General features: G+C 40.0%; 4 protein-coding genes across 10 annotated transcripts; 2 read left to right on the plus strand and 2 right to left on the minus strand.

Annotated features, from left to right (window-relative positions):
- The first annotated feature begins 479 nt into the window (after window positions 1-479).
- rftn2 (raftlin family member 2) lies at window positions 480-69,602 on the plus strand. 7 transcript variants are annotated; one of them, XM_072578940.1, is made up of 12 exons: window positions 1,082-1,194; window positions 2,992-3,098; window positions 3,190-3,390; window positions 28,101-28,284; window positions 33,263-33,374; window positions 34,221-34,572; window positions 39,989-40,192; window positions 44,935-45,108; window positions 50,884-51,005; window positions 54,177-54,280; window positions 56,966-57,050; window positions 66,797-69,602. In XM_072578940.1, the coding sequence occupies exons 3-12, from the start codon at window positions 3,210-3,212 to the stop codon at window positions 67,043-67,045; spliced, it is 1,767 nt and encodes a 588-aa protein (XP_072435041.1). In that variant the 5' UTR covers window positions 1,082-1,194; window positions 2,992-3,098; window positions 3,190-3,209; the 3' UTR covers window positions 67,046-69,602. The 7 variants fall into 7 exon arrangements, with proteins under 7 accessions (XP_072435039.1, XP_072435045.1, XP_072435047.1 ...); XM_072578938.1 differs by lacking the exons at window positions 2,992-3,098; window positions 3,190-3,390 and adding an exon at window positions 480-618 and having other exon boundaries at window positions 1,045-1,194; XM_072578944.1 differs by lacking the exons at window positions 2,992-3,098; window positions 3,190-3,390 and adding an exon at window positions 480-618 and having other exon boundaries at window positions 1,045-1,194; window positions 66,784-66,991.
- Window positions 69,603-83,581: 13,979 nt separating this feature from the next.
- Window positions 83,582-85,502, minus strand: hspe1 (heat shock 10 protein 1). Its single transcript, XM_072578935.1, has 4 exons — window positions 85,339-85,502; window positions 84,201-84,365; window positions 83,839-83,928; window positions 83,582-83,755 (listed from the first exon to the last, which is right to left on the minus strand). Exons 1-4 carry the CDS (start codon window positions 85,339-85,341, stop codon window positions 83,705-83,707), a joined length of 309 nt encoding a protein of 102 aa, XP_072435036.1. The 5' UTR covers window positions 85,342-85,502; the 3' UTR covers window positions 83,582-83,704.
- A 352-nt stretch (window positions 85,503-85,854) lies between these two features.
- On the plus strand, window positions 85,855-100,090 carry hspd1 (heat shock 60 protein 1). The gene is made up of 12 exons (XM_072578933.1): window positions 85,855-86,005; window positions 86,398-86,574; window positions 89,697-89,949; window positions 92,660-92,742; window positions 93,610-93,705; window positions 93,807-93,900; window positions 94,644-94,812; window positions 95,094-95,193; window positions 96,623-96,868; window positions 97,384-97,558; window positions 98,405-98,583; window positions 99,486-100,090. Exons 2-12 carry the CDS (start codon window positions 86,401-86,403, stop codon window positions 99,639-99,641), a joined length of 1,725 nt encoding a protein of 574 aa, XP_072435034.1. The 5' UTR covers window positions 85,855-86,005; window positions 86,398-86,400; the 3' UTR covers window positions 99,642-100,090.
- Window positions 100,091-117,163, minus strand: coq10b (coenzyme Q10B). The gene is made up of 5 exons (XM_072578934.1): window positions 117,020-117,163; window positions 109,384-109,530; window positions 109,106-109,298; window positions 105,492-105,593; window positions 100,091-102,358 (listed from the first exon to the last, which is right to left on the minus strand). Exons 1-5 carry the CDS (start codon window positions 117,115-117,117, stop codon window positions 102,191-102,193), a joined length of 708 nt encoding a protein of 235 aa, XP_072435035.1. The 5' UTR covers window positions 117,118-117,163; the 3' UTR covers window positions 100,091-102,190.
- Between the last annotated feature and the right edge of the window lie 13,430 nt (window positions 117,164-130,593).

Raw genomic sequence — 130,593 nt, forward strand, 5'->3', positions numbered from 1 at the left:
GTAATTATTTGCATATATAATTTCAAAGCTATTTTCAAAATCTTACCACTGCACGCCAGGAATAATGCTAATAACTGAAGAACTGCGTCAACATGCAATTTTATTCACACTATAATTTCCTGATTGATGAAAAGTGCAAAGCCAATATAAGTATTGTAAATCTTAATGGTTATTTTTGTAAAAATTAAATTCATCCCAACATCATCTCAAAATATTTTATGATTGTTTAGTTCAATCTATCAAATCCACTTTTTTAAGTTTAACCAGTAAGATCTTAATGTGAAACTCAAATAAAACTATTATAACATTTTCTTTCTATTTTAAAGAGTTTTATCAGCTTATTCTTATCATATATGTCAAATTTGTTGCCTTAAACATTTTCCGAGTATCCAGGAACTGTGCTTCAAACATGCAAATGAATGGTTTCAACAGAATCTAAATCTCTCAGTGTGTTAACCATTCCTCTCAGATGCCAGAAACAGTTTCCTCTCAGGGATTTTACTTCCTTTCTGGAAATGATTTTAGTCTACAACCATTTTGGAACTTTCTACTTCAGAGTTTCCATCTGCTGTTTGGACAGCCATCTGACTGCTTCCAGAGTGTTTCTTCACATCGCAGGTAATTTCATCCAAGTTTAATTCTTGCCTTTTGTTTACTTGCTAATTACCCAGTTTAAGTCTGTAGGGGGACAGAAAGCTTGTGTTCATTATTATATTAACAAGGGCCTTAGTGCAGACTGACGTGGCACGAACGGCTGTGATAAAGTGGAGTTCTGTATGTGCAGTATTAGTAGTTGTTGCTAACTTTTAACTCCATGCTGCACACAGGCTTTATGCTTCAAATGCAGGAAAAAAGCAAATGAATGACATATGGTTTTAAAACCATATGTAAAGGAACAGCTCTCCTGTTTTTTGTGAGTTTAGGGGCCCAGTTTGACTTTTAACTGACTTCAGGATTTATGGAGGCCAGAAGGCATAACAGAAATTATAACTACCTTTTGTTGAAATCAGTCACAGACTCATGAGTAGCGCTGACTATTTGCAGATTCTGCCATGGGTTGTGGGCTACGAAAGCTGGAAGAGTCTGATGATAGTAGCCCTGGCAAAATATTTTCTACTCTGAAGAGACCACAAGTAGAAACAAAGACTGATATTTCATATGAATACCTTTTGTTGGATTTTACTTTGGATATTGGTGAGTCTCATTTGCTTCCCTGCTCTTTCTGTTCAAAATTATCTTGTTGATTAATAGTACAGTTAAAAGGTCTGCTTGTACTTACTTTGATTAAAAAGCAGACAATTGTTTAAGCAGTTGTTTATATATATCACAGCCAATAGTCTTCAAATTAGCCAATTATATCGTTGTTCACTACTAACACTCCAAAAGTGTGAGAAAATCAATTGGGACTGAAGTTGTTTCGGTTAAACAAAGCAACTTCAGAACTGGTTCTAACAGCGACCATATATTGCAATTTCATAAGTGAGAATTCACACATGTCATAAATTTAAAGTTTGTGTATGTCAATATTTTTCTGTTCACAATGCTGCAGCCTCTCTCCTGTGTGTAAGGTTTAAAGTTAGCACCCTCAATTTAAGCTGGGTTGTTTGCTGTACCAAAGCAAATAAACATGCCCAGCTGGCAGTATTATGGAAACAGAGCATCCAGTGTTCATTTGGAAGTTCAAATTCTGAGAAGGAGCTGAAATAGTGAACTCATAATTCTCTGAAAACTTTCCTGTCAATCAACAATAAAACCACCTCAACCTATGTAATCAGACTCTTGTTATTTTGGTCTAAGTAATAACTGTATATTGTTTTATTAGCCAGTGCTTTATGATTAAAGTCTCTAGAATGAAAATTGGGTTTTTGGGTGATTTTGTCAACTTTAATATATTCCCAATCTCCTCCCCTCCCCTACTGCTCCTTTCTAAACACGTTCCTCCTGTGCTGATCTATTGTTTCATAGAAACCAGATGTCACATTGACTATTTTTCACAGGTGAACTTATGAGTGACTGACACCATTCCTTTCAGCCGTTAATATCAAACTAATTTTACAGACCATCCATATATAAAAGCACTTTGTAACATAGGGCCACTGTAATAAATAGGAGCAAATCCCTGGAATTTCCTGTGAAGAACACTATAAGTAATTGTTTCAATCCCACTCAATTCCTGGCCAGTGAAATTGGGGCCAGTTAATGAAGACAAAGCAGAAACTGTATTTAGAGCCCAAGGTGGCTTAGAGATGGATGTTTTACTCCTGAAAACTTAAGGGAGGAAAGTTTATGCAGCAGAGGAGTCATATTTTGATCCCAACTTCCGGATCCAGTGCAGGCTAGATGCTTGTCACACCTTTCTAATGAAGACATGGTGTGGGTTATTCCGCTTCACTGTTGAAGTGTTTTGTGACAGTGAGGGAGAGTCATGTTGTAGAGTGGTGGTGCCAAAAGCCCTGAGCATGGGCTAAAGAGCAGGTAAAGCTGGAAGCCCTGAGAGTGGACTGAAGAAATGTGGAGCCAGAAACCATGAGGAACAGCACAGCAATAGAGAAGGAACAAAAATCCGAAGCCTTCAGTTGGGACATTCTGGACAACACACAACCAATCTGAGTAGACAAAATCCCTTTGTAGGCTAGGTGTCAAACTAACTATCCTTGTACAATTGAGAAAACCAGCAGTGGATGTGCTATGAGTGTGCCAGCTTTAAACTTTGTTCCTTCACTACATTTCAAATTCAAATGTACTCCAAAGCCATGTTGTGAAGAGTGGGAACTGTAAGAAAAAGAGAAAGGTTTGAGATCACTACCCATTGCTTCTGCTGAGAGAGTGATATTTCTCTTCCCAAGACTCAACAGCCAAGTCTGCACCATGATTGATTTGAGATTAGGAGTTGAGTTCTCGATTGTTTCTCTTGTGTGTCCAGAATGTTACATCACTGTTGTGCATTGTGAAAAGTTTAGTTCTGCAACTAACACTTGAATATACTTACAGGTTAGATGCCAGTGGAATAAAGGAGTGCCATCAGGAGTTTTCAGGTGTTCTGCATGTTGTAATCTTGTGATGCATTTTGATGTTGGGAGTGAAATTCCACAGAACAGGTACCAAGAAATTTTCTTGAAGATTGGCCAATCAGGTTCAGGTCACTACTGACGTTATTCAACTTCATAAATAATGCTTACTGTTTGACAGATGAGTGAAAGAAGTGTTTGATGGAGCTGAAGCAGGTTTTGGAGGAGCTGAACCTGGCTATCCCCATGAGGGCAGCCAAGGCATTGCCAATCTCTTCAGGAGGACAGGCAACAGAGAAGGAAATCTGGACAGATTTGGAGGGAATACAGAAATATCGAATGACCCTTTGGCCAAAGACTGGATCAAGGATGTGCAGAGAAGGTAGCTGGTAATTTTCTTGACGGAGCATATATTCAGAAAAGTGTACAGAGATGTCTGGGGAAGAGATGTCGATGTCTAAAGGAGATCCTGACAGCAGTAGTCCATCATAGCTGCAGCAGAAATCCTATGGGAATAAATAGTCTAAAGATGAGGATGTGGTCTGCCTATCCTTTGAGTTTGTTGACTTGTTCAACTGAATCATTCTCATAGATCTCTCTCTTTCAAACAGTTAGAAACACACAGCTGGAAAGTCACCAATCTGAATCAGAGAGGCATGAAAACATCCAGATAGATTTGAATTCAGTTAATACGAACCAGCCCAGACTGTGCTTCTTCAATGTGAATGACCAGATTACCAGGATCATGGAGGAAGAACGCTATCTGGGAAGTATCTGTCAATGTTGATGGGGGAATTTGCACACCATGCCAAAGAGACAGGCAGAGCAAATTGCAGTACAGCAAGATCCAATCTTATCTGCAAAGCAGGCCTCAAGGCTGATCACATCTAAGGCATACTTCCAAGTGGTGCTGATATTGCAAAAGTATTGACCATTTTAATTAAGGCTGCGCTCAGTAACCCGAGAACCCAGAGCCAGCAGGAATCAATACTCCATCAAGTGTAACTGCAATGCCTTCCCACACAAAATAAGAGTCAGGCACAATAAAAGTCATAGAAATGCTGATGCACTCAGCTAGATGAAAGGGAACATGAAAGGGATCACCTGGTAGTCTCCCAGGTATCAGAGGCTTTGTCTGCTACTTGCAAAATTGCAGCACATGTGAGAAGAAACCCCTAGTTGACTGCATTTGTAGCTTAATTGCATTTTCAACAGAAGTTCTACAACTTTCCTACTGCTGTTAGAATACCATTTTACCAATCTTCCCATTTCCAGTTCGTTCCCAAGTGCCCTATAAATCTCTAAGTAAAGTTGGTAATCAGTTTCACATTCCACGGTCTTACACTTTCTGTACACTCCCCCCACCCCTGCCAAGGGATCATTAATTAACCACTGGGTCACAAATGGCAATGGGTGGGAAGGTCAAATATGGATCTTCCTATGCAGCATTTAATTATAGTGAAAGCAGATTCTACTCCACCTAATTAATCTGCCTTCTCATCTCTTGGAACACAACATTCCTCTCTGTATATCTCATTCTAGACCCTTCATGCATAGACCAAATCATCCGCCGACATTTCCGCCACCTCCAAAAAGACCCCACCACCCAGGGATATATTTCCCTCCCCACCACTTTCCGCCTTCCACAAAGACCGTTCCCTCCGTGACTACCTGGTCAGGTCCACACCCCCCCTACAACCCACCCTCCAATCCTTCCCCTGCCACCGCAGGAAATGCAAAACCTGAGCCCACACCTCCTCCCTCACCTCCATCCAAGGCCCTAAAGGAGCCTTCCACATCCATCAAAGTTTTACCTGCACATCCACTAATATCATTTATTGTATCCGTTGCTCCTGATGCGGTCTCCTCTACATTGGGGAGACTGGACACCTCCTAGCAGAGCGCTTTAGGGAACATCTCCGGGACAACCGCACCAATCAACCACACTGCCCTGTGGCCCAACATTTCAACTCCCCCTCCCACTCTGCCGAGGACATGGAGGTCCTGGGCCTCCTTCACCGCCACTCCCTCACCACCAGACGCCTGGAGGAAGAACGCCTCATCTTCTGCCTCGGAACACTTCAACCCCAAGGCATCAATGTGGACTTCAACAGTTTCCTCATTTTCCCTTCCCCCACCTCACCCTAGTTCCAAACTTCCAGCTCAGCACTGTCCCCATGATTTGTCCGACCTGCCTATCTTCTTTTCCACCTATCCACTCCACCCTCTCCTCCTTACCCTATCACCTTCACCCCCTCCCCCACTCACCTATTGTACTCTATGCTACTCTCTCCCCACCCCCACCCTCCTCTAGCTTATCTCTCCACGCTTCAGGCTCACTGCCTTTATTCCTGATGAAGGGCTTTTGCCCGAAACGTTGATTTTACTGCACCTCGGATGCTGCCTGAACTCTGTGCTCTTCCAGCACCACTAATCCAGAATCTGGTTTGCAGCATCTGCAGTCATTGTTTTTACCACCTTTAATCACTGACAAGTTGGTGTCAAACTGCTCATCTCTAATTCTTCACAAATTTGGAGACCTTTATCAAATAATCTGTTAATCTTCTCTGTGTTATCAAAAGCAACTCCATCTTTTATCTCAGTTTGTATTTTTATCTTTTCACAAATGGCTGCATTTGCGGAGAATCCTTGAAAGTATTGTAATGAGGTTAATGAATGATAAGAGAACATAAACAGATTTACAAAGTTAAAAATCACACAACGCCAGGTTATAGTCCAACAGGTTTATTTGGAAGCACTAGTTTTCAACTGGTTGCAGAATCTCCACAACCACCTAATGAAGAAGCAGCGCTCCGAAAGCTAGTGCTTCCAAATAAACCTGTTGGACTATAACCTGGTGTTGTGTGATTTTTAACTTTGTCCACTCCAGTTCAACTCCGGCACTTCCAAATCAGAGACAGGTTTGTGGAATAGGCCGACAAACTGCAGATTAAATTTGATTCTGAGAAGTGTGAAATGGTTCTGTTTGGTAGGAAAAAGTGAGAGGCAAATTGGTTATAATTTTAAACAGGATGGAGCATAGTGATCGAGAGATATATATGCACAAATTATTGCAGGTGGGATGCCAGATTGAGAAAACAGTCAATAAATAACACATATGAAGTCCTTGGCTTTCCAAATACAAGCAGAGTGTACAAAGGCAAGAAAGCAATAATAAAACCTGTGTAAAATGTAAAACACTGGTTCAGTAGGGTACTGTTTCAAGTTTTTGACCCCACACATTGGAAAGGATGTAGAGATATTGGAAAGAATTCATGAGATAGTTCCAAGAATGACAAATTTCAGGTGCATGGTGAAGCTGAATCGATCTTTTTGCATAAGAAAAGATTGTCAGGAGATTTAATAGCATTATTGAAAATTATGAGAAGTCTGGAAGAAGATAGAGCAAAAACTGTTAGAAGGATCCAGAGGACACCAATTTAAGGTGATTGACAAAAGAAACATCAGCAAAATAAAGGTAAACATCCTGATGCAATTAAACTCTAGAAGGTACTGCTTGGGAGTGTATTGCAGGGAAACTCAATCAAGGCTTTCAGGATATAATTAGATAATTACCTGAAGAGAAAGAACGGCATGGTGGCACAGTGGTTAGCACTGTTGCCTCACAGCGCTAGAGACCCGGGTTCAATTCCCGCCTCAGGCGACTGACTGTTCTCCCCGTGTCTGCGTGGGTTTCCTCCGGGTGCTCCGGTTTCCTCCCACAGTCCAAAGATGTGCAGGTTAGGTGAATTGGCCATGCTAAATTGCCCCTAGTGTTAGGTAAGGGGTAGATGTAGGGGTATGGGTGGGTTGCACTTCGGCGGGGCGGTGTGGACTTGTTGGGCCAAAGGGCCTGTTTCTACACTGTAAGTAATCTAAAGTGTAACGCTATGTGGAATGGAATGAGCTGAGTTGCTTTTGCAAAAAGCTGGCATGAATATGACAGACTGAATGGCCTCTTTCTGTCCTCAACCATTTTATTGTTTAATGTATATTGGGTATTTTATCCTGCAGCAAGCAGTCTAATAATTCATGCATCTTTTTGCCACAAGGCTGGCCAAATTTGAATGTGAATAAGGAGGAACCAATATTTATTTCCTACTGACTCTGCCAAACTAGAAACTTCTAAATACAACTTACTCTTTAAGAACAATTTATTCTTTAAGTGCAATTTAAGAACATTCTTTCCTGAACTATGGTGTATCACTGAGACAAATTCAGTTGAAAACTACTTCTCTTGAGTATTCATGAATTGGCGGTGTTAGTGTTGGACTGGAGTGTACAAAGTGATGACCTGATGAAGGAGCAGTACTCCGAAAGCTAATGCTTCCATATAAACCTGTTGGACTATAACCTGATATTGTCTGATTTTCACTTGAGTATGTTGACATTGGTTGACACTTGCCATTTATTTCTTTTAACTGCCTTTCCTAATCTTCTCTAGTTCCTTTCCTGTTTTTTGTGGTTTTGGTACTTTGATTAAGACTTAGGAAAATTTCAGTTTTAAAGAGCTATTTGGAAGGAAGATAAAGGAGAACCAATATAACTAAATTGTTTAATTTTAACGGGTAGCCCTGTTGGTCCACATACACAAATATTAATGGTGTATGGATAAGTTGATTGATGTATTAAAATGCATGCAAGGTACTGAGTTTATAAATATATGAGAAAATATAAGACAAGGACATTATGCTTAAACCTTTATAAATCATTATTTAGGCCTCACCTGACATCTTATTGTATTCAGAATAGCTTGATTCCAGAAGGATGTCAAGGCTTTGGAGAGGATTGTACAATTTGATGGAGGTCTCTTAGAAGCAACAATCCAAATCAAATGCAAAGTATGTTTAGAATAAAACAAATAATAAATTGTTCAAGTGTTTACTCAACCCCTACTTATTTATAGACTCCAGTAATTCCTTCACATCAAATGCTTGATTAATTGATTTGTAAGTCCATGGTTTCCATCGCTAAACTTTATTAAATAGCAGAGTGACATGCATACTTCTCCAGTCTAATGAATAATTCCAGAATCCTTTGGAGGATTATTATTGGGGCACTTATAATCTTCATGCCTACTTCTGTTAAAACCCTAAAATGGAAACTTTCTGGTATTTCGGATTTAGATTACTTACAGTGTGGAAACAGGCCCTTTGGCCCAACAAGTCCACACAGACCCTCCGAAGAGCAACCCACCCAGACCCATTCCTCTACATTTACCCCTTCACCTAACACTACAGGCAATTTAGCATAGCCAATTTACCTAACCTGCACATTTTTGGCCTGTGGGAGGAAACCGGAGCACCTGGAAGAAACCCACGCAGACACGGGGAGACTGTGCAAACTCCACACAGACAGTTGCCTGAGGCAAGAAATGAACCCAGGTCTCTGGCACTGTGAGGCAGCAGTGCTAACCACTGTGCCACCGTGCTGCCCACTTGTTGCATTTTAATACCATTAATTTCTCCATTACAGTTTTTTGTATTTTTTCATGGGATGTGAATATCATTGCCAAGGCCAAAGCTTGTTGCCCATACCTAACTGCTTGCTAGACCATGTCAGAGGACAATTAAGAGTCAACCATATTGCTGTGAGTCTGAAGTCCCATGTAGGCCAGGTCATGGAAGGACATTACTGAACAAGATGGCTTTTCACAACAATATGATAGCTTTAGGGTTACTATTAATTAGACCCACTTGTACTTCCACTTTATTTTATTGAATGTAAATTCAAACAGTTGTTGTGATGGGATTAGAACCTATGCCTTCAGAGCATTAGCCTATATCTCTGGATTTCCAATCTAAGACATTACCTCTAAGCTATAAAGTTATACAAAGCAAATGGGCTATGATGGATTAGAAGGTAATGTCAAAGTGTTTGATGATAGATTGGAATGGCCAACCTTTGAACAACTAAAACATAGTATACAACAAAAATACAATCCTTAAATGAGAAAATACCCAGGAAGGAAAGTGTTCCAACTGCAGCTGACCAATAAAATCAAGGATTGTCTTAGATTAGAAGAAAACTGACATGAATTGAGAATTAACTTTGAAGAATACATGACGTTTTTAAAATCACAGGAAGCTAGATGGTATATTGTTCTGTCAGTTGCTCATGGTATTAGCACAATAGACAGTGATGATCTAAGTTCCAGAAACCAAAATAGAGTCATAGAGATGTACAGCATGGAAACAGACCCTTCTGTCCAATTCGTCCATGCTGAGCAGATATCCCAACCCAATCTAGTCCCACCTGCCAGCACTCGGCCCATATTGCTCCAAACCCTTCCTATTCATATACCCATCCAGATGCCTTTTAAATGTTGCAATTGTACCAACCTCCACCACTTCCTCTGGCAGCTCATTCTATACACATACCACCCTCTGTGTGAAAACATTGCCCCTTAGGTCCCTTTTATATCTTTTCCCTCTCACCCTAAACTTATGCCCTTAGTTCTGGACTCCTGCACCCCAAAGAAAAGACTTTGTCTATTTATCCTATCCATGCCCCTCAATTTTGTAAACCTCTATAAGGTCACCCCTCAGCCTCCGACACTCCAGGGATAACAGCCCCAGCCTGTTCAGTTTCTCCCTGTAGCTCAAATCCTCTAACCCTGGCAACATCCTTGTAAGTCTTTCCTGAACCCTTTCAGGTTTAACAACATCTTTCCGAAAGGAAGGAGACCAGAATTGCACGCAGTATTCCAACAGTGGCCTAACCAATGACCTGTATAGTTGCAACATGACATCTCAACTCCTGTACTCAATATTCTGACCAATAAAGAAAAGCATACCAAATGCCTTCTTTACTATCCTATCTACTTGCAACTCCACTTTCAAGGAACTGTGAACCTGCACTCCAAGGTCTCTTTGTTCAGCCTAGGACCTTACCATTAAGTGTACAAGTCCTGCTGAGATTTGCTTTCCCAAAATGCAGCATCTCACATTTATCTGAATTAAACTCCATCTGCCATATCTCGGCCCATCGGCCCATCTGATCAAGACTCTGTTGTAATCGGAGGTAACTTTCTTCGCTGTCCAGTACATCACAAATTTTGGTGTCATCTGCAAACTTACTAACTATACCTCCTACATTCACATTCAAATCATTTAGATAAATGACGAAAAGTAGTGGACCCAGCGCCGATCCTTGTGGCACTCCACTGGTCACAGGCCTCCAGTCTGAAAAGCAACCCTCCACCACCAGTTGTGTTTCCAAATGGCTAGTTCTCCCTGTTTTCCATGACTTTTAACTTGCTAACCGGTCTTCCATGGGGAACGTTGTTGAACGCCTTACTGAAGTCCTTATAGATCGCATCTGCTGCTCTGCCCTCATCAATCCTCTTTTTTGCTTTTTCAAAAAACTCAATCAAGTTTGTGAAACATGATTTCCCATGCACAAAGCCATGTTGACAATCCCTAATCCGTCCTTGCCTTTCCAAATGTATGTACATTCTGTCCCTCAGGACTCCCTCCAACAATTTGCTCACCACCGTCAGGCTCACCAGTCTATAGTTCCCTGGCTTGTTCTTACCACCTTTCTTCAACAGTGGCACCACGTTAGCCAACCTCTAGTCTTATGGCACCTCATGGGTGACTATCAATGATACAAACATCTCAGTAAGAGGCCCAGCAATTACTCCCCTAGCTTCCCACAGAGTTCTAGGGTACACATGATCAGGTCCTGAGGGTTTATCCATCTTTATCCGTTTCAAGACATCCAGCACTTTCTCCTCTGTAATATGGACATTTTCAAGATGTCACCATCTATTTCCTGACATTCTATATCTTTCATGTCCTTTTCCACAGTAAGTACTGATGCAAAATACTCGTTTAGTATCTCCCCCATCTCCTGTGGCTCCACACACAGGCTGCCTTGCTGATCTTTGAGAGGTCCTATTCTCTCCCTAGTTACCCTTTTGTCCTTAATGTATTTTTAAAAACCCTTTAGATTCTCCTTAACTCTATTTGCCAAAGCTATCTCATGTCCCCTTTTTGCCCCTCTGATTTCCCTTTTAAGTATACTCCTACTTCCTTTATATTCTTCTAAGGATTCACTCGATCTATCTTGTCTATACCTGACATACGCTTCCTTCTTTTTCTTAACCAAACCCTCAATTTCTTTAGTTATCCAGCATTCTCTATACCTACCATCCTTTCCTTTCACCCTGACAGGAATATACTTTCTATGGACTCTCATTAACACATTTCTGAAGGCTTCCCATTTTTTAGCTATCCCTTTATCTTTAAACATCTTCCCCCAATCACTTTTGGAAGTTCTTGCCTAATGCCATCAAAATTGGCTTTCCTCCAAGTTAGAACTTCAACTTTTAGATCTGGTCTATCCTTTTCCATCACTATTTTAAAACTAATAGAATCATGGTCACTGGCTCTCCCACTGACACCTCAGTCACCTGCCCTGCCTTAATACCCAGGAGCTTTGCACCTTCTCTAGTGGGTACATCCACATACTGAATCAGAAACCTTTCTTGTACCCACTTAACAAATTCCTCTCCATCTAAACCTTCAACACTATGGCAGTCCCAGTCTGTGTTTGAAAAGCTAAAATCCCCTACCATTACCATCCTATTATTCTTACAGATAATGACATCTCCTTACAAATTTGTTTCTCAATTTCCTTTTATTTGAGGGTCTATAATACAATTCCAAAAAGTTGATCATCCCTTTATTATTTTTCAGTTCCACCCAAATAACTTGCCTGGTTGTATTTCTGGGAATATCCTCCCTCAGTACAGCTGTAATGCTATCCCTCATCAAAAACGTCACTCCTCCTCCTCTCCTTCCTTCCTTTCAGTCCTTCTTGTAGCATTTGTATCCTGGAACATTAAGCTGCCAGTCCTGTCCATCCTTGAGCCATGTTTCTGTAATTGCTATGATATCTCTGAATTAATCTGCCTTCCCTGTTAGGCCTCTTGCATTGAAATAAATGTTGTTAATTATCAGTCCTACCTTGTTCTCTGCTTTGTCCCTGCCTGCCCTGACTGTTTGACTCACCTTTGTTCTCAATTGTACCAGTCTCAGATTGATCTCTGTCCTCCCTATGTCCCTGAGTGTCACGTTACCACCGCCCCCCCCCCCCACCCGCTCCCCCTAACCTTACTAGTTTAAAGCTCTAGAAATTCTCCCTGCCAGTATACTAGTCCCTTTCCAATTTAGATGCAATCCATCTTTCTTGTACAGGTCTCTTCTACCCAAAAGAGATTCCAATGATCCAAAAATGTGAATCCTTCTCCCATACACCAGCTCCTTAGCCATGCATTCATCTGCTCTATCCTCCTATTCCTGCCCTCACTAGCCCGTAGCACCAGGAGTAATCCAAATATCACTACTCTTACTACTCTAGAGGATCTCCTTTTTAAATTCCTGACTAACTCTCTGTAATCTCCTTTCAGAATCTCTACCTTTTCCTTTCCTATGTCATTGCTTCCGATGTGTACAATGACCTCCTCCTTGAAAACATTCTGCACCCTCTCTGAGACATCCTTGGCCCTAGCACCAGGGAAGCAACACATGATTCTGATTTTTCGCTGCTGGTCACAGATGTATCTGTGTGTGCTTCAGACCTGAGAGTCCCCTAACACAATTGATCTCTTGGAACCCTACGTACCCCTCATTGCATTAGAGCCTGACTCAATACCAGAAACTTGGCTGTTCGTACTAAGTTCCCCTGATAATCCATCACCCACTACATTTTCCAAACAGCATACTCGTTTGAAATGGGGATAACCATAGAAGACTCCTGCACTACTTGCCTACCTCTCTTATCTTTCCTGGAGTTAACCCATCCATGTGACTGTATCTGCAACTTTTCTCCCTTCTTATAACTGCCAGCCATCACATCTCCTTGCTCTTGTAAATTCCTCATTGCCCCTAACTGTCTTTCCAACAGATCCATTCGATCTGATAGGATTCACAACCAGCAGCATTTATTGCCGATATAATCCTCAGTAACCCATAAGCTCTGCCTAAACTCCCACATCTGACAAGAAGAGCATATCACTCTAGTAAAGGCCACTTTTTCTTGTTTCAATCTACAGACCCAGAAAATAGCACTGTCTTATTCCTCTACAAAACACTGCTCAAGATTAAATTAATACTTATGGCTTACATTTTAAGTTTAATCAAGAGACATATCTCAATAAAACATATAATCAAGAAAGAACCCATTCTGCTCACTACTGCAGACTTACCATAAGGCCACGCTTAAAATATCCACTTATCTGTTTCTGTGCTGTTATCTAGCCCAAACAGGTTCTTCCAAGATCCTATCTACCTGCAACTCCACTTTCAAGAAACTATGAACCTGTTCTCCAAGGTGTCTTTGTTCAGCAACACTCCCCAGGACCTTCCCATTAAGTGTATATGTCCTGCTTTGATTTGCCTTTCCAAAATGCAGCATCTTGCATTTATCTAAATTAAACTCCCTGCCACTCTTCAGCCCATTGGCCCATCTGATCAAGATCCCGTTATAATCTGAGGTAACCCTCTTCGCTGTCCACGACACCTCCAATTTTGGTGTCATCTGCAAACTTACTAACTATACCTCCTATGTTCACATCAAAATAATTTATATAAATGACAAGATCCATGCTGTACATCTCTGTGACTCTAAGTAGTAGACCCAGCACCAATCCTTGTAGCACTCTACTTGTGACACACCTCCAGTCTGAAAAGCTACCCTTTACCACCACCTGTTCCACATCAAAATGGTTAGTTCTCTCTGTATTCCATGTGATCTAACCTTGCTTACCAGTTTCCCATGAGGAATCTTGTTGAATGCCTTACTGAAGTCCATATAGATCATGTCCACCACTCTGCCTTCATCAATTCTCTTCATTACTTCTTCAAAAAACTCAAGTTTGTGAGACAAGGTTTCCCACGCACAAAGCCGTGCTGACTATCTCTCATCATTTGGATTCAGAACTGGCTCAAAGGTAGAAGACAGAGGGTCGTGGTGGAGGGTTGTTTTTCAGACTGGAGGCCTGTGACCAGTGGAGTGCCACAAGGAACCACTACTTTTCATCATTTATATAAATGATTCGGATGTGAACATAAGAGGCACAGTTAGTAAGTTTGCAGAAGATATCAAAATTGGAAGTCTAGTGGATAGCGAAGAAGGTTACCTCAAGTATAATGGGATCTTGATCAGATGGGCCAATGGACTGAGGAGTGGCAGATGGAGTTTCATTTAGATAAATGCGAGATGCTGCATCTTGGGAAAGTAAATCTTAGCAAGACTTATACACTTAATGGTACAGTCCTCGAGAGTGTTGCTGAACAAAGAGACCTTGGAGTGCAGGTTCATAGTTCCTTCAAAGTGGAGTTGTAGGTATATAGGATAGTGAAGAAGGCGTTTGGTATGCTTTCCGTTGTTGGTCAGAGTATTGAGTACAGGAGTTGGGAGGTCATGTTGCAGCTGTACAGGCCACTTTTGTAATATTGCGTGTAATTCTGGTCTCCTTCCTATCAGAAGGATGTTGTGAAACTTGAAAGGGTTCAGAAAGGATTTACTCGGATGTTGCCAGGGTTGAAGGATTTGAGCTATGGGGAGAGGTTGAATAGACTTGGGCTGTTTTCTCTAGAGTGTTGGAGGCTGAGGGATGACCTTATAGAGGTTTATAAAATCATGAGGGGCATGGATGGGGTAAATAGACAAAGTCTTTTCACTGGGCTGGGGTAGACCAGAACTAGAGAAGTTTAGGGTGAGGGGAAAGATATAGAGACCTTAATGGCAACTTGTTCATGCAGAGGGTGGTGCGTGTGTGGAATGGGCTGTCAGAGGAAGTGTTGGAGGCTGGTACAATTGCAACATTTAAAAGGCATCTGAATGGGTATATGAATAGGAAGGGTTTGGAGGGATATGGGCAAGTGGGACTAGATTGGGTTGGGATATCTGATCAGCATGGACGAGTTGGACCAAAGGGTCTGTTTCCGTGCTGTACATCTCTATGTTGAGTATTTCCTTTCAATTTCTGTATATTGACCAGATATTATTCTCTCCATCATTCCTTGAACCACATAGAATCAGACTGATAACAGCACATCTGTTGATATAGATCTTTTGAACTGAACCTGCTTCTGCCCTCTCCATTTGTTTGTTTCGGGTTGTAAATTTTAACTCGGTAGGCAATTCATTCATTATCTCATCATGTAGCTTGTCTGCTTCTTGAGCTTACACCTCAGGATTTGTTGGAAACACTGTTTCTTCCAACTGCTAAAAAAGCTGTCTTATTCTTAAAAGAAAGTCACCTTCACACAACTGAAAACCAAAAATGTATTTACAGGGCCATGGTGGCTCAGTTGTTAGCACTGCTGCCTCACAGCACCAGGATCCCAGCTTTGATTCCAGCCTTGGATGACTGTTTATGTGGAGTTTGCATATTCTCCCCGTGTCTGCGTGGGTTTCCTCCAGGTGCTCCAGTTTCCTCTCACAGTCCAAAGTTGTGCAGGTCAGGAGAATTGGCCATGCTAAATTACCCATAGCATTAGATGCATTAGTCAGAGAATGGGTCTGGGTGGGTTACTCTTCGGAGGGTTGGTGTGAACTTGTTGGGCCAAAGGGCCTGTTTCCACACTGTAGGGAATCTAATCTACTTTACAATTCAAGTTCCTAATTAATAATGATATAAACCTTTATCAAATCTCCCTGCAGAAAAGAAATGAAAGGTATATTTAAGAAGTTTGTTTATTGTGTCAAAATTTCCTCATCACTGTTTCTATTTTACATTGGAAGTCATAATATATTTATATAACATTCACAAGGATTTTCAATACACTAATATTCTAAAAAAGTCCATTTTGCTTACAAATTTGCATTCTTCCACATTTGTTCTTTCCAAAGCCTCAGTATTGTTTCTCCCTGACACATCGATGCAGAGTTGTTGGATTACAAAATTCAAAATGTTGTAGAGCTAACACTAGGCTGAGTTTCCTCACTGTTAAATATTTCTGGTGAGACAGGCTAAGAGTGACAATTAACTCTTTTGCTGTATCTCCATGCCAACAGAAACCCAACCAGTCAGCAACCTCTTCTCATGTTATATATTTTGGTGTCTCTTTTTTCAAGTCTGCTTCTTGTGTCCCAGTCTAATGAGTCCCAGCACCACTCACTACTCACCAGATATCCACTGAAAGACAGTTGTGCAACTGGATGAGTACTGGCATTCTGAAACTCGCCTGCTTAGTCAAGGGTATTTCCAGAAGTTGTCAGAGAACTGAAAGGTGATGCTGCAAATCTCCATCGAGAACCTGGCGGACCTTATCAAGGGGGTGAGGCAAAGGAGAGGAGTCCCTTTCCCAGAGGACTGATAGAGGAGGTCACGCCACCAGACCGTGGCAGCCTGGTCTCGTCGTCACCCAGGTCAGTGCCATCTTTACAGTGTGGTGAGACAGCTAGCAGTGCCATAAAAAGGTCAGTGACCTTCTGCAAGCCCCAGTCTTCTCTTTGTTATCGAATGCTGACTCTATCTCTACTACTACACCCACTCCCACCAAGGGTCATGCTTTGCTATTTTCATTATTATATTCAACATTGTCCCACATCCGTTGTCATGCATTTGCCCACCTCTTTGCCTTCCAAAGTTCCCATATCACTAATACTGCATGGCCTCTGCCTAGCCTATTTAGTTTCTTAGGACACCTGACCACCTTTCCACCCACTTTCACCTCACTTAGTTCCTCCCTTTCTCTTATTATAGGAGATAACAGTCCATAATAGAGTCGAAAGAGCCAGGACAGTTGAAGGTTCTTGCAGACTTACATTCGAGTCCTCACCCCTTACGAGAAGAAGATCCTAGCCTTTGCAGGAGCAAACTGGGACCGCTCCTGTAGGGAAGCCAAAACATCCATATCCTGCCAACTCAGTTAAACACCATTGTTTATTCCACTGGAAATAGCATAGCAACCCTGCTGTCAGTGTCATTCACTACACAACATTGGGCAGAACAGCTATGGAGTCGAGAGTGTGGTGCTGGAAAAGCACATCAGGTCAGGCAGCATCTGAGGAGGAGGAGAATCGATGCTTCAGGCATAAGCCCTTCATCAGGAATGCCCGAAACCTCAATTTTCCTGCTCCTCGGACACTTTATGACCTGCTGTGCTTTTCCAGCAGCACGCTCGCAACTCTGATCTCCAACATCTGCAGCGCTCACTTTCTACTGTCTTGCAGGTATAGCCAGCATGTCCACCATCTCCAGATGGCTATAGAAATCATCTCCTTGACCTTTGAGAACAAGAGTACTTAGACCTCGGAAAAAGCATCTGCAAGACAGCCTCCTGCACCCCCACCAGCTCAGATACAGATTGTTGAGTAAGAATGTATCGTGGAATGGGCAAGTGTGCAGCCATGTAGGTAAAAACAAGGATTGCAGATGCTGGAAACCAGAGTCTAGATTAGAGTGATGCTGGAAAAGCACAGCAGGTCAGGCAGCAACCGAGGAGCAGGAAAATCGACGTTTTGGACAAAAACCCTTCATCAGGAATAGAGGCAGGGTGCCTGCAGAGTGGAGAGATAAATGAGAGGGGTGTCGGGGTGGGGAGGAAGTAGCATAGAGTACAATAGGTGAATAGTGGTGGGGTTAGAGGTGATAGGTCAGAGAGGAGGGTGGAATGGATCGGTGGAAAGGAAGATAGGCAGGTAGGACAGGTCATGAGGGCAGTGCTGAGCTGGAAGTTTGGAGCTGGGGTGAGGTGGGGGAAGGGGATATGAGGAAACTGGTGAAATCCACATTGATGCCATAGGGTTGAAGTGTTCCGAGACGGAAGATGACGTGTTCTTCCTCCAGGCGTCAGGTGGTGAGGGAGCGGCGGTGGAGGAGGCCCAGGACCTGTGCAGCCAAACCCTAGTGAGCAAATCTCTGCAATAGCTCCACATCTGGCTGGGAAAGAAATACCCCAAGCTGCTGGCACTTAGTGGACTGCCAGAGATGAGGTACCTGCTTAAACCCAGGCAGGGGATGAGTGTGTGCTGTCAGCAATCAGGGACTTTGTGCCAGACAAAAGTGTGTGATGCATTGAGCATTGCTGCCCACAAACTGCTGCAATGCAGTGAGTCATGCAAATATCTGGATACCTCCATGGACTGGTTGGCGGTTGCCATGAACGATTTTAAGGACTATTGAAGAGACACACACATCTACTCCATCATCCCAGTCTTTGGTTCTCAGGACCGAAGACATAGGAACAGAGGATAAGGAATTTAGTGAGCACTTCAGGTGGCTCTTATTCATAAAGAGACAGTCAGTGCCACGTATCATTCAGCCAGAGAAGGAAGTACATACTCAGAATCCTCAGATGTCTCCCCTCTGGATACTACAGAGGTTGTTGGGTCCTCCACCTCCACCCTGCCTGCCCTCCTCTGATTTTTGGAAGTTCACATCACAGATGGACCATTTGCATCAGGCAAGAAGACCCTCAGCATGTGTGGCTCATGCAGACACAATTGCCCTGGAGGTTGCCAGAACAAAATCTTCAGCATTAAGGATCTCCACTGTTAACAAGAATCTTTGCTCCCCAGTTGAGGAACTGGGGAGTACACTAAGACGTAGTGGGAGGGACAGGAAGGAGAAAACGTATTGAGAATACTTTTGAGTTTCAAAGCACTGTATATTATTTTGCATTTTTTATAAATGGCACTACTTTGACCTTACGCCCAGATGTTTGTGTCTCTGTGTGGTGTCGGATAAACACCAGCACAAGACAGAACTTCATAGCCTCACAGGATGTACCATAGGTAAAACCCCTTGAATGACTTAACGAAACAGCTCCAGCTGAGAAATGCCTGGTGGCTCAACATCTCACCAACTGCATTAGCCCTAATCCTAACTGGCTGCTGTATTATCATAGGACTAACTGATCCACTCCCACAGCTGCAAAGACACAAACCCTGACTGGATGCCTGACTGTGGCCAGTCCATTCAAGAGTTTTCAGAGACTGCCCTTAATTTATTGTGCTGGAGCCCCTAACTGTCAGATACCTCTGTGGACCAGTGTGAACTAGTCTCCAAACACTTTGAGATATGGTTGTTTGCTTGCTGTAGACGCAGTGTGTTTGCCTTGTAAGCTGCTTGACACATGGTGCAGATTTGATATTCATTTAGCACATTGGTATACAGCAAGATGAGTGCCACCTCAGCTGAGGGCTGCTGACCAGCAAGGCAAGCTGCCTGGTTGTTTGACTGCATTAATTGACATGGTAAGGTAAGGATGGTGTGAGCAGCATCTTTGAGGGAGAGTGAGGGAGGGAAAACACAGCTCTGACTGCAGCCTTGTCTAGTCTTTCACCTGGATCCCTGCCTATGCACAAAATGTGTCCCTGCCGTAGACTTTCAGAATTAGTTACTGATGCGCCCAACAATGGAAGTCTGTGCTTCATGCAATAGAGCAGAGACGTGCCACGACAGTCGTGAAGGATTGGCAAATGCCCCGTGCCACTGACTGTGGACAAAGAGTATGTACAGTTAGTGTTGATTGATCATGCTCTGAGGTGCTGCTTAGTTCTACACATCATGAGGTCCTTCAGAACAGGCAATGAACTGAATTTGCCAAGTGCCTGATCTGATTTCTGTGTTGAGTTTTCTTCACATTGAGCTTGTTTGGCATGTTTCACAAGACATGAAGCTGAATATTAATAAGGCAAGTTGGGGTGCTAACAAGATGTTTAACAAGAAATAATCCCAGCAATTCGCTGCTGCATACCTAGAATCTCACCATACTGTTTATCAGAAGCATAAAAGACCATAAGATATAGGAGCAGGAATTAGGCCATTCAGCCCATCAAGTCTGCTCCACCATTCTATCATGGCTGATACGTTCTCAACCCCATTCTCCCACTTTCTCCCCGTAACCCTTGATCCCCTTGATACTCAAAAATCTATCAATCTCAGTCTTAAATATACTCATTGGCCTGGCCTCCACAGCTTTCTGTGGCAATGAATTCTTTGGCTGAAGAAGTTTATCTTTGTCTCCGTTCTAAAAGGTCTTCCTTTTATTCTAAGGCTATGCCCTCGGATCCTAGTCTCTCCTACCAATGAAAACATCAGCCCAACATCTACTCTGTCCAGGCTATTCATTATTCTCTTTGTTTCAATTAGATCACCCCTCATCCTTCTGAACTCCATCGAGTATAAACCAGAGTCCTCAAATGTTCCTCATATGTTAAACTTTTCATTCCTGCAGGCATTCTCGTAAACCTCCTCTGAACACATTCCAGAGCCTTCCTGAGATGCAGAACCTAAAACTGCACACAGTACTCCAAATGTGGTCTGACCAGAGCCTTATAGAGCCTCAGAAGTACATCACTGCTTTTATATTCAAAATAAATGCCATCAATTCATTTGCCTTCCTAACTACTGACCAACCTGCAAGTTCACCTTGAGAGAAGGGTTTAGATCAGAATGGAAAAGCACAGCAGGTCTTGCAGCTGATTTTCCTGCTCCTTGGATGCTGCCTGACCTGCTGTGCTTTTCCAGCACCACTCTGATCTAAACTCTGGTTTCCAGCATCTGCAGTCCTCACTTTTGCCTAGTTGATCCTTACCTTGAGAGAACCTGTAGGAGAAAGTGAGGACTGCAGATGCTGGGGATCAGAGCTTAAAAATGTGTTGCTGGAAAAGCGCAGCAGGTCAGGCAGCATCAAAGGAGAAGGAGAATCGACGTTTCGGGCATAAGCCCTTCTTCAGGAATGAGGAGGATGTGCCAAGCAGGCTAAGATAAAAGGTAGGGAGGAGGGACTTGGGGGAGGGGCGTTGGGAATGCGATAGGTGGAAGGAGGTTAAGGTGAGGGTGATAGGCCGGAGAAGGGGTGGGGGCGGAGAGGTCGGGAAGAAGATTGCAGGTTAAGAAGGTAGTGCTGAGTCTGAGGGTTGGGACTGAGAAAAGGTGGGGGGAGGGGAAATGAGGAAGCTGGAGAAATCTGTATTCATCCCCTGTGGTTGGAGGGTTCCTAGGCGGAAGATGAGTCGCTGTTACTCCAGGCGTCGTGTTGCCATGGTCTGGCGATGGAGGAGGCCAAGGACCTGCATGTCCTTGGCGGAGTGGGAAGGGGAGTTAAAGTGTTCAGCCACGGGGCGGTTGGGTTGGTTGGTGCGGGTGTCCCAGAGGTGTTCTCTGAAACGTTCCGCAAGTAGGCGGCCTGTCTCCCCAATGTATAGGAGGCCACATCGGGTGCAGCGGATGCAGTAAATGATGTGTGTGGAGGTGCAGGTGAATTTCTGATGGATATTGAAGGATCCCTTGGGCCCTTGGAGGGAAGTGAGAGGGGAGGTGTGGGCGCAAGTTTTGCATTTTTTGCGGTTGCAGGGGAAGGTGCCGGGAGTGGAGGTTGGGTTGGTGTGGGGTGTGAATCTGATAAGGGAGTTGCGGAGGGAGTGGTCTTTCCGGAACGTTGATAGGGGTGGGGAGGGAAATATATCCTTGGTGGTGGGGTCCGTTTGGAGGTGGCGGAAATGACGAAGGATGATCCAATGTATCTGGAGGTTGGTGGGGTGGTAGGTGAGAACTAGTGGGGTTCTGTTCTGATGGCAATTGGAGGGGCGGGGTTCAAGGGCGGAGGAGCGGGAAGTGGAGGAGAGGCGATTGGAGAGAATCGTCAATCACGTCTGAGGGGAAAATGCGCTCTTTGAAGAAGGAGGCCATCTGGGTTGTTTGGTATTGGAATTGGTCCTCCTGGGAGCAGATGCGGCGAAGGCGAAGGAATTGGGAATATGGGATGGCGTTTTTACAGGGGGCAGGGTGGGAAGAGGTGTAATCTAGGTAGCTGTGGGAGTCAGTCGGTTTATAGTATACGTCCATGTTGAGTCGGTCGTCTGAGATAAGAGATGAAGAGGTCTGGAAAGGGGAGGGAGGAGTCCGAGATGGTCCAGGTAAACTTGAGGTCGGCCGTGGAAGGTGATGGTAAAGTGGATGAACTATTCAACCTCCTCGTGGGAGCACGAGGTAGCGCCAATACAGTCATCTATGTAGCGGAGGAAAAGGTGGGGGGTGGTGCCAGTGTAGTTGCGGAAGATGGACTGTTCCACACATCTTATGAAGAGGCAGGCATAGCTGGGGCCCATGCGGATGCGCATGGCTACTCCTTTGGTTTGGAGGAAGTGGGAGGATTGGAAAGAGAAGTTGTTAAGAGTGAGGACCAGTTCAGTCAGTCAAAGGAGAGTGTCAGTGGAAGGGTACTGGTTGGTTCGGCGGGAGAGGAAGAAGCGGGAGGGCTTTGAGGCCTTCGTGATAGGGGATGGAGGTGTATAGGGACTGGCTGTCCATGTGAAGATAAGGTGTTGGGAGCCAGGGAAGCGCAAATCAAGGAGGAAGTGGAGTGCCTGGGTGGTGCCCCGAATGTAGGTGGGGAGTTCTTGGCCTAAGGAGGACAGGACCGTGTCAAGATATGCAGAAATGAGTTCGGTGGGGCAGGAGCAGGCTGAGACAATGGGTCGGCCGGGGCAGTCAGGTTTGTGGATTTTGGGCAGGAGGTAGAAATGGGCGGTACAGGGTTGTGGGACTGTGAGGTCGGAGGCGGTGGATGGGAGATCCCCTGAGGTGATGAGGTTATGGATGGTCTGGGAGATGATGGTTTGGTGGTGGGAGGTGGGGTCATGGTCAAGGGGACAGTAGGAGGAGGTGTCCGCGAGCTGGCGTTTACCCTCAGCAATATAAAGGTCGGTGCGCCAAACTACCACCGCACCTCCCTTGTCTGCCAGTTTGATGGTGAGGTTGGGGTTGGGGTTGGAGCGGAGGGAGTGGAAGGCTGCACGTTCTGAGGGTGAGAGGTTAGAGTGGGTGAGAGGGGTGGAGAGGTTGAGGCAGTCAATGTCACGGTGGCAGTTGGCTATGAAGAGATCGAGGGCGGGTAAGAGGCCAGCACGGGGTGACCAGGTGGATGGGGTGTGTTGGAGGCGGGAGAAGGGGTCGTCAGAGGGTGGGCGGGAGTCCCGGTTGGAGAAGTAGGCGCGGAGGCGAAGGCAGCGGAAGAATTGTTCGACGTCTCGCCATGTGTTGAATTCTTTAATCCGGGAGCGTAGGGGGATGAAGGTGAGGCCTCTGCAGAGAGGGGGAGGTCTGGAGGGATGGTGAAAATACGGCAGGGCTGGGAGCTAGGACCTGGTGTGGGGCTGGAGCTGGGAGTGGCGGCGGGGTTAGGTGTGGGGGCGGAGACACGTTCGGCATGGTCGGCGTGTAGGCGAGTAATGTCACTGGGGGCAGAAGTAGATGCTGCGAAGAATCCTGGACTAGAATTTCCAAGTCTCTTTGAACTCAGACTTCTGAACTTTCTCCCCATTTAGAAAATAGTCCATGCCTCTATTCTTCCTGTCAAAGTGCATGACCTATCACTATCTCACCTTGTACTCCTGTCACTTCTTTGTCCACTCTCTTAATGTGTCCAAATCCTTCTGCAGCTTCCTCGCCTCCTCAGTGCTTCCTGTCCCTCTGCCTATCTTGGTTTCATCTCCAAACTTAGCTAGAATGCCCTGAGTTCCTTCATCTCGATCATTAACATATAAACTGAAAAGTTGTGGTCCCAACACTGAGCCTTGCGGAACACCACTTGTCACTGGCTGCTCTCCTGAGAAGGACCCTTTTATCTCCATTCTTTGTTTTCTGCCAGACAGCCAAGCTTCTACCCATGCTGGCACCTTGCCTCTGACACCATAGGCCCTTATCTTACTCTTGTGCGACACCTTGTCAAAGACCTTCTTGAAGTCCAAGTAGATATCATCCGTTCAAGTGAGATGCTGCCAACATCAAGATTAGCCTCACTGGACTTCTCATCTGATTGTACCACAAATCTTGGGCATCTCCCACATTGCTCAGTGCCCTATAAAATTCCATCTAGTGTTTTTTGGACCCTTTTGAAATCACTTAGTCGATGAAAGTCCCAGATATTAAATCAGCTGATGGAATCCAAAGATCGGTAATCCATATTTTATATCATCATGACAAGTGCTGCCCTTATTATTGTTGTAGGAACAGGAGTAAGCCATTCAGCCCCTTGAGCCTGATCCACCATCCAGTGAGATCATGGCTGATCTTTGGCTTAACTCCATTTATGTGCCTTTGGCCCATATCCCTCAATACCTTTGTTTAACAGAAGTTACCTATTAGCGATTTTTGAGAAGATTTCGAGCTCAGGTTGACGACAAGTATGTAAGTTAACTCGCTGAGCTTGAGGTTGTTTGCAGACATTTCATCACCATACTAGTTAGCATCATCAATGAGAGTCTCTGGTGAAGCGCTGGTGGTATGTTCCGCTTTTCTATTTATAGGTCTTGGTTTCTTAAGGCGGGTGATGTCATTTCCGGTTCTTTTTTTTTCAAGGGAAGATAGGTAGGATCTAAATTGAAGTGTTTATTGAAGGTGTCATCAACATAGCGAATCCAAAGTTTGGGTTGGATAGATGGGAGGGTCCGCTATGAAGATGATATCTTTGTTATCACAAAACGGAGCAAATTAGAGGAAATATACAACACCATCAACAATATCCTGACAGGCATAAAATTCACAAAAGGACAGCAACAGACTCCCATTCCTAGATGTGACAATTGAACATACAGTTAACGGAGAGCTTCAACCCAGTGTCTACAGGAAAACAACAAACATAGACCAAATACGTCAGAAGCAATCATCTCAACACCCACAAATGGAGCTGCATCAAGACACTATTTCAACAAGCTACATCACACTGCAGCACCCAAGAACTACAAACAGCAGAAGAAAAATATCTATACAATGTTCTCAAGAAAAATGAGTTCCCAATGAACACAATTTGCTGATTCCTCAGAAACAAACCCAAACAAGCAGACACAATGCAACAAAAACTATAGCCACATTACCTTACATCAAAGACTTATCAGAAATGACTTTTAGACTACTCAGACTACTTGGCATCGTGGTAGCCCACAAACCTACCAACACACTTAAAATGGGTCTAATGAACCTAAAGGATCAAATAGATACTACCATCAAAGCTAACATCATTTACAATATACCATGCAGAACTGTGAAAAACACTATATCGGACAAACGAGCAGGAAACGTGCCACCAGGATAGATGAACACCAACTGGCCACCAAAAGACATGATCCTCTATCACTAGTTTCTATACATGCAGACAAAGAAGGACACCACTTTGACTGGGACAACACACACATCCTAGGACAGGCGAAACAAAGACATGCACGAGAATTCTTAGAGGCATGGCATTCTAACCAGAACTCCATCAATAAACACATTGATTTAGATTGTACTTACCTTCCCTTGGAAAATAAAGAACCAGAAATAACATCACCCACCTTAAGAAACCCAGACCTATAAATGGAGAGGTGAGACATACCCACGCTTCACCGGAGACTCTCACTGATGATGAAGCACAAAGGGATCTGGGAGTGCTAGTCGAGGATTCTCTAAAGGTAAACATGCAGGTTGAGTCTGTGATTAAGAAAGCGAATGCAATGTTGTCTCTTATCTCAAGAGGGTTGGAATATAAAAGCAGAGATGTACTACTAAGACTTTATAAAGCTCTGGTTAGGCCCCATTTGGAGTACTGTGTCCAGTTTTGGTCCCCACACCTCAGGAAGGACATACTGGCACTGGAACGTGTCCAGCGGAGATTCACACGGATGATCCCTGGAATGACAGGTCTAGCATATGAGGAACGGCTGAGGATACTGGGATTGTATTCGTTGGAGTTTAGAAGATTAAGGGGAGATCTAATAGAGACGTACAAAATAATACATGGCTTTGAAAAGGTGGATGCTAGAAAATTGTTTCTGTTAGGTGAGGAGACTAGGACCCGTGGACACAGCCTTAGAATTAGAGGGGGTCATTTCAGAACAGAAATGCGGAGACATTTCTTCAGCCAGAGAGTGGTGGGCCTGTGGAATTCATTGCCACGGAGTGCAGTGGAAGCCGGGACGCTAAATGTCTTCAAGGCCGAGATTGATAGGTTCTTGTTGTCTAGAGGAATTAAGGGCTACGGGGAGAATGCTGGCAAGTGGAGCTGAAATGCGCATCAGCCATGATTGAATGGCGGAGTGGACTCGATGGGCCGAATGGCCTTACTTCCACTCCTATGTCTTATGGTCTTATGGTCTAGTATGGTGATGTAACATCTGAAAACAAACCTTCTAACTTACATACTTAGAAATTATCTATCTCAGACTTAAAATTAACAACTGATGTTACTTCAACTGCCATTTGTGGAAGAGAGTTTGAAACTTTTACCACCCTGTATGTGTAGAAATATTTCTAGCATCTCTCCTGAATGGTCTGGTCCTATGTTTTAGACTGTGCCCTAGTTCTCAAATCTCCAAATAATTTATCTATCGTGTTCATTCATATTAATATCTTGAAGACTTCAATCATACCACTCCTTAACCTTCTAAATTCTCCAGCTGCAGTTTATACCATCTACAAGATGCACTGCAGCAGCTTGACAAGGCTCAAACAGCACTTTCCAAATCTGTAGCACCATGCAGAAGACAGACAGATGGGAATGCCACCACCTGAAAGATCCCTTTCAAGTAACACACTGTCTTACATTGGAACTATATGATCATTCTTTTATTTTTGCTGGATCAAAATCTCGATATTCCTTTCCAAAGTTAACAGTGTGTTTGTCTACACCACTGCTCTGTAGCAGTTCAAGGAAACAACTCACCACAGTCATCTCAAGGGTAATTAGGAATGGCAAAAACACCCACATTCCACAAACAAAGAAAATGCCACTGCTACTTAATAGAGACTTATGTCGTTGAATCATTAGATCTAAATACTCCCTATGGCAGAAAACATTTCTATAGAATAAAATAACAACTTGCTGTAAATGGAGCAAAACCCAATGGAAATCTCATTATCCACTTGATTTGATTATCCATCATCATTCGAAAGGTTTGAGCAGCCAACCATTGAAATTTGGAAACCCAACCATCAAAATGGTTTAAGCTTCTTGCCATGTAGGTGAATTCATCGCCCAATCAATCTGTGACTAAAAATACATTTTTCTGCAGAATATCAACCATTTGACGTGAATACTCATGAATTATGTGTCAGTCAGCCTGTAAAAATATTCTCAATATCATTGTCTGTTCATCGCACTCATTAATCTCTTCCTTTATGCTTATGAATTTGTTTCTAATAGTCTATCACATGCATTCCACCTGATGATCAAACAAAATAATTGAATATACTGAATAAGAAATCCCGTAGAAAAGATTTTACTCAACTTTTACTTTAACAGTAAAACCAAAACCAAAATAAATATGAACTAACAAACAAATTTAGGTCAATAAAAACTATAAATTACATGTCAAATAGCAAATGCAGTATTAGTAGATCTCATGGATTTACAAGGCAGTCTGCTAGAACATGTGACACCAATTTCAGCCAAAATGTCCTTCAAGTCTGTCATCTTCCTCTCATCATTTTCTTCAAAGATTTAGCACCAAATTTCATTCAACAGCAGCTCCCAATTAAACTGTATTCTACTTGCTCTAACTACACCAACATGGTGCAGTTCTGCGGAACCACCTCAGCTTTGTTCATGACAGTGTTGATGTGAATTCACCAATATTACCTGTAATCCAGACATCTGTGCACTGTCAGGCCAAGTCTAGTCAGTCAATATCTTCAAGTAACAAAAACAACTGCAGAAGCATTGCATTTTCTTTTTAGAAGATCCTGGATCATTTTCTGAAGCCCACCTGTACTGTACTACTGGGTGATGTGAGTTTAGTTGTTTCACTGTCTTTTATCTCATTTCAACCTGTTACAGTTTCGTCAGAAACTTGTAGTTTCCCTTTCTGTTAGGATACAATCTTTGAAAACAGGGTCAATGTACCCAGGAGAACATGCAATAATTTGTGTTCAGAAAACAATTTGCGCATGTTTCCTCCACTGGTCCTGCAGGTGACAGGTTCCATCACAACTGCAACAGTAACTCTGTAGTGATATAATTATCATATCGTAAATTAATGTAGTGGCATGGAAAATCATGGAGCATTTAGAAATTAGGATGCAATCTACATCCAGACTTTGTTCAAATTTGATGAGTGTTCATTTTCTATATTTTGTTTTTAACATTATAGGTTCATCAAATCCAGATGTTATCAAGATTCCCTCTCTTCTGGATCTTAATTACAAATTGGAAGCATACTATAAGAGAGGATATGTTGTTGCCACTATCCATCCTACAATCCTTTCTGTGGGGCAAAGGAAACGATCTCCACTGAGTTACATTTATAGAGTTATACTAACTAAAATAAGATCCAGGTGAGTTAAATTCATAGCATTTAATGTTTTCCTTCTTGCTATGAAGTCTGAAGTGCAAGTAAAAGATCTAGATCACAAAATGCAACAGTTTCATGTTAGAAAGTAGTAATTAGTACCACATTTTGTTTAAAGTAGCTCGTAACATCTAATTCTAAATTCCGTCGGTTAACACTGAAGACATTTAACAACTTGACTTCGTAAAATTAATAGAATTTAGTTACAACTAATGACTTATTTTAAAATATGTGATTGCCAGGTATAAGGTTAGTGTGTTTTTTTTTACAGCGTACTGTCCACAGTCATTGAATCGGAAGAAGGTGGTTTAAAATTCTTTTATTTCACAACGAATGCATTTGAAATCATTTGACCAAAACATTTTTATACTATCTGCATTTCTTTTGTAATTCAACAATTATAGCCTTAATTTTAATTATGTTTAATAGTGTTTTATATATATTATTCTTATACAATGTTGCAATTCAACTTGCCATGCAGTCAGTAAACGGGGGTGGTACAGTGATTCAGTGGTTAGTACTGCTGTCTCACAGCACTAGGGACTCAGATTCAGTTCCACCCTTGGGCAACTGTTTGTGTGGAGTTTGCACAATTTCCACATGTCTACATGGTTTTCCTCCACGTGCTCCAGTTTTGTCTCACAATCCAAAGATGTGCAGGTTAGGTGGATTGGCCATGCTGAAATGCCTATTTTGTCCAAGTGGATTAGCCATGGGAAATGCAGGATTATAGGAGTAGTGTAAAGGTTGTGAGTTTGGGTCGAATGCTCTTCGGAAGGTAGTTATGGTCTCGATGGGCCAAAGATTTGCTTCCACACTGTAGGGATTCTATGACTCAGTCGAGCTGAAGTACAAAGGTTCCATACACACAATCAGGTCCTCTGATATAATGTCTGTTTTATAGCTTATAATGTGTTTTGCTGTTGAGAAGAAACAAAAGCCATGAGTGATTGATTATCAAACCAATATCATTAACCTGACATGGTGCCAGAAATTGATACTGTCAGCTGTTTCAAAGCTTTAAGCAATATTGTGAAGAATGCATGAAAATTCTGAAGAGAAATAGTAAAATTAAATGAAGCAATGATTATGATACTCATGGAATATGTCTTTAAGAAAACAGGGGAAAAAATGTTTAAACTGAATACTGGAAGCAAAAGCTGCAGAGTTAGAGCTATAAGAATCCATTTCGAAAGCTAATACAAACCAGACAGACCAGTTTTGAGGCCTGAAAGTTTCAAAAATTAGAAACCCTTTTATTATTTGGAAAGCCTGTGGCTCTCAGTTTAGAAGTGGAAAAAACATAAATCTCTATTTTGCCCCAGTTAAAGAGAAAGCACAAAGAATATTAACACTAAGAAAATCGAAAATCTTTGAAACAGTTTGCAAAAGATTCAACACCTTTTGTTAATTACAACAATTTTGCTACAAAAGTTTAAAAGCACAGCAGTTTTGCTAAGAAGAAAGCCTTAAAAAGGCAACAACAGGAGAAATCAGTGCAGTGTCAATTTAAAATACAAATTGAGAATCGAGCTGGATGGAGCAGGATGGAATCATTAAAAGACTGCAGGAGCACAGACTGGTGTAGCTTAATAACATGCATCATAAAGATGGTGGATCTTTGAGAATATGCCTTGATCCACAATGCTTATTTGCTGCTTTGGAATGGCGCCCTGCCAAAATACGCACTTTAAAAAAGCTAAATCCATTATTTTCAAAGCTTAATACCGCGTATGGTAATTAATCAGTAGATCTCACAGAACAATCTAAAGACCTCACTATATTCCATGCCCTATTTCAACTGTACAGGTAGTTCTCCTATAATGTGGCAGTTGTGTTCCCTTGCGATGTTGTGTTATAGAAAATCACGCAATAGATGTAATGAGGCCTATGGGAAAAACAGGCTTAGGGACACCAGTTTACTGAACCTAGCCATTTCTGGTCAGTTATAGAAATGCCAAGATGTTACTAGCGAAACTTCCCAATCTGTTGTTGTATTCCCAGCTCCTTGTTGAGAGGAATTTATCTAGAACCCAATTCTCTACCATTAAACTTTGTGAAACTTCCGGAAGTTATTTTTTGGCACGAGTAAAATCTTTTTTTTGAGGGGATGGCTAAAGAGTTGGGATGCTCTAAACGGCTTTACTACGTCTGGGATTTCAGAAAGAAAGAGGCACCGAGACTCTCAGATCCCCCACCCCCCATGCATACAGAGACTGGGTGAACTTGGATCAGGCATAACTTGGGGATGGGTGGGGTGGGGAGAAATTAGGGTCGTCAGTGGTCTGTCCTTAGTTTCACATCTATCCCGTTCCCACACATACACCCTCTCTTGTAAAATCACCATGTGTTGAAACTTAAGATTATCTGAGCCTCTGCTTAACAAAAGGCCCTACTTGCTCACCAGCACTTGCTGAACTTCACTGTATTTGCACCTTCTTTCAGTCAGTGCATGACCCCAATAAGCATTCCAGCAATATATTCCACTGTTCACTTCCCCTACCTTAGTTGCCGATAGAAGCAAAAGAATACACACAGATGACAACCTATTGCAATAGGTGTGCCAGCAGAGTAAAACACAGCCAGATGGTAATAAAATGGATGGAATCGCGTAACAGCAAATGGGAGTTTGCTTTGTATAAAAGACAGTCCTTAATTCACAAATTGCATTGCAACCAAATCACATTTATGAAACATGCATTATAGGAGAACTACCTGTACTGTTTCCTACAACTTCTTTTTGGGCTCTATAACAATGCTTATATCCACAAGAAGAGCCATAATGATTAACTCTTTCTCTCTCTACAGATGCTGCCAGACCTGCTGAGTTTTTCCAGCATTCTATGTTTGTTTCAGATTTCCAGCATCAGTAGTATTTTGCCTTTATGAATAATTGTTTGCTTTTGAGACAATCTTCATTCGACAAAGAGTAACACAATGGAAATGCTGAGAATGGACTTCGCTGATGTGAAAGTAATATTGGAAAGGAAAGAGATTTATATAATAAAAGTGTTGACACAAGTTGACAATTGTCAGACTATTTTACCAAGAGATATTATTTGGTCTCAGAACCTCCACAACGGTAGCATGTTTTAACATGGTTCTCAGTTGCAAACGGTCATAACTGACATCAGGTATAATCACAAGAAGTTTAACTGACCAGTCAAACATCTAATAAGAAATTATAAAATGTCCTTGAAGTGGGACATCTTGTGCTTTTCAAAAATCATGGAATATTGATACAAGGACATGAAATATTGTGTATCAAGGATATGGATAACAATTATTTCTATACATGGGAAAAAATAATTTTAAAGAAAAGGTTAGCGTGATATATTAATGTTGACCATGTTAATGTGGACATAAGTAAAAAGGCAGATGTTATTTTGATCAGCTTTAGAAAGAGTATCAAAAGTTTAAATTTAAAGAAGAGGAATCTATTAATATCTGGTTAGTCACAGTAGTCAAAGTTCGTTATTTTGTTATTTAAGCCTAAGAGAAATAACTGAACCAGGAGACCTGGGTCCATCTGCTCTGGAGGGGATTTATACATCTTTGGACAGTCTGATTTTTTTTAAATTAAAATACAAATAAAGGTTTCCAGATCTCTTGTGGTGAAGTTGTAACAACCCTACCTCTGGACCATGGTTCAAGTCCAACCTCCTCCACAGGTGTGTAACAACATCTCTGAACAGGTTGATTAGGAAAATACCTAAATGTGAACACAGGACGACTTTTGTGGTGCAGTGATAGGGAAAATGCTTCACCAGAGGGTGTACCATAATATCGCTGAACAGGCTGATTAGACAATACCTGAATGTGAACCCCTGCATTCCTTTATAGCATTTTAAGAAGCAATAAAACGGTGATTATGGCACAGTAGGAACATCCCAACTTCTGAACCACGGTTCAGGTTCGGCCTGCGCCAGGGATGGATTATAAATTGTCTGAACAAGTTGATGAGAAAATATCTCTAAGGTCAATAGGTAGGGAGCAGCTTTGACAGTGGGTGGGGTGGGGTCTGGTGTACAATTGAGGAGGTCTGTATAAAAGAAAATGCATATGCCTTGGTGTCAATCTCAACTACTGACTTGGATGCTATTAGCATAGGAGTGTTATTTTCTTCCAATATAATTTTCAAGTTGCATTGAGTTTTAAGTCAATTTTAAGATTAATTTATGATATTTCAACTTGGACCATAACTATGTTTATGTCACAACTTTTATTTTGCTGTTTGTGGAATGGTTGAAAAAAACAAAATATAATCCATGATTTTTACTGCTTGCTTTTCTGTGAATTCTTCATTCTGACTGCATTGATCAATCTCCTTGATTACACTACTATTGTTAGATGCTGTAGATCTCCAGTAGATGGCACCAGATTTTAAAGTCCTGTTGGAAGAGAGGTAATCAATACACCAGAGTCTGCTAAATCTTTCTGGTAACATTTTCAGACCCAGTGGAAAATACTCTCTCTCCATCACCAACTTCATTATTTGAGCCATATATTTGTGTAAACTCTTGTCACCAACCAACAGGGGCTGAAATTCTGCAGTGGTTTCCCTAGCCCAAGGCTAGAGAGTGTTGAAATTTCATCCCCCTAACTTTATTTTGTGTTTATTCCTCTTGAATATTTTCATGTATTAATGTGAAACTAAGGCTGGAGAGTATGAGTTTATAATAGGTGAACTAGGTAAAAGAAAATTATGCCTTTCTCTACACAAGTGTCAACGAAAATTTATCTGATTCAAACTTTTTTTAATGCTATGCTGTCTCTTCTACTTTCTGATACAATTAGTGTTACAAAACAGACACTGACCTAGTTTGATATATTTTATGGTTCTATCATTTCTAATGTGAACCATTAGTTGCTTCATCTAATTATCTGCAGAACATCTTAATTATTCTAAGAATTATTATTTCTTATTCATTTCTTATGTGTTCTGTTATTTTACTTGAATACAGTATAAAGAAGTCAGAACAAGGAGAACCAAGGCACTCCAAGCTAGTTGTTGAAGAATGGTCTGTGAGCAATCAAACACTTTCCATTGATGTTGTGAAAGGACTGTTAGACAAGGTACTCTCTCTTGATGTGTCCTAAGTCAATCTTCTGAATCACTGTCAGATTTGAGAAAAGGCAAAAACATGCTTTTTCAGTGAATAAGGCCTTCTAATCTTCGATGTGTGCAGTGGATTCATGTCTCATATTATGGCCAGAAATATATGCACTGCATACATATCAGTAACCAGTAGAGCTAAAGAGAAATAATTTTCAAGCTTGTGACCAGAGTGGATCTGTTTCACATGTGTTAATAATTTTTGACATCATTTGTTTAGGAACCAGTATGAGGAGATTGTATTTTTTGTGTATGTGTCATGTTTACTAGAGTCAGTTTCCAAAATACTGATTAAATTCCAATGGAGGTAGCTTCTAGCAAAAGATGTGTCTACCTTTAACCCCCAATACCAATCAATTCCCACCACCTTGCCTTTGTTGTCATATGTGTCCTTTAGGAAATCAAAGAGCCACAGAAAACAATTTTGTGCCAAAGAAAAAGATTAATCAAGATTATAGTTCATACCATATTTATACAAACATTGCTGTTATCTTAGGGATGTATCAGAAGAGGGTTCCTTAAGACAGAAGTGATTCATTAAGGAACTATTGAAGACCCCTTTCCTGGAGATGTGCTTCAAACAGGTCCGTTAGTGTGCGGTTCGGCACAATAGGAAAATAGAGCCCTTGTGGGAAATTCCATAACAATGACCTGTTACTTCTACTTATTGTCCTCGTCCCACAACAGTAACCTGCTGCATATACTTCCTAAACAGCTGCCCAACAGCTTTTCTTTCAAATGAGAATGTTTATTTGTTTTCAAATAAGCAGCAGTGCAGTTTTTACTTCTGTGTTCTTGAATTTTAGGTGAATGATTTAACCAAGAAAGGAATGAAGTTTGTAGGATTTTTAAATCCACTCAGTACCCAGTCAAAGGCCTGCAATGGTACAAAATTATCAAGAGAACTAGTTGCAGATTTGGGACAGGATGTTGACTTTAAATTGCCAGATCAACGAAAGCAAAATCCTGATAACCATATAAAATGCAGTGAGGAGATTTTTAACAAAAAGCCAATGGAATTTGCAATGGAAAAAGAACATTCTTGCAATAAAGTCACTGATGTTTTAGAGAATGGGCCAGCTCCAGAGAAGGATCTTTTGCATGGAAGAGAGAAAAGGATTGGAAATGAAACCTGTCCTTGCAGTCAACCAAAGGAAGGTTTGTCTTATTTATATTTTTTTGAAAATCATTACTTTTCTATTCTTGATTGTATTGTTTATTTGTAGGGTTACATGTTTACATGTAGAAAGTTCTATCTTTACTCCAGTTTCACAACAATGAAACATCATCCGTAATGCATGTCCATGAACAATGGAAACAATAAAAAGCTGCTTTTGATCTGTAGGTTTTTATATAAGTTCCTGTCTTGTTAAATTAAAGAAGAGGATTAAAACATTTTTTGATTTTGGGTGCATGTTATTCATGATACAGACTAGATTTAGTGTATAATGATTGAATCTGATCCTGTAGGAACCCTTTTAGATACACAGAAGTGCAGAAGGAGGCTGTTCAATCCATCATGCCTGAACTGACTCATCAAGTGAGGAAGAGTCACTGGACCTGAAACGTTAACTGTGATTTCTCTTCACAGATGCTGCCAGACTTGCTGAGCTTTTCCAGCAAATTCTGTTTTTGTTTCTGATTTACAGAATCCGCAGTTCTTTCAGTTTTCATTAAATGAGCATCATTTGTGTTGATTGCATAATTTTTCATATTGAGTTGTACATTATTTTTATTCAAATAATCACCTAATGCCCTCTTGAATGCCTCAGTTGAACCAGCCTCCACTCCACTTCCAGGCAGTGTATTCCATACCCTCACTATTTGCCAAGTGAAAACATTTTTACTCATTCCACTCTTGCTTCTTTGCAGTTCACTTTAAATCTGGCATTTGTGTGGTGTGAATGCTACTTATCACTTGTCACCCCAAGCCTGGATATTGTCCAGATCCTGTTGCATTTGAACATGGACTGCTTCAATATCTGAGGAGTCACAAATTGTGCTGAACTTTGTGCGATCATCAGCGAAACTCCCCACTTCTGACCTTATGATAGAGGAAAGGTCATTAATGAAGCAGCTGAAGATTGTTGGGCCTATGGCACCACCCTGAGGAACTCCTGTGATTTCCTGGAGCTGAGATGACGGACCTCCAACAACCACAACCATCTTTGTTTGTGTAAGGTATGACTCTAGACAGCGGAGAGTTTGCCCCTTGATTCCCAGTGATTCCAATTTTGCCTGGACTCCTTGACTCCGATTAATGACTTTATTTACTCTGCAAGGATAAGTGCCACCATCTTCTCTTGACCAGGTATGTGCCAGGTATCCAGTGGAGAGTTTGTCAATGGTGGTCAGGCATTAGAAAATGAAAGGTGAGTTACTTATCACAGAACTTCTTGCTCCTGATCTGCTCTTCTAGCCATACTATTTATATGACTGATCCAGTTCAGATTCTGGTCAGTGGTACCACATTTCCAATCCCCTGGCCAAAATGTTGACAATGGAGCAGTTCAGCAGTGGTAATGCCACTGAATGTCAAGAGACAATGATTATTGCGTGGCACATATGGTATGAATGATACTCGCTACTTATCAGCCTTGTTATCCATGTCTGGCTGCCTATGGATATGGACTGCTTCAGTATCTGAGGAGTCATGAATGGTGCTGAACATTGTGCAGTCACTATCAAGCAAGGTGATTGAAGCAGCTAAAGATTGGTGAACCTGCAACACTAACTGTAGGAACTCCTGTAATATTAGATATGAGTGCAATTACTAGAGAGCATTTCCTCTGATTTCCATTGATTCCAGTTTTGAACAATCACCTTGAAGCCATGCTTAAGTGCTATCTTGAAATCAAGTGCAGTCACTCTTACCCTCTTCAGCTCATTTGACCACATTTGGACCAAAGCTCTAATGACGTAAGGAGTCGAGTGGCTGTGGCAGAACCCAGACTCAGCATCTTTGAACACTTTATTCATTCACAACTACTGCTGGAAAGCACTGTCAATGATACCCGTTCGTCATTTTGATTGTTAATAAGCTGATAGGGTTATAATTAATCAGATTAGATTTATCCCTTTTTTTGAAAGGACCTGCCTCAGAATGTTTCCACATAGCCAGATTGATGCCAATTTTGTAGTTTGGCTAGGAGAATAGCTACTTCTGAAGCACATGTCTATAGAACTATTGCTGGATTATGGTCAGGGCTGTTAGCCTTTGTAGTAGCCAAGTGTCTTCAGCCTTTTTTCGATAACGCATGAAGTGAATTGGTTGAAGACTAGTACGTGTGATACTGGAGACCTAAGAAGGACGAGATGGATCATCCACTCAGCACTTCTGCCTGAAGATGAATGCAAATGCTTCAGCTTTATCTTTTGCATGGATGTGCTGGACTCCACTATCATTGAGGATGAGGATACTGTGGAGCCTCCACCTCCCATTTAGCTGTTTTAATAGTCCCATTTTTAGAAAGAAAAACTGCTAGTTTACTTACAAGTATCATTTTTGTCCATGTTGCTTTTTTATTTAACTCACTTTTCTGGGATGTGTGCATTGCTGGCTGCCCAGCATTTTTGTCCGTCTCTAGTTGCCCTTGAGAAGGTTGTGATGAGCTGCATTCTTGCACTGCTGCAGTGCGCAGCTGTGGGTTGGCCCATAAAGAGAGAGAATTCCAGGATTTTGACCAGGTATCAGTGAAGGAACAGCAATATGTTTCCATGTCAGGATAGTGAATGGCTTGGAGGGAAACCTGCAGGTGGTGGTGTTCTCATATCTACTGACCTTGTCCTTCTAGATGGAAGTTGTCATGGGTTTGGATGGTGCTGCCTGAGGATATTTAGTGAATTTCTGCAGTGTATCTTGTAGATAATACACACTGTCACTACTGGGCTTCAGTAGTGGAGGGAATGGATTCTTTTGGATGTGTTGCTTTGTCCTGGATGATGTCATCCCCACTTCTGATCTGATGATGGAAGGTCATTGATGAAGCAACAGAAGATGGTTCGGCCTAGGACACTACCCTGAGGAATTCCTGCTCAGATGTCCTGGAGCTGAGATGACTGACCTTCAACAACCATGACCATCTTCTGATGTGTCAGGAATGACTCCAGCCAGGATGAGTTTGCACCCTGATTCCCATTGTTTTGTTAGGGCTCCTTGATGCCATAATCGGTTGAATGTAATCTTGATATTAAGGGCTGTCACTCTCACCTGACCTCTGGAATTCAGTTCTTTTGTCCATGTTTGAACCAAGGTTGTAATGAGGTCAGGAGCTGAGTGATCCTGGCAGAACCCAAACTGGACATCACTGAACAGGTTATTGCTAAACAGGTGCTGCTTGTTAGCACTGTTGATGACATCTGCCATCACTTTACTGATGACCAAGAGAAGACTGATGAGGCAGTAATTGGCCAGATTGAATTGTCCTGCTTTTTGGGTACAGGACATACTTGGGCAATTTTACACAGTGTCAGTTAGATGCCATGTTGTAACTGTACTGGAATAGCTTGGCTAGGAGAATGGCAAGTTCTGGAGCACGAGTCTTCAGTACTATTAACGAATGTTGTCAGGGCCCATGGCCTTTACAGTACCAAGTGTCTCCAACCGTTTCTTGATGTCACATGGAGTGAGTCGAATTGGCTGAAAGCTGGTATCTGTAATGCTGGGGACCACTGAGATTGATCATGCACTCAGCACTTCTGACTGAAGATTGCTGCGAATACTTTTGCACTGACATGTTTGGCTCTTCCATCATTGAAGATGGGGATATTTGTGGAGCCTCCTTCTCCAGATAGTTGTTTAATCATCCACCACCATTCTTGAGTGGATGTGGCAGGATTACAGAGCTTAGATCTGATCCATTGGTTGTGAGATTGCTTAGCTCTGTCTATCATTTGCTGCTTATGCTGTTTGGCATGCAAGATTGGTAAGGACACGGTCAAGTATGTTTTTCATACTCGGTTCCCTCACCACCTGCTGCAGACCCAATCTAGCAGCTCTGCTGTGTAGGAGAATCCACTCCAAATCATACAATGTGCAAGTTTAAGACTACTTGTTTTATAGATCATTCATGTAGCGATGCTATGGCTTTGAGAGATCTATTTTGATCCTTTTTATGAAGGTTGAGATACAGGTAAAGAGTAGTCTCCTCAAAGCCAGTAAAGTAAACAGCTTCTAAGAACTTGGTTTTTCTTAAAGTTGAAAAAATAGAAACAGCCTGAATAAGTGGGGTCAAACTCCCAAAGAACCTGGATTTTTAGTTGTGGATTTCAGCAGTTGCTGAAGTCTTGAAGCTTGATGTGGAAGCTCTTAGTCCTCTCTGTGTTACAGCTAAAAGCTGTGGTTTTCTTCCTGCTGCTAGAATTGTATGTGAAACAATCTATTTTACTGAACTTGCCTTTACCAAAGATGTGTTTATGGGATGTTACTACATTGGAGCAGTTCATTAGTGGTAGTTAATATATATATAATATATATATATATAAAACTTCATTAAGCATTTCAATAGAGTTACAGTTAAGCCAATTCTTTTATTTTGTCTGTATTTTAACTGCTGTGTAAAAATAAAGTGTGTTTTGTTTAAAGTAGATTGACCATTCAAATTGCATCTGGAACATGCCTTACACTTACCTTTAACATAAGAAAAGTTAGGGTCTAGGCTATCTTCTTAATATATTTTATGGGGATTTGGTCTGGTCCATAACATTGACTTGAACATTAAAACTTTCCGAATTTTGGCTGTACCTTTAATGGACATGAGTTTGCTTATTTGTCAATCAGATTTCCAAATGAAGCACATTACAGTGCAGAAAACTCTCCCCAAGGTGACCTACATTACAGCTGTCACTTAGCCAACTGATTTCCTCTATTTTTAATTTTATTGAATTAGCCAGAATAGGAAAGTTTCATGCTTTGGAGCACTGATATCTTTAAATCTGGGTTCCACCAATTGAATAGTCCGTGCTAGTGAATCACTGATGGTGTGAAGCAAAGTTGATCAGAGTCCTGTGGGAGAAAATGAGGAGTTATTCCTAGTTCAAACTTAAACTTTGCATTTTGTGTCAACTCAGGTCAGATGCAAGTAATCAGGATGTCTTCTGATGCTTTAGAACATTCACAGCATGGCAACTGATTTTATTTTTAGCATAACAAAAGTTGCAAAAAGAAACAAGAAGCTTGGGAAAATAATGCATCATTCTCTATACATGCGTCTCCAATTCTGGGAAAAATGGGATCATTTTGGCCGAACTCAATCAGTGGAAAACTTAAATCAGCTTGGCACTGTATTCCTCCCAAAGCAGGGACGAAGTTTGCAGTTTTCCCTGGCCCCCACTAGGAATTCTATCAGTTTGCCAATCCAAACTTCAGGTACAATCAGGCAGTCAGGTTGCAGAACAAGTGTTGATCCAGTGTTGTCAGCTTCTCAGGACCAAGTCAAGTATTTACTCTACATTGCTAAATTGCCTTTTACAAGTATAGCTCTACATGGAGAATGTACTTGATCTGCTACCTTGCTACGTTCATTTTTTTGTGTGCCTTTTCCAGTGGTCTGACAGTGTATTATTTTCATTCTAGATTTCAAACTATTTGCTGTCTTCAATGTGTCTGATGAAGACTTCAGTGAACGGTCCTACCATGAAGGCAATGTATCACTCAGAGTAGCAAGGAAGGGCCAAACCATTTGTACCCTGGAAGCAGATTGGTTGGAAATCACAACATCTTATTATAAAAGTGGAATGTCATTGGTTGATTCATTCGTAGTTTGGGAAACAATGAAAGGTAACTATCATTTACAATTGTATTGTGTGATAAGTTATTGCAAGTACAATTGAATGGTGACAATTGATTTTAATGCAATGGATAGCAAATTGCTGAATAAATTTAATACATTCCAAACAAAGGATCAAGGTTATAAAGTGGTTGAGTGTGATCTTTTGTAGCTAAAGAACTTGGCAGGATGACAGGTGTTTCTGGGATGTCCAAAAACAAAGTGACAGAAGTGACAATGAATTTCAAAGATGTTTTGTACCTACCACTTAGAATTGGAGGCAATGATTCTAACTGGACTATTAGTAATCCTGATAGAATCCCAACCATCCTTGAGGGAACTGTCAGGTTTACAAGGATCTCACCCACCAGTTATAAAACCAACAGAAACCCCAGTCTATTTTTCTTTTATTTTTCACATAACATTAATGAATCATTATCCACATTGTGGAGAATTTTGGAATACTGTTCTTTTAAGACTTTTTTTCCCTTGTGGACACACATTGCTAGACTTAACACAAGCCTGTTACAGCAGGAACCATGGTGGCTGAATCCACTCAATCATGGGACAGGCCACTCGAGTGTCTCCCAGCAGCGTCTCTCTCTATTAATTCAGGGGAGAAGTAGAAGGGGGCTGATGTGGGATTGTTGGATGACAGAATCTGGCCGCCAAATAGGCTGATTATTGGCAAACATTATCCCTGAACCCACCACAATTTTTTTTTAAGATTAGATTCCCTACAGTTGGTGGCTCAGGAATTTAATTGGGCTGCATGGAATTCTCAAGCCTTTGAAGGCCACCCAAAAAACCCTTCTTGATCCCAATAAATATCACCAAATTTGAGAGTCTGAATACCAGAAACTTAGCTGTTCGTGCTACGTTCCCCTGTGAATCGATTACCCCCTGCATTTTCCAAAACAGCATACCTGTTTGAAATAGGGATAGTCAGAGGGAAATTGAGAAACAAATTTGAAAGGATATCTCAGCTATAGAGTGGTAATGGTAGGAGATTTTAACTTTGCGAACATAGACTGGGACTGCCATAGTGTTAAGGGTTTAGATGGAGAAGAATTTGTTTAGTGTGTACAAGAAAGTTTTCTGATTCAGTATGTAGATGTACCTACTAGAGAAAACTTGACCTACTCTTGGGGAATAAGGCAGGGGAGGTGACTGAGGCGTCAGTGGGCCAGCGACCATAATTCTATTAGATTTAAAATAGTGATGGAAAAGGATAGACCACATCTAAAAGTTCTAAATTGGAGAAAGGCCAATTTTGAAGGTATTAGGCAAGAACTTTCAAAAGCTGATTGGGGACAGATGTTCGTAGGTAAAGGGACAGCTGGAAAATGGGAAGCCTTCAGAAATGAGATAATGAGAATCCAGAGACAGTATATTCCTGTTAGGGCGAAAGGAAAGGCTGGTAGGTATAGAGAATGCTGGATGACTAAAGAAATTGAGTGTTTGGTTAAGAAAAAGAAAGAAGCATATGTCAGGTATAGACAGGATAGATCGAGTAAATCCTTAGAAGGGTATAAAGGCAGTAGGAGTATGCTTAAGAGGGAAATCAGGAGGGCAAAATGGGGACATGAGATAGCTTTGGCAAATAGAGTTAAGGAGAATCCAGAGGGTTTTTACAAATACATTAAGGACAAAAGGATAAGTCGGGAAAGAATAGGGCCCCTCAAAGATCAGCACGGCAGCTTTTGTGTGGAGCCGCAAAAAATGGGGGAGATATTAAACGAGTATTTTGCATCAGTATTTACTGTGGAAAAGGTCAGTGAAGATATAAAATGTCGGGAAATGGATGGTGTCATCTTGAAAAATGTACATATTACGGAGGAGGAAGTACTGGATGTCTTGAAACACATAAAGGTAGATAAACCCCCAGCACCTGATCAGGTGTACCCTAGAACTCTGTGGGAAGCTAGGAAAGTGATTGCTGAGCCTCTTGCTGAGACATTTGTACCATCAATAATCACAGGTGAGGTGCTGGAAGACTGGAAGTTGGCTAATGCAGTGCCACTGTTCAAGAAGGGTGTAAGGACAAGCCAGGGAACTATAGACCAGTGAGCCTGACGTCAGTGGTGGCAGGTTGTTGGAGGGAATCCTGAGGGACAGGATGCACATGTATTTGGAAAGGCAAGGACTGATTAGGGATAGTCAACATGGCTTTGTGTGTGGGAAACCATGTCTCACAAACTTGATTGAGCTTTTTGAAGAAGTAACAAAGAGGATTGATGAGGGCAGAGTTGTAGATGTGATCTATATGGACTTCAGTAAGGCGTTTGATAAGGTTCCCCATGGGAAGACTAGTTAGCAAGGTTAGATCTCACGGAATACAGGGAGAACTCACCATTTGGATACAGAACTGGCTCAAAGGTAGAAGACAGAGGGTGGTGGTGGAGGGTTATTTTTCCGACTGGAGACCTGTGACCAGTGGAGCGCCACAAGGATCAGTGCTGGGTCCACTACTTTTTGTCATTTATATAAATGATTTGGATGTGAACATAAAAGGTACAGTTAGTAAGTTTGCAGATCACACAAAAATTGGAGGTGTGGTGGACAACGAAGAAGGTTACGTCAGATTACAACAGGATCTTGATCAGATGGGTCAATGGGCTGAGAAGTGGCAGATGGAGTTTAATTCAGATAAATGTGAGATGCTGCATTTTGGGAAAGCAAATTTTAGCAGGTCTTATACACTTAATGATAAGGTCCTAGGGAGTATTGCTGAACAAAGAGACCTTGGAGTGCAAGTTCATAGCTCCTTGAAAGTGGAGTTACAGGTAGATAGGATAGTGAAGAAGGCGTTTGATATGGTTTCCTTTATTGGTCAGAGTATTGAGTACAGGAGTTGGGACGTCATGTTGCAGCTGTACAGGATATTGGTTAGACCACTGTTGGACTATTGCGTGCAATTCTGGTCTCCTTTCTATCGGAAAGATGTTATGAAACTTGAAAGTGTTCAGAAAAGATCTACAAGGATGTTGGAGGATTTGAGCTATGGGGGGAGACTGAACAGGCTGGGACTGTTTTCCCTGGAGTGTTGGAGGCTGATGGGTGACCTTATAAAGGTTTACAAACTTATGAGAGGCATGTATAGGATAAATAGACAAAGTATTTTCCTTGGGGTGGGGGAGTCCAGAACTAGAGGACATAGGTTTAGGGTGAGAGGGGAAAGATATAAAAGAGACCTAATGGACAACTTTTTCACGCAGAGGGTGGTACGTGTATGGAATAAGCTGCCAGAGGAAGTGGTGGATGCTGGCACAATTGCAACATTTAAAAGGCATTTGGATGGGTATATGAATAGGAAGAGTTTGGAAAGATATGGGCCAAATGCTGGCAGGAGTGACTAGATTGGGTTGGGATATCTGGTCGGCATGGACAGGTTGGACCGAAGGGTCTGTTTCTGTGCTGTACATCTCTGTGACTCTATGACTGTATTCAGTCATTCTCATTTTTCTCATCATATGGCAGATAATGCAAGATTACAGTTGCCTTTCATGAGTAATTCAGAAATGCCTAAGTTAAACTACTTTAGCTTCAGAACTATGGCTGTGATAATCTAATGATGATTTTCATTTTTAGATATGAATCAAATGGCAATGGCATGATTCAATTATCTACTCTCCACGACCATTAAATTAGTTTGCCTTTGTTTATTGGTCCAGATTAGAGGATATGTGATCACTGTGCACGTGAACCGGAGGTCCAACTGTTAAAGGAAATGGGTCCTCTGCATTATTTTGTATGTTTCTGCCCCTGGACATATTGATTGATTAGACAACATTAATGTCAAGTGTTTGACCCTCAAATAACGAATCAATCCCAAGAAAGATGATTCAAGTCATGGGACAGGAAGACAATCATAACTTGTATCAGAGAAGTATTCCTACTCCCCTTGGAGGTAGAGGATGTTTGATAAATAAATGGTAATCATCTCCATGGAGCTAGGGCATGCTAAAGAGCCACGATTGGTCCAAGGCCAATTTGTTGCATGTTTACTTTCTAGTGGAATCTTCCAACAGAAATTTGGCCCAAATTTACATATTTAAATAAAATTGCTTCTCATCTAGATGACCAATGGGTGTACAGACTACGTCAGTCTTAAATTGGTTTGCTTTTGCTAATTTTGTAGCTGAGGATTAGGCACAACACTTAATTTCCAGTATTAGAGTTCTTCTGATAAATGACTTTAATTGCCAATCTGAGAATCAACTGACATAATACTGAAGCAAAGCAAAGTTCTTTTCTTCTATAATTATTACGTTTTGCCTAATGGTGTGTTTTCCCAGTGGATGTAAAGCTATTTTAAAATCTATTATTCACAAATATCCTCACCAGAAAATGATTTAATAAAGTAGCAGTTTGCTCGATGGCCTATATTTGAGTCAAATATTTTAGAACTTTTAAGTAAAGCAACAAGGAAGGTTTAACATTTTTACTCAATAATTTGGGACAGCTGCAAACAGGAACTTGCAGCCTGTTCATTTTAATTGGAAGTTGAACTTTGGATAAGCAATTAGAAATTCACTCCAAATATAAACCACATTATCCCCTAGGGCTATCTTGTGTTTAGACACTTAAAAATTAGTAAAGGCAGATATGCATATTGCCTGACTGAATTCAGTTTTGGGCTTTTTCCATATTTGCAAATCCAGGGGCTAATTCCTGTTTTACTCTCTATCTTGGAAACTGGATAAAACTTGATTAACCAAATGTTATGTAAATTCTAACTGCTTTTTTCCAGATCTTTTAAAGGGATCACTAGAGGCCACCAAAAGTTTCAGATTGTGCAGTCAAAAGAAGAATTTTGGCCAATGCAACAGCATGAGTAGCCAGACACACCAATTAAATGCCAAATGGAGGGAGTGTTGGGGGACTCCCACAGGATCATCCCAGCACCATGGAGGACACTGGCTGAGTATAGAACTTGGTTTTCAGACAAAGACCAAAGGGGCCATTGGAGCCTCAGGTTCCTTGCCCATATGAAAGGGATGAAAAGCCACACCTCAAGACAACATCAATATGTAGGAGGTTTCCTTTTGACTTTAATAGTCCTACTAGCTTTGGGTCTCATTTTTAGCTTTGTGATTTCATACACACTTTCTCCAATTTGAAGCTCATTCACAGTTCTTTAACCCACTCAGTAACACCCACTTCCCCCATTGGAGTTCCAGCTGTCAACAGCTGCAGATCTTTTGATTGGTCCTGCTTCCACAGAAAATCTGTCCACTATCCTTAATTGGGCAGCAAATATGAAGGTAGCCAATTAGCCAAGCTGAAACTGCTTTTTTTTTCTGGAACTAGGTTCACTTTAGTGAGCATCTCAGGGACAGTAACATGTGTAGCTTTGAACAAGGCACTGGCAGTTAGGTGAGTAGGAACATTAGGGAGGAGAGGAAAAAGATGCTCTTTTGCACAGTTCTCATCACCACCCTGTACAATTGCAACAAAACTTTCTGTTTTTGAATTCCATCTCCCGAGTAATAAAAACCAAAATTCCATTTGCATTCTTACTTGCTGCACCTTCATGTTAACTTTTTTTATATTTCATGCTCAAGAACATCCAGGTTCTTGAACACTGCACTTTTTTGAGTCTTTACTTAAATAATGGTCTGCCTTTTTGATTCATCCTACTAAAGTGCTTGATCTCTCACTTTCCTACATTAAACTCCATATGCCAAGTTTTTGCCCACTCATGCAATCTGTTTATATCGCCTTGCAGATTCCTTCTGCCATCATCACAACAAGTGCTCTACCAATTTTTGTAGGTGAACAAATTACTGTCCCTTCCACTCCAAGTTATTAAAGTAGATTGTAAATAATTGAGGTGCTTAGATTGATCTTTGTGGCACTAATTATGTCTTTCCAACCTGAAAAAGACTTATTAATCTTGACATAATATAGGAGCAAATTACTACCAAAGCTGGAACCTGTACTGAAAACAACAAATTCTGGAGATAACAGTATTTATTGTTTTCATCCATCTTGACTGTCAACCAATCCTCAGTCCATGTTGAGAGACTACTCACAATACCATGACTGCTATCTTGTGCAATAACCTTTTTATGTGACAACTTATCAAATGCTTTCTGGAAATCCAAATGCACTATATCTACAGGTTCCTCTTTATGACTGCTTATTATACCCTCAAACAATTCTAAAAAAGTTATCAAACATGATTTCCCTTTCACAGCACCACATTGACTCTGATTGTGTTATGGAATCCAAGGTTCAAATATTAATGTGGATAAATGGGATCTGGTTCATGGGATACAGGTATCTATTCCAGGGAAAGTAGGATCTGTACCATAGGCACTGTGCATACCTGAACCACGTGGGGATTGGTGTTCTCGTAAGCCATATAATTAGGGAAGTAGAGCAGAGGAAGTATGAAAACAAAATAGGGTAAGGGTTCAGATTTAGAATGGTATGGATATAAAATGGTGTGGAAATTAAAGAACAGCGACACGACAAGAAAAAGATGTCAATGAAATGTATGGCAACTATATTTTGTAAAAATACAAGTGAAAATAAATTATTATTCTATGGGTAGGTAGCTAAGTATTAAAACTCCTGTACCTTTTGAAAAAGACAAGAAACTAGGAAAAGGAGGAGGGGTGTCTCTGTTAATTAATGGTGTATATTGCACTGACAAAGTTGACCTAAGTTTTAGAAACCAGGGTATACAATTTGTTTAAGGAGAGATGAGAAATGATGAGGACAAGAAGTCACTGTGGGAATAGTGCTACATGATATTGGCAGGAAGAAATAATAGGAACTTGTCAGGAAGGTACAATAATAATCATAGGGGATTTTAATTTGTATATGGACTAGAAAAATCAGATGGGCAAAGATAGCCTCAATGAGAAGTTAATAGAATATTTTCAAGATAGTTTCTTAAAACAGGATATTCTGAAATTTACCGGAGATCAAGCTACACCAGATGTGGTATTGTGCAACTATGTAGGACTAATTAATGATTAAATAGTGAAAGTGGTTAGTAGTATAGATAGTGGTAATCGAAATATGGTTAAATTTTGCATTCCTTTTGAGGTGAGGATCTAAAATTTGAATTTAGGCTGTTGTCAGAAGCAACAAGTCTCTGTAGATTTTTGTTAACCACAAAATGGCTTTTCAATTTAAAATAACACAACAAAATGGCTGCAAGTAATGATTTGACTCTGTGAACTTGAACTGATGCTTTGCTAAGTTGGTTGTATTTAGAGATAAGAGAGAACAATGGATTTTTCATAATATGAGTCATAAGTGATTTGGTATTCAAACTAACCTTGAACTGCTTGCATGGGATGGTGCTATACGTAATTTAAGAACCCTTTCCTGGGGAATATCATTGGATTACCCTGCTGTAAATCATGTCACCTTATTATATGTGATTTGTCTTTTCTTGTAATTAAGGCTGTACTATATCTTAAACTACATATAAATAAGGTGTAATTTTCTAATGTAATTGCACAACTTCATCACGAAACATAGAAACTTTAACCTCTGTGTTGCTGGACAAATCTGCGCCAGACTCCCTTAATTTATAAGCTGGTAACCTTGCTTTAAACAGATCGTACTCCTTGTGATTCTTTTGACCAATCTTGAACCAAGAGGCCCCTTTGGAGGGGTCTAGATCTTCAGAGGGAGAGTGGTCCAAAATGAGTATTCTGCTATTATATTAAATCAGTTATGACGACATGAAAGCAAAGCTACCTAAAGCAAATAGGCAAATTAGGTTAAGGAGTACATCAATTGAGAAGCAGTTATGGAGATTCATGGGGATATTCCAAGTACACAGAGTAGATTCATTCCAACCAGGAAGAAAAGCTTCAATTGGAGGACCCACCATTAGCAGTTAAAAAGTTAAAGATAACGTAAAAGAAAAGCTAAGATGGGTGACAGGTCTGAAGAGTGGACTAAAGGTAGAGAACAGCATAGAATGACTGAAAGATTAATTAAGAGCAAAAAAATTAGAGTCTGAGAGAAAGTTAGCTATAAATATAAAAACAGTTTCTATAGATCTTTTTAAAGAAAATAGTTAACCTATTGTTAAATAGTCCAAGGGAATGTGTCTGGGGAATTAACAATGGAAAACAAGAAGATGGCAAATGAATTAAACAAACACTTTACATCAGTCTTCTCCAGAAGATACAAATCATGTCTCAGATGTAGCTTTAAATAAAAACGAGCGAGGAAATTGCAAACATTAGGGAAGTTACATTGAACAAGTTGATGGAGCTGCAGATTAATAAGTCCCTGGTCCTGATGGATTTCATCCTCGGTTCTTAACTATTTCAGTAGCCACTTATTTTGAGGCTCTATTTTTAGTGTTCCAAAATTCCCCAGATTTTGGGATGGTACCACTAGATTAGAAAATAGCAAATGTAACTTCTTTGTTCAAAAAGGGAGGAAAACAGAAAACTGGAAACTACAAATCAGTTAGTTTAATGTCTATCGTAGGGAAGATGTTAAAAGCTATTATTTAAGATGTTACTAAGGGGCAGTTACAAAAATTCAGGGTAATCAGGCAAAGTCAACCTGTCTTTTGTTTGACCAATTTATTTTATCTTCATTGAACAAGTAATGCATGTTGTGGATAAAGGAGAACAGGTGGAAGTGCTGAGATTTCCACAGACATTTGATGCGGTGCCATATGAAACATTATTGTGGAAAATAACAGGAAATGATTTAGGGGTAACATTAATATACATAGATGATTAGCTAGCTGACAGGAGATAACAAGTAGAAGTAAATGGGTCATTTTCTGTTTGATAAAATGTTTTGAATGATGTGCCAAAAGAGTTTGGACTGGGGCATTTACTTTCTACAGCTATAGGTTGTAAACTACATAGATGAAGGCATTGAAAGTATGGTTCTTCAGTCTGCTGACCACACATGCAGGAAAATTATGACGAGAACTTAAGGAGGCTACAATGGTATGTAGATAGGTTAAATGAAGGGGTAAAGATCTGGCAAATTGATTATAGTGTTGGAACACGTGGAACTGTCCATTGGCAGGAAAAATAAGAAAAATGTTCTCACTATTTAGATAGTATGCTTCTATCTGAGATGCAAGAAAATCTGGATATCCTGGGGCATGAATTTCAAAATATTCATTTGCAGATCACAAAGTAACTAGGAAATCTAATAGAATATTATTGTTTACTAGTTAAGGTGACTTGAATACAAAAGTGGAGTGATTATGCATTAGTTGTGTATGGTAGTGGTGAGATTCAATCTGGAATACAGTGAACTGAATTGGTCTGTTTCTTTTCAAGGAAAGGTATAAAGGCAATAGAAGCAATTCAAAGAAGGTTTGCTAGACGAAATCCAGAATTGTTGGGTTATTCATGAGGAAAGCTTGAGCAGGCTGTATTGCTATATACTGAAGTTTCGAAGCATAAGGGGTGACGGTGGAAACAGTAGATCTCAAGAGGTTTTGAAGGGGTGGATATTTTCAAGATTTTCCTCATGAAAGAGTCTAGAAGTGGGGGATCATTATTTAAAAATAAGGAGTCCATTTAAGATCAAGATGAGGCAAGCATTTTTCAAAGTCATGAGTTTTTGGAACTTTCTTTCTCAAAAAGTTAGAGAATTGGAGTCTTTGAATATTCTTAAGGTGGATATATCTAGGAACAGGATTAGACCATTCAGCCCATTGAGCCTTCTCTACCATTCATTTCAATTATGACTGATTATTACTTCAATTCCACATTGCCGTACTTCATCCATATCCATTGATGTCAATAGTCTTTAGCAATCTAATTCTGTATTAAGCATGCTTAGTGATTGAGATTCCACAGCTCACTGGGGTAGAAAATTCCAAAACTTCATCACCTCTGAGTGAAAAACATCCTCTTGATGCACCGTTTGCTGTCCTGATTGCTTGCTGCACCTGAGAGCTAACCTTTAATGGCTTGTAAACATCAGTAAAGAAGTATTGTGCTTTTTTTTATTCCCACCAAAGTGAATAACTTCAAACTTATTCACATTATAGGGCATGTGCCATTTTCTAGCCCATTTAGATAAATCTGTCCAAGAACTCTTAAAGCCACATTGCATCTTCCTCATAACAGATGTTCCCATCCAACTTGGTGTTGCCAGCAAGTTTGGAAATAATACAATTCTCCATTCTTCCTTTTCCCCATTTCCTCCTTTCTTAAATAGTGAAGTTAAAGTTACTACTTCTCTGAATCCATTGAAATTCGAAAGATAATCACCAATGCATCCACTGCCTCTCAGGTCACCTGCTTTCCTGGGATGAAACTCATCTGGTTCAGGGAATTAATCATCCTTCAATTCAGTTAGGGTATGGAATGCAGTACCTGGAAACGTACTGAGGCATTCAAAAAGGCATTGGGTAGTTTTATGGATAGTAATAGTGTGTAAAGGTGTAGGAAAAAGTCAGGAGAGGAGCAGGAGTAAAAGAACTGACACAGGCATAAATGGCCTTCTGCACTATAACAATTCTGTGACTCTTCACTATTTTTCATACTGTATCCACCCTTCTGACCTGCACTAAACTTTGCCCAACATTATGCTGTTTCTTTAAGTTTTACACTACCTTTAACTTTTTTGTTAGCCTTTCCTGTTTGGAATATCATCTCAGCTCTGGTATCATCCTAGCAACTCCTTTCTGCACTGTCTCCAATACTTCTTATCCTGCTTATATATTAATTTTCAATTCTAGGAGACTATTTGTCTAAGTCTGTGGATGGAATGTTTATTTATGAAGAACATCATTTGAGGTCTTTTGAGTCAAGCAAGATACCAAATGATGCAATTGTTGTTGAACAATGGACCGTTATTGAGGTAAGGTGATCTCCTATTCTGTTCAGAATTTAACATTTCAAAATATTTTTACAAGGTATTTAGGATGCAGAAAGTTATATTTAGTGATTCTTTTGGAAGTGTATCTCATTTGGTAACAGCCCGGTGACTCACTGGTTAGCACTGCTGCCTCACAGCACCAGGGTCCCAGGTTTAATTCCAGCCTTGGGCAACTGTCTGTGTGGATCAATATCATGTTCTCCCCGTGTGTGTGGGTTTCCTCTGGGTGCTCTGATTTCCTTCCACAGTCCAAAGATGTGCAGGACAGGTGAATTGGCCATGCTAAATTGCCCATAGTGTTAGGTGCATTAGTCAGAGGGAAATGGCTCTGGATGGGTTACTCTTCGGAGGGTCGGTGTGGACTTGTTGGGCTGAAGGGCCTGTTTCCACATTGTAGGAAATCTATTCTAATCAGTGTTATTCTTTATAAATTCAAAATTATCTGTTACCTACCGTACGTGATTATGAGTTCTGTTCTTGCCCATTTGCCAAATAATTGTGTGGGAAGCAAAATGTAGGCTTCCATAAGTAGGTTGAAGTAATGAATTAAAATGGCCAGCAGATTAAGATTCCTAACAACATGTAGCGGGAACCTAATTTGTAATGCTTTACTTTGCTTATCATGCCTAACCATTTGAACTCTATTTCACCAGATTAAGTCGTAGTTTAATTTTGCAATTAACTCTTCAAAGAACAAGGAAACATGCCTTGAGATTTATGATTAGTTAAAGCTGGTGTGTGACAGATCATATAGTTTTTCTTGTAGATTTGGACTGAGTAGGAACGACTTATCTTTTATAGGGAGCTTTGTTGGACTGTGGAAAGAAGACATCAATGTATTGGGATAGTATGGTAGTTGTGAAGGAAGATGGGTCATAACCTATGAAGGGAGTACAATGGTGGCTATGCAAGGAGATCGGACTGTGGCTAACCAAGAAAAAGAGAGTTGATAATGGCCGTTCTACAACGGCTTGAAAAGGACAGGGATGGAAGCCGCAAAGAAGGTCACTATATTCAGATAAGAATATAGCCTTAATGTGGGGAATTCAAAGGTTTATAGGGTTTAGGTCAACCTTGAATTCTTAGGAGGTGAGAGAGTAGAGGCCCTTCAACGTTGGTGAAGGGAGGTTTGATTATGATGCTTGGTAGATCAAAACTAAATCAGGGCCAGTTCCAGAGCAATTGAGCAATGGTGCTGGTGAGTGGCTCAAGGGTCACTTAGAAGAGTGAGGGTCAAGAATGATAAAGGTAAAGTCAAAAGTGACTGAGGGAGGATACATGATGATATTTTCCAATTCCAGGGTCATAGTTGCAATAACAGGGAATGGAGAACAGATAAAAGATGGAATTGCCTACAGTAGGGTGGGTAGAAACCATGGTGTGGTTGATGCAAAGTACAGAGCTCCTAAGCAGACTGGAGGAGAACCTGATCGAAGGCCTTTCTGAACTGTGAAGTGACTATTTATCTGTTTGTCCTGAAGTGAGAGCAGTTATCAGGATCAATAGGTGGGAAAGGTGTAGCACAGGCCCTGGGATGGGAGGAAACAGTTAAGTGGAGGAAAAGGAGGCAGCAGCTCACAAAAGGAGGATTCGAGATTGACAACAAGATGAACGCTACTTGTTTGCAATTAATGAAAGCCTTTCTTGATGCCATTTGAATTTTGTCTGGACCTTCAATCCTGTGAGGTAACAGCACCTACCATGCAATTGATGTTCCCCAAAACTCTTGAGTAGCTCTTTGACTGAACACTGCATAATTGGGCATGGCCAGTCATTTTGCCTCCAAGCAAAATGATTAACTTGTGTGATTGTTGCACTGCATCTGACAACCATTTACTGAAAGGTAACTTAGACTGTGTAAGTTGTAATCAATCACTAAATTTATATAGATATTGCTTGGGCAAGGTTGAGTTCCCTATCTTAAACTTAAGTACCTCAAGTTAAAGTGTAAAGAGCAGCAAGAGAATAATCGCGACAACTAGTGTTTTGTGATAATATTCACAGAACAGTTTTCATTGGAGAAAAGGTTGAGAAGAGACAAGATCCTGATCTTAAAATATTGAGGGCCTTGACAGGGTGCAGAGGAGGTTTACCAGAATGATTGGAGGTTTTAGCTACAAATTTAGGTTGAGAGCGCTGGTGTTGTTCCCTTTGGAGCAGATGAGACTGGGGGGAGATATGACAGAGTTACATAAATGTATGGCATGTTTAATTAGCAACGTTGGACCAATGGTTGAAGGACGAGAGGAAACAGATTTAAGGTTGTGGGTGAGAGGAGGAAGAAGGCTTTTACGCAGTGAGTGGCAATGACCTGGAACCTCGAGGGTGCTTTCAAAATGAATAATTTCTAAAGGAAGGTGTACGGGCATTTGAAAAAAATGAACAGGAAAGATTCAGAGAATATAGCAAAGGAATGAGACTGACTGAATTACTCCATAGTGAGCTAGCATAGACCCAGTGAGCCAGATGGCCCACTCCTGTGCTATAAATGACTCTATGACATGATCATTTAAGAGAATGTGTTATTCAGCTTGCGTGTTGAGGATTGAACTAGAGACATGGCGACACATCTGAAGAGCATGCTTTAACTGGACAGTGGTTAGAGTTGGGACTTGGTGAGTTCCATTGCAAATGATTGAATTGAAATGATGCACTTATGTTGTAACAGATAAACTAGATTTTATGTTTCTCATAGTCATTATTTATCAAGTTTTGGCCTACATAAGAACAATAGATTTGGAAGAGGGATGTTAGTTAGTCTTTTCATGAAATGGAACAACTGGGATGGCCATTTATGGATGCACATTAATGGGTATGTGTAAATTCAGAAAGGTCAGTAATCAGAGGACAGATTTTAAAATAATTAGCAAAACCAACCAGGAAGGAAATCGGAAGATTTTTATTTCAACAATGCAGCAAGTTACCATATTCCTTTACTGCCTTAAAGGAAGATGGGAGTAGATTCAATATTAATTTTCAGAGCAAACTAGCTATATAATTTGAAAGGATAACTTTACAATGAGGACAGAGCAGAGAAATTGGACTTAAAGAATTAGCATAGGTTTGATGGGCCCTTGGCTACTTTGTCTGTGCTTTAAGATTCTGTATGATTTCAGCTTTTCTTTGAATTGCTTTGATTTATTGTTTCTACAGGGTTGTGAAGTAAAGACTGACTATGGTCCTTTGCTGCATACACTGGCAGAGTTTGGGTGGCTGGTTACTTGCGTGCTAGCCACACCTATTATTCGCCATGACAGGTAATATGGATTGATGAGCAATGTGCCCTCTAAGCTATGTGACCACGCAGAAACTAGGAAGTTCCATGCACATCATTCAGCATGGTTTCCATTTCCAGAAATTGCCGCCAGACGTGGATCTTGGAAGTCTGTGCTGTGGCAAAAAGAATTACAGGGTACATTTACTTTCAGATTTTTTTTTCAGGGACTGCAGGGGTTCAAGTGATCAATAGTTCAGTGGGAGTACATTGTCAGAGCATTCACATTCACCACATGCTTCATCCACCATTAATTGTGGCTTTTGCTTTTATCAGTAACTTCAGAACTTATTTGGTAGTTTTGAAGTGAGTAGGGCCTTATCCTGTCACATGCATCATTATCAAAGAAAGTGAGATCTTTGAACGTTTTCAGATCTGGAGTCAAACAAGGTTGAGTTCTGGCACTGACATTTTTTGATATATACTCTGCTCCTGTCATATGCATTCTGGCCATCACAGATGGGTCTACTTACATACCAGAACTGATGGAAAGCAGGTCTAAGCAAAACACACAAAAAAAAAGTAGAAGCAGGACAAGGCTTTACCTGTGACCCAAGATAAGGTGTGCCAGACCTTCATGAGAGAGTTGCTGTATGCTAATGATACACCATTGATAGGATGAATAGTCAGGCTTTTTACCAGAGTGGATAGTTCAACTACAAGAGAACACAGGTCCAAGGTGAGAGAGGGCAAGTTTAAGAGAGAAGTTCAGGGAAAGTTTTTCACACTGAGGCTAATGGGTGTCTGGAATACAGTGCCAGTGGAGGTGGTGAAAGCAGGCAAGTTAACAATGTTTAAAGCATAACTTGGTGGAGATATGATTGGGAGGCGAACAGAGGGATAGAAACTGTGTATGAGCAATAAGTAGCGAGTCTAAATAAGGATAAGGAAGCATTATAGGCTTGCTGGGTCGAAGGGCCTGTTCCTGTGCTGTATAGTATTGTATTGTATTTGAATATTGAGGAACATCTTCAGCAGCTAATGGACAAATGATTTCCATTTGTTTGACTCTCAGTATTAAAGAGACAAAATTTATAATCCAGGATGTTGGCATATCTATCAGCATTGACAATGTGATGCTGGAGGTTGTTGATAGTTTCAAATATACACTTCAAATATACCAAAAATCTGTTCTTTCATGCTGAAACTAACAAACACATTGCAAAAGCTTCAACTGCTCTGTCCAAGCTGTGTAAGGGATTGGAACAGCAGCAACCTAATTGAGAACACCAAGTGTATTGCATGTGCTGTCAATGTAGTTCTTTACAGTGATGACACCTGGACAACATATGCGAGGCAAGAGGCAAATCTGAACATTTTGCACCATTGTTGTCCCAGACATATCCTGGGGCTCTCTTAACAGAATGAGGTCATCAGCTCAGAAATGTTGGAGCAAGCAAAGAAGAAACACTCAGCTGTTCATGAAGTGGACCCAGTAAAAACAAACTTACAGGCATCTTTTTATCCTTCTGTTTTTCTCTGCAGTAAATGAGGCAGAGACTGCCATGCCAGAGTGGGTCATCTTGACCACTATAGTGCAAACCATTGCCGTACAGGTCAGAAGGCTGCTATAATGTTCTGAAACCACCCATTCCCGCATCCACTTCACTACCATATTTCTGAGCTCTCGAAAATCTGGCTGACAAATGTTAAATTGAAATCAAGCTACCAAATACAATCAAGGAACATTTTTACATATAATTACAAGGTTTCCCTGCACGCCTGGATGGGAAGCACATACACCAGAAAACCTGTTGCTGTAACCTATAGTCCATCATGTCAAGAAAAGTCACTGACACTTCCTTTAGGATTTGATTCACAAGCCTCGTCAATGTGACGTGGGGCAGTTAATAAAAAAAGAAAAAACTGCAGATGCTGGAAACCAGAAACAAAAACAGAACTGAAGAAGGGTCACTGGAGCCTAAATGTTAACTGTGACCTCTCTCCAAAGATGTTGCCACACCTGTGATTTTCCTGCAATTTCTGTTTTTGTTGTTGGGTCAGTTAATATTGAGCCTATGGTTTTCTTGAAAAGGAAGATTAAGGATTGTGTGCCGCTAATGTAAATGTGCCTGGTTTACAACTCACAAGAACCATATGATTACCAGCTTTACCATTATTACATCATTCCAAAAAGACAGAATAATTTTACCCTTTTTAACTTCAGTCTTCTTAATTCATTTATATGAAAATAATATTTCAAAATAGCAATTCTCTCAGATTAGCTGAATCTGTACAACCAGAGAGGGTACATACTCTGGGATGTACTTTGAACGGATGAATCACCTTGCAGGAGATACCAAACGATCAGCTTGAGAGAGGCCTGAGATATTGTTCCTGACGGAGGTAGCAGCAATTCTGCAAAATCATAAGATGGAGTATCATTTTTCTTTTCAACAACTGTTCCCAGACCTCTGCTAAAGCACTGGTTCAGAAAATCTTTAGTGAACTAAAATGGAAATTAGCTGTTGGACTGAATGCAGCCTATCACAGGATCTTTCTTTTAGATCTGATGGGGTAAAATCAAACTGCTGTATTTTTGACCCATTAATTCAAAACAACAAAATGTTTATATGAAAATATTTTAGTCCAGTATGCCTATTGGTAGATTAATTGCTATTGTTTACAATAGTTCAGATCTTAATTCAATTTCATGTCTGTATTACAGTGAAGGGAATTTAGCAACAAAACAAGTGATATTCTTGCAGAGACCTGCCATAACCTACAATGATCTGCATCTAGAAACATTAGAGGTAGGTTAAATTAATGTTGCCTTCAGGATTGCAGCGTTTTACATGTAGGATGTTACTCTCTTGTGATTATCATTTGCATAATATAATAAAATATTTGTTCACGACACACATGTCCTGTACCTTGTCCATGGCAACAACACAAAAACGTTTACATGTCCATTCTGCACTGCTGCAATCTCAAGTGAACAATCTGAGTTTGTATGTGCTATTTAAATAATGAAGTATACTAAGAACTAGGGATGAGGTGCAGAGGTTGAGTGGTATTATGTAATGTTGTCACTAGCATGTCACAACGGCTCCAAGTGCTAAGTTATGAAGCGCAATTACAGAAACTAGGATCTTTTGTCATTGAATAAAGAAAGTGAAGATGCAATTTAAATGAGATTTTTAAACTTGAAAGGAATTATTAACGCAATAAGAAATACTTGTTTTTTGCTGGTCAGGGAACCTTAACAAAGCTGATAGAATTACGGAATCCCTACATTGTGGAAGACAGGCCATTTGACTATTGAGTCCACACCTCCCCTCCAAATAGCATTACACACAGACCCACCCTCATGGCCTATTCCTGTAACCCTGCATTTCCTGTGGCTAATCCACCTAATCTACATGTCTCTAGACACTACAAACAATTTAGAATGGCCAATCCACCTTTGGACTGCAGGAGGAAACCCACACAGGCATAGAGAGAATGTGCAAACTCCCGACAGTCACCAGAGAGTGGAATTGAACCCAGGTCCCTGGCGCTGTGAGGCCACTGTGCCACCCTTAGTTAAGACCTTAAAAGTAGAATCAGGCCATTAAAGAGAGGTTAGACTATATTTCTTCACACAAAAGGTAGAGGTATATATCATGCCTGAGAGCCTGAGTGGCTTACTCGTGTTACTATCTTCTTGTTTACTGGTTTCAGGCTACAATCCAGGCTTACACTTGAACTCAGGATTATCCACATACCAGAGTGTTATTTATTTAATACTCAATTAATATCACAAAAACAGATTATTCTAGTCATTTTTTTGTGGAATTTTGGTGTGCATAGGTTCACAATTTTTTTATGTTACGGCAGTGACTGCACTTTAATGGTATTTAATTGGCAGTGAATCCTTTTAGTCTGAGCTCATCCATCATTAAGGATGAGGTTTCTAAATTCTTGGAAGAGCAGAGTCTGATTAGAACAAGTCAACATGGATTTAGTAAAGGGAGGTCATGCCTGACAAACCTGTTGGAATTTTTTGAAGAGGTAACAAGTAGGTTAGACCAGGGAAACCCAGTGGATGTGGTCTATCTAGACTTTCAAAAGGCCTTTGATAAGGTGCCACACGGGAGGCTGCTGAGCAAGGTGAGAGCCCATGGTGTTCAAGGTGAGCTGCTGGGATGGATTGAGGATTGGCTGTCTAACAGAAGGCAGAGAGTTGGGATAAAAGGTTCTTTTTCAGAATGGCAGCCGGTGGCGAGCGGTGTCCCACAGGGTTCGGTGCTGGGGCCACAGCTGTTCGCATTATATATTAATGATTTGGATGAGGGAACCGGGGGCATTCTAGCGAAGTTTGCCGATGATACGAAGTTAGGTGGACAGGCAGGTAGTACTGAGGAAGTGGGGAGGCTACAGAAGGATCTAGACAGGTTGGGAGAGTGGTCCAGGAAATGGCTGATGGAATTTAACGTGAGCAAGTGCGAGGTCTTGCACTTTGGCAAAAAGAATAAAAGCATGGACTACTTTCTAAATGGTGAGAAAATTAATAAAGCCAAAGCACAAAGGGATCTGGGAGTGCTAGTCGAGGATTCTCTAAAAGTAAACATGCAGGTTGAGTCCGTGATTAAGAAAGCGAATGCAATGTTGTCTCTTATCTCAAGAGGGTTGGAATATAAAAGCAGAGATGTACTACTCAGACTTTATAAAGCTCTGGTTAGGCCCATTTGGAGTACTGTGTCCAGTTTTGGTCCCCACACCTCAGGAAGGACATACTGGCACTGGAACGTGTCCAGCGGAGATTCACACGGATGATCCCTGGAATGACAGGTCTAGCATATGAGGAACGGCTAAGGATACTGGGATTGTATTCGTTGGAGTTTAGAAGATTAAGGGGAGACTTAATAGAGACGTACAAAATAATACATGGTTTGGAAAAGGTGGATGCTAGGAAATTGTTTCCGTTAAACGAGGAGACTAGGACCCATAGACACAGCCTTAGAATTAGAGGGGGTCATTTCAGAACAGAAATGCGGAGACATTTCTTCAGCCAGAGAGTGGTGGGCCTGTGGAATTCATTGCCACAGAGTGCAGTGGAAGCCGGGACGCTAAATGTCTTCAAGGCCGAGATTGATAGATTCTTGTTGTCTAGAGGAATTAAGGGCTACGGGGAGAACGCTGGTAAGTGGAGCTGAAATGCGCATCAGCCATGATTGAATGGTGGAGTGGACTCGATGGGCCGAATGGCCTTACTTCCACTCCTATGTCTTATGGTCATGCACTGTGCTATTATTAACTCAGTCTTCCTGCAGTGCAGTAGTAATGTTCCCACCTCTGGGCCAGAAGCTTGGGTTTATGTTCTATCTGCTGCAGAGGTATGTTGTAACAGATCAGAATAGGTTGATTAAAATATCTATCAATTCAAGTTATTTTCTTTTTTTAAGTAGTATGAGGAATTTTGTTTTGATGTGAGACTATATTATATAGTATTATAGTCTATTCCCTTTTTTCAATTCTAGTCATAGAAATTGGAAGTTTATTTTTAGTAATTACAAAACACTTCTAAACTTTTCAATTGGTAAAAGAATATAAAGAATCAAGGAGTTTATTGTTGGAAAATATCTTCTATGATTCTACACACAGTGCTCATTGTAATAGTACAAAGATTTATACCTCTTAGAGACCATATTCAATATTTTACCGATTTGCTTATTTTCTTGTTAGCTCTGATTAGTTGAAGAAGACAATTATAAAGGGTGCGACGAATTTCCTGTTCAAATGTGCCTCCATAATTTTTTGGAACCATTAAATCTCCCATTTAATACCAAACACTATTTTGAAAACAGACATCTAGAACGTAGAGCATTGAATAGCAGATGGGTTTGAACTTCCAAACCTGTAAATGGTGCCACCAAAAATCAGTATGAGATAATTGGGCAACAATGCAGTTTTCATGAAAAGTACTAACTCAACTGAGACCAGCAGTGAATCATTAAAACAAGCAGAGAAAATGGCAGGACAGAAGATGTCAGTAGAAGTCCATCACCAAATATAGACAGTGCAGATAGAAAAAAAGTTGTGCTTTCCCCACTGAAAATGTTTCTGTTGCTTATTTTGTGGTAGGTAATTATAGCAAGAAAACCAATATGGTATGTAGCAATTACATTCGGAGTGTTTGGAACCCCTGAAACAACGGTGAAATTTCCAGAACTTGACAGATATAAAGAGTGAAGAAAACCCTCCGGTTCAATAACTGCATCTCTAACTCAGTATAGAATCGTGAACTACAGAATTCCTGTGCAAGAATCATGGGATCCACAGCCCATCTTAGAAGCTACTTCAATTCTACTTAGTTTTGCTTTTTTCTGTATCCTTTCTCTCTTAGTTGTTTGTTACATCCATAACGGTTATCATTTCACATACCACAGTTATTCACTAGTGCTCTCCTGTCCTATTATGAACCCCTGATCAATTCCTCTTGAAATATCAATTCCTTATGTAATAGGATAGCCACCCCAATAAACTTCTCAATTAGTTCCTTTACGAATATTAATATTTTGTGATATATACTCTGGAGCAGCTAGATACCTCTGCATCTTAGGATTCTGCCAGTTGTTCTCTCTTTGAGCAATACTTTACTTTTTTATTCTTCATGCCAAAGTGAACAATTTCACATTTCCACAATTTTTTACCCTGCCTGATTTTTACCCATACATATACTCCATCCATATCTGTATGCAAATGTTCACAGTGTGCTCTCTTACCTATGTTTGTGTCATCTGCATATTTGGGTACCATGCTTTTGCTGCCTTCATCTAAGTGTTATAAATTCTAAAATGCTTGAGCCGCAATACCAATGCCGGCAAGACTCCACTTATGTCTGCAGGCTCCCCTTTACCCACAGTACATATTACTCTTTCAAAGAAGAATGTGATTTCCCTTCCACAACACTATGCTGACTGGTCCCAAGTGACTTGAGTTTTCCTAGGTGTCAGCTATGACCTCTTTATTAATCGATGCTTTCCCACAACAAATGTCAAGCTAACTGATAGTTTCTATTTTCTGCCTCCTGCCCTTCTTGATTATAGAAGTTATATTTGCTACTTTCCAATCTAATGGCACCTTCCCTGAATCTATGGACTTTTAGAATATTTAGAATGCATCTACTGCCTCATTAAACACCTCCTTTAAGACAATGGAATGAAATCCATCCAGACCTGAGACCTTGTCAACCCACAGCTCCATCAATTGCTTAATAATTTAATCTTAGTAAGCTATCTTCGTGATTGTAATTTCATGAAGCTCCTCTGTTCCTTCCACCTGATTTACAGCTGTGAGTAAAGGTATTTTGTATTCTCTGTAATGAAGAAAGAAGTTAAAATATTTATTTATTTCATCTTACTATCTTACTATTTTCTTGCTATCTACTATTAATTCCCCATTCTCAGTCATTAGAGGACCAAGACTCCTCTTTTTTCAAACCTTTTTAGATACTCTAAAAACTCTTGTTATCTATTTTTATATTTCTGGCCAGCTTTATCTCATTCTCTAATCCCTTCCTCCTGATTAACCTTTTAGTCATTTTCTTTATACTCATCTGACCTGTCACTTATCTTAGCACTGTTAGATGCGTTTTCTTTAATTTTGATGCTTTCCCTAACTTCTTTAGTACCTTGGATAGTGGATCCTCCCTTTAGAATTTTCTTTATTGCAAGGATATACCTATTCTGAGTATTCTGAAATATCCCCTTAACCATCTGGCACTGTGTCTCTATTGATCTATGCCCCAGCCAAGTATGCCCCACTTCATCTATCTCAACTTTCTTGCCCACATTGTTGTCCTAACTCAGGTTTAAAATACTAAGTCTTAGACCTGTTCTTCGCCCTTTCAAATTGGATGTAAAATACAATCATGTTGCGATCACTATTACTTAGGTGTGTTTTGGCCATTGATCATACCAGAAGGAAGTCTGATCACTCTTTAAAATGGTAACAATTGCTGCAAGTTATTAGTAAAATGGTGTTCTTCGCTGAAAAGTTGCAAAAGTTTTCAGGCAGCAAAGTATCCCAAAGTATCCCAGTTCTTGATTTCTTTCTCTACCTTCTTTACAATACTTTTCAAACTTTTATTGAACCACTTTATCAACCCATCAGTCTGAGGATAATTCACCTTGGTTTATGGAATATTAATCTTCAGTAATGCACAAGTATCCCATTAGTTGAAAGTAAACAGAACCACTAATTAGTCATAATCTCTCGACATTTCTCCTTTGAAAACCCTGTACCAAATCAAGGATTTGAAACACACATTTGCTTTACCCCTATCTTGCCTGTACTTACTGAATACACTGGACAAAAATCCTTTCTAATTTTAAAGGGCAGCCCAATCGCTTTTTTCAGCTACCTTTTAATATTGTCCCATTAACTAATTCTACTGTAGTTATTCAGTTATGAAAAGCAGTTTATTGATTTAAATCGTCGTAATCATATGAAAATCCTCTAGGTACCTTTCCCCCTTAAAAAATTCTTCCTCTGGCTCTAACCATCCTTTAATAATGGAATACTGAAAAGTAAGAATCTTTTCTCAAGTTCCTTAAGCTTTATACCACCTCTGGTCTCCTTTAGATTTTTGTACTTACCAACTATCTGAAATATGTGAGATCAACAGACAAATTTTTAAAAGAAGTAATCATTAGCATTCATGTCTGGTATGTACCAATCTGAACCAGATAGCTTAAAATTCCAGCACACCCCTTACTGGAATCACTGTTTAAGGGAGACCTGATCTTGATCAAATGGGCCAATGGGCCAAGGAGTGGCAGATGGAGTTTAATTTAGATAATTGTGAGGTGCTGAATTTTAGAAGGGCAAATCAGGGCAAGACTAATACACTTAACGGAGTGTTGCTGAACAAAGAGACCTGAGTGCTGGTTCATTGTTCCTTGAAAGTAGAGTCACAGGTAGATAGGATAGTGAAAAAGGTGTTGGATAGGCTTTCCTTTATTGGTCAGAGCATCAAGTATCGGAGTTGGGAGGTCATGCTGCAGCTGTATAAGACATTGGTTAGGCCACTGTTGGAATATTGCGTGCAATTTTCGTCTCCCTCCTATCAGAAGGATGTTGTGAAACTTGAAACGGTTCAGAAAAGATTTACAAGGATGTTGCCAGGATTGGAGCGTTTGAGCTATAGGGAGAGGCTGAATAGGCTGGGGCTGTTTTCCCTGGAGCGTCAGAGACTGAGGGGTCACTTTATAGAGGTTTATAAAATCATGAGAAACATGGAAGTGGGAAAATAGACAAGGTGTTTTCCTTGGAGTGGGAGAGTCCAGAACTAGAGGGCATAGGTTTAGGGTGAGAGGGGAAAGATATAAAAGGAACCTACGGGGCAACATTTTCACACAAAGGGTGGCGTGTGTGTGGAATGAGCTGCCAGAGGAAGAGGAGGCTGGTACAATTACAACATTCAAAAGGCATCTGGATGGGGAAATGAATAGGAAGAATTTAGAGGGATATGGGCCAAGTGCTGGCGAATGAGACTAGATTGGGGTTAGGATATCTGATCGGCATGGATGAGTTGCACTGAGGGTCTTTTTCCATGCCGTGCATCTCTATGACTCTGTGAAGCTACACCTTCAGGTGTGACATTCTTGTCATGCTCTGGTAATGGGGTAATACCACATTTCCTCTGTACATGCTGTAGTCTTCCTGCACATAATGTGTTCCAGTTTGGGACTTAGGCCCAACATTTCCAGTTATTTTCTATCAGGATCAGGCAACAAAGTGACCTCTACTTTTTATCTGTATTAACATTTTTTAAAGAAGTTATTTTCTGCACAGATCTCATTTATTCTATGCCAGTCACATAATTGTCCTCAGGTGCTGAGTTCTGGTACCTCAGACAACTGCCCACAGGTTTCCAATTGTTAGGACATTAGGTTGTAATATTGCATAGCTTATGACGAGAGATAACATTTTCATAGTTTATTAGATGTAATATTTGAACAGTATAATCAAAAAGGATACAATATTCTTTCTCAGCTTTTTGGTACAATTCAGTGCCACATATCACCTTTAGAATTTTACCAAAATCACCACAGTTCTCCAGGCAGGGAGGCCCTCTAGATTACTCAATTATGAGCCAGTTCCTTCTCTGCTAAAACTCCTGAAGATCCAGCTGCTCCCCAGTCTGTCCTAATTCCTGATGTTTCGGGTACAACTTGGATGAATCATTTTAAGATATTTTTAAACAAACTGTTTTATTCATTCATTCACAGGATGAGGGCATTGGTCAACATTTATTGCCCATTCCTGAGGGCAGTTAACAGTCAACCACATTGCTGTTGGTCTGGAGTCATGTGCACTCATGCAGTTTCCTTCCCTAAAGGGCATTAGTTAGCCAGGTGGGTTTTTCCAACAATTGACAATGGTTTTATGGTCATTAGACTTTTAATTCCAGATTTTGTTTTTAAAAATTGAAGCTCAAGGATGGACAGCACTGGCAGCTTAATGTTCCAGGATACAAATGCTACAGGAGGAACAGAAAGGGAGGCAAGAGAAGAGGGGGAGTGACATTTTGATAAGGGATAGCATTACAACTCCACTGAGGGAGGATATTCCCAGAAATACATTCAGGGAAGTTATTTGAGTTGAACTGAGCAATTAAAAGGTATGATCACCTTATTGGGATTGTATTATAGACCCCCTAATAGTCAGAGGGAAATTGAGAAACAAACTTGTAAGGAGATCTTAGTTCTCTATAAGAATAATGGGGTGGTTATGGTAGGGGATTTTAACTTTCCAAACATAGACTGGGACTGCCATAGTGTTAAGGGTTTAGTTGGAGACAAATTTGTTAAGTGTGTAGAAGAAAATGTTCTGATTCAGTATGTGGATGTACCTACTAGAGAAGGTTCAAAGCTTGACCTTTTCTTGGGAAATAAGGCAGGGCAGGTGACTGAGGTGTCAGTGGGGGAGCACTTTGGGGCCAGTGACCATAATTCTGTTAGTTTTAAAATAGTGATGGAAAATGATCGATCATATCTAAGAGTTGTAGTGTCATAGAGATGTATAGCATGGAAACAGACCCTTCGGTCCAACCTGTCCACGCCGACCAGATATCCCAACCCAATCTAGTCCCATCTGCCAGCACCAGGCCCATATCCCTCCAAACCCTTCCCATTCATATACCCAACCAGATGCCTTTTAAATGTTTCAATCCTACCAGTCTCCACCACTGCCTCTGGCAGTTCATTCCATACATGTACCACCCTCAGAGGTAAGGACATTGTTACTGTACCACAAGATCTCGAATGAATCAATCACTCTCATTTCTATTTCAGTAATATGCTTAACTCTGCACTCCTAATGTATGTTTGCACACTTTGGGACTCCTGTATTGCAGTGGTAGTGTCCCAACCTCTGAGCCAGGAGGCGTAGGTTAAAGTCCCACCTGCTCCAAACATGTAGATAACATCTCTGAACATGCTAATTAAAAAGTATCTTGAGAGATATTTTCAATCACCTCCTGAACAGATGGAATTTGAACCCAGGTCTTCTGGCCCAGAGGTAGGGACATTACCACCGCACCACAACATTCCTTAAAAATAGATATAGCTGGCTTAGTGTTTGTCACCTGGTTATTTGTCTCGGGCTGCATCCTAAACCAGGTTTTTTTCATCTCATTAGTACAGACTCAAAATTGCTATGTTTTCACTGTGGAATCTGCCGCACTGAAGGTTTGGATTTCCTTCATCTGTGCTTTTACTCTGTTGTATTAATTGATTGAAAGTCAAAATTTGTCTATTTAAATTCCAGAATTTAGAAATATGAAGCTAAGCAGTTAACAGCAAGTCTGTCACCTTAGACCCTAGGGCTGAGTCATTATGTATACAGGTAAAGCTTAATTTTTTAAGTAAGTAAGGTATTTTTACTCAACGTCACTGTCTTTAAGTGCACAGATGCGCAAAGCAGTATCAGGAATTACTTTCCAGCATAGACAATCTTTCACTCTTAGTGTTATTTCCCTGCAGTGTATCTTTGCCAGGTGGAAGCCATTCCTGATTGGCCTTAATTGCCTTTAAGTATTTCTTAAAACAACATGCCAAATATTTGCCATTTTGACATTTATGTAATTCTCAAAGGCATAAAGAACTTTCAAAGACCCGCTGTTCATTTACTGATCTTCTCTCATTTTGTAAATCTATTCTAATCCCCATTACTTGTAGACTATTGCATTCATCTTTTCAATTCCACATTAAAAGCTAAGATGGACTCCACACATATATGTATATAACTAGCAAATAGATCCAGCTAAATATTGGCAGAAGTTTGAGAACCAATCATCTGTTCTTAATGGGATACTGTATGGGAAGAAATACAGTTAACAGTGGACGAGAAGAGAAAATGCTTAAAATGGTTAGATTGAAAATTTATCCTTATAGGTTTGAGATTTACCCAAACTTTCCATGAGAATACAGTCTCCTATGATTTCAAACATACAATAGAATGTTTTCCATTTTTATTTGTATAAATCACTGTATTAAGACCTATCTTACAGAAAAGATCTACTCGGCAAACAAAAGTCAGTGAAAGAACCAAAAATTGGAACAGAAATGTGGGTGTGACCACTGGTAAAAATAAACATTCAGAAACAAAGTCTCCTGAAGATTCTTGTACCACTTCAGGGACCAACTCACATCAATATGGAGACATTTCAGGCATGAGCCGTACTGATAGTGTTTTCAAAGACTTGGATGATGGGCAACTGGATCAAGAGGAAGAAACACCTCAGGTTACCTGCATTTAACATTGCACAGTTCAGTTTCGTATTGAAGACAACAGTATAAAGAAAGAAAAGCAGATTTTCTACAGTTTAACTTGATTGGTAGTAACTAATGGCTTTGCAAGATGTGACTTTTGATTTTGTTCTGTACAAAAGTGTGCTGTTGTTAAAATTTTTCTCTAATCCTACAGGAAAAAAAAGCATTAACAAATACTTCAGTTCTCAGGACTTATGCTAACAGATCCAGGCTTCCTTGACAAAGCAGAACTGTTGATTACAATTTGCTCTCAGAAAGAGCTTCACCTGATGATTTAAAATTACTTTGAACTTACTTAGGAAAGCCATTCATAGGAAAGAATATCAACAGAAATTTATATTTACTTTTAACTTTTCAAGTAATATCTTTCTTATTTTTTCCATTTGTATGATTATGTGCTAATTTTTTTAAAAATCATGTTGTTACTTCTTTCCTGTCATTTTCCTTTGCATACTCTTGGGATCATGCTTTGCAGTCAACTTGTTCAAGGAAAGCTCTTGCAAGACAGTGCTATGTCTGCATGGTCAAAAGGAGTCATTCTTGAGGAATGTTCAGCTAACGTAAAGTTAGTTGTCCTGCTTGAACTGTAGGAAAATATAATTACTATATCTGTTTCATTGGCATCAGCTATTTTCATTCTTTATGGGATTTGGACATCACAGGCACTGCCAGTGCTTATTGTCCAACCCTAATTAGCCTAGAGAAGGTGATGGCTTGTTGGCTTCTTGAACTGCTGCAGGACAGGTGATGAATGTCTTCTCATTGATTTTTTTGTAGAGAGTTCCAGGACGTTGACCTGACAATAGTGAAAAAAAAGCAGTAAATTTCTGAGTCATTGTGGTCTTACAGTTGATACTTGTTCACGGGTGCCTATTACTTTTATCCTTCTAAATGCTAAAGATCACAGATTTGGAAAGTCTCGAAGTATCCTTGGGGAGTTGCTGCAGTGTAACTGCAAGCATGATGTACATGTTATGAAGACATTACCAACCTCATTGACTGCTTTGTCCCAGATAGAGCCGAGCTGCTTGAATATTTTTGTAACTGCATTCATTCGGGAAAAGTAGAATATTTCTTAGCATTCCTGTTTTGTTCTTGATGGAAAGCGTATTTAAAAACAACCAGAGAGTAAGTTAGTCCAGCAGCCATAGTATTTATGTGGCTGGTCCATTTTGGTTTCTGGTGAATGGTGACTCCGAAGTGGAGTTTTGATAGTAATGATGCCAGTGAATCTCCAGGGAAGGTGGTTAAGACTTCGTCTTGTTGAAAATGGCCATTGTCTGGCACTTATGTCCCACAGATGTTACTTTCCACTTAGCAGGACGAGTGTGAATATTGCCCAGGTCTTCTCGAATTCAGGCATAGACTTTCATTGTGGAGGAGTTGCAAATGAAACTAAACACTGAAGCTAAACTTATTGTTGGGATTGGTAATTTGTAATAATACACTGAAAGTTATTTAATGAGAATCAGTCTGGTACTGGTATCAATACAAAATTCTCTCAATTATCATATTTATTTCTTCAGCTCATCAAGAGAATAAATCATGATAGAAAGGAGTGATGCACTATTGTATCAACTTATGCTCAGAGTACAATTTCATTTCAGGTACTCGACTATATCATGCCCTCATTTTGGATTACAAAGGAACTTTTCACACATGATTCCACACAATGTTTCATAATCATAACCTAAGTTAAAGAAAGAAATAGGATTCATTGCATTGGCCAGGGCAATCATTTCATTGTCACTTCTGGATATACCACATGGTTTAGTACCACGTCAGAACTAATTACATGACACTTAAGTAGGAGCCATCCTCTTGTTGCATTTGCACCTGTTAACTAACTTTTTAGAATAATAAATGAAAAGTGTTCTTAGATCAATCAGGGTTCTCAAACCTGTTTTGCTTATGAAGGCCCCCTCCAAAGGTATTAAAATAACCTATAGATCCCCTTAATGCAAATATTTTTGTATAAACGTTAGCTCCAAATTATACATATGAATTTATCAATTTTGTTTTAATTGCCTAATATTACTTCTTTTTATTGAGGCTTGTTTCAGATTTGTCTGGGACCTCCCTTTGCTGTATCCCCTTCCATCCGCACCAACCATATATCTTTAGCTTCCTCCAGTCCCTACAATCTGCGAGGTCTTTGCACGTCTCCAATTCTAGCTTCTTGCACATGCCGGATTCTCAGCACTTTACCATGATTTCCATAACTTTAGCTGGTTAGTCCCAAAGCTCTGGAATTCCTTCTCTGAGCCTGTCCAACCCTTTACCCTTCTCTCTTCCCTTAAATTGCTCCTTAATACCAACCATTTTGATTAATTATCAATATCTCCTTATATGATTCAATGTTAAATTTTGTTCGATACCACTAATGTGCTGCACCTCGGACATTTTAAAGATGCTGTATAAATGCAAGCCATTGTTACTGAGGATGAGTATTCCTGTGATTCTGCGGATTGTGCAAGAGAAGATTAGTTTTGTTACAGTAACCATGCTGTCCCAAAATAGATAAAATGATCTTTCTAAAACACCGATGAAGCATTAGTTATTTTGCAAATGTATTAAGTTTCTCTGTAATTGACAATATTACAAAACCTACTCTAAGAAATGACAGCATTTATTTTTGTTCCACTTGTTTCTGCAGCTGAAACTTTCTCCTCAGCATATTATAGATTCACTTGAATTTCGCCAAGAGTTTCCTCTGTTTTCCACTTGTACCCTGAGATCGCTGATCCTCACTGCTTTCTCTCTGTGAGATTTGGATGACTAAGTTCAAAGATTTACTAGTTCTCAGCTGGAGGGCTGGAACACAGGTGTAGGGTCTACTAAACTACAGATAGCCATGTCAGAATGGCTCCCCAATGAAATACTGCTCCTGGGAGTTGATAAGTTTTCCCAAAGGCCACCTGTTTAATGTAGATGGATCTGCTGCAGCAGCTGGAAGAAAGGGGCAGTTGAGCCAGAGGCCCTGTGGCTCAGAGAGGAGGCTGTGAGCAGTAAAGGCAGGAGGGACATTTCCTCTCCGACCTATCACCTTCACCCCCAGCTCCATCCACCTCTTGCACTCTCAGCTGCCTTCTCTCCAGCCCCACCCCCTCCCACTTATGTCATCATCCCCAAGGCTCCCAGCCTCATTCCTGATGAAGGGCTTTTGCCCAAAACGTCGATTTTTCCCGCTCCTCGGATGCTGCCTGACCTGCTGTGCATTTCCAGCACCACTCTAATCTTGACTGTACTCTCCAGGTCTGCAGTACCCACTTCTGCCTAGCGTCAAGAGCCTCCCTGCTGTTCCAAATCAGATGATAAACCTATAGATGGCTAATTAAGAGGCCATCCATGGTAAAATTACCCAAACCAGTGCTCATGTCCTGACCTTTTGGTGTTCTAAAGCATGTGGTAAAATTCAGCCCAAAGTGACTTGTAAATCTGACCAATCTGATCCTCAGGAACACCTTAACAGAAGTCTGTTCCCACAACTTTGAATGGTAAATCATCTTCTCCAGCAGCTCCTGAAGGGAAGGGTGACAGACTACGTGGCTAACATACTTCCCCTGGAAATCCTCAATGAGTTGGAAATTGGCCAATAAAACCAGCTGGAAGATAGAGTTTACAGCAATTATTTAAGTTGAAAGAAGCTCATGTTCAGAACTGGCTTACTTGTTTTAATTTTTTTTCTAAATTTGCTTTCATTGTGACAAGGTGATTTTTTTGATAGACCCCTTGAAATTTTCAGACCTAACTGCCTATGTACCCTAACTGAGTCATCTTCTAAGTACGGATGGAAATATTGGGAATATAGGTTGGCCACAGGCTGACTGACAATTGCTGTGTGGCAACTTTACAGGTAGAAGACACAAAAATGGAGAAATTTACCATTATGTTCTGACGTAAGTAATTTTTTAATAAATCTTTTGTAATGTTTTTAAAGCTCCTTGCAATCATTTTTAGTTGTTTTAGGTATGTACATGTATTCAGAAAATGTTAATTAGTTAAATTGTTGTCAGTTTTTAGCTGTTCCTCTTTAGAAACATGGTTAAATGGGTCTTACGGATATTAGTGCCAATCAGTTTGTTTGTTGAAAGACTGTAAAGCAAGAAAGTAGATGTTTTCGAAACATTTGATTGTGTGTTATTTGTCTGGTCTTAAAGAGTCTACTATGTATTAATACCATATAAATTACGGGTAGTTGGGAACAAGTGATAAAGCTGATAAAGCGTTCGGATGATATGATCAAAATCCTGAAAATGAAATCACAGCCTGACACTATTTTGAATATATATGCATTATGGTTTTAATGGAATTACAATAATACACTACAGTACTTAGGCTCATTAAAGAATTTGATCTCATCGCTGCAGAGTGACATCCTCAAACAATTGATTGTCAAAAGTATTAAATGGAAAAATCACTTTGCAGTTGATGAGCAAAATTATAGTGTTATTACTCAAGTTACTAGGTCCATGTATTCTAAACATTATCTTAAGGTTTTTTTTATTATATGCTATAGTAATGAGCTTAAGGTTGTATTATTTGCCCTGCTGTAGTATTTCTTAATGTAACTCATTGTTTTCCATGTTATAATTTTATAGTGTGCTCTGTTTGCATATTCAAAGCTGCAAAAATGTATAATAGGTCCAAATAAATGTTTGACACTTGTTTAAATCTTCAAATAGAAGTAATAAAGAACAAAAATTAGAACTCCATAAAGTCATGTGAAATATTACAATGAATAGGTACTACTCAACATACCTTTTACAATTACTACATTAAAAAAAATAGAAGTCCACAAAATAATATTGAATATATATGTGCTAATGTTTCTGAATAATTTCAAGACAATTTATATTTTCATTCACACTGCAAGCATAGAAATAATACAACACAAAGACTCGACTTGTGAAATAAAAGAGCTGGAAACACTCAGGAGAGAGAAATAGAGTTAATTAGCAGAATATTTCAGGGACTTGAACAACTTAGGCTATGGTGAGATATGTAGCTGAAATTTGTATGAAGTTCCATAAGGCCTGTCTCAACATCAGCAATGTCTCGCTGTATCTTTTACGCATTTACAAGGCAGCAAGAAGAGTTCCTTGCTAGTTAGTGGCATGATGCCAATTAAGGGGGATTAAAGCTTGTCAAATGCCTTATTAAAAGCACATCTTAGTTCATTAATATTCAGTTTCCTAACTTAGAAAAAGTGCTGAACAATTGAGTCATTGAAAATTCTTGATGTGGACATCAGAGAGGCACAGTGGCTCAGTGGTTAGCACTGCTGCCTCACAGCACCAGGGTCCCAGGCCCTGGGCGACTGTGTGAAATTTGCACATTCTCCCTGTGCCTGTGTGGGTTTCCTCCAGTTTCCTCTCACAGACCACGTTAGGTTGGGATATCTTGTCGGCATGGATGGATTGGACCGAAGGGTCTGTTTCCATTCTGTACATCTCTATGACTATGTGTGGGTCAGGTGAATTGGCCATGCTAAATTGTCCATAGTGTTAGGTGCATTAGTTAGAGGGAAATGGGTCTAGGTGGATTACTCTTCAGAGGGTCGGTGTGGACTAGTTGGGCCAAAAGGTCTGTTTCCACACTGTAGGGAATCTAATCTAATCAGAGCAATACTGGTTGCAAACAGCATCTCAAGGTACGATCACCTGGAACTAACTGCATGCATCCTTCATCCATGGATATACACATCCAACATCTAAGATTACAAAGGGATCTTGATCGTCATGTTGAGGTTTTACAAGTCATTGGTGAGACCTATTCTGTTGTACTTCCATGAAATTCTGGGGTCACTTTGTTATAGGAAGGATATTATTAAACTGGAGAGGGTTCAGAAAAGATTTACCAGGATGTTGCCAGGAATGGAGAATTTGAGTTATAAAAATAGGCTGAATAGGTAGGACTTTTTTCACTGGAACTTAGGATGTTGAGGGTGATTTAGAGGCTTTGTACAATCATGAAGGGCATAAATAAGGTGAATAGCAAAGGTCTTTTCCCTGAGGTGGTGGGGGATCAAATGTAGGGGGCATATTTTTAAGGTGCAAGGAGAAAAGACAAAGAGCAACTTTTTTAGAGAGAGTTGTTAGTATGTGGAATCAACTGCCAGAAGAAGTGGTGGATGTAGGTACAATTATAACGTTTAAAAGACATTTGGATAAGTATATGAAGAGGGAAGGTTTGGAGGAATATAGGCTGTATGCCAGCAAGTGGAACAAATTTAATTTGGGAACATTTGTGGGTTAGCACTGCTGCCTCACAGCGCCAGAGACCCGGGTTCAATTCCCGCCTCAGTCGACTGACTGTGTGGAGTTTGCACATTCTCCCCGTGTCTGCGTGGGTTTCCTCCGGGAGCTCCGGTTTCCTCCCACAGTCCAAAGATGTGCAGGTTAGGTGAATTGGCCATGCTAAATTGCCCGTAGTGTTAGGTAAGGGGTAGATGTAGAGGTATGGATGGGTTGCGCTTCGGCGGGGCGGTGTGGACTTGTTGGGCCGAAGGGCCTGTTTCCACACTGTAAGTAATCTAATCTAATCTAAAACATAGTCGGCATGGACTAGTTGGACCAAAGGGTCTGTTCCCATGCTATATGACTCTATGATTATGATTCTATGAATTCGATTGAACTGCAAGAGGCTACTAAATTGGAACATACAAATTAACATTGAAGCTTTATGCATAAATCGTACAAACCACTTTGGGCTGAAAGATTTACTATTAAAACCACGTCCAAAACTTTCTTTCTGAGCTGCACCACTCTACTATTATCTTTGCAAGAATAATATTTTGCTACTTCCCTAACAACTGAATGTCACAAGGTGAATTTAGTTGCACAGTATTTATGTACTGTGTTTGTCACAGAACTCCAATTCTTGTTTATTATATGCAAGTATCTTTTTAACAACAACTTATCTTTTTAATAAGTGTAAATTATTGATAACTCTATGACACTGAAAATTAGCTCATACTATCTCAATCCTTAAGATATTAATTATTTGAGATTCAAAAGTAAGAAAAATGCATTCCTTTCTGTCCTTTTGTCTTTCTCTTCCCAATTTGTCATTGATTTGCATGCTCTATACTTCCTTCTCATTCCTTCTGCTGTTTATTTGTCAATTCTTCAATCTGATTGTTAAAGAGATGTGTCTTTCTGTGCTCAATTCACTCAGCTCCAAGGTTCCTCCATTTCTTGTGATGTGCTGTTATCAGTAATTTCAGCAGCCTGTCACTCAAACAATGTTTACAGTTAAACCAATCTCTAGGAGCTGGAGAAGGCCATTTTATCCTTTAAACCTGCTCAACTATTCAACAAGATCATGGGTGATTTTCAAGCCCAATTCAACTTTCCTCCACTGTCCCAATAATCCTTCATTGCATTGGTACCCAGGATCTGGATTAGTGGTGCTGGAAGAGCACAGCAGTTCAGGCAGCATCCAAGTAGCTTCGAAATCGACGTTTCGGGCAAAAGCCCTTCATCAGGAACAAAGGCAGTGAGCCTGAAGCGTGGAGAGATAAGCTAGAGGAGGGTGGGGTGGGAAGAAAGTAGCATAGAGTACAATGGGTGAGTGGGGGAGGGGATGAAGGTGATAGGTCAAGGAGGAGAGGGTGGAGTGGATAGGTGGAAAAGAAGATAGGCAGGCAGGACAAGTCCGGACAAGTCATGGGGACAGTTACTGAGCTGGAAGTTTAGAACTAGGGTGAGGTAGGGGAAGGGGAAATGAGGAAACTGTTGAAGTCCACATTGATGCCTTGGGGTTGAAGTGTTCCGAGGCGGAAGATGAGGCTTTCTTCCTCCAGGCGTCTGGTGGTGAGGGAGCGGCGGTGAAGGAGGCCCAGAACCTCCATGTCCTCGGCAGAGTGGGAGGGGAAGTTAAAATGTTGGGCCACGGGGCGGTTTGGTTGATTGGTGCAGGTGTCCCAGAGATATTCCCTAAAGCGCTCTGCTAGGAGGCGCCCAGTCTCCCCAGTGTAGAGGAGACCGCATCGGGAGCAACGGATACAATAAATGATATTAGTACCCAGGAACCTATTGGCCTATTAATCTTGAGCGTACATGATGATGGATCTTCCAAAGCCTTCTGTGCTCAAGATTTACAGATTCCCCATCTTAATCCTAAATGGGTAAACTTTAATTTTGAGACTGTGCCTCTTGTGTTCTAGATTTCTTAACCTGGGGAAGCACTTTCAGCCTCCACCTTGTCAAGAACTTGTCTGAATGGCTACAACACCAACAAACTCTAAACACTTGACTCCATGCAGGACAAAACAGACCACTTGATTAGCACTACATCCACAAGCCCTTTGCACCACCAATGCTCAGTAGCAGCAGTATGTACGACCTACAAGATGCACTACAGAAATTCACCAAAGATCCCCAGATTGCATCTTCCAAACACACCACCACTTCCATCTAGAAGGACAAGGGCAGCAGATGCATGGGAGCACTACCACTTTCACAAGTTCCCCACCAAGCAACTCACCATCCTGACTTGGAAATATATCGCTATACCTTCACGGTCACTGGGTCAAAATCCTGAAATTCCATCCTTAATGGCATTGTGAGTCAACCCACAGCAGGTGGACTGTGGCAGTTGAAGAAGGCAGCTCACCACCACATTCACAAAGGCAACTAGGGACAGGCAATAAATGTTGGCCAGCCAGTGATGCCCACATCCCACTAATGAATTTTAAAAAACTTTTAAGTGCTCACTATGTTTACATGTTAGTTATATGATTCATATACAAAGAGATCCAGGTACCTCTAAATGCAAATGTTTCCCAGTTTCTCTCTGTTCAATAAAAATTATAATTTAATGTTTCCTCCCACATTTCACTACACTTATTCTCTTCGCCATGTTCTTCACTACTTATCCAATCTATCTGCGTGCTGCAGCAGCCTCTTTGTATTCTCCTCATTGCTTATTTTCCCAGCAAGCTGGGATATGCTACAGTCAGTTCCACCAACTATGCCATTATTATAGTTTGCAAATAGCTCAGGTGCAGTACAGATCACAGTACAGGTGAATATTAATAAGGAATGAGGATATTTGATATTTTCTTTTAATGTTAGATTACAGTAATGAAAAGGAAGGTGAGTTGGTGAGTTGGAGAGTTGAAGTGATAGAGTACTTCTTGTTTCCAGGGATTCAAATTGTGGTCAGCATGCGTACATAGATGGAAGTATTTAGTTTTCTTTGAAAAGGGCTGTCAGCTTTAAGAAGAAATTTGGCTTTTTCCCTCTGGAACAGGCATCTTAAGATTTATGGTAATTGGAAAAAGAATATGGAATATTACACTAAATTAGAATAAAGTATTTTGTTCAAAGTAGTAAAGTGTAATTTTCAGGTTAATATTTGGAAGTACAGGTACTTCTTTGCATCTATCTTCCAGGTTTTCCAGCCAATAGTAGAGTGTGGATGTGATAATGATCCTTATTCATTGGCAGATGAGAAGAAGAGAGCTGTCAATCAAACTGAGTAACTGTGACTGGAGTTCACTGAAGTAGTGAGCAACATCAGTGTGATCCCTATTACTGAACACATTCCACATTGAACACATGATGAATGGAATAACATTTCCAGTTACCAACTCCCGTATTCTGACTTCCCCAGCCATTCTCCTGCATACATCAACGTGGCTCAGAGCTCCTCTTATACCTGTCTCTTGAGGCAGCTTCTCACTTTACCATCTGAGCAGTCAAAATTCATGCTTACACTCATTAACATGTCTCACTTAATTCAATAATTTCAACTTCTCCACATGTCCCACTTCTCTCACACACTTTCAGCTTTCTCTTGGCGCAGAAGAGAGGACACAAGTGTAGAGAGAAGGTGTGAATTCTGCAGTCATTGCCTCACCAACCATTATGAAGCAGGTGGTCTTGACATTTTTACAGGGTAGTGGACTGCATATCATAGATAATGGATGATGATCGGTGTTTCCCACATACCTGTAACAGCATTAGATACTGGAGCAGCAACAAAAAACACGTTTGATTACGTCAGTATTTCCAGAAACAAGTCATACCCTTCAAGAGATTGGAGGATTTCAACTGTAATGAGTGCCATGATGTTTCAGGCATTTGCACATCCATGGAAAGAGTGGCCATCTGCATTGAGAGTCACATGAACGAGACCATAGAGAGCATACTGCACCAAGCCATACTACACTCAGCCTTTCACTTTACACCAGACATTGGAAAGGCTTGTCTTTAGGGCTCAGCACCTCACTGAGGTGCAACAAATTGTTCTCCACCTCTTGGCTAGCAGAGACGTACAGGTGAACCATGATGGGGAAGATGGAGAAAGGGTACATGACAGTGGGGATCCTTCTCAAGAAGTTCCCACTTTTCACCTTGGCCTCTCCCCTTCCTTCAGAGCCATACATGTTGCCCACTGCCTTGGTTACCAGTTGCACAAGGTTGCCCACTGCTTTGGTTCCCGCCTCTCTGCCACTACTTTAAACTCTCCAGAGTGGCAGTAGCAGACCTCTCTGCCGAGATATTGGTGCATCCCCAGTTCAGGTGCAACCCGTCCTTACTTTATACCTGCTCTGGAAAACATCCCAATGATCCACATACCGGAAGCCTCCCTCCTAGACCAACTCTTCAACCACATATTTAACTATACTATCTTCCTATTCCTCACCTCACAGGTAAGTGGCACAGGAAGTAATCCCAAGATTACAACCTAGAAGTCCTGCTTTACAACTTCCCATCTAACTCCCTGAATTCCCTTTTCAGGACCTCATCTCTCTTTCTGCCTGTTGTTGGAATATGGACCACAGCCTTTGGTTGTATATCCTCCTCCTTCAGAATTTAATGTGCCCCGCTCAGAGACATCTTTGACCCTGGCACCAGGGAACAACACACCATCCTGAAATCTTGCAGCCACAGAAATGCTTATCAGTGTCCTAAACTCTAGTGCATCCTGTCACTACTGCTTGCCCAGACTTCAACCCTCCCTGTTGTACAACTGTACGAGTCGTGGTACCATTGATCTGGCTGCTACTGCTGCTTTCCACTGAAAGGCCATTCCCCACCCCACCCCCCCCCCCCCCCCCCCCGACCCTTAACAGTATCCAAAATAGTTTACCTGTTCAGAGGGGGCTCATCTCCCTGGTGGTCACCCAACTCTTCTCTGTCTGTCTAGCTCGTACTGGTAGTGTGACCAGCTTGCTAAATGTGCTATCCATGACATTCTCAGCCTCATGGTTGCTCCATAGTGAGTCCAAGCGCAACTCAAGTCTCTCCAAATCAGGAGCCGCAGCTGAACACACTTCCTGCACATGAGGTCACTGTGTAGGCTGGAAGTGTCCCTGATTTCCCACATATTGCAGAAGGACCATTCCACAGGGCTGAGTTTCTTATCAACTACAGGCAATAATTCAGGACCTGATTACATAACCTAAACCACTAGTCACCAAATTCAGGTCTTTCACACCTGCTCTCTAGCCCTAACAAACTACAACTATAAAATGTCCTTTATCTCACTTCAGACACTAATCAGTCTGCAAAGCTCATTCTTGAGCAGCCAAGTCTATGCTAATTTTTGATTCATGTCACCTCCAGAATTCCGCCCCTAGATTCAGCTCCATATTCACTCTGACTGACCCCACTCCTCAACTATTTATCCTGCTGCCACTGTTCACCCCGGGATTGACTTTCCTTTCCACTACTGCTGTTTAGTCCAGGCCCCGGTCCTTAGGTATTTATCCCACGCTGCTGTCCTTGTTCATCCCCAGGTTTGTTCTCTTGCTGCTGCTTGGACTGACCTCATTTCTCTCTCTCTCTCTCTCTTTGAAACTCGTTTGAGTATTTTTGTTTCTTTCTTTCTTGAACTTCATTTGCAATGATTCCTGGTCAGTTAAATTTTTTGGATTACTTGTTCTTTTCATTGAGTTTCAGATGCTGAATCAATGCTTCAAAACTCTTTAGCATTCCCTTTTAAATCTATTTCCAACTTTTCTGCTATAAGCTTTCAATTAACTTTTGTTGATTATTGAAAGGCATTCAAAGATAAAATCATTGGATCCCCGCAATGCAAGAAGAGGCCAACTTGGCCCATCAAGTGTGCACGAACCCCCCTCCCCCCCACCCTGGGCTCCAGTAGATCCCACCCAACCTGTATTTACCACAGCCAATCCCCCAACCTACACATCTTTGAACTGTGGAACGAAATTGGAGCACCCAGCAGAAACCCACACAGTCACCCAAAGCTGGAATTGAACATGAGGCAGCAGTGCTGAACACTGAGCCACCATGCCACCCACAGTGCTACGTTCTCTCTTTCAAATAATGCTTCAGAAAGACATAGCCAGTTTATTTTTTCAATCAATATGGTAAAAGACACTATGAAATTGTGTTCTTTTAAATTCTGGCAAATTGCCAGGAAGTTATGTCAAATTTATACATGACAATTATTTGGAATATTGGGCAGAATTTGCCCATCTTAAGTTAGTGTTTAGTGAAGGGAGATTCAAGGTTTGGACCATCTGTTACTTTTGAAATTGTGCCCTGTACCCCCAAATCCAAGTATTAGAAATTCAAGCAATTGTACTACTGAGTGGCTTGAAAGGATATGCAAGAGCTGTTCTAGCCATGGTCATTCTTTCCTCATGTTTAAATTATTCAATTAGTGCTATAAAACAACAAAAGTAAAAGTTTTATAAAGATCTACTATTTGTCTGTGCAAATTCCTCATGTCTTCTTCAGATGGCATATTTCAGCCAATCTACATAGTATTTGTGATAAACTCAGCTCAAGGATTTAACTTCACAGTGATATACGATCTCCAAGGCCAGGGAGAAAAATATCTCTTTTTGGCTATCAGTACTATGTAACATATCACTCTTAGCACAATAGTTACTATCTTACATTGTAAGGTCAATACCACTTAAATGAATCAAACATTAAATAAATCAGTGCAATTGAGTAATCCCAACATGGAGGCATTTAATTGTGCCACTCTCCTCTCACCCTTTTTTTTTTATCTCTTGTCAAAAATTTTATCTTCAGTTTAAGAATACCGGTAACAAAAATGGAATATGTTAATGGCAGTTTGGACTGAAATTACAAGTAACTGCAGTTAAGGTATAAACTTGATTGACCAGAATCAAAAACAAGAATTGCATTTATACACCAACCTAATGACTTCAGAATGTCTCAGTGCATGACATAATTGATTTGAACTATAGTCACCTACTGCAACATAGGAAACAAAGCAGCCAGTTGCATATAAAAAATGTCTCTCAAACAGCACTGTAATGATCCAATAATCTATTGCAGTGATATTGGTTGAGGAATCAATATTGACCAGGAGTCACCATCCTAACTACTAGCCATACCCAACTGTTCTTCCAATTGTGCAACAGATCTTTCATTTAGTAGCGGAAAATGAAGGTCACAGCTTGACTCGGTCTCAACTAAAAGTCAGCAACTCTCTTGGCTTAGCCCTAAATTATTAGCACTACACTCAAATGGTGGCCTAAATTCAGGTTCAAGCCTTTTGTGTTTAACAAACCCATAGTCTTCAAGCTCAAAAGCAAGGGTGCTACCACTGAGCCACAGATAACATGCTGAATCATAGAATTATAAGAAAGATGGACAGTTTTGGAGAAGGTCAGAGCTAAGGCAGTAGTTGCAATGAGAATTTTCTTTTTGCCAGTTAATAACAGAAGGTTTGGAAAAGAGGGTAAGCATCTGCAGTGAGAGAAATATAATATCAGCAGTGATGGAAGCAAGAGAGGAACATTGCATGGTCAGCAGCACATATTATAGAGAAGGTAAACTCAGAGAACTTGAGGACACAGGAAGGAAAGATGCTGATTCAGATCATGGGCATGGTTAAACTTGATTTGGTTGCTGAGGGCAAGGACAGATAGTAGCAAAATCCATGATCATTCAGTTATTGTCCATTAGAACTTATCACGTTCTCTCTCCTCTAATGTTTACTGCCCTTTTATACACACTCCTTCCAAGTGACACTCTTTAACCCAGTTTGATCGTCACTCCCTTGACCTTGTCATTTCATGTGGTCCTGCTAGTCCTATCATATCAATTACAGATAGGCTATCTCTGATCACTTCCTTACACTCAACATTCACATCCCCTCCATACCTCAAAACCAACCTCCTTCCATATTTGTATTTGGAACAATCTATCTTCCAATTCACCTACAACTGCAATTTCAAAATCTGAAACATCAAGCCTTTGGCTCTCCATTAACATTTCTGGAACTACGGATTTACCTCAACTGCACAATCATCCCCACCTTTGATGCCCAAGGCACTGGTAAACCATTTGCTCTTTCACATGGCTGGTCCCTCAAAATGGCCCACATCTGTAAATCCAAGAGACACCACTAAAACAGCAAATAATTGGTTTAGCCATCATTTCCAGATCTAGTTGGATCACTTTAACACTACTGGTCCTGCACTTGCCTGTTAAACTTTGTCAGTATTCCTGGATCATTCTGAGAAGCTAAGACAGATTTCAGTTTCTTTTCTGACTGCAAACTGTCTTAAGCCCCTCTTCCTTGTCCTCTCCTACTTTCACTTTGAACGAGAAGTATAGTAATAATCTTTGAGACAATCTAACCAGCTTGTTCTGCAGTGGTACCCACTTCCACTAGCCCACCTGCCCAAACTTCCTTTAATGCTCCCCTTTGCCCTAATCCTGAACTCTCATATTTTCTGCCATGTCTCCTAGTGCCCTCAACTGAGTTCATTTTGTCCATGAGTTTTACCTCCTGTTCAATTGAACATCCCTCCTAATACTGCTGTTAGCTAATATTATGAATATCGTTCTCTCTCTCTCTCTTCAGGTGTTGTCCCTTTCTCCTTTAAATTACACCTCTTTTCAAAAACTTTCTTGCCAATTATCAATTCATCTCCAACCTGATTTCCTTCTGAAGTCCTTGAAGGTGTGGTCAAATTTATTCCAAATATTTTGATTGCTCCAATTAGGTTTCCACCCCTTCTGTAACCTCTGACATCACACTCCTCTAACACCTCTGCTATACAGCAGCCTGAAACCATTCTCTAATGATTCAAATTTTTATCTGAGTATAACCAGAGATTCATTTGAAATAGAAAACTGGAAGAACTGCAGATCCTGAAAATCAGAAACAAAACCAGAAATTGCTGAAAAAACTCATCAGATGTGGCATCTGTGGAGAGAAAGCAGTTAACTTTGTATCCAGTGACCCTTCAGTTGAACTGAAAAGTGTTCAGAATATGGGTCAATGAAGTTGAAATGTTAACTCTCTCTCCACAGAGAGACTTGCCTAGTGTTTTTCAGCAATTTCTGGTTTTGGTTACCATTTGAAATGGCTTCTCTTCCTGCTATAACATTACCTCTCGTTTTTTTTCTAGGATCTATCTTAGACAACACCACCTCTCATTTCTCATCCACATGATCTTTATACCAACTAAAGCCAAAGCATTTTTTTTTACATGTACCATGACATACCCAGCTCTATTAACACACTTAAATTGTTGCTATATTATCAGACTGATTATCTATCATCCAGTTAGTGAGCACAGTAATACAGGGACAGGACTTAATGCAAGTTAAGATGTAAGTAGCAGTGATATCATTGGACAAGTAATCCAGACCACTGAGTTAATTTTCTGGGAAATCTCACCATAACAGTTGGCGAAATTTGAATTCACCAAGGGCTGTTGTAGTAGTGCCCCTATCTCTGGTCCCACAGAGCTGGCTTCAAGTTCCATCTGCTCCAGACATGTTATGAACATGTCCAAAAAGGTAAATGCACTACACCTCACTTTCCTTCTTTGAGACACTCTTCAAAACTTTCCTCTTTGTTCGATTATTCATTTAATCTCATGTAACTTAGTGTCCTATTTTTCTTAAAGCACCTTTTTTAACATTGTCCACCCAGTTCAACATTGGCACCTCCACATCATCCCGAGAAGGAAACAAGGGTGGAAGGGAGCTGGGAGCAATTAGTAAAAGCAGCAAACAGATGTTCTCATATGTAATTTGAAATGATAGAAACAGATCACAAGACAACACAAAGGACTGCCTTTAACAAGATTGAGAATAGGAGGGGAAATAGCAATTTGAGATTGCAATTGTTGGTGTTTTTGATGACATGTCAAGGCTGAGGGATGTAAGGAATATCTTATATTTAAGGTCATATTAGATGGGTATTACAGAATCAGGATTTTAAAGTTGAATAATATAAGCTTTATGATAAAGAAAACTCCTCCCTTAGAATGTACTGAAATATTTAAGTGTGCATTTTATGCATAAGTGAACTAGTATTTCTGCAAGTTACTGTAGACACAGTAACTATCTTTGTAGCATTTTACAAATGTCCATGGCATATTTACCAAGTAATTTTACTGCCAACCTTTCAAAAAAGTTGGTTTTCAAAGCGAAATGAATCACTTCTGAAACAAGTTCACTAGTTTATATTCATAATTTTATATTTATTAATTAAAAATGCAAGTAAATTATCAATGAGATCAATCACAGTAAAACAGAAAGTTGTGTGTTTAACATTGATTTTATTGTACCAAAGCTCAAAAAATGGTATATACAGATTGAGACAAAAAGACGGCAACTTCATGGAATGGCCAGTTTCTTAAAACTGAAAGCAACATCCAATATTCATGCTGTATATTTTCCAAGAATATCTCCATCTCTAAACAAGTAGTAATCCTAAGAAAGAAAAAAAAAAATCATCAAGAGAGAAAAGAACATCTAAACTCATTCAAAACAATTACTAACATAGTAGTGCCAACCTTATCATCCAAGACAACTTTAGTCCCTCCATATTCTGGGAGTAGAACAGTTTCACCAACTTTTACATTAACTGGGTGGATGTCACCATTCTGAAATGAAAATGCAAATTATCCACAAATTAATGTTTGTGAACAGTGCTCTAACAGAAGTCCCATACCTGTACGGTCAGAGCTTATAATGCACCCATGCTCACTACAAATTCATAGATAAGGAAGAAAGTACAAGAGAAAGTATTGAATTTGGCTTTCTAACTGCATTTAACTTAAAAACAGCAGTCCACTTTGGAATCCATTGAGTCGGAATTTGTTAATGTAATATCACAAGCATTTTCTTGCTCAGGAGTTTACTTTCTGAAGACTACCTTTACTCGGCTGCCAGGTCCAATCGCGACAACTGTCGCTTGAAGCACTTTGCCTTGGGATTTTTCTGGAAGCATGATGCCACCTTTTGTTACCTTCTCTGCTGCAACCTTTTCCACCAAAACACGGTCAAAGAGGGGCAGAAACTTTTTGAACGCTTGTCCTGCCTGTTAAAAATAAAACATTTTGGTAAGTTATTAACAGGCAGGTTGCAAACCACATATCGCAAGCTTTACCATTTCTGAGATCCACAAATAGAGGTCATTCCGAATGAATGTCGAGAGGCAAAGTGACTTCTGAATTTTTTTGTTACAAAAGAACTAAATAAATGTTCTCAGACTATTAGCTTTGCTTTCACAGATAATATCAACGTATAAACTGGGCAAAAGTGAGGACTATAGATGCAGGAGATTAAAGTCGAGCTGGAAAAGCAGAGCAGGTCAGGCAGCATCCGAGGAGCAGGAAGATCGACGTTTCGGGCAAAAGCCCTTCATCAGGGTGTACATACAGTTGGCTTCTAAATGTAACACCATTAAAAATAAAGCGTGGTCGGAATGTTCGAACTTTTATAACACAACGCATTACCTTAAAAAGGCGTAAAACATCGCCTGAAGAAGTAATTAATGAAAAATTGTATTTCTCAAAATAAATTTTGACGACATTTAAAAACTAAGCTCATCTGACCTTGAAAGTGTCACCCACGTCAAACCTAAAATCTTTAAGTTGCATGTAAGCGACCTGAATTATTCGTTTCTACCCAAATATCCGTGTGGTTACATAGTAATAAATATGTGTCAAATTCTTCAATCGACAAGACTGTTGTTACAAACTGATTTGTAACACCGACACAGGTCACAAGCACATTGTCCGTCCATTCATTCATTCAGCAGGATTGTAACCAGTCTGTGGCCTGGCGAACCTTTTCCCTTCTGGTATAAGAATATTTCAAAAGGATCATGTTGTGTTTGCATCGAGCTTATGAAAAGGCAAAATCACTTTGTATCCTCCGGACACTTAACTTAAAACTGCTCGATTTACCATTTTAACATCAAAAAAGTCACAAAATTAATAATTAAGAACAGCACATAAATTACTTTATTCTTCTCATTCAGTCTACTATAAAGTAAAATAAAAACTTACCATGCTGCTACCTCTTCTAGAAAACGTTGGAACTGAGACAGCTCCCTGCAGCAGCAGCAACTATGGCAGCCTCCCCACGTGAGGACAAACCTTCGAACCCGGAGACATGACCTCGAACGTCAGAACAACGTTACATTTCAGGGACACTTTCAAAACGTGAAATCCGTGCCTGAGCAATACTTTGACAGCAGTTTATACTCACAAACACCCAAAGGAGCTTTATTTTTAGAGAACAATTTTTTTAAATTATTGCACAATAGAACTGTGCACTTTGACCCAGCCCACGCAAGCGTCTGGAAGTTTCTGGAACCTGAACCCCTGAAGCTGAATGTGAGCTGCTCCGAGTGCCTTCTTTTAGTGATAAGTTCGTACTGAATCGCATAATTGTGTTTCAATGATGTTATGACATCCGTTGATGGTAGTAAGTAGGTGGCTATTTGTGCGTCAAAAAATTTTAGTAGCCGTACTTGAGAGTGTTGCTGGTGTTAAAGTATCCAGGTTCAGGGGCGAGTAGAGGATTCTCCCCGCTGCAAACCCACGTGTTCTCCGAGAGAGAGACTCGGGGTCTCGTCCCGGTAGTTGTGCAGTTTGCTCGTAGCTGTAGAATTCGGCTGAAGCAAGGGTTTTCACTGTTGTATTAGCTACTCGGTTCAAAGTAAATAAGTCAGTAAGTAGTATTCCATGGAAATCGGTTTGGTTCGTAAATGTTTGAAAAATTATGCAGATTACAGGCGTTTTCTTTTATGTAATGAAACTATTCAATGAATGAAATCTAGGAATCAGAGTTCCAACGTTGGCTATCTCATTTCAGACGGACTGGCAATTGCATATTGTTTTTATAGACTTAGGGTGTCTCGGTCGAATTTGAGGCGTATTCTTAGTGACTTTGTTTTTGCATTCCCAATTATTTTGTGGATTGTTGCAGTACTTTAATTTGACCTTGTGACGTGTGTCCCCTGGCGACATGTGGGGAGGCCCACGTTATTGACACCCTCTCTTTTTTTGTTTTTAATTAACGTATAGTTTTAAAGGTTGATCAATATTATTTATTTTCTGTAGATAATGCTCCGTTTGCCAACTGTTCTGCGCCAGGTAAGACCTGTGTCCCGTCTACTTGCACCTCATCTCACACGGGCTTACGCCAAAGATGTGAAATTCGGATCCGAAGCTCGAGCTATGATGCTGAAAGGGGTTGATCTTTTAGCCGATGCTGTGGCTGTAACCATGGGACCAAAGGTGGGTCAGCGTCTTCTCGGAGTACTCTTTGCAGCATAAGGGGGGTGCATTTTGTTGAATTATACCAACATTAATAGAAATAGTAAAATATTTGCTAAATTGTTTTTGAACGTATACTTTACCTTACAAAGAATTAGGATTATTAATACTTAGTGAAAGTTACTTGAGAACCTTCAAGTATTCATAGCCACAATTTGAAGCTGCAAATTGTCATATTCTTTAATATAATCAGCATGAGCTCCCCTCCACAAATGGGTAGTGATTTATACTTTATAACAATAACCAAAGTTGCAACTAGGCCTTGATGCAGTGAACCTTTTTGGGTCTGCTGTTTGGTAACTTGCATGGAAAATTCATGTCTCTGAACCAAGCCACTGAAAAGTCCATATGTCAATTCAACAGTTTGTTCATTTCATTTAATATCGCTTTAACAGTGGACAAACTTGGCTCATTCTTTGAGCAAAAGGAACTCTCACCTTGCAGTTAGATTTTATTCAAAAAGAAAACTAAATGATGTGTATATGTCCCAGTAGCATGCAGCTTATTAGGAACTAGGTTGGAGCCACTACCTACCTCCCTTCAAGCCCCCAAGTAAAATGAATTTTTATTTGCTTTATGGACCCAGCACATCAGGTTATGCTTGCTATGTTAATTTCTGACATTGGAGAAGCCACCAATTTCCACAAGGTCTGTGTTTGGTCTCATAGCTAAAATCGGAATTACACTCTAAAATACTAATTCCTTAGGTTCTGAAAGTCAACTGCAACAGCATTTGAGGTTGCATGTCACTACCGTTTAATAAACCATTAGCATTCTTAACTCTACCTGCTTGAAAACTCTGCGAGCATTGCTCCCACTTGTTTCATTATTAACCATAATACAAAGTGCAGGCAATTTCTTGCAAAAGATTAATTTTGTTTTTTTATCCTCTAGCTGTATACCCATTAAGATGGTATCTACTATGCTTGTTAGCTTGAGCGCACCTTCATTATACTGATCTTCAGAAGGTCCTCGTGGATTTATTGAACACTAAAATAGTTTTTCATTGGTAGTGGCATACAAGAATTCTTGCAAACGTTTAACATCACCCAAGACAGCAAAAAGGTGATTTTGGGATCGTATCCAGCCTTTCACATCCATTTGCCATGTTTCTCCAGTTCCTGATTTATTGATCTACTCAAATGCACACTCAACTCTAACTTTGTTCTAGTCTTCAATAACTAATTTCTTGCTCTCTCCCTGGCTTTTCCTTGGATAAGACCTGCCATCACAGATTTGGCTGGATAAAAACTCTTATCTGATTAAAAGTGCTCGCTGTTGCAGTTTCATCTTAGAATGCAAACGTAATATCCTGTGCTTTTTCTCTTGCATACCATTTTCTTGAAGCCATCTCCATCTCATCTCCACGAGTGAGGACCTCTTGGACTTTGTCAAAGATTGACAGAACTTGATCAGTTGACTTTGCCATGTCCCTTCCCTCTGGCTGAATGTCAACAGCGTGGGTTCGATTGCCAAAAGGTACAGTCCTTTGTGGTAATTTTCCCCTTGCCTGAGGCATGGTGACCCTTGGGTTAAACTCCCCACCAGTCGTCCCTATCTCTCCTGAGTGCAGCCTAATGATCTAGTAAGATATAGTGATTTTACCTTGACATCTGACTGAACATGCTTCAGTTTTTCATCCATCCTGGCCATGAATTTTTTTGCAGTTTCTCTCTGTTGCTGTCGTTATATTGTCAAGGAGATCCATCTCCTTTATATTTTGAATCTTATTTCTAATAATAGTTAATCACCCAGCTTTCTTCCCTGGCCTCCATATTAGCAAATATTGTTAATGATTCCTTTTTGGGTGTTGTCCCCCTCTGAAATCACTCCTCTCCCTTTGACATCGCCACCTATTGTTTGTAAAACGCTGTCCTATCTCTTCATTAAGATTTAAGTTAAAAAATCTCAGACACCAGATTATAGTCCAGCAGGTTTATCTGGAAGTACTAGCTTTTGGAACACTGGTCGTTCATCAGGTAGCTAATGGGACACAGAATTTATAGTAAATTTTACTATACTATAAAGTGTATCCTATGATCCTATCCCACTAGCTATGAGACGAACGACCAGTTGGACTAAACCTGGTGTTTTTTTTTAAACTTTGTCCACCCCAGTTCAACATTGACTCATCCACATCAATCACAATTGCTTGACCAATTGGTTGTGCCTTGTTTACCTCAGTCCCTAAAACGCTAAATTCTCTTCCTAAATCTCTCTACCTCTCTACTTCACTTTCCCCCTTTTTAAGAATATTACGGCCGATGTTTTGAATCAGACTTTTAGACATCTACGTCTGTGGCTAATCTTTGTTTGGTAACACTCCTGTGAAGTGCCTTAGGAACATTTCTTCACGTTAAAGAAAGGTCTATTGCTCTCTTTAAAAAGAGAAACACTGCTTTGTTGAGAATCTGTAGGACAATCTCTACCTCATTTTGTGCAATTTTCTGCGAAAATACTTCAACATTGTCCACTCTAGTGGATAAGCTTTCTCAACTTGAAAGAACAATCGTTCTGTACTTGACCTACTCTGCAGGATAGATCTATCTTCTATGTTGTGCTTGACTTCTATGTTCAGATCTTCAGTTTTCCAGTATCCCCACAGATCAGAAAAGATTTCCAACATCAAGGAGTAAAAATTGTCCAAAAAAACCCAGGTGTAGTTGAGTTTCCTATTTCATGGACAATAGGTAAGTTTGTAGTCAAATCTCACTTCAGTTCTCTTGGTAAAAATGTCTGAGTATCCAAAGTTATGAAAGATTTCAACACCATGTTTATCAGAAAGCATTCCATTACTTAGAAACCTGTGTTCATGATGGCTTGGTGGTATCGAGAATGTGTGTACTTTTTCTCCAATATTGCTTTAGAGCAGTTACCAATTTTGGTCATTGGGAACTAACCATTTCAAAGTTACTTCTAGCTAAGACTTTTTTTTTGCAAGGTCTGGGAAGACTGAAAGTGTCTGAAGCCATGCAGTGTGACAGCGGGAATTGCTGTCTCCATGGTATTGGGACAACAGAATACAATGAATTTCTATTACTTGTATAACAAACAGTAATGGCTTAATGTCTATTTTTATCTAGGGCCGAACAGTTATTCTGGAACAGAGTTGGGGGAGTCCTAAAGTGACAAAAGATGGAGTAACTGTAGCTAAAGCAATAGATTTAAAAGATAAGTACCAAAATATTGGTGCTAAGCTAGTACAAGATGTTGCCAACAACACAAATGAAGAGGCAGGTGATGGAACCACCACAGCAACTGTTCTTGCAAGAGCCATTGCCAAAGAGGGATTTGAAAAGATCAGTAAAGGAGCTAATCCAGTGGAGATAAGACGAGGTTAGTTTTTGGTTTGTTTTTGTATTAAATACCAAATGTTGCAATAACAAATGACTAGCAAAGTGTGCATTTTTCAAATGGCAGATTACCATATTTGCAAATAAGTATTGTTAATGTTGCACATTAAAATTTATATTTAATGAGGTTTTGTCTCTGAATTGCTATGCTTACCTCGACAGTGAAATGAACAATTGTCTGTTTTTTTTTGTTTTGCCACGCCAGTAGCTGACTTGACTTAACTAAACACCAAAGGCATGGTGTATCAGTGCTAGTCCCAACCTCGATAAATTGAGAAGGTTAGTGACAGGAAAATCATAGTTGTTTAAAAAACCACCCACCAAATCAGTGTACAATTGAGGGTAATCAACTGGCATTATTGCAACCCCAGAATTTGGGAAAATCTGAAGAGCAAGGAAAGAAAGTAATGCAAGTCAAGAGCAATTAAGAGAAATTGCAGTTGATTGAACATTACCATTGGCATTTTAACTTTCACCCTGGCTTCCAGGTGACATCAACTTTCCTGTAAGTTGAATGAGCACATGACAGTGCTTTACAAGATCAAATGTGGCTTTACAAATCTCTTTTGTACAAGACAAAATATCTGTATTCCTTTTGTTCCTCCTTCATCCCACTTCAAACACCTGTCATCTAGATGATGACATAGTTGCACATTCTTCAGGTTTTTTTAATGTAATTTGAACCTTTTTTACACCAGAATTCAACTTAGTGGCTCTTTGTGCCACCTCCATAGCTTGAGTAGCAGCTCCATTTGATGACCCAAGAATCCCAACATATTGTGCCATCTTAATATAACATCTCCTTACTTAGTGAGCTTGCAATGCAAATAAAGTTTCTTAGTATGTGCTTGATTTGTAATTGCTCCTTTTACAATGACTTGGTATTAGGTGTTGAAACTATTACTCTGCTAAATCCTTATGAAGTGCTCTGCACCATTCATAGGAAATATGCTGCAAGCATTCTGTCAGCATGCAGTATCTTGGATTTAGGAATTTCAGGGGTGTCAGTGGTTAGTACTGCTGCCTCATAGTGCCAGAGACACAGATTCAGTTCCACCCTTAGACAAGTCGTGTGGAATTTGTATGTTCTCACTCTCTAGGTTTCTGCTGTGTTCAAGTTTCCTCCCACAGTTGAAAGCTGTGCAGGTTAGGTGACTTGGCCATACTAAGTTGCCCCATAGCGTCCAGGTATCAGGTTAGGTGGATTAACCATGGGGCATGCAGGGTTACAAAGGTCAGGTGGATGCTCTTCACAGGTTTAGTGCAGATTCAGTGGGTTGAATTCTTTCCCACTGAATGGAGTTGATGCTTACTTGGAATCTTTGCTAAAATTTATTGATGCCTAACTCTATTGTATTCAGCTGCCAGATTGAGCATTCACCATATTGAAATGTTATAGAATTTTTCTTCAACTAAGGGATATACAATGTATTCATGTAAAATCTGGTATCGGTCACAAATGTCTTTGCTTTCATTTTAGCCATATTAAACAATTGGAGTAGAAATTCATGATGCAATTAGTAGAAATAGATTTTCTGTGCAGCGCCATCAAGTGACCAGATTGGGATACTGCAAGATTCCATTTTACTTCCTGTTGGAAAGCTTTGGAATTTTTTAGATACTTAATAATCAACTTTTACAATGGACGTTCTTGCTAGATCTACACAGAAACATCATGAATTTTCTGTTGGAAATATCATAAATTGTGTGTTTTTAAAAAAATAAATAAAACAAGGAGTCTGTGGGAGACTTTTGCACAGGCCACTTTTGGAATATTGCTTGCAGTTCTGGTCTCCCTCCTATTGGAAGGATGTTGTGAAACTCGAAAGGGTTCAGAAAAGATTTGCAAGGATGATGTCCGAGTGGAGGATTTGAGCTACAGGGAGAGATTGAATAAGCTAGGGCTGTTTTCCCAAGGAGCATCACAAGCTGAGGGGTGACCTTTTATATACGTTTATAAAATCATGAGGGGTATGGATTGGCTAAATAAACAAGGTCTTTCCCCTAAGGTAGGGGAGTGCAAAACTAGAGGGCAAAGTTTATGGTGAGGGGAAAGATTTAAAAGGGACCTGAAGGGCAACATTCTCATAGAGAGGATGGTGCATTTACGGAATCAACTGCCAGAGGAAGTGGTGGAGGTTGGTACAATTAGAACACTTAAAAAGCATCTGGATGGATATATGAATAGGAAGTGGTTAGAGGGATATGGCCAAGTGCTGGCAAATGGGACTAGATTAATTTAGGATATCTGGTTGGCATGGACAAGTTAGACCAAAACCTCTTTTTTTTTCAGGCTGTACATCTCTATGACTAAACAATTTTTCATTGCAAAAAAATTAAAACTGGCTAGAGTATTTTTCACCTTTTCAGGAAGACATTTTCTGAAATGTCATTATTTGACAAATGAATTTTTGATAAACTGCCTCAATATATGAATGTGTGAGGACAAAGTCTGGAATCAGAGTTATACTGAGGCCATCATGGCAAATTGAGACTTATAGGTGGCATTGAATCCCCCAAAAAAAGTCCAGTCCTAGCTAAAACTACAAATTGAAGCATGGAGTATACACTTGCATTTTTGAAGATTTGCAATGTTTTTTAATTTAACAATACACTTGAGCTAGTTGTTTTAATAAAATGTAAATACATTGTAAAATCATTGATGTAATATCTGTCAAAATTAATTTTTGTAGGTGTAATGTTGGCTGTAGATACAGTAATTGGTGAGCTGAAGAAGATGTCTAAACCAGTCACAACCCCTGAAGAAATTGCTCAGGTATTTGTGCTAGAAAACAGAATTCAACAGTACTGTCCACAGAAATTAAAATGTAATTGTTTAGGTTTTTGTATAAGTTAATGCTGTCTCCATTACACAAACATCACACATAGATGAAAAGCTACTTGCGTATTAAATTAGAGACACCCAAATAGAAGCAGGCATTCAGAAAAATTGCAACACAGCACAGATAATTCAGGTGAAATGGTCTACTTGGTGACCTCCTGTGACCATTTCAAGGCTGAAAATTGAGAATGGAGGAGCCTGTGAGAGAGGGGTATCAGGGAAGAGCTATCGCAGGAGAAAGAATAAGGAAAAGCTGACAACCATGGAAGAGCTGAACCTCAAAACTACTTGTAACTGCTCTTGAGATCCCAAGTCCTGACTTGGCATTGATTTGGGATTTTTGCAATTATTGGATGTCTGGGTACTTTAACTACTGTCATGCTTCTGATGTTGGTCACTGGTGCATTGTAAAAAATGGCTATGTGCACAAATACCACAATCAGCAATGTGATCATGACCAGATAATCTGATTTGTATTTATTTGCGTGATCAATATTGGCCATTCGATATAATTCCCAGGCTCTGGTTGTAGTATTCTATGTAATAAGGCTAATCACAGTGGTGAAACAATAACCATGGTTATCTTATGGAATGGCAAAATTTAAAACAGATTACTTTGTATAATATTTGGATTTTTTAAGGTGAGGGATATTAATGTGTACTTTTGGTTATACATTAATACCCCTCCCCCTTGTCATTGTAGCCACTGATAGCTGTGGTATAGCATGACTGTCACTTTAATCATTCTGTGGCTGATGTAGCCCAGTGTTCTCGGGGAAAATTGATTTTCTTTTGTTACAGGTGGCAACTATTTCAGCCAATGGAGATAAAGAAATTGGTGAGCTCATCTCTGATGCAATGAAAAAGGTTGGCCGGAATGGTGTCATCACAGTCAAGGTAGGTACAAGAGATAAAAGTTTAATCTCTTTGCTGTCATACTCTTTATTGAAAAGTATATTGTGTAATGGTGGTTTTCTTTTTACATATTGTGTAAAAAGGATGGCAAAACACTCCATGATGAGCTTGAAATTATTGAAGGAATGAAGTTTGATAGAGGTTACATCTCACCATACTTCATCAACACAGCTAAAGGTATGTATCCTTACAAGCTGACTGTGATGCATCTTTAAAACTGATTTCTTACCAATATCTTAGTAAGCTTGTTTTAGAAAGGATCCACAATACAATACCACACCTCTTTTCTATTTTCCCTTTTCCCTCTATAAATATTGACTCGGTATTAAGATACAAATCTGCAGGTTCTGAACTGCACTACCTCCTAGACACTTAGTACCTTTTAATTTAGACATAAGAACATTTATCTTGCTGGGTTGACTTCCTAACTAACAATGAGAATACTGCCACCATATGAACTGCAGAAACTGAAATGAATTTTTAAGGCCATCTTCTGGAGTCATACTAGTGTCTTTGTAAGGTCAGGAACTGAGTCTCGATGAAAATCTTAGTGCAAGGGGTACCCAGTCTTTAAATTGCCTTTGTTTGTGGTCTGCACTTCAAACTGAATACCTTTTTGACTTGACTCATCCAGGTCTTGACAGTATGAATGAAAAACATTCTAAAGATAGTCTAATTCACTTGTCATGAGCAACCATTCACGCTAACCATTGCTTTGGCTCAGCAGGTTATTCTGGGCTGCCATTTTTTCTCTTTGATCTCTGCCTTAGTGGGGTGCAAAGAAGTTTTTAAGATTTGAACTCTTAGCTCTTCATATTGAAACTTGAGTCCTAGATATTTTCACTTTCTGGATTGATCAATTGTTTAGATAATGTGTTGTTAATAAGGACTGTTACTTATTCCTAGTTCACTTTTAATAGGTCAGAAATGTGAATTCCAGGATGCTTACCTTCTGCTTAGTGAAAAGAAAATTTCAAATGTACAGTCCATTGTACCTGCCTTAGAGATTGCCAATGCACACCGTAAACCTGTAGTTATTGTTGCTGAAGACATCGATGGAGAAGCACTCAGCACCTTGGTTTTGAATAGGTTTGTCTTATTGCCTTCAGTCAACTAAAGATCTAAAAACTAAAATTTTAATTCATTTTTGTAAATGTGCTCATTTTATCTTTAGATTAAAATTCATATAGGATGATTAACAATGTGAGGTGAATTGTGTGTGGAACTGAGAATGACTACCTGTTTCTAGCTAAACAAATTTGGGTTTGCAAAAGGTTTTCAAAAGCATTGGGTATTTACAGTTCATTAACTATTTGCATTTATTTTTTAAAATATTGTCCTAAACTAAGTATATTCAATTTCTCCTCCAGACTGAAGGTTGGTTTACAGGTTGTGGCTGTAAAAGCACCTGGATTTGGTGACAATAGGAAGAATCAACTGAAGGACATGGCAATTGCTACTGGTGGTACAGTGAGTAGAATCAAATAATGTAAATGCAGTCATCCAGATTTTTAGTCCATGGTGTTACAATGGCACTTTGCATTAAGCTCAAAGCTGATCAAGAAGCATAAATGATTAAATGAATTTTCTTCCAGAAAGTAGCTCCATAACTTGATTTTAAAATTGGAAGTTGCTTACTAGCATAATTGGGAACTAAAGTATAGATTTCATTTGAATTATTTTGAGCCTCTTTTTCACAGGGTATTGATTTTGAGATTGTGCAACCTGAGGTTTCAGACTTGGGAAGTATGATGCTGACTGGTGTCTGCTCTCATTTTAAAATGGGTGTGCAATAATAGTGGATCTGTAATTGGCCTAACCAATCTGTTTATTTCAGCAATAGCTCATTTCCTTTGATCATATACCTTCTCGTAAATGTTTTGAGTCTCAATCACTAATTATGGTAGTCCACGCTGCATTGCCTCAGTCCTGTCTTTCTCCTCTGTCCTGGATTAAAGATCAGTCTAGGATATTTTGTCCCTATATTCTCATCTCCTTAAAAGCAAGACTTCTTGTAAAGATCCATCCAGTCACAATCTTAAATGTCTTAAAATTCTAACTCGTGTTTCATCAGTTGTAAATAAAACAGCCCCATTTTACTACTCATCACTTTTTAACCAAACTTGGAACTCTGAAGAACTGGGGAGAAGGATGAAAATTAGGATGTACTCCTATATTTAAAGTGGGGTAGTTATGGTAGTTAATAATTCATTGAAGTGTTTTTTTTATTCCCCCACCACTAAACCAACTTGCTGTGCTCCTCTCTTTCACATTTATGTAATGAATACACTATCAATATTTGTAATAAATGGTATGTTTTGCCAAAGTAGACCCTTTAACTTACGATATTGATCAGTGTTGGAGAGATTTGTGAGCAAATGCATTCTCTGATTTGGTCCTGATCTTTTGTAATCTAAGATTCCGGCTCGTGGTGTTTCTTGCCTCCTGTTGGAAAATGAGCATGTGGGCAAATATAGAGTTGGGCTTTTAAGTTCTCTTTTTCTCTATGGTTGGCTGAGATTAGAAATCTGAACACTGCGAATAGCCAGTAAGTGGGAGTCTAAATTTAGAAGAAAATGAATGAAGTGTGAAGAGTGTATTGATTCTTGTAGTTCCAGGAAACCTGCAGTTTATATATTGTTTCCAAGTAATAGATCTATAATTAACATTTTTAGGTGCTCACTAGTATTTGTGTACTAGTGCACATTTGAACTGACCAGTCAATAAATGTGAAGAAAATGGTAAACATGTACTATTAAGGATTTCAATAAACTGATCGAATAAACTATCTTACAGACAATCTAATTCCAAAGTAAACTTTTTCTTCCAGCTGGGAGAGCAAAGAAATTCGTGATTGGATCCCTGTTTTAATGCAATGTCTGTGTAAACATTTTTGTAGGTATTTGGGGATGAGGCCCTTGGACTGAATGTAGAGGATATCCAGGCCCACGACTTTGGTAAAGTTGGTGAAGTTGTAGTCACCAAAGACGACACCATGCTGTTGAAAGGCAAGGGTGATAAGAGTGCCATTGAACAGCGCATTCAAGAAATCACAGAAACTTTAGAAGTTACAACAAGTGATTATGAGAAGGAAAAACTAAATGAAAGGCTGGCCAAATTATCTGATGGTGTGGCAGTACTAAAGGTAATTTTGTAGACATGGGCTACTTTATATACAAGTGGTATGGTCATGTATGAATACAGATGTCTTAATGTGTTTGATTTGAATTAAGCTGGCTTAATGTTGCTTACAGTGGAGTTAATAATGAAAAAAAGTGGTATAATCAACTGTTCTTTTTAACAAAGATTTAATGAAAATTTTTAGTGGTTACGCTAATGTGGCTGGAACACCTCTGCACCAATTTGTTGCATAATTAATCTTCTGATAATGATGTGGTTTTGCAACAGTAATATTGTTTCCATCCCTGAATTGAAATGACACTTAATAATACTTCAGAAAGATTAGTTGAATTCTGGCTACATTGAAGCTTCTTGTAGATGAGAACTCTGTTTAGTCTTTAACATTTCTGTAAAGCTGCTTTTCTTTGCCATTTTTATGGACCTCTGGAGTCAACAGTCTAAGATTTAACTATAAATGTGACGAGGGACTTATTTCATAGTTGCAAATATATTGAGCTAACTGTTGAATTGTGGATCTAGATTGGTGGTACAAGTGACGTGGAGGTGAATGAGAAGAAAGACCGAGTGACTGATGCACTGAATGCTACTCGAGCTGCTGTGGAGGAGGGTATTGTTGTTGGTGGTGGATGTGCTCTACTGCGGTGCATTCCAGCATTGGGTGATCTCCGGCCAGTAAATGAAGACCAGAAAGTTGGTACGTATTGTTTAGCTTTTATTCATGTTTCAGCTACAAAAAAACATGTCTTTAAAATAGCTCATCAGGAATGTGCTACTTGGGAGAAAAGGTAGGTAATTCAGTTGAAGCTTCAAGACCGATGTGCCATTCAAACAAACTATGGCTGATGTTTGTGACAAGTGAAACTAGACTAATCTCCAAGACTCCATTGTCTATCAAAAATCTACCTGCCCCTGCTTTAAAACACAGCCTCCACTGTCTTCTGGAGGAGAAAATCCCACATTTTGTGGTTCTCATCACTTCAGAGCTCTTTAAAAGTGAGTTTTTTCTTGTGCCCCTGGTTTGAGTTTTCCACAAGAAGAAATATCCTCTTAGTACTCATTATACCCATACTTTCAACAAAATCATGTCACATTCTTAACTTATCCAATGCAAGACCACCCTGTTCAGCCTTTTAAGAGAAGCCCTTGACTCAACGTCAGGTCAAGTGTTTGCCTAGTTGAGGTGAGAAAATACAATACTCTAATTTTCAGTTTGATCCAACTTGAACTTATCACCTCCAGTTTTGGGGTTGTTGCTAAATGGTGATATTAGCACAACTGTCTCCAAAAGGAAACATTTTCCATGGTTTTGTTTTCCTTGTTGAAATCATGGCCAACATCTAGTAATACTCAGTGATTGGTTTGCTCTCCTGTGATCTTCCATTTAAGCTTGATTTTTGTAACTGTGCGGGTGAACAACTTTGCTCACAAGTTTGAAGTCTTTATTATAAACCTGGAACTGAGCAATTTACATATTATTTGATATTTGTGGAGCTTCATAAATCAAATCAACTTCCTTATGATTTTGTTTCAACTTCTACAGGAATTGACATTGTCAGCAAAGCTCTCAAAGTACCTGCTATTACAATAGTCAAAAATGCTGGGGTTGAAGGAAGCCTAATTGTGGAGAAGATACTACAGAGTCCACCAGAGATTGGCTATGATGCAATGGCTGGGGAATTTGTAAAGATGGTAGAAAAAGGAATAATTGATCCCACAAAGGTATACCTAATTTATGCATATAATAATTCAAACTTCTGGATTTTTAAAGTCTGATTTATTTCATTATATTTCTTTTATGGCCCATCTAAAGATACTATTTTTAAGTCCCTGTGAAAACCCAGACCCTTGAGATTTAGAATTGGACATCTGATGTACTGTGGTTCATTTAGCAGAGGTGTTCCTGACCATAATCTGTAATCTCACTTCCCTACTAAGCCCGCATTGGCTTACTGGAAAGTGCAAGATGAGTACAGTCTGTGCTAATACCGGATATGCCTAGTTTTTGAATATGGGTCAGTGGTTTTAGTAGAGCTGAGAAATCTCAAGAACATGAGCAAGGAGCAGGAATTGGGCCATTTGGCCTATTCACTCTCTCTGCCATTCGATCAAAGCTGATTAGGGTTTTCAACCGTGTAACTTTTGATCCCCTTGACAATCAAGAACTTACCTATCTCTGTCTTAAATATACTCAGTACCCTGGCCTCCAGCCCTCTGTAGCAATGAATTCCATCCATTCACCGCTGTCTGAAGTTTCTCCTCATCTTTTATTCTATAGGGGCTTCCCTTTATTCTAAGGCTGTGCCGTTGGATCCTAGTCTCTCCTACCCATGGAAACATCTTCCCAACACCCACTTTGACCAGGCTGTTAATATTCCATAAGCTTCAATCAGATCACCCCTTGTCTTTCTAAACCCTGTAGAATATCCAGAGTCTTCAAATTTTCTTCTCTTTAAATAGAAATGTGGGTTCAAGACTATATTTTGAGGGCATGAAAGTAGCTGTCTGAAGTGAATTGGATTTTTTTTTTCCCTTCAAGGGATATTTTGATAAAGCTGCAGGAAAAAAAATTCCAAATGGAGCACCTAAAAAATGGAATTAATTCTAATTCTATTCTTTTGCAGGTTGTGAGGACTGCCTTGCTGGACGCAGCTGGTGTGGCATCTCTCTTAGCAACAGCAGAAACTGTAGTCACAGAACTCCCAAAGGAGGATAAAGCACAAGGAATGGGGGGTATGGGTGGCATGGGTGGTGCAGGTATGGGTGGTGATATGTTTTAATTTCTTCACTCTTCCTCTGAAAAGTGACTGACATGTTAATAGTCTCAGTTGAATGGCTGCTTCCTCTAGAAAAATCACCAGATGAATGAACATAAACCAGGCTGAATGGAAAATAGCTAACATTGAAATACTTGTAATTAAGATTAGTACAGCCATGTTGGACTGTGCTCGATCTCATAAGCAACTTGTTTACTGCCCTGTCAGTACTATATTGTAATTTATTTTATATTGAATTAAAGTCAACATTTGTACATTCCTTTAAAGTACTGGAAGTGTAACCCACCTGAAATTCATTGGTTTTATGGTAACAGTATTCTACTGACAATTTTAACAAGTTAAATGATCAAGGCAGGTTTTCTGTGAAAAACAAGACTCTGATCTGTGCCCTCTCCAGTGCAGTACAAAAGTATATCATGTAATATTGCCATAAATAAAGCAAATGGCTATCATTTTGACTTGTGGGGTAGTTTAATGGTTTCTCTAGAAGATCATGAGCACAGCCAAGATTTAATATTTCAATATTGTACACAGTTGATGTCAGCTTGAAAGCTTGTGCAAGATTAGAACATTGTGTTGTGAAACTTGTTTAGGAGATCCAATTTTAGAATCTGTTGTATAGCATGGAAACAGACCCTTTTGGTCCAATTCCAGATATACTAAATTAATCTAGTTCCATTTGGCCCATATCCCTATAAACACTTTACAATAAAGCATGTGGATGGATATGTAATTATACCAGCCTCCATCTCCACTGGCAGCTTATTCCACCACCCTTCATTTTTAAAAAGCTTCCCCTCCCATTAAACATGCCAACTCGTTTTGGACTCCCTGATCCTAGGAAAAAGACCTTGCCTATTCACCCTATCCATACCTCATGATTTTATAAACCTTTAGGGGCACCTTTCAGCCTCCACCTATAATTGAGACCCTCCAATTGTAGCAACATCTTCAGAAATGTTTTCTGAACCCTCTAGTTTCCAATAGCAAGGACTAGAATTGAAAGTATTCCAAAAGTGGCCTAACCCATGTCCAGTACAGCTGTAACATGACATGCCAACTCCTATACTCAGTGCACTAACTGATACATTGACTAAATGCCACCTTTACTACCCTGAACTCTACTTTCAAAGGAACTACGTACCTACATTTAAGGTCTTTGTTTGGCTACATGCCCCAAGATGATACTATTAAGTCTTGCAGCACTTCATTTTAAATTAAATTCAAATCTGCCATTGTACTGTGGAGATAACCTTCACTATCCACTACACTTCAGGTGCCATCTGCAAATTTACTTTTTCTATCCAATTCTTTCCTACCATCCCAAATTTGTTACAAGAGCCCAATTAAACCACTTTCTAATATTAGGTTGAATAACTGAACATTAGAACATATTTCATCTGTTTGGAAGTAGTTTACAACATTGAGGTTTAAAAGAAGCTCATAAGACAAAGGTAACATTTTTAAATCATAAATAGAGCATAATTTTATTATCCCAGTTACAAACTGGAGCTAATTTCTATGGAATATGTAGGCAGTTCAAATTATGACTGCCCAAGGATGACATAATACTTCACAGTACTTACATGTGTACACTTTCATCCATGATTAAATGAATGAGTATTCCCTGTTTTGACCCAACACACAGGTGTAATCAGTACAAAAAAGGTTTAACTCATGCAGTAGAAACTTGCTATTTAAAGGACAATGTGCTCATTTCAAATGTTAGAGGCTCAAGTTCATAAGATTTGTGGAGGGGAACTAGAATTGAGGAAACAAACTCACGTTGCACTTGCACATTATTGGCAAAGACTGGAAAGCATGACAAGCTGCCATGCAAAGTCTGGCAAAGGAGAAAGGCTGAAATCTTGCTTGTACTGGGTATAATTTGTTAATCTACATTTTAAAACAAGGTTTTAAGAGTACTTGGTGATTCTGCTCTTGGTGCTTTGACAGTAGCACTAATTGAGACTAACCATGAATTTTATTTTCATAAATTAAAACTTAAATATTAAGCTGTTATAGCAATTGAACTTGTAGGCCAATTAATCTTAACTATTTTCTTAAAGGCCTGTCTTTAAGGCATACAGCTTAAAATTACGTGAAAATAGTCAGCCTTTGAATGTATAATGTGACTTTCTGGAATTAGTGTTTAACACTAAAATTTAACTGCTCATGTTACCTGAACAGCCCAAAAATCTCTTAATAAATAGAAGCTTGGCTGCCTTCTCCATCTGCACAGATTAAAACAAGTTTTGCAGCCAGTCCAGCTTAATGCACCACAACATGTAGACAAATTACATTTAGTTACAGCTGAAATATCTGCACTTTATATACATGTATACTTGCATCTATATAATGCATTTTCTATATATATGTAACACTTTGCCAGAGGGGCTTTCCAAAAAGATTACAGTGTCATTATAAAATCAAGTGATACACATGGGTAAAGAGAATCGCTCCCACATTTGCAGATGTGGAAAAGCACCACACTAATAAATAAATTATACAACTTTTAAAGGGGACCTACAACGGCTCCTTCCAACTTTTATTTACGTGTGATGCACCTCGTGAAGCATAAGTTCTCGTGGGATGTTGGTTTCTGGACCATACATTTTCTTTGCTCTTCTTTCAAATGCTGCTACCATCTGCTTAACAACTTCATCGAAAAAAACAGTGGCAAGTTGAGAGTGCAGCAAAGAACGGAATTCAAAAGATATCTGTAGGTAAGAAAACAAGATTAAATGGAGTTTTTGTTACACCTGAGAACTGTACAGAAAATTAAATTTAAGTTAATAACTTAAATCCAAAATGGTAGACTTCTCTGCTATACTGCTGAAAGTAGTCACTATGATCTAGCCAGGTTGAGGATTTTTCCAAATGTTCCTGGGCTTGTCAATTTACATCAGTTTTTACTTTGAGTTAGGTCTCTGCTTATCACCATGATCTTGATCATTTTCCCATTCATTCTTAATCCACATTCCCATATGGAATTAAATTTGAGATATCCAGTTGCCGTAGACGAGTTGGACACAAGGATCTGTTTCTATGCTGTACATCTATGTCTATATATGTTTCCTAAAAGGTGAGATGCACAGATCTTAATACTTCAAGTAGGATCTAAGCTGGGTTTGTATAATTGCAACACAAGTTCTGCATCCTTGTACTCCAGTCCTCTACAGATAAAGGCAAGCATTCATTAGCTTTATTGGTTATTTTCTGCACCTGTTAGTGACATTTTAAGATTTACAGAGCTGAACCCCCAATGTCTTTGGACATCTGCATTCAAATTCATACCATTAAGAAAGTATCCTGATCTATCCTTGGATCCTAAACTATTTGGTCACATGAGTGTAGAACAATTATCAAGATCAACCAAAAACAACAAGAAACTTTAGGAAATAAATGACTAATGCAACGGCCTGGATGTAACTGACTTGAGGAAATGTGGAAGATCAGCACAAAATGACACCAATGTGCAGACATTATGACACCATTTATGAATCTTAGAACAATTTAAATGCACTTTTCAACTATACTTCTGAAAGTAGTCACTTTAACGTGGAATCTGGATGCCACCTAAAAATCTCCCTTTATTTTGATTTGCACTAAAATCCATTTAACCACCCCCCAGCTCATTGACTTACAATGGGGGGGGGGGGTGCTAGTAGGTTTTGCAGACAGCATCTATGAAGAAAGTCGATATTTCACAAAGCCTAAAAGCATTACGTCAATGCACTTAAACAACTAAAACTGGATGCTGGAAAATCTGACAAAAGTCAGAAATCAAAAATACTTAAGAGTTGACATTTCAAGTCCAGTGACCCTTCTTCAGAATACAAAGTTCTGTAGAAATATCACTGGACTCAACATTACCTCGACTTTCTCTCCAGATGCCACCAGACCTGCTGAGTTTATCTAACAATTTGTGTTTTTGTTATACAAGTGCAATTCATTGTTCTATAAAAGGCAAATCTATTTCAAGTAACATTGACAGGGGCATCAGAAAATATTGTCAAGGTCGTTTGAAGAGCACAGTGGGCTTTTTGTTTATATTCATTGTTCACTGGTTTAATTTTGGAGCCTAAAGACAGCACTTCACCTAGAGCATAGCACTTCCTCATTACTGCTATAGTTGGCCTCAACTTGGTGCTCAGATTTCTACACTGAAACATGAATCCACAGCCTTCTGCTTTAGAAGAGTATGACCACTGAGCCACAGCTGATTCTTGTATCAGATGTTCGTTCTCCTATGGATAAGGATTCTTCATCTTTTCCAGTAATAAAAAGACACCTATGCAAGTTTAAGAAGCTTTCATAACAAAGATAAACTTGTTACCACCTATTTCAAAATTGAGAGAATACAGTTACAAATCTACATAATACTATTACATGAGTACTCAACCAGTAACAGAACATTATAGGATTCATAGGAGCAGAGAGATCTTGGGGTGCTTGTCCATAGATTCCTGAAGGCAGCAGGACAGGTTAATAGGGGAGTTAAGGTTGCATATGTGGCAATTGCCTTTCAGCAGGGAGGTCACATTGGAGCTGTAGAAAATTTTAATTAGGCCACAGCTGAAGAAGTATGTCCAAAGCTCTGGTCATTGCGCTGGAAGGAGTGCAAGGAGATTTGTTAGGATATAGCCTGGGATGAAGCAGCTTACAGTGAAGAGAGACTGGATAAAAGCATGGACAGGGTGAAAACAAAGCAGCCATTCCCCTTAGTTGAAGGGTCACTAACAAGGGGGGGGTAATGTTAAGGCTGGAGGTAGAGAGGATTTGAGAAAGCTTTTATTCTCCCCAGCCAGAGAGTGATAAAAACTTGGAATGCACAGCCTGGGAAGGCAGTTGAGGCAGCAAACCTTTACTTTTTAAAAAAAAGTACTTGGATGAGCAACTGAAAAGGTCATCGCATTCAAAGCTACAGGCCAATTGCTGGGAAGTGGAACTAGTATAGAGATTTAGATGAGTAGTTTTTAATAAGTACACATCTAAAAGGCCTCTTTTGTACTGTATTATACTATAAAATATCTGTAAATAATGTTAAAAAGGTATCCACTGTTAAACTTCAGGGGTGGAGAAACAGCAAAAACAAAACTTCAGCACTACAAATCTTGCAAAAAAAAAGTTAACTAGTAAATGGCAATGGAGTTGCATGTTATAAAAGAACTATTCATGATGAATAAGCAACAGCTGCAAATGATTTGCTGTTTGCCAAAATGAGAACTCAGCAGCTTCGGAGATCCTTATGCAAGAGATTTTCAACGATCCATAAGCATTTCTAAAATTTACATTAACGTCCCAACTAGAGATGATCTACTATAAATGCAACAGAATGTGGCATTAAACTCCAAAAGAAATGAAACAACAAATTGTGAGGAGAGTCACTTGCACAACGGTTACAGAGGAGCATGTGGGCCCCACATGATCACTTTTAAATGTGACTTCTGAAGTGTGCTAAGGTCCTGCTACTTGATTAACCATCAGAAGTTTGCAATGCTTTTTTCCTCTGGATGCTCTGTCCAAAAATCAGAACATGGGTGAATTGAACGTAAATTGCATTGATAAATTGGCTTGATAAATTTGATGGCCTTTTCTTGCTCTTCTCATAAATTAATGCATTAAGTCAATTTTTGATTTGTACAAACAAGAAAAATGAAAATATCCTTAATGTACTAACCTGTGGCTAGTACAACAGGTTAGAAAGTATTAAACACAAGCAGTGTTAAATTAGCTGCTCTATTCAGTCTTCAGGAATGAACAGATTTTTTTTTCCCAGTCTTACAAGTCTTTCCAGGTTACAGTTGATCTAAAATGCAAGAAGTCTGAGGCACGTTTCATATAACCTACCGAAAAGTCAACAGTGCAGGTCCTTGGATATCCAGGAACTCCAGGACTGAATCGCCAATTTGTCTCCAAATGATTAAATAGTCTACCATCAGTACAGGAAGCCTGAAATTATATATTATTAATAAAACTAAGACTTTAAATGAAACATTCCATTTAGAAAAAGGTTGCACACATTTAATTTTTCTTAATATGTAGACAATGCTGGTATGGCTCTATATATGCACCCTTTTTAGCTTTCCTTTGTTGCCATGAGAAACTTAAGCATACATAACGAATTCACAACATGGTATTAGTTAAGAAGGGGAATACATCAAACAACAGATTATAGTCATGTTATCCAAGTAAACATGCCAGGATACAAAATTTCAGAATTAATTTTACAAGAGGTTCTTAGGTGGTCAGTCCAGTATTACAATCACTACACGACTGAAACCTGCTTTAAGAAAATGAAAACAACTTACTCACTCATTCTGGTTATATTTGCAGATGAAACTGAATATGCTTTTTAAAAAAATGGATAGATCTCTAGAGACTAAAAATATTAAGTGTTGTAGAAAGAGAATAGGAGTACAGCATTGAGATAGAGGATTATCGATGATTGTGTTGAATGGCAGAGTGGGCTTCATGGTCTGCAGAGCACGCTCCTGCTCCTCTTTTCCATGTTTCTATGAAACAAATGACTGTACTAAATCAGATCAACAGGCCATCAATCCATTTGGGTTTTTTTTCCTCTACTAGTTACTTTTGAAAATATTTGTGGGATGCAGAATACCCTAAAATATTTCACCTATTCCTGTCCACTAATTAAACTGCATCAATAGAAGATAGGTGGGATGCAGTTTGGTAGGAGGCAAAAGTGTGATCAGCCAGTAAGATTCACTGCACACAACTTTATTTTTTCAGTTATCATAGGATATGGATATCATTTGCTCAGCCATGATTAATGGTCAATTGTCTTGAAGAAATTGCTAGTGAGCAGCCTTCATAAACTGCTGCTACCCTTAGGTACTGGTAGTTTCAGTTCTGCTAAAAATGGAGCTCCACAATTTTAATCAGAAGACAGTAAAAAGGGATGGCAATATAGTTCTAAGGAAGGTGATGGTATTCCATCTTTCTGCTACCCTGGTCATTCCAGGTGACAGTTTTGGATAGTGCTATTCCTCATGCAGTATTCCCATAGGGTAGGCAGTTGAAAAAGGAAGAGTTGCTGGTGATTATGGAGTTAGTGCACTATCAAAGATTGCGAAAAGGGCTGATTTGGGCCAGGTGCTAAATGTTGACCAATAAGAGAATGTCACTGAAAATGTGTTGCTGGAAAAGCGCAGCAGGTCAGGCAGTATCCAAGGAGCAGGAGAATCGACGTTTCGGGCACGAGCCCTTCTTCAGGAATGAGAAAGCATAACTGTAAACTATCCAACCATAATGCGATATGTGTTCCAATGCAGTAAGGTTTGGACAATGACAAGGCCTGAACTAATCAGTGGCAAGTAACATTGTCTGTCATGAATAGTAGAAATTCCCAATTCCTGAAGGAGGGCTCATGCCCGAAACGTCGATTCTCCTGCTCCTTGGATGCTTCTTGACCTGCTGCGCTTTTCCAGCAACACATTTTCAGCTCTGATCTCCAGCATCTGCAGTCCTCACTTTCTTCCCAATAGAGAATGTCAGAATGGTTACAGCACTGCAACAGGCCATTCAACCCAACATGCCCTAGGAACTTAGGTGAGAAAATGCAATGCAGTTTATAGATGGCATACACTTCTGCCACTGTGCATCAATGGTGAAGGGAAATAAAGGTCTTAGACAGAGTGCCAATCATGATTCCAGCTTTATTTTGAATGGTATCAAGCTTCTTCACAGCATTATTGGAATGAGCAGGCATCCAGGCCAGTGTAAAGTATCCCATCACACTCAACTTGTTTGTGTACAGACTTTGTAGGAGACAGAAGGACAGTTACTTACTGCAGAATTCCTAGCTTCTAACTTTTCTTGTAACCACAGAATTTATTTGACTGGTCAAGTTCAGTTTCTGGTCAATGTCCCCAGAATATTGGTAATGAGGGGTTTCAGTAATGCTAATGTCATTGAAAGTTAAGGGATGATGATTAAATCTCACTTGTTGGAATTGGGAATTTCTACTATTCATGACAGACAATGTTACTTGCCACTGATTAGTCCAGGCCTTGTCATTGTCCAAACTTTACTGCATTGGAACACATACTGCATCATGGTTGGATAGTTTACAGTTATGCTTTCTCATAATGGAACTGTCACCAAGATGGAACAGATTTGACCAGAGTTTTCCTCACAAGCAGGCAAGAAGAAAATTAACAGCAAACAAGACACCCTGCACATTTATTTTGCTGCTTCTGTGAATGACAGAAACCTTGGAGATGATCCCAACCCATTACTGCGGTCAGTGCTACAAAGGAGGAAGGGAAATGAAATAAATTAGGGTTAAAATTTAATTTCTTCTTTCTGGTACATGCCAAAGTGCAAGTGAGCTAGAAATTTGAAAGGAGACAGGAGAAAATTAAAATCAAATGGTAAGGAGGAGATACTAAGCCATATTGACAAGGTGGTTTCAGGTTGCATTTCTGATTTAGCTGATTTTATCATAGTACAGCATTAACACAACTGTCTGTACCATTCTTGGGTTGAAGAGGGAAGAACTGTCTAGGTTTCTATTTCTGATGTTAATCCAATGACTTTTATGAAATGAATCCTGAGAGTTGAGTGTAAATAACATCAAGTTTAGTTGTAATAACCTGCACATACTGTCAAACATATAATGGGGAACTTGTCAAAATGTGTCTGGAACTCAGCAGAAAGAACACAGGAATGAGAGCGAGAAAAAAAAGGGAATAGAAATCAACCAAAAGGAGGACTGCAGCGCCCACCCTGTAACCCACACTTTGATTTCTAATCATTGTAATAGCTTAAACTCAATTAACTCTACATTTGCACACTTCAACTTACTGAAGATCACCCATTTTAGAAAGAAATGGGGTGAAGTAATTTCTGACATACAAATGAACACCAGATCATTGTTAAAATTAAGATTTTTTTTAATGAATTTCTTTTAAATGCATATGAAAATTATAAGCTCCAGAGATGGTTCAGTGGGGAGCTGAATTATGCACACTGGAGATGTTCTGGAATTGACCTATGCTGATACAATTGGGAAGTGATAAGAGTAAAAGTATAAACAACAGGTCTCTATTTTCCTGCATCAGCAAGGGGCATCATGGTGTTGCGCTTTATCCTAGCTCCCTGTTCTATTTGCAGCCATTTGATAGAGCAGACAGTTGGAAAGAAAAAGAGTAGCTGGGAGTTTCTGTACTGTCAAGGACTGTGAATAGGCTTGATTTGGACCACGTGCAGGACATTGACCAGTATACAGAATTACAATGGTGACAGCACTGCAACCAGCCATTCAGTCCAGCATGCCCAAGGCAGCCTGTCACAAGTGAGGAATTAACATCTTAGAGACCAAAGGGGCAAGGAGAAAGTTCGGAAAGGAAAAGCCATTAAAATCAAGATATCCAAAATGCATACAAATATACAACTCAACTTTTAAATACACAAGAGAATTCTTAATATTGAAACATTACCTTAACTAAATGTGGTCGCACCAAAGTCACAACTGAAGTGTACCGTTCAACTATCGGTGGAAATCCTATTTCTAGCTGAGCTTTAGCATACCCTGAGCGCTTAGATATGATGTCCGATTTCTTGCACCATGGTACAAAATGTTTGTAGTCAGCTACACCAGACACTACATTGTACATTTCCAGCATTGAAAACCTAAAACAAATTAAGATTCAAATTTACTATCAAAACTGACATACAAGAGACAAAATAAATCTCAGATAACATAAAAACCACGAACCCCATTACTCTTCTCTCAGAATACTCTTTCTTCTTGTTTATTAGTGGCCCAGCAAGATTGAAGAAATTTGTTTGTTGTATCGGGCAATGTCTTGGTGTCTTGAGTAATGGAGTTCTGTTCATTAGAATGCCACAAGATGACAGATACCTGTTATTGGAAATATTAGTTATTAAAATGACATTAAAGCTGTATTCTGTTGTACATAAATCATTTGCGTTTAGTACAGTTTGTTCATTATAACAGTGACAAATCTTAATTTCCTTCCTCCACATTTAACCATTTTACCTACTTCATTCTAGATCCATCAAGATTCAAAGTGATTTGAAATTAAACAAAAATAAATTCAAATCTTTACCACTGCCTCCAACAGACAAAGTTATTTCACAAATTGGTTTCTTTGGTGGGTAAATCGTGGACTTTAACTCCGTTCCAAAGCCAATGCATCTGACATGATTCAGCTGACAGTGGTATGCTGAAAGTACTGAGGCATGAATAGAGTAAAAGTTGTCTGCCAAACTCAACTGCTCATCAAGCCAGCTAAAATTGGATCTTTTTTTCCTGACTGGATCAACATTCAGTTGATTTTGTATAAGATGGGAAAGCGCAGCAGGTCAGGCAGCATCTAAGGAGCAGGAGAATTGACGTTTCGGGGATAAGCCCTGAAGAAGGATGCTCCTTGGATGCTGCCTGACCTGCTGCACGTTTCCAGCAACACATTTTTCAGCTCTGATCTCCAGCATCTGCAGTCCTCATTTTCTCCTATAAGATGGAAAAGTAATGATGTTACAGAGGGTAAAATAAAATGCAAAAACATTGTCGTGAAACATGGGACTGAGCCATAAATACCAGCGAAGCCTGAAGTTCAAGCTTCAGTCTGCTGGAAGAAGATTGCAGGACGATGCCAACTGACAAAATGCCAAAGTTTGCCTCCATTCTTCAGGTTATGAAAGAATGAAGACAACACAAAAACACAGCTTTCCAATTCCTAATTGATATCTATTAAAACAGTATTCATTGCCAAGAGGATTTTGTTCTTCTGATGGATTCCACTGCAAAAATCTCTTCAAATCACAATGTCTCAGACAGGATGCAAGTACCCTTTGAATTAAAAGCATTAACTGTACAGGATGTCGAAGAAAATGTTCAAATGCAACTATTCCTTTAAAATAATTCAAAGTTTATGGATATTTTGCCTATTGTAGACTCAATGTCCTCCCCAGTCCTTTCTCCAGGTTCTTCTGCAAACATCCTCCTATGGTTTGATAAATTAATCCTAAAAGATTAAAAAATATGAAGCACACGAAACATTATTAAGTGATATTTTTGTTTCCTATTCTGAAATAGAATCACAATCATTTGTCACAGCGTAAGTGAGACATTTCTCCAAGTGTGCAATCCACTTAAGTATCATTCCTTGTAACCTTGCACATTGTTCCTTTTCATGTAACTGAATTCCTTCTTGAATTCAGTGGAACCTATCATTTTGCAGGCTGTGCATTCCAGATTTTAACCACTCACTCCACAAAAAAAAAAGTTTACTTTCATAACTCTATTGCTTCTTTTGAGCAATTTCTCAAAAGGGATACTATAAATTTGTAGATCAGTGTCTTGCCCCAAATATATATCAGAAGAAAGCACAGCTGCAAATGAGAATTGCAACCAGATCATATTAATTTCCAACAAGCCAGATCCATAAGTGACAAACTGAAGCAACATTAACAATTATACAAAAGAAAACAAATGTTGGAAGCGTGAAATTATAGGCTAGAAATATTCAGGTCAATCATGTGACAACTGTACAAAGAAATAGAATGGGGCAGGAAGAATAAAAAGGGAAGGCACGTATCAGAGGAAGCAAAATCAAGTGATTGAAAGGATAAATGGTATAAAAGCAAACAAGTATGGTTAGAAGCAATAAAGAAAAAAGTCAAGAAGAGGTATACAGAGGAACCTCAATTATTTGAGCAACACGGGCAGGGAGTGGTTTGTTCAGATAATCAAATGTTCGGAAAAATCGAATGCCGAATAACAGATTAGCCAAGCATCAGGACCTTGCGATCTTGCCAATTATCCACATTTCAGATAATCAAGGTCACACTGTGTATGGAATTTACAGAACCACCACAAACATTTGTAATTTGAAAAAAAAAAATCTATTGACATGCTGAAATTGTAGTATTAAATTTGAATTCCAGAAAGTTACAAAGCATCTAATGAAAAGATCAGGTGCTGAGAACAGTGTAAGAGAACTTGCCATGCCTTTTGAAATTCTGCATTTATATTCGTCCTGATGAACACAAGCTAAAAAAAAATTCAATAACACAAGTGCTGTATTACTAAAGGACTATGTATACTAAGAACAAAGATATTGTTTCAGGTCAATGATCTTTCAGCCTTCACAGAACCTTTGACCATGCCCATTCCATTTCTCAAACTTGTGTGTTTTCACTCATTCCCCTAGAACAATTATTGGGCCACCCCTTCAACTTCTTCACAATCTAAAAAGGATCATCTTCAATCATTTTTGCCAATGCCATCAAACACTTTCCCCTCCAATTCTCTTCAGTCATCCAAAGAGATAGTTTTCTCCTGCTCCACCCAATTGCCTTAAAAACCTCCCCTTCTTGCAGTATCTTCCTATGGACAGGATGAAACACCTATCCTTTTATCTCCCATCTTTCCAGCACACCAAGCACTCCTTCCAGGCGAAGAAGCAAATGTACTTTCAATGAAGCAAACTGTATTCACTATTCATGATTATAGTTCAAGATCTATTTTCTTTTGCCTTGTACCACCACCCCCTTGATAATTAAGCTCTCCCAGTGTGTATCTCAAACATCCTCTCATTCTTCCACCACTCCACACTTCCCTGCCTTGGTACTTGCTTAATTATTATTATAGCTCTCAAGTGTTTCTAATTTCACAGAAGGCCATCTACCTCAAACTAGAATCGTCTCCCCAGTAAGGTGCTGCCCAACAAGCTGACTATTCTCCTTTTATTTCAATAGTATGTTTGTTTACCAAATACAACATGCATCAGGTTATTATTTGTCTGAGTCACCAACTGATCACCGTGCAGAACATTCCCACCACAGAAAGTCAGATACAACCCTCCCTCTGACGTCTCATCCTTTGTAATACAGAAATACAATCCAGAACAAATAAAAGGAGTCAATTCTTTAAACAGAACAGAAGGGTGGTATTATTAGTAAAGCAATAGAAATCATAATGCTGTGAGATGTACGAACAAAAGTGCTTTCCAATTTGGTAGTGCGAAGTTCCAAAGGATGTGAGAAAATTTTTCAAAAGCATGGAAATTATTTAAGATATCATATTAGGAAAGTCTTCCTTTCAAATTAAGAACATGTAACTTGTCAGCTGTAATATTACTTATGTGATACAAAGTAAAAAATTACTCCTGGTTACAATATTACAGAATAACCTCATCGTATCAGGTTCCAAACATATTCTTACAACATCCAATATTGCTTCGTTGTCATTTTGCTAGACTTTTATCAGACTTTCGTCTGGCATTCAGTCCCACAGAAGCAGAAACTTCTTCCTCTTAAATGTCAAGACAACCAAAGCCATTGCCTTTAGAACCAGATCTAAATTTCCCAGCCATCCCTCCTGAGCCATTGTCTCAAGCTCAGAATCTGTGTTGTGTAGGATAATGAACCACCAGCCCCACGTGCTCACCCCTCCTTTGTCAGTCCACCTGATATTGAAATTTTCATCCAGTTTTCTGACCTCTAAATTATTTGCCAACAAGCATCCTATCTTCCATGAACATAGTATATCAAAAACTGCATAGCTTGTATCCTCTTAACAAGTCATAGAGATGTACAGCACGGAAACAGAGCCTTTGGTCCAAACTGTCCATGCCGACCAGATATCCCAACCCAATCTAGTCCCACCTGCCAGCACCTGGCCCATATCCCTCCAAACCCGACCTATTCATATACCCATCCAAATGTCTTTTGAATGATGCAACTGTACCAACCTCCACTATTTCCTCTGGCAACTCATTCCTTACACGTACCACCCTATGAGTAAAAAGGTTGCCCCTTAGGTCTCCTGTTTATCCATCACCACTGTGCTTTGTGAACCACAGTTTAAACGCCTTCAATGCCTTGATTAATTTTCACATGTTCATGTGACTGGTGGAGCAAAGAGGGCAAAGTGTATGGAAAGGGAAAGCCCAACTTTAGAAACTGTTTTAGTAACATCAGTTTAATATTGATTTATTCAGTAATTTACCATTTATAGTTTATTCAATAATTTATTCTGCAATCCAAAGGGGCACTGGAATATGGAAACATTATCCATTTTTCAGTGTACATAGGTACAAGCAACAATATTAAATTAATCTAAGGGTGCAGGAGGGCATGCCAAGAACAGAATCAGGTATACTTGTCAACCTGGTAAAACTACAAAACAGGACTACTTGCATACCAAACAGCAAAAGATAGACAGAGCTAAACAATTCCTCAACCAACAGATCAGATCTAAGTTTTGAAGTCTTGCCGCATCTAGTTGTGAATGGTAGTGGACAATTAATTCAAAGGAGGCAGTTCCAGAATTATTTCCATCCTCAATGATGGGAAAGCTAGGAGACTAAAGTTGAGATATTTGCAACCCATATTCAGCCAGAACTGCAGATTTGATGACCAATCTCAGCCTCTTCCAGAGATCCCAATATGACAGATGCCAGTTTTCAGTAAATTGGATTCACTCCACACGAAATCGAGAGGTGGAGGCACTGGATATTGGATGGATCCCTGACAACATTTCTGCCATACTGAAAATATGTTCCAGACCTTGCCACACAGCCTAGCCAAGCTTTCCAGTAATGCTGGCATCTACCTAATCATGTAGAAAATTGCCCAGGTTTGTCCTGTACACAAAAAGCAGGGCAAAGTCAACTCAGCCAATTATGATACTAACAGTCTATTTTCACTCATCAGTAAAATGAACCAAGGTGCTATCAAGCAGCACCTGCTCATCAATAATTTGCTCAAACAGTTTGAGTTCTATCAGGGGCACTCAGCTTATGACCTCATGATAGTCTTGGTTCAAATATGGACAAAAAAAAAGTTGAATTCCAAAAAGGTGAAGAGAGTGACTGCCCTTGATATCAAGGCTGCATTTGAGTGAGTGGATCAAAGAGCCCCAGCAAACCCTCAGTCAATGGGAATTGAAGGAAAACTCTCCACTAGTTGGAGTCATACTTGGCATAAAACAAGATGGTTGTGGTTGCTGGAGGAAGTTCACTGCTCTAAAGGAGTCTTTGCAAGAGTTCATCAGGCAAAACATTTGCTAATTCACCTGTTCAGAAATGTTATTGTACACCTCTGGAGCAGGTGAGAAATTCAGTTCACTTGGTCCAGAGGTAGGGACACTACGACTGCATTACAACAGCCCCATTCTAAGGGTAGTATTGTACATCCTTAGCTGATTCAAATCACATCACCTCCATCATAAGTGGGGATGTTCTGCAACAATTGCACAAATGTTCAGCACCATCCGCAAATCCTCAGCTAACACAGTCTATGTCCAAATGCAGCAAAACCAAGACAATACACGGACTTCGGCTGAAAGACAAAAATGAACAATTATTCCCACTGTTGGAACGTTGCATGCAATCTGGTTTCTTTCCGATCGGAAAGATGTTGGGAAACTTGAAAGGGTTCAGAAAAGATTTACAAGGATGTTGCCAAGGTTGGAGGGTTTAAGCAAAGGGGGAGGTTGAATAGGCTAGAGCTTTTTTCTCATGAGGGTCAAAGGCTGAGGGGTGACCTTATAGAGGTTTATAAAATCATGAGGGGCATGGATAGGGTAAATAGACAAGGCCCTTTCCCTGGGGTGGGAGAGTCCAGAACTAGAGGGCAAAGGTTTAGGGTGGGGGGGGGGGGGGGGGGGAGAAAATATAAAAGAGACCTAATGGGCAACGTTTTCCACACAGAGGGGAGTGAGTGCATGGAATGAGCTGCCAGAGGAAGTGGTGGAGACTAGTACAATTGCAACATTTAAAAGGCATCTGGATAGGAAGGAAGAGCTTGGAGGGATATGGCCCAGGTGCTGAAAGTGGGACTAGATTGGGTTGGGATATCTGGTCAGCATGGACGAGTTGGACCGAAGAGTCTGTTTCCGTGCTGTACATCTCTAGGACTCTGACTCTAAATGCCAGGCAATGACCACCTCCAACAAGGGAGATTGCAACCACCAGCCCTTGACATTCAATTACATTACTACCAAGGAATCTTCCAATTCCAACATCCTAGGGGATACCATTGACAAGAAACTGAACTGGACTAATCATATACAGTAGCTACAAAAGCAGATCAGAGGCATGGAATCCTACAGAGTAAATGAATTCCTGACTCCCAAATGTTGTCCACCACCTGCAAGTCCCCAGTCAGAATATAATGGAATACTCCCCACTTCCCCATATGGGCAGAGCTCCAATAAGTAGTTTGGCATGATCCTGGACAAGGCAGCCCACTTAACTGGCACCACATCCAGAAACATTCACTTTCTGCACATTGATGCTCAGCAACAGTAGAGTATAAATGCACTGCAGAAATTCACCAAGGCTCCTCAGAAGGCACATTCCAGATCCATGACTCGTAGCATCTAAAAGGATAAGGATAGCAGATACTTGGGAACAGCATACCTACAAGTTCCTCTCTATGCAACTTGCTATCGAGTTGAAAATAGATTATAGTTTCTTCAGTGCTGCTGGTCAAAATCCCAGAACTCCTTAACCACATTGGAGGGTCTACCTACAGCATAAGGTCAGCAACAGGTCACCACCACCTTCTCAAGATGAACAAAGTTGGCCTGGTCAGCAATGCCCACATCCCATGAGTGAATAAAAAAAGTCAAACAATATTATCACGATGAAAGGAACAATTATACTTCAAATTTGAACTAGAAATATATTTCAGTAACAAACAGAAGGAAACATATGGCGCTGGTCATGAAAGTACATTTAAAGCAACCACTGTAAATGGCAGCTAGTATTGTTTTGAAATGGACCGATCGTTATTAGGAAGATTTCGACTCCCCCGGTCAGTTACCGAGAAAGGATAAATACCGGTTAACCTTGACAGCGATAAAAGATTCAAAACTTTTGAAATATTCGTGACGTATGTCACTTATTTTCCCCGTCAACAGAATTTACCCACATGCTGTTCGATTCACTGTTTCAGTTAATGAACTGAAATAAAACACCCGTTGTGCAATTTTTAAACAGTAGTGAGGATTATCTAGAACATGAAGCAGATCTTCCTGCAGTTTAATGACCCAGAGATCCGGGCGGTGTAATCCAGTGATATGAATGTTGACTAGTTGCTGCAATTTAAAAAGTCGCGCTGGCCCAGGCCCACCGCCGGTCACAAAATCCATTACAACTGCGATCTTAAACTGCATTGAATATTATTGACGTCTGTCGCTTCGCCCGGTCAGCGTTGAATTATATCCGCACCCCGACAAACGGAAATAGGCGAGCCGCCGGCCTTTAGGACCGAAAACAGAAACTGATTCCCCCAAAACTTTCCAAGGTCGGCAGCTCGGGAGGGTTGGTACGTACTGACAAGGCCACGCCGCAAGCCAACACTGCCAGAAGAGTTACCTGACGACGTGTTTGGACTGTCTTTCCCGGGCAAAATAGGCTGGAAATTCGAAAACATCGCAAAGTACCCGCCGCAGAGGCCTACCGCTCCTCGCCATTTCACTCTTTGTGAAGGCCACCCGGCACCCAGCACCCGCCCCCGCCCGATCGATGACGTCAGCAAACACCCCGCCCACCCGAGCCGACGGCTCCACCCACTGCCCTCATCCGCCTCCCTCATAGCTCCCACGCCCCCTCTGGACTCTGCTTCCTGATTGGCTGCGATGCCCGCCTTCCCGCTAGGTGGGGGGGGGGGGGGGGGGGGGGCGGTGGATGGTCGCCTGGCAACCTGGGACGAGCGACGTCACAATGTTTCCACTGTCAGGTTATGTAAAGGTTTGTCACGGGATTCGGCGGCGCTGCCAGCGGTCGGATTCACCTCGAGACTAACATGTCTTAGACATATATGGTAACTGCTTTTAAAAATACCCTGCAAATGTGACCAACATAATGTTCAGATAGCCAGAATTAAACCATTGCCCCGTTACACATCAGATAGAATTTGCCGAACAAACAAATATTATTTGCCTATTCCCTGAGGGGGAAATAAACAGTTTTTTTTTCAAATTTATTTAACAATCGGATTCAACGTGTGAAAGGTCGAAATCTTGTCGAAATAAACAAACATGATGAAAGTGGCAAGTTGTGGAAACAAGCGGGCGGTGCTTTTGGAAATGTATTTTATTTTCTTGACTATTCAGTTGTACAAGAGGGTGCGATGTTGCATGTAACCCAAATAAACAGTTCTCTAAGCAATTCTATCCAAGAGGAGTCCAAGTATAAATTGGGAATGTAGTTAGACTCAAGGAGTCCAATTTACAGGCGACCATGATGTACATCAATGGTACAAAACAGTGAATTGCTTTAGATTACTCCTTACAATTTGATTTGATTTATTTATTGACGTGTACCTAAGTATAGTGAAAGGTTCTGTTTACAAGCAGTACAGGCAGATCATAGTAAGCAAGGGCAAACAGATCAGAGGATGAAAGAAAACTTGGACAGAGTAAGACATAAAGGTTACATCGTACAGGGCATGCACTAGGCAAGATCGACCTTAAGAAAAATCAACATCATTTGAAGTTAGAAAGTCCATTCATCAGTCAAAGAATGGCCAGGAAAAAGCGGTTCCTGAACCTGCTGGTGCATGTGTTCAAGCTTCTGTCTGACGGAAGAGGTTGGAGGAGAGCATTACCGAGGTGCAATGGGTCTTTGATGATGGTGGCAGCTGTGTAAATGGAGTCCATAGATGGAAGGTTGACTTCCGTGATGATCTGGGCTGTGCATATCACCTTAATGGTAGTTTCTTACAGTCCTGGGCAGAGCAATTGCCATACCAGATCAGATAGTATGCTTTCAATGGATCATCTGTAAAGGTTGGTGAGAGTCCATATGGACATGCCAAATTTCCTGAGCAGTCTGAGGAAGTAGCGGTGTTGTTGCACCTTCTTGACTATCTACATGGGAAGTCTAGGATAGGTTGTCAGTTATTACAAACTCACCGATTTCCACAGCTACCTGGATTACACCTCTTCCCACCTCTACCTCTTGCAAAAATGCCATCCCATATTCCCAATTCCTCCACCTCTGCCGTATCTGCTCCCAGGAGGACCAATTCCACCACAGAACACACCAGATGGCCTCCTTTTTTAGAGACCGCAATTTCCCTTCCCACATGGTTAAAGATGCCCTCCAACGCATCTCATCTACATCCCGCACCTCCACCCTCAGACCCCACTCCTCCAACCGTAACAAGGACAAAACGCCCCTGGTGCTTACCTTCCACCCTACCAACCTTCGCATAAACCAAATCATCAGCCGACATTTCCGCCACCTCCAAAAAGACCCCCCCACTAGGGATATATTTCCCTCCCCACCCCTTTCCACCTTCCACAAAGACCATTCCCTCCGTGACTACCTGGTCAGGTCCACGCCCCCCCCCCTACAACCCACCCTCCCATCCTGGCACCTTCCCCTGCCACCGCAGGAACTGCAAAACCTGCGCCCACACCTCCTCCCTCACCTCCATCCAAGGCCCTAAAGGAGCCTTCCACATCCATCAAAGTTTTACTTGCACATCCACTAATATCATTTATTGTATCCATTGCTCCCGATGCAGTCTCCTCTACATTGGGGACACTGGACGCCTCCTAGCAGAGCGCTTTAGGGAACATCTCCGGGACACCCACACCAATCAACCACACTGCCCTGTGGCCCAACATTTCAACTCCCCCTCCCATTCTGCCGAAGACATGGAGGTCCTGGGCCTCCTTCACCGCTGTTCCCTCACCACCAGACACCTGGAGGAAGAACGAGGTAAAAACAATAACTGCAGATGCTGGAAACCAAATACTGGATTAGTGGTGCTGGAAGAGCACAGCAGTTCAGGCAGCAGCTGCTCGTTGGATGCTGCCTGAACTGCTGTGCTCTTCTAGCACCACTAATCCAGTACCTGGAGGAAGAACGCCTCATCTTCCACCTCGGAACACTTCAACCCTAGGGCATCAATGTGGACTTCAACAGTTTTCTCATTTCCCCTTCCCCCACCTCACCCTAGTTCCAAACTTCCAGCTCAGCACTGTCCCCATGACTTGTCCTACCTGCCTATCGTCCACCTATCCACTCCACCCTCCTCCCTGACCTATCACCTTCATCCCCTCCCCCACTCACCTATTCTACTCTATGCTACTTTCTCCCCACCCCCACCCTCCTCTAGCTTATCTCTCCACGCTTCATGCTCTCTGCCTTTATTCCTGATGAAGGGCTTTTGCCTGAAACATCGATTTTACTGCTCCTCGATGCTGCCTAAACTGCTGTGCTCTTCCAGCACCATTAATCCAGAATGTCAGTTATTGTCACTCCTAGTAACTTGACACTCTCCACCCTCTCAACCTCAGCTCTGTTGATTTAGATGGGGGCATGTTCTTCTCCTTTCTTTCTGAAGTCAATGATCAGTTCTTTAGTTTTGGCAACATTGAGAGAGTGGCTGTTCTCATTGCACTATGTCACCAAGCCCTCTATCTCCTTTTTGTATTCTTACATTGTTGTTTAGATATCCGTCCTACCACAGTGGTATCAGTGAATGTGGCCTTCGTTCAGAATTTGGCAGTACAGTTATGGGTGAACAGCGGGTACAGTAGGGGGCTGAGGATGAATCCTTGAGGAGCTCCAGTATTGAGTGTTATCATGGAGGAGGTTATCTATCTTCACTAATTGCAGTTTGTGGGTCAGAAATCTGAGGATCCAGTTGCAGAGGGCAGAAATGAGACCAAGGACTCAGAGTTTTGAGATCAGTCTAGAGAGGATAATGGTGTGAAGGCCGAACTGCAGACAATGAGCAGGAGTCGAATGTAGGTGTCCCTGTTGTCCAGGTGTTCCCAGGATGAGTGCAGGGCTAAGGAAATGGCATCAGCTGTGGACCTGTTACATTGGTAGGCAAATTGTAGGGGATTGAGGCAGGATGGGAGACTAGAGTTGATGTGGGACATGACCAGCCTCTTGAAGCACTTAATAATTATGCAGGTCAGAGTGACTGGGCAGTGATCATCAAGGCGCATTGCATGTGCTTTCTTAGGTACTGGGGTGTTCTTGAAGCTGGGGGGGGTGGGATCTTTGGCTCGTAGGAGGGAGAGGTTGAAGGTGTCGATGAATATCTCTGCCAGTTGGTCCGCACAGGATCTGTGATCATTTGGGGACTCTGTCCGGGCAAATTGCTTTCCTTTGGTTGACTTCCCGGAAGACTGATCAGTCTATGTACCATGATATACATCAGAACCATGATATCTGCAGTGGTGACAGTGGACACAGGTGTACCCAGGGCTATTGGGACAGTTGCCACTACGCCGCTGGTATTCTGCTCAAACTGAGCATATAGAGCATTGAGCGCATCAGGGAGGGATGTGTCTTTACGGTTATCATCATGATTAGAGCTTTATTGTGGACTTTGACATCCACATGATAGCTTAAAATATTATTCTGTACATATTGAAATCATAGCAGAGTCTTTCATGCCGGTCCAAAATAAATCATTCTTTTGAGAGATCCATTAGTGTGGGGGTGCAGGTACATTTAAATTGGTCCCACCTTTCATTCCACAGTTACTTGTTTACACAGTATCCATCATTCAAGAAAATAAAGCAAGTAGACTACAACCAAACTGCTTCCTCAGCAAGTTATCGAAGACTTGCATTTTTATAACATTTTTCACTTGCCTACTGGACGTCTTCAACCACTGCACGGCCAATAAAGTACTTCTTCGAAATATAGTCACTCGTGTAATGTACGACAAGTGGCAGCTCATTTGCATTGCAAATTCTCACAAATGGCAATGAGAAAGACTAATTGATCAATTTTCATGCTAATTGATAGTTCAATATTGGCCAGCAGTTTTTTCAACAGTACCATGAGATCTTTCACATCTACCTGAGCATAATGTCTCATCTGATGAGGAGACATGCATACAACAATAATCAAATGCAGATTCTCATTTGATTTCAAATTCTCCATCAGACTTTGATGTGTTGTGAAGGTACCTATTACATAATAATAGTTTGTAATAGATGTGGATAACATATAATAGTTTATATTATGGGATGCCTGAAGAACCAACATAATTTACCCCCACATAAATTCCAATGCCACTAGATTTGAGAATCTTTACGTATTGACATAGAGTCATAGAGATGTACAGCACAGAAACAGACCCTTTGGTCCAACTAGTCCATGCCGACCAGATATCCCAACCTAACCTAGTCCCATTTACCAGTGTTCAGCCCATATCCCTCTAAATCCTTCCTATTCATATACCCAATGCCTTTTAAATGTTGCAATTGTACCAGCCTCCACCACTTCTTCTGACAGCTGATTCCATACATGCATCACCCTCTGAGTGAAAAAGTTGCCCCATATGTTTCTTTTACATCTTTCCCCTCTTGCCCTAAACCTATGCCCTCTAGGTCTGGATTGTTTCTTTCACAAAGACAACTTTGAATCACAGGTTCCCTTTTTTTAGGCTTATAATTCAAAAGGATAAGGAAGTTTAAGTTTGAAAAGGCAGCTTGCTCCATTAAATCTTTTATTTCTCCAATCCAGAAAGTGTACTTGTCTATTTAAACAAAGAGTGCATTCTATTCCACTTTGACTACATTCAACTTCATTTGGTTGTTAAATAACTCTCTGAACATCTCATTTGCTTTGTGGATGATCAGAGTCAGAAGACATTAGAAGAAAAGTTGTCTGGCCAAATGTTAATTACCATTTGAGGTGAACTAATACTGCATTATATGACATTTTGGTCCATTGTGTTCTGTAAATGATAGCCTGTACACTCTACATGGTAGCAAAATAAAATGCAGATCTAAGTAAAGTACTTAGAAATAAATTATTCAAATGAAGAAAAAAAAACTTGCATTGAGAAAGCACATTTCATGACCTCTATGTTTCCAAAAGTGTTTTAGATCCAATTGTGTTTGAGGTGTAATTATTGCTATAATTTTGAGACTTGAATTTATTATTATAATACAACATTACATACAATATATTATGTTTTTAACGCATCTTAATGAGTTACAAAATTGGCCAATATTTGCAGTTTTGAGAAGCAAAACACAGTCTAATGACTGAGGTTCCAACCTCATGGACCAGTGAACAAGGAACTATAATTGTCTTGTGACTCAGTATTAATGTCCCTACCCCTAGGTCAGGTTCCTCCTCTACCTCCTCTGGCAGCTCATTCCATACATGCACCTGCCTCAGAAGTGGCTAACCTGGTTGATTAAAAGTAACCATATACTTAATTGATGGGCTATTGTGGTACATAGGTGCTGCCCATACTTCTGGGTCGAGAAGGTCTAGGTTCAAATTCCAAATGCAGCAGAGGTGTATTGTAACGTGTCTAGACAGGTTGATCAAAAATATCTTTTTAAAAATTAATGTTTTTCAATTAATGTAACGGACTGAACACATTGAAGTAAAGAGGATAGCTTAAAATTGATCATTTGATCCATCGTGCAAATGATGGCTGTTCAAGAGATTTCATACATAAAGATGTACACACAGAAACAGACTCTTTGGTCCAACTTGTCCATGCCTACCACATATCCTAAATTAATCTAGTCCCACTTGCCAGCATTTGGCCCATATCCCTCTAAACTCATTCTATTCATATACCCATCCAGACACCTTTCAAATGTTTTAATTATACCAGCCTCCACCACCTCCTCTGGCAGCTCATTTCATATGTACAGCAACGTCTGCATGAAAATGTTGCCCCGTAGGTCCCTTATAAATATTTCTCCTCTGACTTTAAACCTATGCCATCTAGTTTTGGACTCCCCCACCCTGCAGAAATGACCTTGATTGTACTTCCTACTCTATCCATCCCCTCATGATTTTATAGACTTCTGTAAGGTCACCCCTCAGCCTCGAACATTCCAGGGAAAATAGTCCCAGCCTTTTCAGCCTCTCCTTATAGCTAAAAACCTCCAACCCTTACAATATCCTTGCAAGTCGTTTTTGAACCTTTTCAAGTTTCACAGCATCTTTCCTATAACAAGGAGACCTTTTTTAATTTCTAACGTAATCCAGAGTCTCTCAAATTAATATTATTCATTGCAATATTATTTAACTGTTGATTTAATCTAAAATCTTTAAATTCCTTAGTAAAGCATAAATGGATCTTTTCCACAAGTTTGTCAATGGAATATCTTTCGTTGAGCATTTTAAATGTTTCTTTAATGGTTTCCCACTGTTTATTTATAGACATACCTTTTAGTCTATTTACCTAATTAACTAGAGCCAGCTCTCTCTCCTCATATCCCTAAATTGGATTTGTCTAAATTTAAGATTATTACAGTGATTAGAGTACACCATTTTCAAACTTAATGTGGAACTCAGTTGTATTATGATCACTACTTCCAAGTGGACCTCTTACTCTGACATTAATAATTAACTCTGCCTCATTAAATAATACTAGCTCTAAAATAACCTTACCCTTAGTTGGATCCATGATATATTGTTCTGGGAAACCTTCACAAAAATATTCTAAAACCTCATCTTCCAGATCTCCTTTGAAATTTGATTTGTCTAGACTAACTGAAGATTAAAGTTCCCTATAACTATTACATCAAACTACAATAATTTATTGTTTAATGCTCTGTCAAGTGGTAAATAGTACTAGGGAGAAAGGGAGGAGTGCAGATGCTGGAGATCAGAGTTGAAAAGTGTAGCCCTGGAAAAGCACAGCAGGTCAGGCAGCATCCGAGGAGCAGGAGAGTGGACGTTTCGGGCTTATGCCCAAAACGTAGACTCTCCTGTTCCTCGGATGCTGCCTGACCCGCTGTGCCTGTCTAGCGCCACACTTTTCAAACAGTAGGGGGCCGGTTACCTACTCCCATGAAGATTTTCTGGCCCTTGATGTTCCCAAGCTCTATCTTCAATGATTCTATTCCCTAATTTTTGGAGCAATGATCCTTCTATGCAATTAGCCCTATTTCCTTGTTCTTTCCCCATGGTCTTTCAAATACTTATATTTCTTTTGAAAGTTGTTATTGAACCTGCTTCCATTATCCTTTCAAGAAAAGCATTCCAGCTTTACACAGTCATATCGTCATAGAGATGGAAACACCTCAGTCCAACTCATCCATGCCATCCTAAAAAAGTCTAGTCCCATTTGCCAGCATTTGGCCCATATTGCTCTAAACCCTTCCTATTCATATACCCATCCTAATGACTTTTAAATTGTACCAACCTCCACCACTTCCTTTGGTAGCTTGTATCACACACCTACAACCCTCTGTGTGGAAAAGTTGCCCATAGGTTTCTTTTAAATCTTTCCCCCTTCACCTTAAACCTATGCCCTCTAGTTGTGGACTCCCCCACCCTGGGGAAATTTTTTTTATCTATTTACCTTATCCATGCCCCTCATGATTTTATAAACTTCTATAAGGTCACCCTCAGCCTCAGATGCTGCAGGGAAAATAGCCCTATCAGTCTCTCCCCACAGCTCAAACCCTCCAACCCTGGCAATATCCTGGAAAATCTTTTCTGAACCGTTTCAAGTTTCATAACTTCCTTCTGATAGGAGGGAGACCAGAATTGAACACAGTCTTGCAAAAGTTGCCTAACCAATGTCCTGTACAGCCGCAATATGACCTCCCAACTCTACTCAATGTATACCAAACACCTTCTTCACTATCCTGTGATCTTCTGCGATCACTATCCTTCTCCCTGTGACTGCACTTTCAAGGAACTATGAGCCTGCACTCCAAGATCTCTTTGTTCTGCAACACAACCGAGGATCATACCATAAAGTGTGTAAGTCCCGCACTGACTTGCCTTTCCAAAATGCAGCACCTCAGACCTATCTAAATTAAACTCCATCTGCCATTCTTCAGCCCATTGGCCCAACTGATCAAGATCCCATTGTACTCTGAGGTAACCTTCTTCACTATCCACTACACCTCCAATTTTGGTGTAATCTGCAATCTTATTAAATACCTCCTATGTTCACATCCAAATCATTTATATAAATGACAAGAAGCAGTGGACCCAGCACTGACCCTTGTGGCACACAGCTGGTTACTGGCCTCTGGTCTGAAAAGCAGCCCGACACCACCATCCTCTGTCTTTTACCTTCGAGCCAGTTCCGTATCCAAATGGCTAGTTCTCCCTGTATTCCATGTAATCTAACCTTGCTAACCAGTCAACCATGAGGAACTTTGTCTAACATCTTACTGAAATCCATATAGATCACATTCTCTGCTCTGCCCTCATCAATCCTCTTTGTTACTTCTACAAAAACTCAAGTTTGTGAGACATGATTTCCCACACCAAAGCCATGTTGACTATCCCTAATCAGTCCTTGCCTTTCCAAATACATGTACATCCTGTCCCTCAGGATTCCCTCCAACAACTTGCCTACCATTGATGTCAGGCTCACTGGTCTATATAGTTCCCTAGCTTTTCCTTACCACCTTTCTTAAATAGTGGCACCACATTAGTGAACCTCCAGTCTTCTGGCAGCTCATTTGTGGCTATTGATGATACAAATACCCCAGCAAGGAGCCCAGCAATCACTTCCCTAGCTTCCCACAGAGTTTTGGGGTACACTTGATCAGGTCCTGGAGATGTATCTAATTTATGCGTTTTCAGACATCCAGCACCTCCTCCTCTATAATATCGACATTTTCCAAGCTGTTGCTATTTATTTGCTCACATTCTCTATCTTCCATATCATTATCCTTAATAATCACTGATGCAAAATACTCATTTAGTATCTCCCCCATCTCTTGCAATTCCATACATTGGCAGCCTTTCCGATCTTTAAAGGGCCCTGTTCTCTTCCTAGTTATTCTTTTGTCCTTAATGTATTTGTAGAATCCCTTTGGATTCTCCTTAACTCTATTTGCCAAAGCTCTATCATGTTCCTTTTTTGTCCTCTTGACTTCCCTCTTAAATGTACTCCCACTGCTTTTGTACCCTTTTGGGGATTCACTCGAAATCTGTTGTCTGTACCTGACATATGCTTCCTTCTTAATCTTGACCAAAATCTTAATTTCTCTAGTCACCTAGCATTCCCTACACCTATTAGCCTTGCCCTTCACCCTAACAGCAATATACTGTCTCTGGACTCTCATCTCATTTTTGAAGGCTTCCCATTCTTCAACCTTCAAACATTCACTGCCAATCAGCTTCTGAAAGTTCTTACCTAATACCGTCAAAATTGCCTTTCCTCCAGTTTAGAAGTTTAACTTTTAGATCCAGTCTATCCTTTCCCATCACTGTTTTAAAACTAATAGAATTATGGTTACTAGCACCAAAGTGCTCCCCCACTGACACCTCAGACACCTGCCCTGCCTTACTTTCAAGTGTATGCCAAGTTTTGCACCTTCTCTACAAGGTATATCCGCATACTAAATCAGAATTATTTTTTGTACACATTTAACAAATTCTTCTCCATCTAAGTCCATAGTACTTTGGCATTCCAAGTCTTTGTCTGGAAAGTTAAAACCTCTACTTTAACAATCCTATTATTCTTACTGATAACTGAGAACTCCTTAGAAATTTGTTTCTGAATTTCCCGCTGACTATTATGGGGGAGGGGTCTATAATACAATCCCAATAAGGTGATTGTCCCTTTCTTATTTCTCAATTCCATTCAAATAACTTGCTTGGATATAATCCAAGGAATATCCACCCTAAGTACAGCTGTAATGGTATCCCTACTCAAAAGCACCACTTCCCATCCTCTCTTGCCCCACGTTCTATCCTTCCTGCAGCATCTATATACCCTAGAACAATACGCTGCCAGTCCTGTCTGTCCCTGAACCACATCTCTGTAATTGCAATGATGTCCCAGTCCTGTGTTTCCAACCATGCCCTGAGTTCATCAGATTTACTTGTAAAAAAAATTCTTCTAATCTTGCCTCCAGTTCTTTTATAAGTTACCTTAATTGTATGTCCTGTGATTACCAACCTTCTGCCAGTAGAAACTGTTCCTTATAATTAATTTGAACAAAATACTTCATAATTTTAAATAAGCCTATCAAATCTCCCACTAATTTTCTGCTTCTTAAAGAGAACAACCCCAATTTCACATGTGACTGAAGCCCCACATTTCCACGACTATTCTCGAAAATCTCCTCTAACCATCACTAAGACTTACATTGTTAAAGTGTGGTGCCCACAATTGGATATAATACTTTAGCTGATATCTATCCAATTTTTTATGAATGTTTGGCACAACTTCCTTGTTTTTGCTCATTATGTCTCCCTTTTTCAAAGTGAAGGATCACATATGATTTTTGAATCCATCTTGCCAACCTCAAAATGGTATGTCCGCCCATGGGTCACTCTGTTCCTGTATTCCTATCTCACTTAAAGTAACACATTAGTCTTCAAGAGAAGTATATTTAAAAGGTAGGGATTAGGTGCACAAATGTAATGCAAATTATAACTTTAAAAATAGTATTGCATCATAATCTTAAATACTACTTTGATTTGATACATATAGTATAGCAAAACATTACAACTTGACAGATTAATTGATTTTTAACTCATAAGATGGCTATACAATCTAATGTGCTGAGAAATACAAGACTAAATTGCTACAGAGCTAGAAATATTTATATACTGTCAGTTTACATTATAAGAATTTAAGATCCTCTGTAAAACCTATCTGTTTTCTCAAGTTTTTGGTTATCCGTCATAAGATCTGTTCATATAGTTCAGTGTCAAATTTTATTTGTTTTTTAATTCCTTCAGGGATGTAACCATCACTGGCTAGGCCATCATTTATTCCACTTTCTAAGTACCCAGAGAGCAGGTTTGAGAGAAGTTCATTGTTGTGGTCTGGAGTCATTTATGTAAGCCAGACCAGATAAAGATGAAAGATTTCCTTCTCTAAAGAGCATTAGTGAATCAGAAAGATCTTCAATGACAATCAGCAAACAATGGTTTCAATTGATCCAGTTTTTAAAAATTGAATTCAAACTTCCACAGCTGTTATAGTGAAATACGAACCTACATCCCCAGAACATTAAACTGGAGTTCTGTATTACTACATTCCCGAAGAAGGGCTGATGCCCGAAACATTGATTCTCCTGTTCCTTGGATGCTGCCTGACCTGCTGCGCTTTTCCAGCAACACATTTTCAGCTCTGATCTCCAGCATCTGCAGTCCTCACTTTCTCCTTCTGTATTACTAGTCCAGTGACACAACTGTGAGACCACAGCCTCCCCTTTGTAACCATCTTAGAATGATAGAATCCCTACAATGCAGGAAGAGGGCATTAGGATATATTACTATGCTAAAGGGTCCCTTGAAAATTTACTAGGAAAATTAAATTCCGTACAACAAAAATTGTTATATTCTGCAATGAACAAAACCCAAGATTCATAACAGTTTCTAACTGTATCTTCAAGGTCATGTAATCACAAGATGATTATGATTTAGGCACACTATTTGATCAATATTAATTGATCCATCCAGAAACAACCTACAGTCACTCCATTGTAGTATCCAATTTGTTTCTGAAGTACATCCAGCTCCAATATTGTACAGAGTCTATTACAGTCATAGCTGGATGAAAGATTCTTGAAACAATAGGCACAAAGAATATTCCAGGCCTGATCAAGAGTTCATCATGACTCTTACCCTTCCTGATCCATGAACTCAGAAATTCTGTCTCTTTGAAACAGTCATTTCAAATGTCAAATCATTTTGAACCAGCAATTGTATGCAGTTACTTAGCATTATGCTGAATATTAGAAATGGCCTTTATTTGGCTGTGATGTCTGGTAAAGGGATGAATATGTCTAAAAATTAATTGGCCCCTGATTTCAAATGTAGATCATTCCTTCTGTAAGACCTTCCTGATATCAGTCCTACATTTATCAATCATTTATCTATCTTCTCATTTTACTTACAATTTAATTACAAACAGTATTTCATACTGATATTTTATTTGTTTTTCCATGCACCTCTGTTAGTTCACCTTTAGCATACTTCTTATGAATGGCATCACAGAAAATACAACATGGAAACCAATCATTCTGCTCTAACGGCTTTTATTGAATACTTTTTTCCTCACTGAAAAATTAATCCTAATTTTATGCCTATCCTGTTTCAATGTCCCTTTCACTCTCTTTTATTCAACCGTCTGTTTAAGCTTTGACATCAGGAATCCATCTCCTGGTTTGTATTATCTCCAGTCTTGTAAATGGACTAAAGAACTTACATCGTGGTCTAACCTAAGGATTGTAGAGTTCAACCTTGGCTCCCTTTGACTTGTATTCAACTTCTTTGGTTAGATCAATATTCTAACAGTTCAAATTGGTGAAACTTAATCCTAAATATTGAAGGGTCCTCAACCTGAAAACATAACTTTATTCCATTGTCCACAAATAGAATTACTGCATATTTCCAGCATTTGTAGTGTTAATTTCAAATTTACAGCATCCACATTTTTTCTTCATACTTGTGATTGAATTACAAAGGTAATGGGACACACAACAAAAAATGATCTAAGGGAGAAATAAATGGTTACATAGAATAGCAGAGGGAGAGGGAAGGATGGAAAATATCACAAAAAAGAGAGAGTTCTCCCAGCCTCGTGGTGTGAAGAAGAATACAGGGATGCAGATTGCAATTACCTATTGAAAAATGAGCCATTGTTCCCGATATTTGTATTGAGAAGTACTTTGAGAAGCGCTTGAGTTGTGGAAGATATTATACAATCACAAGTCTTTCTTTTCAGCAAAATGATCACTGAGCCTGTGCTTGGGTTTCCTGCTGTAGAAGACACTAGACTATAACCAGTGAGTACATTATACCAAGCTGAAAAATGTACAAGTAAGTCCAATTTTCACCTGACAAGAATTAAATTGTGCGTCATTGACAAGAGAGGGTAATTTCTTTCATGTTGCACCTTCTGTGCTCTCATGAGAAGGTACTGGAGAATGGAAATAAGTATTGGACACAGGGCTGTCACAGATACTGTTGAAGAGGAAATAATTCCTTTCAGAATGCTGAAAGAG

The sequence above is a fragment of the Chiloscyllium punctatum genome, chromosome 10, assembly GCF_047496795.1.
Source record: "Chiloscyllium punctatum isolate Juve2018m chromosome 10, sChiPun1.3, whole genome shotgun sequence".
Classification (NCBI taxonomy): Eukaryota; Metazoa; Chordata; class Chondrichthyes; order Orectolobiformes; family Hemiscylliidae; genus Chiloscyllium; species Chiloscyllium punctatum.

What these genes read in the sequence shown, in the direction of transcription:
- rftn2 (XM_072578938.1), top strand. Translation starts at nt 516, where the DNA reads ATGATTTTAGTCTACAACCATTTTGGAACTTTCTACTTCAGAGTTTCC. An exon ending in TGAAAGGACTGTTAGACAAG is followed by an intron (nt 33,375 to 34,220) that starts GTACTCTCTCTT and finishes CTTGAATTTTAG; the next exon opens with GTGAATGATTTAACCAAGAA. An exon ending in TTGCAGTCAACCAAAGGAAG is followed by an intron (nt 34,573 to 39,988) that starts GTTTGTCTTATT and finishes TTTTCATTCTAG; the next exon opens with ATTTCAAACTATTTGCTGTC.
- hspe1 (XM_072578935.1), bottom strand. An exon ending in GACCTGGCAGCCGAGTAAAG is followed by an intron (nt 83,929 to 84,200) that starts GTAGTCTTCAGA and finishes TTTTCATTTCAG; the next exon opens with AATGGTGACATCCACCCAGT. An exon ending in AAGTTGTCTTGGATGATAAG is followed by an intron (nt 83,756 to 83,838) that starts GTTGGCACTACT and finishes TTTCTTTCTTAG; the next exon opens with GATTACTACTTGTTTAGAGA.
- hspd1 (XM_072578933.1), top strand. Translation starts at nt 86,401, where the DNA reads ATGCTCCGTTTGCCAACTGTTCTGCGCCAGGTAAGACCTGTGTCCCGT. An exon ending in CCCCTGAAGAAATTGCTCAG is followed by an intron (nt 92,743 to 93,609) that starts GTATTTGTGCTA and finishes CTTTTGTTACAG; the next exon opens with GTGGCAACTATTTCAGCCAA. An exon ending in AGCACCTTGGTTTTGAATAG is followed by an intron (nt 94,813 to 95,093) that starts GTTTGTCTTATT and finishes TTTCTCCTCCAG; the next exon opens with ACTGAAGGTTGGTTTACAGG.
- coq10b (XM_072578934.1), bottom strand. Translation starts at nt 117,117, where the DNA reads ATGGCGAGGAGCGGTAGGCCTCTGCGGCGGGTACTTTGCGATGTTTTC. An exon ending in TCTGAGAGAAGAGTAATGGG is followed by an intron (nt 109,299 to 109,383) that starts GTTCGTGGTTTT and finishes AATTTGTTTTAG; the next exon opens with GTTTTCAATGCTGGAAATGT. An exon ending in CCTGCACTGTTGACTTTTCG is followed by an intron (nt 102,359 to 105,491) that starts GTAGGTTATATG and finishes TCTTACCTACAG; the next exon opens with ATATCTTTTGAATTCCGTTC.